Source organism: Vanessa cardui, chromosome 15 (assembly GCF_905220365.1).
Source record: "Vanessa cardui chromosome 15, ilVanCard2.1, whole genome shotgun sequence".
Classification (NCBI taxonomy): Eukaryota; Metazoa; Arthropoda; class Insecta; order Lepidoptera; family Nymphalidae; genus Vanessa; species Vanessa cardui.
The window spans coordinates 9,159,450-9,273,097 of record NC_061137.1 but is presented as its reverse complement, the minus strand read 5'-3'; the positions used below and the strand labels follow the sequence as shown (position 1 = coordinate 9,273,097).

The 113,648-nt window shown below is 33.5% G+C and overlaps 9 protein-coding genes across 17 annotated transcripts; 5 read left to right on the top strand and 4 right to left on the bottom strand.

Annotated features, from left to right (window-relative positions):
• Positions 1-380: 380 nt before the first annotated feature.
• LOC124535910 (cilia- and flagella-associated protein 61-like) lies at positions 381-26,628 on the bottom strand. The gene is made up of 30 exons (XM_047112312.1): positions 26,469-26,628; positions 25,963-26,097; positions 25,454-25,614; positions 24,893-25,037; positions 24,322-24,457; positions 23,944-24,089; positions 23,770-23,851; positions 23,070-23,287; positions 15,764-15,843; positions 13,812-13,929; positions 13,166-13,277; positions 12,639-12,715; positions 12,106-12,282; positions 11,733-11,811; positions 10,919-11,044; positions 10,602-10,711; positions 10,169-10,300; positions 9,547-9,741; positions 8,964-9,092; positions 8,169-8,329; positions 7,415-7,599; positions 6,709-6,904; positions 5,852-6,021; positions 5,155-5,261; positions 4,396-4,458; positions 3,817-3,952; positions 2,842-3,015; positions 2,158-2,271; positions 1,255-1,371; positions 381-536 (listed from the first exon to the last, which is right to left on the bottom strand). The coding sequence occupies exons 1-30, from the start codon at positions 26,612-26,614 to the stop codon at positions 381-383; spliced, it is 4,083 nt and encodes a 1,360-aa protein (XP_046968268.1). The 5' UTR covers positions 26,615-26,628.
• A 548-nt stretch (positions 26,629-27,176) lies between these two features.
• Positions 27,177-37,813, bottom strand: LOC124535554 (REST corepressor). Of its 3 annotated transcripts, none has more exons than XM_047111783.1 (12): positions 37,517-37,813; positions 37,085-37,237; positions 36,792-37,006; positions 36,527-36,715; positions 36,030-36,116; positions 34,838-34,950; positions 34,094-34,325; positions 33,477-33,630; positions 33,177-33,329; positions 32,079-32,176; positions 31,372-31,538; positions 27,177-31,278 (listed from the first exon to the last, which is right to left on the bottom strand). In XM_047111783.1, exons 1-11 carry the CDS (start codon positions 37,620-37,622, stop codon positions 31,446-31,448), a joined length of 1,593 nt encoding a protein of 530 aa, XP_046967739.1. In that variant the 5' UTR covers positions 37,623-37,813; the 3' UTR covers positions 27,177-31,278; positions 31,372-31,445. The 3 variants fall into 3 exon arrangements, with proteins under 3 accessions (XP_046967739.1, XP_046967741.1, XP_046967742.1); XM_047111785.1 differs by having other exon boundaries at positions 37,085-37,222; XM_047111786.1 differs by lacking the exon at positions 36,030-36,116.
• A 3,169-nt stretch (positions 37,814-40,982) lies between these two features.
• Positions 40,983-56,216, top strand: LOC124535683 (diphthine--ammonia ligase). Of its 2 annotated transcripts, none has more exons than XM_047111990.1 (15): positions 40,983-41,001; positions 42,593-42,707; positions 43,027-43,211; positions 43,344-43,417; positions 43,894-43,999; positions 45,290-45,459; positions 45,740-46,242; positions 46,913-47,097; positions 47,839-47,970; positions 48,757-48,918; positions 49,563-49,728; positions 50,517-50,618; positions 52,142-52,326; positions 53,928-54,106; positions 56,062-56,216. In XM_047111990.1, the coding sequence occupies exons 1-14, from the start codon at positions 40,984-40,986 to the stop codon at positions 54,081-54,083; spliced, it is 2,259 nt and encodes a 752-aa protein (XP_046967946.1). In that variant the 5' UTR covers position 40,983; the 3' UTR covers positions 54,084-54,106; positions 56,062-56,216. The 2 variants fall into 2 exon arrangements, with proteins under 2 accessions (XP_046967946.1, XP_046967947.1); XM_047111991.1 differs by lacking the exon at positions 40,983-41,001 and adding an exon at positions 42,206-42,329.
• A 38-nt stretch (positions 56,217-56,254) lies between these two features.
• On the bottom strand, positions 56,255-74,442 carry LOC124535681 (titin homolog). Of its 5 annotated transcripts, none has more exons than XM_047111985.1 (15): positions 74,310-74,442; positions 69,072-73,982; positions 68,497-68,983; positions 67,885-67,988; positions 67,713-67,814; positions 66,341-66,416; positions 66,075-66,225; positions 65,754-65,986; positions 64,663-64,889; positions 64,123-64,261; positions 62,488-62,653; positions 61,823-62,011; positions 61,606-61,753; positions 59,065-59,174; positions 56,255-58,588 (listed from the first exon to the last, which is right to left on the bottom strand). In XM_047111985.1, the coding sequence occupies exons 2-15, from the start codon at positions 73,952-73,954 to the stop codon at positions 58,380-58,382; spliced, it is 7,224 nt and encodes a 2,407-aa protein (XP_046967941.1). In that variant the 5' UTR covers positions 73,955-73,982; positions 74,310-74,442; the 3' UTR covers positions 56,255-58,379. The 5 variants fall into 5 exon arrangements, with proteins under 5 accessions (XP_046967941.1, XP_046967940.1, XP_046967944.1 ...); XM_047111984.1 differs by having other exon boundaries at positions 74,134-74,441; XM_047111987.1 differs by lacking the exon at positions 56,255-58,588 and adding an exon at positions 60,532-60,601 and having other exon boundaries at positions 69,072-74,441.
• Positions 74,443-75,368: 926 nt separating this feature from the next.
• LOC124535686 (N-alpha-acetyltransferase 20) lies at positions 75,369-76,651 on the top strand. Its single transcript, XM_047111994.1, has 5 exons — positions 75,369-75,616; positions 75,697-75,812; positions 75,964-76,093; positions 76,293-76,429; positions 76,522-76,651. Exons 1-5 carry the CDS (start codon positions 75,564-75,566, stop codon positions 76,605-76,607), a joined length of 522 nt encoding a protein of 173 aa, XP_046967950.1. The 5' UTR covers positions 75,369-75,563; the 3' UTR covers positions 76,608-76,651.
• Positions 76,652-76,692: 41 nt separating this feature from the next.
• On the bottom strand, positions 76,693-79,428 carry LOC124535684 (protein crooked neck). The gene is made up of 5 exons (XM_047111992.1): positions 79,162-79,428; positions 78,877-79,062; positions 78,684-78,799; positions 78,438-78,594; positions 76,693-78,342 (listed from the first exon to the last, which is right to left on the bottom strand). The coding sequence occupies exons 1-5, from the start codon at positions 79,198-79,200 to the stop codon at positions 76,732-76,734; spliced, it is 2,109 nt and encodes a 702-aa protein (XP_046967948.1). The 5' UTR covers positions 79,201-79,428; the 3' UTR covers positions 76,693-76,731.
• Positions 79,429-80,330: 902 nt separating this feature from the next.
• LOC124535685 (mitochondrial ribonuclease P catalytic subunit) lies at positions 80,331-83,547 on the top strand. Its single transcript, XM_047111993.1, has 5 exons — positions 80,331-80,435; positions 80,574-81,363; positions 81,606-81,986; positions 82,801-82,990; positions 83,240-83,547. The coding sequence occupies exons 1-5, from the start codon at positions 80,375-80,377 to the stop codon at positions 83,390-83,392; spliced, it is 1,575 nt and encodes a 524-aa protein (XP_046967949.1). The 5' UTR covers positions 80,331-80,374; the 3' UTR covers positions 83,393-83,547.
• A 165-nt stretch (positions 83,548-83,712) lies between these two features.
• Positions 83,713-87,628, top strand: LOC124535852. Of its 2 annotated transcripts, none has more exons than XM_047112242.1 (5): positions 83,713-83,906; positions 84,601-84,778; positions 86,034-86,178; positions 86,705-86,816; positions 87,447-87,628. In XM_047112242.1, the coding sequence occupies exons 1-5, from the start codon at positions 83,804-83,806 to the stop codon at positions 87,623-87,625; spliced, it is 717 nt and encodes a 238-aa protein (XP_046968198.1). In that variant the 5' UTR covers positions 83,713-83,803; the 3' UTR covers positions 87,626-87,628. The 2 variants fall into 2 exon arrangements, with proteins under 2 accessions (XP_046968198.1, XP_046968197.1); XM_047112241.1 differs by having other exon boundaries at positions 84,598-84,778.
• A 23,113-nt stretch (positions 87,629-110,741) lies between these two features.
• LOC124535849 (prisilkin-39-like) lies at positions 110,742-113,545 on the top strand. The gene is made up of 2 exons (XM_047112238.1): positions 110,742-110,897; positions 111,671-113,545. Exons 1-2 carry the CDS (start codon positions 110,886-110,888, stop codon positions 113,066-113,068), a joined length of 1,410 nt encoding a protein of 469 aa, XP_046968194.1. The 5' UTR covers positions 110,742-110,885; the 3' UTR covers positions 113,069-113,545.
• The last annotated feature ends 103 nt before the right edge of the window (positions 113,546-113,648 follow it).

The following is a 113,648-nucleotide window of genomic DNA, read 5'->3' as shown; positions in this document are numbered from 1 at the left end:
CTATTCTCATATCGCGTCGTTGACAAATATAATGGTCAGAAAATAATGAAAATATTGCTAAATTAGTGGCAGTCAAAATTCTGTCTTTTGTCATATTAGACGCATTTGTGTATTAATATTTAAAGCTATTCTCATATCGCGTCGTTGACAAATATAATGGTCAGAAAATAATGAAAATATTGCTAAATTAGTGGCAGTCAAAATTCTGCCTTTTGTCATATTAGACGCATTTGTGTATTAATATTTAAGGCTATTCTCATATCGCATCATTGAAAATTCAAATATACCCATATCACTACTCAATACAATTGAATTAAAATTAATTCTAAAGATCTACATGAAATGCAAAGAAAGCCAGTCAATTTGAAACAATATTTAATTCAAATAAACTCGTATTCGGGCACGGCGTAATTAGGATTCGTTACGATATTTTTATTGAGATATCGAACAAAGTGAGAATATACAATGCTCTCACCGCCGATCGCCTTCCAGAACGTCGCAGATTCATGTCGCAGCGCCTCGTCTTGACCGCACTCCTGATGTCATAGAGCAATGTACTTTAGTAGAATTAATTATTTCTAGGTATATCAGTTCATAAACGGGGACCGCAGATTTAATCCGGCAAGAACTACTACAGTAACAGCCTGTACATTTCCCACTGCTGAGTTAAGGCCTCCTCTTCCATTAAGGAGAGGGTTTGGAACACATGTGGCAGAATTTCGATGAAATTAGACACATGCAAGTTTCCTCACGATGTTTTCTTTCACTGGCGAGCACGAGATGAATTATAAACACAAATTAAGCACATATTTATATCGGTGCTTGCCTGGGTTTGAACCCGCAATTATAGATTAAAATGCACGCGTTCTAACCGCTGGGCCATCTCAGCTCAGTAAGCATTCAAAATTCGAATTAAAAGAAAGAAGCCTTTACCGTCTATTAATAACGAATTATAGACATATCTATGTTATAATATTATTAATGTGAAAGTAACTGTGTCTGTGTATCTGTCGCTTCTTTACGAACAAACCGCTGATACGAAATTGATGAAATTTGGTATAAAGCAAACTTGAAGTCTTAGAAAGGACATAGGGAAGTTTTGCTTGACATATGACAACCATCGACCTAAAAAGCGTGCGAAACCGCGGGCTAAATGACTAAATGATATAGATTAAACCATATACCTACTTTTCTTAATATACCATTTCTTCATTCAGTATTGTAATATGATATATAGGTATTATAAAAAGTTACCTTGCAGTAAGACTTGCGCAAAGATGTACTTTCCGATATAGATTCATGATGATGTTTAACGTCAGCTTTCCGATCACCAAAGAATTCTTCGTATTTGGTTTTTACCACGTCATAAACCTTAAGAATTTTTATATCAAGTTATTATTATTATAAGGTATTTCCCTTTTTATAGAATTAAAGTCCCTATAATTTAATGGTAGGCAAGCAGCAGCTTATGCTGATTTTAAGAATTATAAGAAGTAAGGTTCTTAATTATAAATAAAGTTGTTCTTATAAACTTTACTAAATAATATAATTATGCTTTATCCGCTTTGACTGAAGTCTACCAAACTTAAAGAATGCGTATTATTTATCAGAAGATCTAGATTTGAATTCGAGTCTTAAGAGCGGCCTCTTACCGGGAGCGTTCTCGTGAATTATAAAAGATCAGATTTGACCATTACATAAGAGAAAAGAAATGGAAATTATAGTGCACAATCTGTAATGTTACAATATTTAACATTACATCAATGAGTGAGCAAACAAGAATCGAGCATTACAGCTTTCACTGAGTCAACTGCATGCTCTAAATCGAATCTTAGAATATTACATTACATACGAGTGGTAGCGGTGAAAGACCGCCTCCATCAGATAATTTTGGTATAATGTGTATCCAAAACCACGAAATAATTTTAGTCTTGTAGATTTAACTAATCAATGATCAATAACTATTCATAATACTAATATTATGAAATATGTCTGATTCACCAAAATTATTGGTCAAGGAATTCTCGAGATACTAAATGAAAACTTCAACGTGTACGTGAATAAGCCTGTCGATTACTCCGATAAACAACGGACTTAAGTGAAATCGAAAGTCAAGCGATGTGAGATGTGAAGTGATCTTTGAACAAAAATACATACCGTATTTCCTCCTTGTTCGTAAACATCTTCTATAAGAACACTAAACGGCTCTTGATATAGGGCTGATGTCCAACTTTGAGTGAAATATTCATACAAATCATCTATAAGCTTCATCTGTAAATAAAATAGCGAGATTATTTATATCTGCTTCTATATCTTTACTAGTCTGAACTAGTAGTACATATACATAAATTTGGCGCGAGTAAAACCAGTCCAACTAGTAGTATTATTATACTAAGATATTTTGATTAAAAATATATTTGTAGAATAATTGGTCGAAAATACTTAGGTCTACGTCTTCGAAATACATTGTCTGATACAGTACGTAGATCTCGTTCAAAATGAATCAACTTTTTGACAAAATCAATTGTGATTAGAATATATTGATATTCTAATAGTCTTAAACGTCACAATTAACAATGAGCAGTTCTTGAGCAGGCAGTGTCGTGGCCGAAGTTTCCTCAGCAACTGAACAGAACGTACGACCAAAACACTTATGTTATAAAATATATAAGACGCCTTACAATGACGTTTTAAAAAAACAATAAAGCATTTTTAACCTTACACGACGTATTTCAGATGTGACGGCCAATGTTAATTACTACTGTTACTCCCTATTATTATTACATGCAAAAATCTAATCTTACCATAAATATATATAACATTTCAGAATTTTACCCTTACCTTATATCTCCCAAGGAGATTATTGAAATACGCCTCATGCTTTCCATACAGTTGAGTTAGAGTTTCGCAGGAAAATTGCCTCTTTGAAAGGCAAGTAATAGATTCGATACAATGCAATGCATTTATTTGAAGCCTAAAGTAGTTCTGTCGTTTATCCGTTTCAAGTGTATGACCCTGGACGAAATTAAATGTACAATCGGGGTAAGAAAATTTTTGTCACCTTAAGATCTATTTTCGTGTGCTCAGTATGAGCGATAATCTGCTTCACTTATCGAGAATGACATTTTGCGTCGCAATTATTTGATGTTTAGATTCAAAAGGTACTAAGTTTTATCGCTTCTTGGCATCCTTGTCAGAGGAAAGCTACTATATGACCTCAAGTTACAGTTAAATCATATTTAATTGCCAATTTCCTTGGTATACATCATGGTACCACTCATTCACCAGCTGTTGTACCGCAAAACACCAATATTGCTTTGAAAAATCTATTATTGTTATCTCATTTTTGACACATAATTAAGATATCTCATCTTAGATTAAATAGTCGGATACCAAGTGACAGTATAAAGAATGATTTTTAATGTATATAGTGATTATGTATGGTGTACCCATACATTGTCACTATATAAATTAAAACTAGATTGTAATCTAGTTTACCTCTTTTGGGAGAAAGGAAAAACGTTTACTACCCAAAAATCGTAAAGCAACTTTTATCGTAGTAATTATATCTAGCGTATTAGAGCTTGGAGGAATCTTGGTATTATAACTTTATATATTATAGGTTAAAAAATCATACCTGCCAACGTAGTCAATACTAGGGTAAAATAGGGCTGATGAATTTAAAATAATGTTGACGGATATGATCAAGTAAAAAGAGCTACTTCAAAATACTATATCTCCTAATACATAAACCCATAATACACTTGTAGCAAGTCACTTAAGTGGAAAATAACGAGGAACAATAAGCAGATTTACCTGATTAGGCAACAACTGTTTCACTGCCATCGGTATATCCCGCCCAGGCCTGCGCAGGCGCATATAGTGGAGCGGCCCCGGCAATGTTGCAGACTGAACAATTGGTGATTCAAACTTCATTACAGGTTGCCATCGACTGTAAAAAATATTCGGCTTTATATGAACTATTTTTTTACACATTACATTTATAAATTACATTCTCTCTATTCTTTCTCCAGTGGTGGATCCAGGATGCCGTCAGGAAGGGGTTTGATCACGCTAAAAGGTAGGTTTTAAACGTAGTTACTAAAAAAGGATCATTTTATTCTGCTTTCGGTAGTGTAACCGTAGCTAACACGTAATAAATTTGATATATAACTATCAGGTTGATTTTAAGACTTATTTGGAAAAACTGAGATGTTTTTGGAGGTAACTTGTGCCCTTTAGTAACTTTCTGGAACTTTCGACTCCTGAATCCAACACTGTCCTTATCTATTTCATAATTTAATGGGGACCTTCCCATCAAGATGCCTATGGATCTAACACTACACGACCGAATAGAGTTACATAACATAACAATAATTAATTGTTAAGAGAAACCTTTTAACAGGAACGTTAGATGATCGACGCGTACTCATAATACTCGCGTGGGAACTACGACATCTGAAAGTATTTTATAGAAAAGTTAATCAGCAACTCAAATAGCTCAGTGAGTATATTTTTCAATTCATACTCAAACTCAAATTACTTGATTCATGGAATCAAGTAATTTGAGTTATTATGGTCCAATTAAACACTACCACCGGTTTGGAAAAAGGAACACACTGACCTGAGAAGAACCAGCGAAAGAAACTCAGCGGGTCTTTTTTGTCAAATCATTTAGATACATAATTGTTTATAAATAGAAACAGCCAGGAGGCGATCGTTTCATTCCCAAGGTAATCAAATTTAAAATATAAAATTCCCAATTCCAGCCTAAATTTGCTTTAAGTCGGGTATTTAGATCATATAAAGTTGTTCTAACTTATCTTTTACGTCTGTATACACTACATCTTGGAAAAGGAATAACAACGTTATGAATAATACATACAATAATTCTGATATATATATATATATATATATATGTATATATATATATATATATATATATATATATAAATAAACTTTATTCAAATGGGCTTTTACAAGCACTTTTGAATCGTCAATTAACAATTAAGTGAAGCTACCTCGGGTTCGGAAAGAAGATTCTACCAAAAAGAACCGGCAAAAAACTCAGTATAAAAAATACGTCACAAAACAGCAATATTAATTAAGCATTTACTAAATACACGTAAACTTAAAAGTAAATGAAAAATTTACGTCAACAAGCAAGAACTGTATCGTGACGTGAGCTCCGATGACAGCGGATCGAAATCAACGCTGCCCGTCATGAAGGGATCGAGTTTTTGCAAAAAAAGCCTCGCCAACTGCAATAGGAACAAGTTCTGTTTTACATTTATGTATTCTTGTGAAACATTGGCACAATTACTTGATGGTAGGGCTTTGATCACATATATACCACCAAACTGACTGTAAGCATTGACTCCCTATAAAGTATTTTTGGTCCAGTTTGAATGATGAGTGAGCTAGTCTATTTGATTTAATATCTTATTACTATAAGTATTTAAAACAGGATATTTGCCATGGGTTTTATTTTTATTTGGTGCAGCTCGATATTTCGACATTATCTACGAATGTCTTGTTCACTACAAGATATTCCTAGATATGACAAGTGTAAGAAAAATTTTAATATCCGAGTTTCAAAGGTTGGCGGTGCATTGTCGGTGTAAGGAATGGTAATATTTCACGCAGCTCTAAATTCTATAGATGGTGGAACTACACACACTTACCATCAGGTCTGCAGATTTATTTTATAAAAAAAATACGAATACGGGTCCTATCAAATAACCTCTAAAATTTGCATTATTAAAATGATATAATAATTAAATATTTCATTCACACTATGACGTAAGAGCACAGTTCTATCAATCTTAATTACTGGTTATTCAATACTTACCGCTTCACCAACGTCCTCGGAGCAGTAGTATTTGTGAAGATATTGTGGCGCATAGAGTCGACGCGAATAATTTGCACAAGGACCGGCGCCGAATACGTGAGGATCATTAGTGTCGAACAACGGTCCGACCACTAGACCACCATCATACACCAAGCCACAGTCATTTATAGCTGAAAATTTTAATTGATATTATCTTTACAAATTTTCCAATCACTATACCTAGAATCAAAATCTCGTAGCTACTTTTAATACATATAAAAAATAATTCAAGGTATATTTCAATAGTAGATTTCTGCAGAAACTTTTTTGGTAATATACACACACAAACAAACACACACACACACACACACGCAGTTAATCTACTGCGAAACATCAATTGATATTTTCAATTTTCAATGTTCTGAATTTAAGATGTAATTCGATATGAGCGAGGTCGGTGAATTGATCAATCTTTCAAGATCGACATAGGCTATTTACAAAATAAATAAAATAAAAAGGCTAATATAAAAATTATATATTTAGGACTCTCTTTTATCCATACTACTAAAAAAAATAACAAAAGCGCGCGAAACTGAATTGAACCGCCATTTCTTTTTTCTTTTTGGGCGCGAGCTGTAAGGTCGATAATGACACGACTTATTATTTTTTAAGTGTGATTTGTGGTTTATTTGGATTTGTAAGCACAACTGAGTATTTATTTCTCTCATAATGTATGATTTGGTGGTTTATTTATGTTAAGATAATTTCGATGTTATTTTCAGTGAGTTACTAAATTTTTTAAAGTAATTTATATTTTTGGATTTTTTTAATCTATTTCACTTATGTACGCTACATATATGTATATATATGGTCAATACCTTTGAAAGCATTCAAATCGATAGCTTTAATGCCGAAATAGAATAGTGCAAAACATGGAAGGTGTAAGGCGTGCAACGGCGTCATGAGACGAAGAAATTCCACGCGAGATTCTTGCTGAGACCAGCCATTCAAATAACATCTTCGGTATATGCGGACACCGAGTTTTTCTATACTAGCTTGAACTCTTTCATCCACCTTAGGAAATATTGAATACATATAACAACGTATTTTCTTTAACATTTTTGTAAGCTCAAATTAAAAAAGGCAAAATTAAGAAATAGGAAATCGTTAGTGATTCAAATCTTTACAAATATATCATTTTGCACAGTATAAAATAAAATCGCTTACCGCTGTCTGTCTGTGTGTGCTTAGATCTTTAAAATTACGCAACGGATTTTGATGCGATTTTTTAATAGATAGTGATTCGAGAGGAAGGTTTTTGTATATAATACATGGATAATATAGTAAAGAAACACTGACAATTTTAGAAATTTCTACTGTGATGTCGTAAATAAACAAATTTTGTAGTAGGTATATTCAATACCAACTTTGCATTCCTTACGAAGCCGGGCCAGGTCGCTAGTTTTAAATAGTTTAAAATAATACCTAGCTACATATATAAATTCTTATTCTCATATGAAAATAATAAATATTATTATTTAATTTTCTTTTCATTTCAAGTTTTCTTATTGGTATACTACTTACTGTCTCGTTATTGAAGCAGTTAACTCTCATAGCTGTGGTATCTTCTGGTGGGAAAGGTTCAACAAAAGCAATGTTATTGGGTTGAATCCCCAACTCAAGTAAAGCAGCGATACAACTATACGCTTCTATACAATCTCCATACACCACTACTTGATTGTCTTCACGAAGGCCGCAACTACTGTTTTCTATTATAAAGACCGGCTTGGATTAACGAGCATAGATTGCCCAGTGGTTAGAACGCGTGCATCTTAACCGACGGTTGCAGGTTCAAACTGAGGCAACCACTACTTGAGAATTGTGCTTAATTTATGTTTATAATTTTGACGACCTCCATGGTAGGTGGTGTGTACACCGGTTTTCATGGGTACGCCACTCTGAGCTCCCGGGTTCGATTCCCGGCCGAGTCGATGTAGATTACCATTAGTTGTCTATGTTGTCTTGGGTCTGAGTGTTTGTGGTACCGTCGTTACTTCTGATTTCCATAACACAAGTGCTTCAGCTACTTAGATTGGGATCAGAGTAATGTATGTGATGTTGTCTCATATTTATTATTATTATTATTTATTAAAAAAAATATATATATCTGCTGGTCGGCGGTGAAGGAAAACATCATGAGGGCCTGCATCTCTCAAAAAGTGGGAAATTTACACGCTATTGTTGTTTTTGTTGGATTAAAATGTCAAATAAATTAACTCTAATTTAAAGTGTGTCAAAATATGTACAAAAAGAATAGTTTAAAATGAATATCACAAACTGAATTCTGATATCATCCACATCAGCTTCCTAAGGCACGTGTTGGCCTCGAATAGTGAGTTGATAAGCATAACATTCTCTGGCATATCCGGGGACGTCGGGACATAATCCGGCTTGTACTTTGGGTTATCCATTAAAACTCTATGGCAAGGTTTGCCTTTCCTAGATAAGAGAAACAGCATTACTGTTACGTACATAAATTATAAACAGCATTATACATATATAATTATAGCAGCAAAATAATTTCATTCCAAAAATCACACACTTGGTGCTTAGTCAGATAAATCAATAAAAACAACGATTCTATTTCCAGAACTATTTAATGGTCATCACTGGCGGATGATGTGAGATGTGAAAAACGAGGCATGCTCTTGGATTTCGAGAGAAGTCAAACTGTCAATCGGTCTTATTAAAATGAAAAATGTATGAACAAAATACGAGATTAAATTTTGCATTGTATCAGATCTTTTATGGAATCCGAGTAAGCATATAACTCCAATCCTAATAGTCAGTGGTAGTGGAATCTCATCGTTGGGACGGCCAGCACATTCAGAGTGAACTACACTAGTTATACTCGCCATGCCAGCCCGCAAGATGCCTTTTAGAAGGAACCCAAGAAGATCATAGGAGGAGGGGAACAAGTGTGTTTTTAAGAATTCCATTTTTAGACTATGTGACAAATAAAGGAGTTACTAAATTTCGTTTTATTTCATGCGCGATGGTATTGAATAATTAAAAATTAAAAACCGACATATTCAAGCCTACTTCGTTAATAGTAATCAAAAAATATATTTACGCTACTTCCTTGGCCAACTCTATAGAATCCTTCAAATAGTCAGGATGTTGGAATTGTTGACCACATACTAAGACGAGCTCGTCATAGAACTTCATTCCACCACCCTTCAAATGAATACATTTCTTCTTTCTATTGAACAAATATATTTAATTATAAATCAATACAAATTATTTCATAAAATATCGTATATATATAATAAGTAGATATATGTATTTTATAACGTTAAGCAAGCTTTTTAATATAATGTAAATATCTATAGTAAATAAGTAAAAAGTAACAACCTGTAAACTTCCCACTGCTGAGATAAGGCCTCCTCTTCCATTAAGGAGAGGGCTTGGAACATATTCCACCACGCTTGGTGGAATGCACGTGTGGCAGAATTTCGACGAAATTAGACACGTGCAGGTTTCCTCACGATGTTTTCCTTCACCGCCGAGCACGATATGAATTATAACACAAATTAAGCACATGAAACAGCGATCCTTGCCTGGGATTGAACCCGCAATCATCGCTTAGACGCGTTCTAACCACTGGGCCGTCTCAGCTCTTTTGTAAATATCTGGCTACTCATTATTATACTGACCTATCGATCTGGATCATAACTGCAGACATGACATCGACATAATAGTAAAACGGCAGACTCTTGAGGTAGCGGTCGGAGTAGCATCCGTCGCGCGGCACGCACGTCTCCGCGGCGTGCATGCTGTCGGCGACCGTCGGCAGGCCGTGCGCGGACACGAGCGTTATGTTTGTAAACGTAAGGTACTCCGCCGTGGGCCTACAAAAATAATAATGGGAAACATCACGTACATTACTCTAGTCCCAATGTAAGTAGCTAAAGCACTTGTGGTATGGAAAATCAGAAGTAACGACGCTACCACAAACACTCAGACCCAAGACTCGGCCGGAAATCGACCCCGGGATCTCAGAGTGGCGTACCCATGAAAACCGGTGTACACACTATTCGACCACGGAGTTCGTCAAACAAATAATGTTATTTGATCTATTAAATATGGGCCCCTATTTAAAATAATTACTAATAATCTTACAAATTTATTTTATTTACTTCGTGAATTTCGACGACAGAATAATTGTAAATTGCGTGATAATTAACGGTTTTCAACCCAGTGTTTTGGCTCTCCACTTAGTTCTCTGATAAAACACCGACTCGTAATTTTAAAACTGCGAAGAATATGTTCTCTTACCCTAAAAGCAACGTTTCAATGAAGGCGAGTCCCGTGCGACTGGCGCCAACTACAACGATGCTGCTATTGACGTGCACCTTCGGAAGACTGGTCAGAGGTCGTTCTAGCGACCACAGGGCAAACGGCGTTGCGCTACAAAAGTTAAAAATGTATGAACATTTTTAAAGTTACAAGTGCTTTTTAAAAATGACTCTTAAAAAGCGTTGAAGGCCTTTTGCTACGTCGTACTCCTGTCTCCAATAGTATAACATAGACGTAACGAGTCTAAAATAACAATCGAAACCGAAAAAGATCCTTCGCTCCTGCCTTATTTCTAATAACGAAAGCCACCTTAGATTGTGTGAGAAATCATTGATAGCCCAAATATCACCATAAATTGTATAAGGAATACATTGTAACAACTTGGCGAGTAATATTAAAATATGAAACTCACATATCCTTGACAACCTTATCTCCTTTTTTACCAATAATATTCAGCATCGAACGACGCGGCCGCACTGGCAACATGTGACCGGCTAGCGACATGAGGTTACGACTTGGGCTCTGAAATTTTTGTGACGAATACTACAATATTTCAAAAAAAATATATAAAATGACCCTCCCTATTAAATATTCATAATAAATTCATACTAAAAATGACAACGTCAAATTAAACGTAATATCACATCTGTCATATTTTTAAGTAAACATTTGTTTATAACAAATAATTCTTAGAATAATATAATTGTATTCAGTACTGGTTATACTTACCGCGTCACCTTTGGCAAAAAGTCTGCAAACCCAGAACAAAGTTGTATATTTCGTCTGCCTTAGTACGTCTCTTAAATACCATCGTCCATGGGGATCCATGATCGGTGCCATAACACAAGCTAAAATCTACAAACATTAATCAAAGATACAACAACAACAACAACAACAGCCTGTAAATTTCCCACTGCTGATTTAAGGCTTCCTCTCCCCTTGAGGAGAAGGTTTGGAACATATACCACTACGCTGTTCCTATGCAGATTGATGTAATACACATGTGGCAGAATTTCTTTGAAATTAGACACATACAGGTTCCTCACCACGTTTCCCCCTTACCGCCAAGCAAGAGGCGAATTAAAAACACAAATTAGGTACATAAATATTCAGTGGCGCTTGCCTTGGTTTGAACCCGCAAGCATCGGCTAAGATGCACGCGTTCTAACCACTGGGCCATCTCAACAACAACAGCCTTTAAATTCCCACTGCTGGGCTAAAGGCCTCCTCTCCCTTTGAGGGGAAGGTTTGGAACATATTCCACCACGCTGTTCCAATGCGTGTTGGTGGAATACACATGTGGCAGAATTTCTATGAAATTTGTCACATGCAGGTTTCCTCACGTATTTTCCTTCAACGCTGAGCACGAGATGAATTAAAAACACGAATTAAGTACATGAATATTCAGCGGTGCATGACTGGGTTTGAACCCGCAATCATCGGCTAAGATGCACGCGTTCTAACCACTGGGCCATTTCAACTCAATCAAAAATAAAAAAATAACTCTATTCAAATAAAAATATCATGAGATAATATCACGTACAGAGGCATCGGTTCCACATCTTCTTGATTCAGCCTCCAAATTATACTGGGTCCTAATTGAAGTAGCGTCTTCTAGAGGCCTAAAAATAATTTTAAGCTAATCATAAAAAAAGTAATAGTCTGTGCGAAAAAACTAGACAGAAAATTTAAAAAAAGAATGTTTAACAATAATGATAAGTATTATGGAACCAGCTTTACCCGGCGGTTTTTCCAAACTGATACGACTTGGGAACCTTGAAGAAAATAGCGTACTCTTTCCTTAAAGGCCGGCAACGCACCTGCATGCCTCCCGTTACTACAGATGTCCATGTGTGGTGGTAGTCACTTTCCATCAGGTGAGCCGTTTACAACCTATCATATAAAAAAAAATTTACCCCAGTACAATTATGCCGATCGGTTGATTTTGACTAAGAAAAACGTAAGATGACAACGAATCGGATTCGAGGCTTGTTTCAAACAGTGCTAACAAATCTTGTTTCCTGGGCGCGTGTTCTAACACGTCATTTAAGTTGGGTATATCATATGCTTCCGCTTCACGTACTCTTATATCTCTAGAAAAACAAATGACTGTTATATATTTGGATTTATTATTTTAGGAGATTGTAACTCTGAGTTTAATAATTAATCCTCTGAGAAAGTACTTTATGAGCTTATGTTCACACACAAAAATAATAAATAAATGCAATAATACTTAAAAAAGAGTTTGGCAGCTCTGAAGTTCATGTTTGTAATTTTTGGAAATAAATATATTTAGGTCTACGAATTATTCTTCCCTCTCAGATATTTTGTAAATCTTTTCCTCCAAATAATTTCAATCTTACTATCATTGAATTATCATGAAATTAGTTAATTAAAAACTGAAACGTACCTCAATTTTATCCTTATAGTTTAGGGATGTTTTACTTACCCTCTTACTGAGTTAACATGAGCAATATACAAAGTCTCGTTCATAAATCGCATTCGAAAACTATAAGGTGTTACAAGCTGAAATTATATGAAGATTTTATTTATTTAAATTCGAAAGTTTTAATTAACGAGTAAAATGTAGTATGCAAGACCAAAGTCCTAATTTCTAAACTATGATGCTCGTGAGCTATTTAATAGTATAATACGAAGTAGTAAAAAAAATATATGCTTTATTATTTTTACTCATGACCAAATGTTGTATTTAATTAAAATTAAAATACGCTTTATTGAAGTAGCCTCTAAAAAGTACTATAAATCATCATCATGTAAAAGATTCGCTTCGGATACTTTCAATAAATGACACGAACATTTAAGGATATCGGATTACATTTAAACTACACACTACTTTATTTCCTAAACAATTGAATTGTTAAGGAAATAAACCATAAGTAAATTAACAAAACAAAAAATAATGATTTACATTATTACATTATCGTCTCTGTAGATAAATAAATTAAAAAAAAATACCGTAAAATGTTCTAGAAGCGGAAAACACGTGTGGCTCGATGGAAGACACATGACACAATAATCTCTATCAGGAAATAGTTCATAAGCTGCTTCGAGCATATCAAAACCATATCTAAATCATAAAAAAACACATATAATTTTACAAGACAGTTCAACAAAAAATATAATATTGCTAACAAATCAGTTTACAACAACAACAGTCTGTAAATTTCCCACTCTTGGGCTAAAGCCTCCTCTCCCGTTGAGGAAAAGGATTGGAACATATTCATAATAACAGTTTAAGAAAGAACAATACATCATTCTCCAGTTCTATTAACCATGTTACACATTACCTAAACAAAATGCAGTATCAAATGAATGCAATTTAATTCTAAGATAAAGACCCGTTGCATCAATAGGGCACAGATATTTCGCTAGTGTCACATAGGATTTTTGAAACACGGAGTACTTTGAACGGTAATACAATATATTTCGAATAACGATAGATTACTTATTTGTTGAATGTAACAAAATAAAAGGCCCTATTTCGCCTAAAATCAATTTCATTACATAATAATTATTATTCGTTTTGTCTTCTTTTATTTTTTTCCTCTTCTACTTTTATCCTACACAGGTACCATAATATTAAAACATGAAAGTAACATACCTCTCGTCGTAATCGGGATGCATTGCGAATAGTTCCAGTAAGAAAGCATTTGGGGCACCGGAATAACGAGTAGGTTCCGGTACTTTGCATTGTGCTACTGCATTTGAAGTAGGAGTTGCTAATATATCCAACAGAAATAAATACTGTCACTTGACTTATAAGACCATATAAAGTGGCAATATTTGTTAACCAAAAATGTTAAGACTTAATTGCTGTGACAATGTCAAAAAATAGTTTTACCATAGAATATCTCATTTTTGCGTTACTAAGAATAACTTATTTATCATACAAATTATTAAAGAGACAGCTAATAAACAATGAATCTTTAACACAACGTAACCCTTATTGACTTAATAAAATTTATAGTAATTAAATGTTTATTGACAATCGAGACTTAATTTATCCTCAAATTTGAGAATGAGAACCATAAAACAAACAACCTGATTTTCCTCGTGGATATAAATAAAGATCAAAGGGTTTTATAAAAAACCTAAATGTCTATCAATTAATAAGACATCATATGCGGATTAAAGTTAAACAGATAACACAAATTGTTGCATGAATAGCTAAGGAGACTAACACTTACAGAGTCGTTTTGGTGTTTCCTTGACGAGGTATTTATTTTCAAACACTGATTCTTTTCTACGTTGAAATTCTTGACCATCCTCGGAATATCTGCTAAATTTTTTTGTCATTTATTTTTTAAAACTTTTCGTGTGTCATTCGCAAGATTAACCATTACCAAAGGCAGCTATTTTGTTATAAAAAATTGGGCTATAGATTCGCTAAACAAGCATACTTCTGGTTCTAGAATAAAAGATTTGTGAACCAAGGAAACAAGGAAACAAAACCAATAAGACGTCAAGATAAATATATACTTTGCAATAAAGTTAAATGATTATTACTTATTTTGATAAGCAATAGAAACAGATGATCAATGTATGATAATGTATTTATTATAAGGTAATTAAAAAACATTCTGAGTATAACTTTGTCGAGCCACGACCGTAACAAGAGAATAGTTAATGCGTAATACAGAAATTATCTCGAAACTTAACAAGCACAAGAAAGACAATTCCAAAACCGTTAATTCCTCTAGTGAGTAATTAGCATCGGATAGATCTGCAATGTCACCTTATCTATAAGTAATATAAATCTATACTTATAATAAATCTGTAGAGAGGCCATTTCTGTACATGAAATTTATTTAAAAAAAAACTATCAAGGGATGATAAGGGATCGCTACTGGTGCCAAAAATGCAATCAGTAAAATTTTTGTCTGTCTGTCTGTCTGTCTGTCTGTCTGTCTGTCTGTCTGTCTGTCTGTCTGTCTGTATATTCGTTATAGAAACAAAAACTACTCGACGGATTTTAACGAAATTTGGCACAATTATTCTTCCTACTCCTGGGCAGGTTATAGTATACTTTTCATTACGCTACGATCAATAGGAGTAGAGCAGTGAAGGGAAATATTGGGAAAACGGGAGAAGTTACTCCATTTTTTAAGCTTCCGTCGCGTGTGCAGCCTTAATGGTTAAAGCTACATAGAAATCATGTACGACACAAATGTTCTTAAATTATTATATAAAAATAAATTCCTCGACAGCATATGTCTATCTTTCATAGTTGACTCACAATAACACGTGAAACTTCCGGAAGCTTAGCAATTCGGAGCTTTCTGACTATATTTGTCTACTCTTACGTTTACAATACTCTCACTCATCCCTAATTACAAAAGTTCACATTATTACCTATTCAATAAAAAAAAGAATCATGTAAATCGGTGTAGAAACACCAAAGTTATACATGAAATACGCTATAAGTCATCGCGCGTGAATGCAGAATCATGCCATAAGGATTATTTTTGTGTATCGGTTGCCGCGTTCGACGCGCTACGCCGCGGGAGGTATAAAAAGGCGGCGGGTCCGCGCGCCCTATCCGAGCCGGTGTACCGCAAGGTTCCGTGCTCTCTCCCATCCTGTTCTCTCTATACACCTCGGACATGCCGAGAGCGAGAGGCACAGAGTTAGCCCTATTCGCGGACGACACAGCTGTGTACACTACGTCCCGCTACCCCGTCTTTATTAGGGCGCGTCTCCAATCCGCGATGAACGCGCTAGGCGCGTGGTTCCGGAAATGGAATATAGAAATCAATCCCGATAAAAGTGCAGCAGTGTACTTTTCTCACTCAACCCGTCGCCACCCGGGGTCAATAACCCTGTACGGCAAACAACTCCCCTGGCAACCTAAGGTTAAATACTTAGGTGTTATTCTAGACCGACGACTATCGTTTAGACTTCACATCGATTACATAAGGAACAAAGCCGCCTTTGTTCTAAGTAGATTGTATCCGTTGCTATGCAAGCGTAGTAAAATGTCCCTTAGAAATAAGGTAACAATTTACAAAACTTGCATACGACCCATCCTATCATACGCTAGCGTGGTGTTCGCTCACTCGAGTCCTCACAACATAGCTAGACTACAGGCTATTCAAAACCGCTTCTTACGCATTGCCTCGGGCTGTCCGTGGTACATGCGTAACGTTGACCTCCACAGAGACTTTAAAGTCGAGTCAATAGCTAAGCTATTCAAAGACCTCTCTATTAGATATTTCGACAAAGCGTCGCAACATTCGAACCCCCTTATATCCGAGGCGAGCAAGTATAGCCCCTTGGAGTTACCCTATCCGATCCGTAGGCGTCCTAAGCACGTCCTACACGATCCCGTCGACAGACTCACTGCCGACAACATTACCCAGATAGGTACAGTCAACACACACCGACCCCGCCGGCGGGGTCGAGGTCCCTATTTACCGACACGTCGGCGCCTAGGCGTACGACGTTGAATGCACACGTCATTCCTCCCTGGAGTCGACGACGGCGTCCTAAGCCGAGGTCCGGCCTCATAGGAGGCACCCTTAGGATGCGCGTATTCTGGGCCCTTCAGTGGGCCCCCATCACTAGGCCTGAGCATATAGCTCGCCTACCCCACCCGGTGACGCTGTAGAGGCCAATAGGGCCAACAGCAATACACATTTCGAAAAAAAAAAAAGCGCGAGCTTCATACAATATTTGGCTGTTGATGCGAATAGACGTTTAGAGTGTTCGACCTTATTGACAGACAATAATTGTTATTTACCAACCGTGCTTTTCAGCGCGACTTTTAGTCTAAGCATATTATTAGTTAAAATTTTATTTCTTTATAAGTGAAGTAGTAGTAGGTACACATTTTAGTTATTGTGGTAGTGTTTAATTATATTAATAGTTTATTTTCGTAATTATCATATAATAATAATTATTACTATATAAGTATATCATATAATTATTACTATATATGTAAGTAGTGTTTAATTATATACCATATTTAGTTATTATATAATATTAATAGGTTTCGTAAGTGTAAGGTAGCTTTGGTTACTGTTGATTGAAAATACACAATGCCACCTAAAAAAAGACCATCTTTATCTCGAAATTCGAGAGATGCTAAGAGGATGAGAAATGCGCGTTCTCAAGAATCGGCAGAGGAAAGAGCACATCGGTTAAACTCTATGAGAGTTAGTGCCTCAACTTCTCGAGCCAATGAAAGCTCTTCAGAGAGAGAGATGCGATTAGCAGCTGACAGAGAGAGACGAGCTACATCACGGGCGTCTCAAAGCTTTTCTCAACGAGAGCTGAGGCTTACCATTGACCGAGAACAACATGTGTTATCCCGAGCAGCTGAAACTGCTTCACAGCGAGAATTGCGTCTCACAGCTGACCGCGAACGACAAACTTTATCTCGCGAGTCTGAAACATTTACTGAAAGGGAATTACGTCTCACAGCTGACCGCGAACGGCATGCATTATCTCGCGAGTCAGAAACCTTCACTGAGAGGGAATTGCGTCTCACAGCTGACCGCGAACGGCATGCATTATCTCGCGAGTCAGAAACCTTCACTGAGAGGGAATTGCGTCTCACAGCTGACCGCGAACGTCATATATTGTCTCGCGAGTCAGAAACCTTCACTGAGAGGGAATTGCGTCTCACAGCTGACCGCGAACGTCATATATTGTCTCGCGAGTCAGAAACCTCCACTGAGAGGGAATTGCGTCTCACAGCTGACCGCGAACGTCATATTTTATCTCGAGAATCTGAAACTTTTACTCAATATGAAGACCGTTTGACAAATGATAGGGTGCACCACAATATTATTAGATCTCTCGAAGATGAACATGAGCATGAACAACGACTAGAGTCGGTACGCGAACATTACAATTCTTTGAGACAAGAACGATTAATAAGTTTGTCTAATGAAAGATTAAGAATCGAAAATATTCGGTCTCTTGAAACGGACGAACAGCGAGAGGCCCGTCTTACTGCAGACAGATTTCGACATAGTCTTAATAACTTAGATGTATACATAGAAGACCAACCTAGAAATACGGTGGCATGGTCCGACAAATATAAAAGTGGGTTTGCTTATAACCTCACAATTGATTACAAATCATCTTCTGTAATAGGCGATATGAACGTGGTATGTTCTTTTTGTAATGCTTCAAAGTGGAGTAAGGAGTCGGCTGGTTTCTGTTGTTCTGGAGGCAAAATAAATTTGCCTTCATTCGAAGACCCACCGGAACCTTTGAAATCACTACTTTTGGGGGAACATGTGCAATCTAAACAGTTTTTAGACAACATTCGCACTTATAATAGTGCATTTCAGATGACATCCTTTGGTGCGAAACAAATCTCCGAAGGTCCTTTCATGCCTACTTTTAAGATACAAGGTCAAGTTTACCATTTGATAGGATCTCTTTTGCCTGAAGACCAACCTAAGTTTCTTCAAATATATTTTGTATCCGACTACGACGAACAGTCGAATATAAGAAATCAATATTTCCCGAATTTAAATGCTGAACTCATTTCACAACTTAAGAACATGTTGCATCAGGTTAATTCGTATGTATGCAGTTTTAAATCGGCATTAGAAGCTCTTCCTGGAGATCATGATAACAATTATAAAATTGTTATAAATGCCGATAGGCGTCCAACGCAGGAGCACCCTGGGCGTTACAATGCTCCATCCACGAATGAAGTTGCTGTGGTATTGGTCGACCAGGAATGTGATAGGCGTGATATCGTTATCCGTTCTAGAGACAATCGTTTGCAACGTATTTACGAAACCCACAGAGCTTACGACAGTTTGCAATATCCTTTGATATATTGTCGAGGGGAAGATGGTTATAATTTTGCTTTATACCAAACTGATCCGCGTACAGGCGCACCTATTTATAATAAAAAGATTTCATGCCTTCAATTTTACTGTTACCACTTGCAAGTAAGACGGAATAGGTTTGTATACTTGCAACGTTTTCGTGGCTTATTCAATCAGTTTATTGTAGACATGTACGCAAAAATTGAAACCGAAAGATTAGTTTACATACGATCTAATCAAAGGCAGCTGCGCGCTGAAGAATACGTGCACCTTCGCGACGCCATGCAGCAAGATAATGATACGGTGAATATGGGCCGTTTAGTTATTTTGCCCTCTTCTTTTACTGGTGGTCCACGCTACATGCACGAACGTACTCAAGATGCTTTTTGTTACGTGAGAAAATATGGACGTCCCGACTTATTTATTACTGTAACTACCAATCCTAAGTGGGATGAAATCACTCGGGAGCTTCTTGAGGGTCAAGCACCGCATGACCGTCATGATATCATCGCAAGAGTTTTTCATTTAAAATTAAAATCAATGATAGATCTACTTACCAAAGATAACATTTTTGGAGAAGTATTATGTTACATGTATAGTGTTGAATGGCAAAAACGCGGCTTACCCCACGCACATATCCTGGTTTGGTTAAAAGATAAGGTTCGACCTAATGATGTAGACAGTTTAATCAGTGCTGAAATTCCAAGTCCGATTGCAGATCCTGAGTTATACGACATTGTTAAATCTCATATGATACATGGTCCATGTGGTGTATTTAACGGAAATTCTCCTTGCATGCAAGACGGTCGTTGCACTAAAAGATATCCAAAAGCCTTAGTGGATGAAACTGTAACAGGACATGATGGATACCCATTATATCGTCGCCGTTCAAGAGATACTGGTGGTTTCACTGTTGAAAAGCGAGTATCTGGACAACAGGTTATTTTAGGCAATAGGTGGGTCGTTCCGTATTCTCCTGTGTTGTCCAGAGCATTTCAAGCTCACATAAATGTTGAAATGTGTAATAGTGTAGAGTCAATAAAATATATTTGTAAGTACATTAATAAGGGCAGTGACCAAGCTACATTTGCTTTGAGAAATGAACATGATGAAGTTACAAGATATCAGTCAGGCAGATATATAAGTTCTTCAGAAGCTGTGTGGCGGATCTTAAGTTTCAACATTCATGAAAGATTTCCACCTGTGACTCATCTGGATGTTCATCTTGAAGGTATATATATTTCATATACCTTCAAGATGAACATGTATATATTTCAACGCCGAAAATGTCACAGAACGGTTAGAGAACCCTAGACAAACAACTTTATTAGCATTCTTTCGACTTTGCCAAACTGATGATTTTGCAAAATCTCTTTTATATGAGGAAGTTCCATCGTATTATACCTACGATAAGCAACGAGGTGTCTTTAATCGAAGACGCCGTGGCAGGCCTGTAGATGGTGAGTCAGGTATTTTCAAAGAACATGTTCTTGGCAGAGTATACGCCGTTCATCCTAACAACGCTGAGTGTTTCTATTTGCGATTATTATTACATACTGTGCGAGGACCAACCTCATTTATAGATTTGAGAAAAGTAGACGATGTTGTTTTTCCCACTTATCATGCAGCTTGCCAAGCGCGTCATTTGCTAGAAAATGATCAGCATTGGGATGACGCTTTAGCAGAATCCTGTGTTAGTGATAATCCAAGACGGTTACGTAATTTATTTGTAACATTACTCACATTTTGTAATTTGTCAGATGCTGTACAATTATGGGAAAAATATAAAAACAAATTTTCAGAAGACTTTCTTAGAAATATATCTAACAACGATGAAGGCACAACTAATGATAATTTCCGTGATCTTGCCATAAATCAGTGCTTATTAGCTCTTCAGGATGAGTTAACAGCAGTTGGCGGTAAATCACTATGTGAATATGGTTTGCCAACACCAACCTCAGTCGGAGAAGTAACTAATAGGGAATATTCCGCAGAGATTAGCTACAACTTAATGGAACTGCTGACAACATTAGAAAACGGTATCCCAATAATGACTGCAGAACAACGTTCAGTTTATGATCGCTTGTGCAGAAGTGTCCAAAATAATTTGGGAACAATATGGTTTTTAGATGCACCTGGAGGAACTGGAAAGACCTTTTTGACTAAATTAATATTGGCTTATGTTCGAAATCAACGTAAAATAGCTCTTGCCGTAGCTTCATCCGGGATAGCTGCAACATTGCTACCAGGAGGTAAAACGGCTCACACAATGTTCAAAATACCAATTGATTTAGATTGCACGGAAAGTCCAACCTGTAGTATTTCAAGAAATAGTGACAAAGCTAAGGTATTACGCGAGTGTAATTTAATCATATGGGATGAATGTACGATGGCCCATCGAAAAGCAGTAGAAGCAGTAGATAGAACTTTAAGGGATATAAGACAAAATGATCGACCAATGGGCAGTATCACGGTTTTATTTTGTGGTGATTTCCGACAAACCTTACCGGTAATACCACGGGGAACCCGAGCTGATGAGGTTAGGGCTTGCCTGAAAAGCTCTTATTTGTGGCGTGATATACAGTCGGTGCATTTGACTATAAACATGCGAGTGAGAACTGGAGATAACCCGGATGATAGTCAATTTTCTGATACATTATTAAAGATTGGTGAAGGTACCTATCCACAACTACACCAAGGAAAACTTATTCTGACGCCTGAATTATGTTGTATAGTGCAATCTCAATCACATCTTATATCGTCAGTTTACGGTGAAGTAACAAATATATTGAATAGGGACAATTCTTGGCTATGCGAAAGATCTATTTTAACTCCTCGCAATGATCAGGCAACTGAGATTAATAACAAAATACTGTCGAACATACAGGGGGAAAGCAAAGTTTATAGATCAATAAATAGAATGGTCGATGAACAAGAAACTATTAATTACCCGATAGAATTTTTAAATTCTTTAAATATGCCCGGACTTTGTTTTCTCATTCACGAAATTTGTTTAAAAATTGGCATTCCGATTATTCTACTCCGAAATTTAAGACCACCAAAACTTTGCAATGGAACTCGACTAAAAGTAACCCAGTTGCAACAAAATATAATCGAGGCTCAAATTTTAACAGGTTGCGGTGCAGGAGAAACCGTCTTTGTTCCCAGAATACCCTTAATACCAAATAATTTTCCATTCCAATTTAAAAGGACGCAATTCCCAGTTTCGGTGTGTTATGCAATGACAATTAATAAGGCTCAAGGGCAGACTTTTCATGTTGCCGGAGTAGATCTCGGTGTCAGTTGTTTCTCTCATGGTCAGTTATACGTTGCTCTTTCCCGTGTTAGCAGTTCTAGAAATCTTTATGTTCACGTGCCGGACGGGTCAACTTTCAATATAGTTTACCCGGAAGCTTTGCGCTAAAGTATTTTGGTTCTATAGGTACTTAAGCCCCATGTGAACGTGATGAAAATAATATTACCAATACATTTTAATTTAATAACACACAAGGAGTTACACGTTGACGAAGTCACAGGCACAGCTATCTATACTTTTCTGCCGGAAGTCACTATTCCACGCGGACGAAGTCGCGGGCAAAAGCTAGTCTAAAAATAAAATATAAAAAGTAAAAAAGGGCAATTTTAATATTACAAACAAACGCTCCAATTTTATCATACTAATGATAAAATTGGAGCGTTTGTTTGTAATATTAAAATTGCCCTTTTTTACTCAATGTATATGTATGTATACACAGTACATATATCAAAATAACACTCTATACAATTTTTGTCTGTTTGTTCCGGCTAACCTCTGGAACGGCTAACGGCTGATAACTGATATAATAAGGAGTAACTTAGGCTACAATAATTTTATTTATTGTTAAATTTAAACGCGTACAAGGTCGCGGTCACAGTGTAACAAATATAGCACCATTACACTGTTAACCACGAGACTACTCTGTGGAGATGATAAAGCATAATTACATATCTCTTACAATTCCCCCAACATACATAAAACTTAAACCTCAGACGCATCAATAACTATTCCACTTTTAAGTATAACTCACCTTTGTTTCTTTTCTTCAAAGTCTTCGTTCATGAAGAGACGCGGCAATCTTAACAAGTCCGTGTCAATGTTCACAATATCGTACTCCAGTTCATCTTCCTCGTCTTCCAAAAGCTGGAGGATGTCTAGTTGTGTGTAAGGGATCTGATGTGAACGAGCCTTTGTGTCTGCCTCTTTGTGAAGATCATTAAAAGCATCTTCCTCAAAAACCCAAGTAACCTAAAATAAATATCATGCGTTATGTTGTAAACGGCGCTGCAGCACAACATTCAACGTAACTTTAAACCAATTATCATGACTATTGTAAAACAAGCAGTTCAAAAAAAAAGATGGTTTGCTCCTTAAAAATATCTGTGTACGATTTTCTGCCTGTATTTACTTTCTTACAAAAAGTCAATACAAATATTTTCACGTGTAATTTTGTATTTAAAATATTGAGAATTTGTAAGTAGTACGAATGTTAATTATACAATTACGCGCTAAGTATAAATTGTTTAAGAGTCGATTTATATAATTTGCCATATACGCGGACACAATTTTGAATCCAATACAAAATGGCACGTCACCAAGTTTTCAACAGCAAGACATTGAAATTTACAAACACTTGGATTTCGAAATTATACTCTTTAGACATTGCAATAAATTCCAAATGGAAACACTTTAAATACATTTATATCACTATTTAAAATAAAACGAATTACCCTGGACTTTGTGTCTTTCGTTGCAATATCAGTACTAGACTCCTGCTTAGATTCTAAGACAATCCCAGTTCCTGTGAAGAAGCTGACGTGCGATATTTTGCTTCAAATATTTGATTATTATTTTGCTCACTTAATTAAATACATTACACATGTTCAATCGTTCCTTATATTTACCTAATAGCGGAATCACGTTCTCGAGGCTTCGGTGGCCTATCAAGATGTCGAAGGCCGGAAAATGAAGAAAGCTCAAAGCTCTCTTCCAGAGCCTCGTAGTTTATCTGAGTGTTAAGACACATAACACCCACTGCCAACTCTTTGTGCTGTTGCAATTTAGAAACACCGAACATATTTTTATTTTCCATCACAATTTATAGAAATTTATATTAATCAAAACTACAAATACCTACTGAACAAGGAAAGCTGGCAAAAACACAATCGTCATTTTAATTTAAAAATCTTAGCTAACCTGTTTTTGATAAAAGGCAAACTTCTATGTTACTATCCACCAGGCTACAACAACAAAAAAGAAAGTTAAATAAGATTAGCACATGCCTCACAAACAAGCAACACTCGTTCAGACTCCGGATGTCTCGATATAAGCTCGCTGATGTAGAAGTCGCCGTAGAGTTCTCGCAGACGTGTCGAGTGACGCTCTATTATTGGCACTAAATCATCGTTATCTTCTTCGCTATTTACAAGTAAATATAGTTATTCATAAATAAGTAATTTCAAGAAAATTTAAAAAGAGTCTTAATTATATAATCATACGGAACTAACTACTATATTATTACATTTTTATAATTTCCTAACAACAGCACAACAGCAAGGAAAATAAACCTATATCGACCCTTGCTCGTTAAAAGAATAAATATTTAGTTGCAAAAGTCAGTCTCAGAAAAAATCACTGGAACCCTGATCCTATAACTAGAAAAACCCTTGCTTAGGGATCAGTACCTTCCAAAACAATTTCATTATATTACATCTATTCTAGAGCACTAAGAAGATAGGCCAAATTGAACAAATTAGATAACAACTGTACCAATTACTAAATTACTAGTAATTATCAAGTAATTAGGCAGTTACATAAAACAGATAAAAAAGAAAAATAATAATAAAATCTAACACTGCTCGACGAATCCTCAATCTAGGGCTAACTTCTCGTCGCTCAGCTACCCATAATGAGGGGAGCTGATCACCGGGAACACCTCGTTCTATAGCCTGTGTTCGCTTAAACGAAGCTTCAGAACGTGACTGACCCGGTACTAATACTAAAAATATTATTTTAAAACTTAATATAAAATATATTGGGATTTTAAGCATACTCTAATTTAACACGAAAAATCAATTTTAGGCAAAACCTTCTTGAATTTTGAATAATTATATAACTTACAAAGAAAATTATTGACAGATTTTAGAGATTATTGGAATTTGGAAATAGTAAGTTGGGGGTGTTTCAGTCTCGGGTCTCTGAATGGGCGTAATTGAAAAATTGCTGCTGCTTCTGATATATATCTGATCACACCGAACTGCCATGCCAAAGGCTTACAGAGGAATTAAAGAATGCACCCAAGAACGAACCGTAGTGTTCAATGTTTGTGGTATTTGGCTAGGCTCTATTGAGAAAGATTACCGCCCTTAAATTGGGCCTGTATAAAATTGAAATGTTTACGTAATTGAGACTTACGTTGATAGTCAATCAATGGTTTCATCATTCCAATGTATTGTAGATAAGGATCGTGCATGAATACGGACTTCAGCATGTTATCGACCACTTCGCGAGCGTAAACTGGGTTCCAGCATAACATATGTATGAAGAGTGTATTCCTGGCTTTTAATTCTATAGCCCTAATAGTAATACATTCATAATAAAATTATGATATTTAAACAAAAATATTATTAGGTGGATCTATTAGTACTTTAGTTACGTAAGGATATATAGTTACAGCTTTTTAATGACTAAAATTATGTATTAAGTACTTCTTGCTTTTGGAGGTGAAGGTTTGGAGCTAATTACAAGTCTTAAAACGAACATTTTTTTTAACTTTACATTTTTACTAGTAATATATTCCTAAAAATGTAAACAAACATAATTTTTTTCATAAAGGCAGTTTTCACTACAGTAATTTTCAAAAATTATGTCCATTTTCGAATAATAATAATTGCTAATTATAAAATTAATTGTTATATTCATACTTGAACTTGGTCCAAACAAAATCTTCCCAAGCGCCTGGGTTAACCGAAGGTGCTAAAGGATAATCTTTCAATACTAAAAAGCCGACGATTGTTTCGTTTAGATCCAACTGGCATATCGATAAAATACAAGTTTCGCTAAAATATGAGGTTAGTTAATAAATTTAAAAATCTGTATCTAAAGTGAGTTACGTATAGATAATAAATATTCTACATTATTTGTTTTTTTTAGAAGCATTATAATAATAGTAAAATAGTTTTTCTTAAATGCATATAAAATCCTCGTTCAAATGTATATAACATTATGTTTTAATATTTTAGAATAATTGAAATATGTAAAAAACATGTTTTATTTATTTACAAATTCAGCGTATTTTTTTTATTGAACGCTCTCTCCACCTATTGCGTGGAGTCGGGAGCATCCTTAGTTGACATCACTTGAGTATAATCACAAAATGAACTATGATTCAACTTCATATTTAATTTCTTTTATATTATGTTGCACTCACATAAGATACACGATATCCGATTGTTCGCAAACACGAAAATTCTTCGACATAGATTCAGTAACAAGAGGCATTATTGATGGAGCATCTTCTATCAATGCGAGTCGCAATCGCCCTAGAGGTGTTGCGCGTAGAATCCTAGACACCATGCTTGAGGTATAATTGATTTATCTACAAATTTCAATCAAATTAATCCTATATATCCTATACAATTATTATTTTAAAACTATTTTTTATATTCTAAAAACTTTTTAGGAAATAATCTTGACATTTAAGAATTACAAGCAAAGAACCATTCAAAGTGACATTATATTATTTTAGAAACTATTATAAATATTCTATTTAAAACTCTTTAGACAGCAGTAAAAAATCTGTACATTCAATATAATTATATTCAGTATAATGTATGGATACAAATGTTGCAATTATTAATCTTAAGAAGCGAATCTGTAAGAACTAACTCGAAACTCACGTCCGAACACGATAACGAAGTCATATATAAGAAGAATGTGATTTGCAACATTGCCTGGAATAAGTATAGGACCTAGAATCATATATTAAAATAACTTCTCACAGCTTAAGTGCTGCTTAAGCTTCACGATTTCAAGCATTTCATTGAGTTACGAAGTGATACTAAGCAAGCTCTCACAGAATAGCACTGCACTGCTGAAGATGGTAAAGGATGGTTTTATTATAAAGAAAAAACCCATATTCATACAGACTTATGTTTATTTAATATACTTAAATTGAAACATTACGAATGTTAGAAATTCATAGAAAATAATAAATCGATAAAAGCACTGCCCGGACAGAGTCGCAAACAGATGTTTTGAGCTTACACTTAAGAATTAAAAGAACATTTAATAACTAAAACTGATCAATATGCTTAATATACAGAACACATAATATTCTAATAAAAATAATTTAATTCTGTAACAAAATTTTCTACTAGTTCTAATTAGCATCAATAAATAAGATGACTTCATTCTGTGGATTTCTTTGGAGCGATTAGGTTTGCGTGTGCCATTTGAAATAAACTTAATTTCAACTAATGTCGTCAGAGACCAACGGTCCGTGCCCGTGAGGCACATGATTACGATAATTATTTTATATTTACAATGTTCCGAAAGGAAAAGAAACCCATTCACCCATTCACCCAACCAAAATCTTAAAAATAAAACATAAATTATAGTTATCGCTAAAATAAAATTAAACTACTTTTGACTAACTTTTACGAAATATTAATTTAAAAAAAAATCGAAATATTAAAAGTATTTCCTTATCCAATAATATTATAACAGGCGTTACTATTTTTACTGAAATGAAAGATCAAGATAATTATTTAAATTACACCAAGTCAGATTTACCTATTTTTTATTATCAGATTATTACAATTTTCTCAAGAATTCGCTCGATATGTCCCCGACATATTACAATAAGACGTAAAAACTTACACGTAAATAATATACAAATAAGAATTAAAAATATTGCTTCACGCAATGTTAGGCGGAATATTATGAATGTACATAAAGAAATACCAGTTTATTTATCGATACCAAAATTAATTTAGAAGCGTTTGAAAAATAAGAAATTGATTTTCATACTCATACAAAGTACTTATATACAAACGTAATATAAATCAGAATGAATACAAATTCTGTATATGGTAACCACATTCTCGGCTTAAAACCAATCATCTTATCAGTGATGTAAGAATATTAAAACTAGTAAAGATTATGCTTCTAACGTAAACGTATTGTAATCCAATAATGTGATCATTAAAACGAACTTAAAATCTAAGCTAAAATTTAAATCTCAATGTTATCGTAAGTTTTGTATGAAATGACATGTCTTTTAGGTGTACAAAAATATCATCAATATTCAATATTTATCATCTATATTTTCAGTACCTAAGAATTAAATTAATCTATTATATAAGGACAAAATTCAATTATGGAGTAAGGAGCGGTTTTTTTTTTAAAAGCTGTCATGTTTTTATTAAGTTAAATGTGAAATCATTAACATATATGCCATCTAAATCAAATGGAATAACTATTTATTTGTATGGCAACACTTTCATTAGATTATATCAAATCATTTAGCTTAAATTATATATAGCTTTATTTAGTATATTACAAATTTCGGTATCAATTTGTAATTGGAAAAAATTCAATTTAATTTTTTTTTTGTAACTGTGTTTTGTCGAATAAAATCTTACTATATGAAATATGTGTATCATTTTAACTTAACTAAAGAACTCAGAATAATTGGACTTATTTCAAATGATATACGACATGAAAAATTCTAGCTACCACTTAAAAACTTTACAGACAATATTTTAAAATTTTAGAAAATTGATATTAAATATTACTTAAATATATTATAAATTACTTTAAGCATGCGAGTATATGTGAGGTGTGTGATTAAGGCAAGTGGGTTACGGATCAAAATGTACCTTATTTTATGATTCTTTATATATTAAACTAATCAACTTTAGAATGTATAAAAATCACACTAATATAATTAGCATCTATGTTAGACTTCGTAGTAGAAGTTTTCAAACCTACGCAATAACTGCAAGTATTAAAATTAATACTATCTTCATAAACATCAACAAACACAATTGGTAAAGATATTAGAAATACTATTAATTAGTTATTTGTATTTCATATTTCTCCGGTATTAGTAACGAAGCGTTTTCGTTGAAATAGTTGACAATTAACGTGTTAGCAACTGTTTGTTATATTTAAACCACCAACTATTACACAAAATCTCAAGTAGCTTTGTTGACATTACATTTTTTGTCAACTATACACTTTACAATATTTTTGTAGAAAGGTAACATAATACTTATACTAGCACTAAGCATGAAATCATAATTGATTTTGACAGTTCAAAATCGCCTTTATCGCAACCCTGCTACAGTCACAAACTGTTTTTATTTACTTTGTTTTATTTAAAAAAAAAGCATGAGGCAAACTTGTGGAGATCTCTGATAAAGATTACAAGGTTACAGTCGCTCAGTTTTCTCTATAGAAAGACCTATTGATATTTTCTACAATAAAAGCATTATTATGTACTATAATGAAGGCCTATGTCTATATTATACAGTTTATTCATTATACACATATCTATATACAATACACTTGTACAATCTGTACATTTCTATTGAACCAGAAAATTATTTTTATTTCATTTTAATGGATCATGATATAAATGTGTATTTATAATATAAAATTATATATACACAATTATAGTGAATTTCCATAAAAATGATTTCATTTATTCTAATTTATTGCTGGTTTATGGTCATTTAACATAAAAATACATACATTAAAGTATTGTAAGAAACCTCGTAATATCGATTTAAATAATTAATATTCTTCAACTTATCCATTACACTCTAGTAAAGTAAAGTATTGCTTAACGGTAAACTCCTTAACCATTAACCATTCAACTATCATATATAATGGCTTTAATTAATTAATGTAATCTATATTTACAAGTCCTTAATCCATTCCTAAAGCGTATACCATCTCCACTAATTTCACGACTTCCATTACATAGCAAACCTGATTTGATATTCTTTGAAATAATCCTAATTTTTAAAATATTTGAGACATAATTAGTCATGTGCTACTCTCTCTTAAATTTTGTCATAATTTGTACATTTACAAAAATTATAGGCATTTTAAAATAATCTGTCCCAAATCTCATTAAATCAATGCCACTATTTATAAATAAACAATATCTACTGTTCAATTAAAACATTTAAAACTAAATGCTTTGTATCCAATATGTTAATTGGTTTGTCTTATAATAAATTATCTAGTGGACGAAATTGAATGTACTATAAATCATATAGTTATTGAAACTAACCTCACTTTCAGCTTTATATATGTCGACTCTTCAAAATTAATTTCGTCAAATAAATAAGAATTATTTTAAAGATATATTCATTGCAACTTCTGAAATAAAACAATTACGCACAAAATTTCTGATAAATTTAGTGAATAATTATTTTAATTATTATTATCTACATCGTGTAACAAATATTCATTGTTTAAAAAGTCAAGACATAGTGCTGATGTATATATCCATTTAGAATTTAACTCATAGTTATTAGTTTCTGCATCTATCATCTCATTCATTGTAATATGTATAAGACACACACTTTTAAAAATGTTGTTTTGACGATAACTCATTCAACATGAAAGATAACGATTATGTAATGCAAATTATTCCTTTGTTATAAACAACTCAATATGATCAGTACGCCTGGAAACTTCTTATATTCGAGTAAATACTTAATATACAGATAGATATATAGAAGATCAAAGTCATCAAATTACTGTTATTGACTGCTCTGAATAAATTATTTTCATAAAATATATTATAGAGAAAATAAAATGTACGAGTACATGTGTATAGTACATTTTATTTTCTGACACAGATGATCTATGACTTTAAGGGTGTGTCAGATTTTTATGATTGAATGATATATAAATCTAGCCCTTAACACACTAGCCATATTAAGTTGTTTTTGCTAATGATGTGATAAAACATTAATCGTGTTTAAACCATACTCAACTATTTTAAGAAAGCATAAAGCATTTTCGGTTTTTTTTTTGTCGATAAATATTTACCATAATGCACATTTTTTATACTAAATGTATAAATTGGATTAGTTCCACAGTCAAGTGACCATTATAGATGACGTTAGCACAGCGTAAAGAAAACCTACAACCCTGTGACAACCCTGCCGCATTTTGCGTGATTTCAAAGGTGATGGCCCACTCGTAGTGTTTCTGTAAAGGTGATGGCCCACTCGTAGTGTTTCTGTAAAGGTGATGGCCCACTCGTAGTGTTTCTATAAAGGTGATGGCCCACTCGTAGTGTTTCTGTACGCTGTGATGATAGTGTCCGGAGATGAGGCTACGTGTGTGCGCGGCGCTGCGGGCGAGGTCGCGGCGGGCGGCATCACTTGCTCGGCTTGTGCTTGGGCGGCGTGGTGGGCGGGCCGCCTTGCTCCGCAGACGCGCCAATGGCGACGCCCTCGCTGTCCACTTCGGTCTGAAAATATAATCATAATTAATAACTTGAAGAGCTGAGATGGCCCAGTGGTTAGAACGCGTGCATCTTAACCGATGATTGCGGGTTCAAACCCAGGCAAGCACCGCTATATATATGTGCTTAATTTGTGTTTATAATTCATTTCGTGCTCGGCGGTGAAGGAAAACATCGTGAGGAAACCTGCATGTGTCTAATTTCATCGAAATTCTGCCACATGTGCATTCCACCAACCCGCATTGGAACAGCGTGGTGGAATATGTTCTAAACCCTCTCCTTGATGGAAGAGGAGGCCTTATCTCAGCAGTGGGAAATTTACAGGCTGTTACTTTTACTTTACTTACTTTAATAACTTGAAACCACTGAAAGGTCCTTGCTAGTTTTTCAGACTGTATATCATACCACGTCATCACTAAGCAATTCTTAACAGAGAATCTCACAAACATAATTGGTAAAAATTGGTTATTTTATCATCAAGCTTGTACTCGACAGTAATAAAAGTTAAGAGGTAAATATTTATTAATATTATTAACTGTGACTCACTTTCTCATCCTTTGTATTTGTTTGCGGAGAACCTGTACCATTGTTGGCATTACTGTTATCTACATCATTGTCAGTAGATTCTGTGCTTGTTGTACCTGCTAAATGAAACAAGACTGTCATTAAAAATCCATATTTTATTTAATAAATCTGTATGACTTATAAAATAAAATATGGATGATATTATTATATCATCACCAAGCTAAGATATATGAGAAGCTTGCAGATTTAACCCCCTGCAAACACCACTGAACTTGCTTAAATTGGGATTATAATTTATCTACTCAATGGAGTAAAACATAGTTACCAAATTTTCAGTACATTTTGGGTATCCATATTAGGCGCCCCATACATCTAAAATAATATTGTGCAATCCTTTAATTGTGCAATAATATTGAATAAACCCTTTGATTCCAAACGTTCAATAAATTCTCTCAATAAAATTGACAAACCAGTCTGAACAATATTTTCGTGCGAGCAACATGTCTGACGATATACCGCGCTGGTAATTTTGGTGAATAGAAAGAAAAATCGTATATGGGTAAACCATTCTTTAACGGTTGTAAAGAAAGCCAGTTTACACTCATGAAGGGCTTTTAAACGACTTAGCCTTAAATGAAGAAAACGATTTGGAGAATGGACATTGCAAGAATTGTTATAATTAGTAAACTCTTTGATAAATAAAACCGTGAGTGATCGATGTGCGCAATGTTATTGCACAATAAAAATTAAGCTCGCTCAATCTTTTGTTCAATCATTGTGCAATATTTCAATACTATCCCTAAACGTTCAATAATAGTGTGCATGCAAGATATATTGTGCAATATTATTGTAGGTGTATGGGGCGCCTAAGAGTAATATGATAGAATAAATCTCTAACCATCTCCCAAAAAATGGAGACAAACCCTTAGTCCAGCTGTGGGTTGTTTACAGGCTGTTACTATACCATTTCACCTCTAGAAACATCAAATACTTAATGTCTCAATATGATTGTTATGTCAGAGTATTTCTTAGATTTAATATGATATATATATACTTTATGTCTTAATGTTTGTTCAGCTATAATATAAAAATTTTAGATAAATAATAATAAATATATACCAGCTTGTATGTGATTAGCGCTCCCGCGGTCAGCTTCGTGCTCGCGTAGTACCGCGTCTAGATTATATCGACGGCGATAGGAAATAAAGAACGTGCGGATGTGTGCTTCTGTCTTAGTGCCCAGTGTTTCAGCAATAGCTTGGAAATCTTTACCTGTAAATTGAATACGTAATGAACCCCTATGAACAATCAATAATATAGAAAAGTAATTCATAACAAAATGCAGCAACTAATCGTTAATCTAGACCAAAGAACAAACAAGACAAAATCTTAAAAGCTTAGAACAGAGGCTCAACATACCATATTTTCTGACAGCCGTGACTGCCATCAGTAATTCGTCATTAGTCCAGCGCGAATTAATCTTTGCGGGCGGTTCGCCGGGTCGCAGCTCCTCTACGCCTGCATCTCCCACTTTGCGTTTCATAGCACTCAACTGCTGTTTATTTTGTTGAACCTGCATTCAAAAAATTCTATAAAATTTCGCCCTTGCATAAAAACGCAAGCAATCAATTCATTAAAATTGGCTAAATGCTAGGCAGGATCGGGGTGTGCATATCTGGATTATCCAAAATAACACTAATCATTCGCAGGACTCTCACTGCATTCAACGAGAACGTTTCGTTTTAAAGCTATTCAACAACAACCAAAAGAAAGTATGAGGGCATGTGTGCAGAATACATTTTGTTAAGTCGCCTAATGCAATATATTGTTGAAAAAAATAAATCTACAACAATCGATAGTAATCTGATTCAAGGTCACATTCTCCACATTACATCACACAAATCATTAGTAACATCCATGTTAGATAAACGAACAACAATTTCAGTCTCGGTCAATGTCAAGCTAAGCGTCGGTGACAACGTAAGGGTGAGAATGTGTAAACTACATAGCGTCATGGATGGCGGGTTGCATCTTACTTGTCTCTTGAGCGAGATAATCTCTCTGTCCATGGCTTTGAGCATAGCCTCCCCCTGATTGACAAGGCCGGGCTGCGAGGGGTCGCCGGGCTGCGGGCCGGTGGCCATGGCCACGAGATCGTCGTGATTGATGTAAATGCCTCGCGGCAGGCGGTGCTTGTACCGCTGCTGTTTAGAGCCGGGCCCGCGACGCCCCGACGGCCCACACAGCGGTCTCATCGTGCCGGTGCGTCTGTCACATCACCGCGAACGTTCAAACAATCAAATCCCTGCCACCGACCTACTATACTTTCATGCAATATCTACGAGTGATTGCCAGAAATATTCGCCAATTTAATTTATAATGCAAGTGAATGTCGTGTCATTTTAGGAATCGTATGAATCTTTTAACAGTCGTTATACCATTAGTTTTCCTCGCATATAGACATAGCGACTTAAATCGGTTAATCGTTAATTTATTCTTCGTAAATGTAACGATTAGTGAGCCTGGCGGCCAATTAGTTAATAGAACTACTAATTCAAAATAATAAGAAATCGGAAACCAAATTGAAAAAATGACGAATTTATAAAAAAAATCATTAACTCGACTAACAAAATACACGACCGCGGCACCAGTATTTCTTTTAGAGTTAGCAGTAGTAGAACAATTTTAAAGTCTTTACATTGACTCGTAACAATAAAACATTACTCGCGTAAGATGATGATGGATTTAGATTTCAAAGTGAATGTTGTTTGTTTACCGACCTGGCGTGCACGAGGCATGCCTGGCACAACTTGTGCGAGTTGTGCGGCGTGGTCTGCGAGCACAGAATGCCGCAGACGGTGCACCACTTGCCCGCTTCGCCGCCGCCCTCGCCCTAAACCCCAATCAATATTTTACTATCCTGCTACCTGACCTAATCTAACCTAACCAAACTGAGCTGAAACTCCTCACACACTTCTTTTAAAAACCCTTCATTTAGAATATAAAACGATATTCTGCACACATTTACAACAAAAAAAAATTTTGGGGGCTGTTAAAGGAAGCATGCGGGAACACTTGACGGGTGAATGAGGAACGGGTAGGAGTGCTAAATTAGTAGTTCTTACGAGGCTAAGTATAATGAGCACATGGCATCGTGCTTAAAGATTAACAAAGTATGTGCCATTACTTTCATTTCATTTATTTTAATTTAAATTACAGCAGCATTCTCCTGTTTTACGGACTTATCACATTACAAAATAATATATATTTTTTAACATTTATATGTTTATTTTATTTCTATATTGTCTATCGAAAACAGAAGATTACATATTTGTTTTTGTGACACATCATGAAACTGATTTGTTATAAATGAACATATGAATATGATATAATAGTCTGTTTGTAGATAAAAATGCAGAGCAGTTAAACTAAAAAATAAGCATAGTCTAAAGCAGCAAATTAAAAAATTCAATCATGAAAATAATGTAAAGTAGCTATTTGAACTAGGTTTCTAATGAGGTATTATAGAAGTATATAGATATTTATCATGTATTCTTTTATAATAAATATGTTCTTTACTAAAAATGTATTGTATAAGAATGCATCAGGTTTCCTCAAATACAAGATGATTTAAACTTACTATGGTTCAAATAACTTGTTTTCTCCTTAATGAGTATAATGAAAATTTTGGTATGATATGACACATGAAGCAGATGCTGTCGCAAAACAAACAAATGCAAACAAAAGATACTCTATGACTACAATAGTGCGATGATACAGCAGCTTGGCGGTAAGAGTACATTTGGGAGTCCAGGAATTTCGAGAACCTTCACAAGGAATTCTGACAAACATCAAATTATGAATGACAACACACCAATAACAGATAATAGTGAATAGAATGGAAGAAGACATTTAACATCCAGTTATTGTAGCAACATGGTCATACGCTTAGTGGGGGAGCGACGAACCCACCTCGCCTTGCTGGCCGGCGCGAAGCGAGGGCCCGCCGCCCGGCAGAGGCTTCCCTCCGCGGACTATACCACGATGTAAAGTCCACTTCTGTCATTACCAACATATATTACATCCAAAATATGCGCTACCCAGGCTTCTATTTTAAATATACTCAGTTGATTGACATTATTTTTGTTGAACAACAGTGGAATTAACTTAGAGATTTTATCTCAGTCTTGTAAGTTTTGTGTATTTAATGTAATGCTTCAATGAATGTAAACTATTCGTAACCGATATTATATCTACTCTGCATTTCTATTTACTAAGCAACCAATGACTTTATTTCTATAGGAAATAATCATTGGACAATCCAGATACACTGTTTGAAATTGCAAACAAAGGAAGTCTTCAATTTACTTTTATGAAAAAATAATGATAAATCTGCATACTAAATGACAAAGAACAAACATTTAACAAAAGCAATACAAACGATAACAATGGGATGGAAACATACATACCTTTTCATCATTATCGGAATCTTTATCAGAACCACCCGGTTCTGAACCCGCTCCTGATTCCCTCTTCCCACTTCCAGAGCCCGTAGGATTACGACCTTCACTCACGACATCCATCAAAGATGTACGAGCTCTTGTCTTTTTCCAAGAATAATAATATTTTACTAGTGATGCAATTGACTTGTCTGGCAACTATAATGAGAATACAAATTAGTTTAGAGAATAAATGAAACACTTCACTAATATACAATATGTCATGATTACTAACCATTTGTCTTATTCTGTGAAAACTTTTGCCATGGAACTGAAAAGCTTGTTCAAACAGCACTTTGTCCTCAACTGTCCATTCATCAGGAAATGGTGTAAAATTAGCGAGGTCCATGGAAGCTCGATTGAGATCATGTTTATGCCAGAACAACATACCAAGTGCCTGTTCGCCATTATAACCATATTTTTCTTTTGCTATAGTAATATACTCATCCACTAAAAAAAATAAAATAATAATAATAAAAAATACTAATAATTGTAACGAGTTATTAGTGCCTAGGGAATTTTACTTACATTTAATGTCTGATATATCAGAAGTTGGTGACCAAACAAGTAAAGCTCTGTCTGATATTTGATCAGGTTTCCTTTGCTCCAAGGGTTCCAACTCAGGACACACTGCCTGGTAATCACGCCCCACTCTTATTTTTTCAGCTGCAAATGGCACTACTGCTTGGTTTTGGTGTAACATGTGTTGATGAGATGAGCGCAGCATGAAGGCAGATGAAGAGAAGCATAAAAATAAAGCATGATATGAGTTTGTTAGTTATTAATCACCACGGCGATTAGACAAATGTAAGCTGTTTATTAAACAACTTGACGCGTCAAATTAAAGCGTATGCTAACACTGCACAGACCTTTAAACAGGTACCAAATTATGCTGTATGAAGCCCCATATTATAATTCATACATAAATATTTTTATTACTTTTATTCAAAAATAACTTACCGTTTTCGTCTTCAGAACTAGAATCAGGGCTCCCGTGACCATTCGGGCTTGGCCCTCTCGAACGCTTCCCGTTTCGAACATCGTTACTTCTTTCAGCCAAAACCATGATTACTTATTATGCACACTATCACACCTATTTCACTATAATTCTACAAAATTTAAAGGTCCATAGATTAGTTATTTTTACTGGGGCTAATCTAGGACCAATAAAACTATATGCACAGCTTAGCACTTCAATTCAAACGTGATTCAAACCACCGCATCAATAATCTGACAAACCTGCCGTAGGATGTACTAGCTCGTTTCATGGCGTCTGTACTTTAGGCATTCACTTTTTAACATACCGTAATTAATGATATTTTACATAAAAACTATAAAATTCTAGTGTCTTTTAAAATATCATACTTATAAATGGTTTAATATATACAATAATCAAGCTCTTTAAATTTAAAATACAATAAATAGGAGGAAAATATTTTAGTGTCCCATTTTTAGTTATAGCAATACTACTATTACAGACTTTGAAAAATGAACTAATAAACACTGAAATGTTATCATTTTATTCTTTAAATACTACGCTATCTTCCTTGTAATAATAATCGTTACTTACTGCAGTAATATATGAAACGATACTTCGTGTAATTATATTATATTCTCTGTTAAAGTAAAACTAATAGAATTCGCTTACAATAATCTTTATATTTCACATTCGAGTAAGAGATGGCGCTTAAATATATGTTTTAAAGCAATATTTCGAAACCTAGCTTAAGTAGAAGTACATAAAACGTATAACGCAATTATGCATAGACTTACAACTATAACTACATGTTACAATTTATTATTTAAGCATAAAAAAAAGCATTTTGTTTACAAAACACTTTAAATAAATATGCACATTTAATAATAATTTATTTCGATTGTTTTTTTTTTCATAATGCAATTTAACACATCAAACAGCATAGGTGATAAAAATCAAGTTTATGTTATGAATATTCAATTCGGATTTAAAATATTCTTAGTAGAGCCTTGAGTATCAGCATAGGCAATGATTTGTGTAAATAAGGGTAATTTATCGCTCTTGTAATGCATTTTTATTTAATTATGTAATTGTTTATTAATATTCAAAATGCAAAGTTTAAAGTTTTCGATTTAAGAGAATTGACATCTATTTCTAGGGCAAATCGGAACGGAAAAATGTATAAGTGGGCTGATTGTACAAGACACTTATAATCCCCACTTCACAACTAAAGGCAAAGTTACTTTCACTTTAAAAAAATTGTAAGGGATTCTCTTGAATGACTCGCGTTAATTACAAAGTATAAATCCCAACAAGCTAAACAAAACCTACGAAACAGCGAACATTAATTATAATTACGTCTAAGTAACCTCCGAATGTTTTATAACAAAGCCTAGAATTTTAAAAGTTTATTAAAAATTATTTAGATAAAGCATTAGAAATATGTTTTAACATAATAAAAGAAAGCATATATCCGTAAAACAATGGTAAAATTAAAATTATAAAATTATAAACTACGTGATAGTAAAATAAAAATAGATAATTGAATGCGCAGTGCACTAAATAGCTGCCCGTCGCGGCTTCGCACGGGCCAGCTTAGGAGTTCATCCAGTACTTTAATAGGTTTTTTAGTATTTTAATAGGTTTTTCATTTTGTGCTTTTATTTAAAGTTTGTGTATTATATCATTACATAACTTTTTTATTGTGTTTTAAATAAATATATATTTATTTTAAGTTTTGTAACAAAACTTATAAAATTAGAGGCAAATGGAGCATGCGGAAGATTATAAGTAGACAAAGGCGAATACAATATCAAAAGCGTATATAAATTATAATTGACATAGTGATAATACCTCATTTATTACATAATATGAATCAAAGTCGCTTTCTGTCTGTTTGTCCCTATGTATAGGTACTTAAATCTTTCAAACTATGCAACGGATTTTCATACGTTTTTTTTAATAGATAGAGTGATTCAAGAGAAAGGCTTACATGCATTATACATCCAAAACATATCAGAGGAAAATTGACAAATAATGATGTATCTAATTATATATTAAATATATTTTTTATTTTTATTTTTGGAGCTCGTATACAAGGCATTCTTAGATAAATTCGAAATATTCAGCTCCACTAAATAAAAAAAAAAAACATGCTAAATATCCCGTATTCAATAACTGTAGTCATAAAATAACCATGCTAATTTTACAATCTTAAATAATGGCTTATTTTCATATAGATCTATATTCAATAAACAATGTTTTTGCTTTGAAAATACATTGCAATTGCAAAGCAAAAACATTGTACATTGAATATAGATCTATATGAAAGAAAGAAAAAAATATTTATTCGGACACGACACAATTATAAAAAAAAATAAAAGTATAAAAAATTTAAAAAGAAAAACAACAAAAATAGAAAACATATTAGCTTATTGTAACTACTGACTAACTTAATCTACAAAAATAAACAACAACAAAACAAAACAATGATAGTCAACGTGTCCGAAAGGTGTACCATTCAGGTTCCTTATAATATGGAAGATATTATAGATTTTAAATATATACATAGACAGTTTCTTGTCTAATCACTGAAAAACTGTGTTCGTTTCATGTAAAGATATTCTGTAGTAAATTCAGTATCGGCAATGCATCCGTGTCAAGCCTTGTAAAACAAATACTGTAAATGCGAATTTTTGGTTGGTTGGATGTCTTTTACTCAATCAAAGTAGAACGGCTAAACCGACTTGAAATGTACTACATTATAATCTAAAATAGCAAATAGGTTAGGTAGTTAATTTATAGTAAATTAACACATTGAAATAACGTGACTTTGTATTGGCAATGTAGAACGTCTTTCGGTGGAAGAAAATGGACATCCTATCGAAATTATAATACTGAATTTAACGCATCTCTACTTCTTTATGCTAAAAGAAAAGCATTTGACTTTTTATATGTATTCCATTTATGTAAAAAAGGTTTTGTCCATGATCTTATCCCATAAAACCCGCATTTAAATTATTCGAACTAGTTTTAGACCCAATTGTTTCGGACAATCGAAGTTTTACTATAAATACCTATTATGTACGTGTGTATGTAACTGACTATGGCATGTCAGTTGTTACGCAATAATCATTAGGTAATTTGAGTTACTAAAATTGAAGTAGCTTTTTTTCTCATATAATGTACGTATGAAAAAAAAAAACAAATAAATCAATGACATATTACATATGTTTTAGTCCTTTTTTATATTATTATGTGTGTTAACATCGGTCATAATTCTATGTCGCATTGGCAGACCACAATTTACTTGCATACTTATACATATCAAAACCACAGCGGCATTCGGTACCACCTGTGAGCCACAAACTCTCGCCTTAAATAGTAAAGCAGACATATCTGTGAAGTAGTAGATAATATTTTGTCGCGTCGAAGCCTTTGTTTAACAAATATGAATAAAGTTATTATGGTAACATGTTTCATAAAAAAAGTGTTAAACTTATATTTAAATATTCAGTATACAACGAATGTTATCTATATTGTTTAGTAGAAGACACTAATTTGTTATTTAGTAGGTACAGTTATTCTTATATTACGTTCCCGAAGTAACTTTTCAAACATTTTAACACCCTTAGCACAAGATTAACCCGCTAAAAACGTGGTTAAATATAAATACAATCTCTGTTCCGATTTAAAGTGTGAGCCTACTAATGTAATTAGTGGCACATTGATGTTGACTGTGGTCGATAGTGACCACTTTTCATAAGGTGGTCTTCAATCGACACGATTGCGCCATTATCCTTAATTATAAATCCTTAATTTCATTCATACTATATATAAACAGTCAAATTGAAGTAAAAAAATTGCTTAAAATATTTAGTATTAATTAACCAATTTTTTTTTTATGTTCCGGTTAGTATTTTTGGACATGTACAAATGATTCTTCATTCACCTGATGCTAAGTCATTGTAAGTATTTGCCTATCTTCACGCATAGACAGTGGCACAATAAAATAATAACAATTGACGACATAAATCACCCCTTAATTAGTTAAAATACAACGTCTTCAATTAACTCAGATTGTGAATTTTAATCAAATATGTTGGTAAAAATAAATACTTGAAATACATAGCATACTACTCCTATTTCAGGGTTAGGATATTTATTCTGTTGGTGTTCCAACAAGCGGCAATGTTCAAAATATTCGTCGATCCTAAAGACGTGTTGTTGTATAATAATTTAACCAGGCCGGTCGCTGTTAACACGAACATTAAGGTTTTATTTCGAAAACGTAATATGAAAAATTCTACAAAAAATTTTACAAATTAAATAATCCGAACGTATTTAACTGTGCTGTAAGTTCCATACATCAAACGTAAGTTAAATAATTTTACAATAAATTCAAGTTTCCAAAAAAAAATGAATCGTGAAATACGCCACATTTGTAAAAAAATCTATGTATTTGCACTCAAGTAAAATACTTATTTATAGAAAACCGCATTTATTAAAAATGATTATTTAATTAAATTACTTATTTAAATCAAAAAAATACTAAGTATCTTGTGAAAAGTTGCCATTACAAATCTTATTTAGTGCAATGTTTCTCGATAGTAGTTAAAATTAACGGTTATTTTATTTTTATTCTGTTTTATTAGTGCTAATAATTGTTGTTCTTTTTGTATACGTCGTAACTTTTGATTGCATTATAATCAAAAAGTTAAGAATCAAGACCAATATTATCACTGTTACAAGGGTGACATATCATATCACACAAATGACATTTTGTTGAGCTTAAAAGTAATTTTTTCTTATTTCCTTCTAATTAAATAATGTTATCTTAATTTAGATAATGACTACACTGTGATTTAGTTTTCTCACTGGCTTGCTGTGAAGTGGGCTGAAGTGGGAGATGAAATGCTTATTTAGCATAAAATATGGTGCTGTTGTGAAGGATACCGCATTGTGAAATAGTCGTATTGTTTTCGCACAAAATAGTAATTATGATTGTTATGTAATTAATGTAAGTTTGTAACTGTCCGTAATATTGTACGTTTACAAAGATGAGGGCGGTCGCGTTAATAAGCGGTGGAAAGGACAGCTGTTACAATATGATGCAGTGCGTCGGCGCCGGGCATACGATTGTAGCCCTGGCCAACCTCCAACCGATACATAAAGGTTACTATTGTCATATAATATACCAATTTAGATTAACTTTATATGTATCTATAGTTTCATATATCATTATTGTATGTTTATAAAGTTGTTTATGAAATTGCTATTGTGAATGTACATTATTTAAAGGTTTTTAACAACCTGTAATAAATAATTATTAATACCTTATCTTTATTTAGCTCATTATTTCTATAATAATTGAAATTGTTATAATATTTATGGAAAACAAATGAATATTTCAATTTCTTATTAATAATAAGTAGTAATCGTGTAACAAGCATTTCTTTCTCCTATTTAATATATTGTGCAACTTATATTGTAGATGAACTTGACAGCTACATGTATCAGACTGTTGGGCACCAGGGTATCAATCTTTATGCTGAGGCAATGGGACTACCTCTATATAGGGAGGAAATTTCTGGTGTTGCTATCGATCAAGGGCGAAACTATAAACCAACCGACAATGATGAAGTGGAGGATTTATACAGACTATTGCTCAAGATAAAGGTATTGTAGAATATGATAGAATGCATAACAGATAATTATAATGTATTAAAATAACTGTTATTTATTTGAATACATTATTGTAAATGTATTAAATATATTTATAAGAAATATATATGTTCTTCATTATTGTAGGGTGAATTAGACATTGAAGCTGTTGCCTGTGGGGCTATTCTATCAGATTACCAAAGAATTAGGGTAGAGAATGTGTAAGTACTATTTAAGTAATCAATACATGTTATTATTACTCTAAATTCCGAACTCTTAGTAGTTGTATGCGGTATGTTTAATTTATCATCGTTTTACAATTTAAAATAGATAATAAGAGCTATCTTGAACACTATTAATGTTTATTATTTGGTTATCAATAATACTTCAAATATTGACGACCTCCGTGGTCGAGTGGTGTGTGCGCCGGTTTTCATGGGTACGCCACTCTGAGGTCCCGGGTTCGATTCCCGGCCGAGTCGATGTAGATTACCATTAGTTTTCTACGTTGTCTTGGGTCTGGGTGTTTGTGGTACCGTCGTTGCTTCTGATTTCCATAACACAAGTGCTTCAGCTACTTACATTGGGATCAGAGTAATGTATGTGATGTTGTCTCATAATTTAAATTTAATACATGCAGATGTATTATGTACGAAATATTCTTATTTTAAATATTCATTTGGTACACTATTTTTAGGTGTCAAAGACTCGGTCTTGTGTCGCTTGCTTACTTGTGGCGTAGGAATCAGAAAGAACTACTTCAAGAAATGATAGCAAGTGGTGTTGAAGCCATCATCATCAAGGTTAAATTATTCTTTTTTTTATCTATTATAATAATTTTAATTATTATATTACTCAAATTATTAAAACTAGGAAACAAACAAATTATGCTAACTAAAAGTCAGATTAGATATAGAGCTTCACATTATTTTAAATAAACTTGATTTGTTATGATCTGGTAAAGTCCTTAAAAGGAGGAACATATAAGTCCATATTTGGCCCAGTTAAAAAGAATTATATTATCTATGATTTGATAAATTTATTGCAAAATCATTTCGTAGTGTGGAGTCTATACTCCATATTACACAATGAAGGTCTCCTCCAAACTTTCTAATATAAGCTGGGGCAACCAGTGAACCTTATATACATATGTCATATGTATATAAGGCCTGTATAATACTTGATCTTCTATTTTAAGCTGTGCATTGATGGTCATTTAGATAGCCTTTTATATATACATAAATAAAAAATAGTTGACAAACATTATTGTCATTGTTCATATACTAAAATTATCTTCAAAATATGAAGCGTCCTATGGTTTAAGTTCTATGCATATTGGTTTAGTAATTTTTCATGTTACACAAGACAAAATAACTACCCATTTAGTAAAATAGATTTTGTAGATGATAGTACAAAATATAAATAAGTTAAATGTTCTGTTGAAGTAAATGACACTGAAATATAACTGACATTGATTTCCTCTTCTTAATAGTTTCATAATTGTTTGTAATTAAGATAAGCAAGTGTGTTTTACTTCTATTTAGATAATATCTGTGTCATATGTAAATATGTATGCATGTGTTATATGTCTTATGTTAGTCATAACTTCTTAGAATTGTAAATATATAAAGTTATGATTTGACAATTGCATATCTTTAAACTTTGATTCTGACAATTAGATACAATGAATTAAACTACATATGTATTAGTTATGATATACAGGTTACGCTTAGATTATTCTTTTTGTATTTCATTATATTTGAATGGACTCCAAGTAAACGTATAAACGAAATAAATTATTAGAGTTTGATAAGTAAAATGTTGTCTTTTCAGCTTTATAGTTAATAGTTTAGTGGATAATTTATTGAGAAAATTCACTTCAAAAACTAGTTATAAAGTATTTTCACACAAATGATGTCATCAATTTATTATATCAGTATCTTTTTTAAATCTTCATATATCACATATCCTTGTTTAATTTTATTGCTGTTGTTTTATATTATTTAAAAAAAGCATTAATAAATGTTCAGCATTTATTATAATAAAAACACTGTATTGTTTGCAAATATTGTAATATACTTTGATGAATTCAGGTGGCAGCCTTAGGTTTGGATCCCAGAGTACACCTCGGTATGACAATCAAAGAGATCCAGCCTCACCTTCTAGTCATGCAGGAGAAGTATGGACTCAATGTCTGTGGTGAGGGCGGCGAGTATGAAACTTTTACCCTAGACTGCCCATTATTTAGGAAGAAACTAGTTATGTAAGTATATTTTATATTAGATTTCTTGGTAGCTTAAAAAAATCAGATATCTCATTATGTATAATTGATTGTTTATATGTAGTTATTACTTTGAGATGTTCACATATTGTAGTTACAGAACGAAAGAAATCAACTTAAGATTTCCTTTGTAAATCATAAAAACTGTCATAGTATGTGTTATGTATTTTTCATTTATATAATATAAATTCGTAAAAGTGAATAGTAACTCAATAAAAATTCAGTTCATGTAAAAGATTAATCAGACATTTCTTCTTTACAGAGATGAAAAAGAATTGGTAATACACACGGAGGACCACGTAGCTTCAGTGGGGTATTTGAATTTAAAACTTCATCTAGAACCTAAAAAAAATCACGATGGAACAATAAAACTACCTCCGACAGTGAAAAACTCATTAGATTTTATAAAAGATTTGAATGATACCGTGTTTAGCGACATAAGTGATATAGAACTAAGTGAAACAGAGTTAGAATCTTTCGAGAAGTTAGAAAAGGAAGAAAAGATAAAGCAGAACGAACTGAACCCATTGCTCACTTACTCCGGGGACAGTCCTGCTCTTCTTCAAAACATAGATACGGCTGATAGTAGTGATTCGATAGACGGTTACTATTATGATGAGATGCATGATCCGGACGATATGCATCCAGTTTTAGACCATAGATCCATATATGGTAACAAGCATGGATGGTATTTCATTGGAGGAATTGTCGGTGAAGGTGTTGATACAGCTGTAGCCACCGACGATGCTATGAAGAAACTCATTAGTAGGTAAACTTGTTCAGGAGCTTTTTCTGATAAATGTGCATTTTGTTAAATTTGTACGAAATAAGTAATTGCAATAGGCCTTCTGTATTGGGAGAAGGTTTAGAGCATTTGCTACCACTATTGGCCACTGACCACTATACACATGTGGCAGTTTTTTCTACACATGACACATGCAGGTTTCCATGCAATGTTTTCTATTATCGACTGAAAATACAGTGGTGACAGGATTCAACCCACTATCACCATCAGGTCATCTCAAGTCGATCTCAGTTTGTGCATGCTCTTGTGTAATAAAATTATAATTAATCAATTGTGTTGTATCTTATCTTTGACATTTTTATCTTAATATTAACTAAAACTTCCTATCTATATGTAATACCCTTTTACCGTGTAATTACAAATGATCACGTTTTCTATTAACTTCTAATAACGTGGTAATTTGAGTTATAATTAAATAATTATATTTTTAATGAATATAAGACAATGTTATTTTCTGAATTCAGAAGTAATTTATTTTAAAAATTAATCAAAAACTGCAGTTAGAGAATATAATTTATACATGTATCAAACAATATAACATGCAGTTGTTGTAAAAAAAATAATATGTTTTATTAATTTAAGTGTTCATATAGATTAAGTTATAAACTAATATTATCACAACAATTATAGGTTGTCTCGACTCTGAAGGCTTGACCTTACCCGAAATATGTTCTGTGAACATATATATGCGGGATATGGAACAATATGCAGCATTGAACGCTGTGTACGTGGAACATTTCTCATTTCCGAACCCCCCCACGAGAGTATGCGTACAGTGCCCTCTACCGAAGAACGTTGGTCTCATAATGGACGCGGTGAGTAAAATAAAATATAAATCAGGTGTTTAAATCTGAATATCTTGAAATAATGACACTGCATGAAATAGTAACTATTCCTTATTTTCTATTAGACATACCAATTGTTAACTCCAATAATTAAAGAACTTAAGAGCCCTTAGAGTTAGTTACCAATTCCATGCAGTTCTGCTAATAGTTTTAGCATTAAAAAAATAATAGCTAATAACACTACTTTATTAATATATGTTTATATATCATACAACATCATCCCACGTATATCACATATGTATAGTACGACACAACTTGGATGTCGCATCGGCAAAATTCGTAAAACCGATCACATCCGAATTGAGTACGCTATCCCAAATTATCAATATTTATTTCTCATGCGAATATGATCTTTGCACAAACGTAATAACTTGTAATATCATATGACCTAATATAGTCGTCAATTTGACACGTCGATTTACATGCACTTGCTGACTCTGACGCGTGAATCTATAGCGACGAATAGCGTCGAATGGCGCGATAGGGAGCTATTTCTATTGGTTGTGTAAATCGGCAGTAATCGGTTTTATTTTCATTCCATTGCATTTTCCGATGCTACATCTAATTTGTGTCGTACTATACGTTATTCTTACATTAATTAGATCTCGTCCAGTAATTTCAAGGTCAAAATTATTTATATACTCCTTTTGATTGATTTAAATATGCTTTGTTTCAATTATGAATTTAATCGTTAATGTTTATTGTTTACAGGTTGCGTATAAACCAAGTAACGTTAAAGATCAAGACTCAGACGGTTGTTCCAAAGAGCGTGTGACCATGCATGTGCAGGGTATATCGCACTGGGCGCCGGCCAATATCGGACCTTACAGTCAAGCCGTTAAAGTTAGTTTTTGTGATACAATACAATAAATATAAACGTAGAACATTTGGCTCATCATAGAAAAAGGAAATTTTTGGATCATATTTATTTTTTCATTGATTACTTGTGTTCGATGCTATCATATTTTGATATATTACATGCTAACAAATTAGAATAATTTCCTTGTTCATTGATCTACCTTTAGCTTTGTCATTGTATTTCAGCCTCCCATGAGCAAAATATTCATTAAGAATTTAAATAAAACATTCATATTGTGCCTAAAATTTAAGCAGAATGTAAAAGTTCTGTAGCAATGGATCATGAAGTTGACCTAAAAACTGGATGTAAATGTGTTTTTTATAAATATTAATGTAAGTTTGAAATGATAATGTCAATGTAGGGTATTAATAGGTTATGGGAACTTTATACGTCTATAAAATCATTTGCTACGCTGTTTGCACACACATAATATGGTAGTGAAGTAGACGACCTCCATGGTCGAGTGGTGTGTACACCGGTTTTCATGGGTACGCCACTCCCGGGTCCCGGGTCCCGGGTTCGATTCCCGGCCGAGTCGATGTAGATTACCATTAGTTTTCTATGGTGTCTTGGGTCTGGGTGTATGTGGTACCGTCGTTACTTCTGATTTCCATAACACAAGTGCTTCAGCTACTTAGATTGGGATCAGAGTAATGTATGTGATGTTGTCTCATATTTATTTATTTATTATTAAAAACATGAATCTACAAAGGGGAGCACGGTCGATGGTGGGTTGAACCCAAACGAGTTTAGTGTCGTCGCGTGCGCAGGTGGGCGAGGTGGTGGGCACGTGCGGGCAGATCGCGCTGGTGCCGGGCTGCATGCGGCTGGCCGAGGGCGGCGCCCGCACGCAGTGCGCGCTCGCGCTGCGCCACCTCACGCGCGTGCTGCGCGCCGCGCATGCGCGTGCGCACATCCGCAGCGTCGTGCAGGTGACTGCAATATTAGTACTAGCACGTCTAGGTGTGGGTAGCCAGATTGATGTGATAGTCTACCGATATTGATTTGTGTTGCTTTTTTACTCTAATGAAATTATATTAAACGTCGCCGTGGATATTGTTCTATTTATATATTGTTAAGTGGCCTCGCTCAGTTTCTACTTCGCCCCGTAAAGCTACCTAAAATAAATCAGTATAAAAGCAATTACGGTATAATTCCTTCATATTGGTACGGATATGTCTTGATATTAGAGTAAAATATATAGTATAGATATTAAGACTAAAATACAGGTATAACAGATTAATTCGTAGGTCGAGGTTAATTGCAAAATTTCAACATATATTATTATATTGACTAGTTTTTGGTATCATTCGGGTTAATTTTTATAAAACTTTTATACTCTTAAACAACTAACTCTTTATTGACATGACATGACAATCTATATCACTATTTGAATCATTTGTAAAAAAACGTCATCGCGATGTAAATGACAGTTTTATGAGAATGAACGAAGGTAAATATCTGAGCGCGGGCGTGAGTAGAGTGTAGTGTATTATGAGAATGAACAAAGGTAAATATTCGAGCGGCGTGAGTAGTGGGTAGTGGGTAGTGGGTAGTGTATCCGGTGGTTGCGCAGAGCGTGTGCTACGTGACGTCACGCGGCGCGGCGCGGGAGGCGCGGCGGCAGCTGGAGCGGCGCACGGCGGGCGCCATCGTGCAGTGCGCCGTCGTGGAGGCGCTGCCGCGCGGCGCCGCCGTCGAGTGGCACGCCTGGGCGCACACCGACAACAACCGCTTCGAATGTGAGCCCTTGCCAGATATAACCCTACAACAACAACAACAGCCTGTAAATTCCCACTGCTGGGCTAAAGTACTCCTCCTCCTCTCCCTTTGAGTGGTGGAATACACATGTGGCAGAATTTCTATGAAATTTGTCATCATGCAGGTTTTCTCACGATGTTTTCCTTCACCGCTGAGCACGAGATGAATTATAGACAAATTAAGCACATGAATCAGCGGTGCTTGCCTGGGTTTGAACCCGCAATCATCGGTTAAGATGCACGCGTTCTGACCACTGGGCCATCTCGACTCAAAATAAGCCTATCTTGAACGTATTTACAAAGCAACAGAAATGTAAGGTACAACCAAACACATGGAGTAGGCTTCATACTACAACTGCACTAAATACCGCAATCTGTACTAGGTAGGAAGGTATACCTGCATAATGTGATCTAACTTGAAAAGATTTCATTTTATTGATATAAAAAAAAAGTTTCATTTAAGAAACACTGGACATTTAAAAAAACGTACTTTGTTTCATAATCTGAACCTCTACTATTTCTATTAAAGAGAAGAAAAATATACTAATAAAAAAAAATTACCAACGGCAAATAACGATTTCATCCCGTATCGTGTATTCTTGAAGCAATAAAGCTTTGACTATCGTATCGTATGAAATACAGAAAATAAAAATATAATCATTTTCATTGTACTTTGCAATACAACATATTTGATATCTATGATGTTACTCGTAATAATAATGATTCCTCTTTTAACCAAGTGCGTGATTTTGTTTCATTAATTATTGCAGATGAAGAGACTGGTTGCAGTGTTGGCGATTATAAAGTCGCTATAACGAGAAGATGGAATTACGAGAATACAGTCGCTGCTATCGTCTGCTACGTCGCTACGGGTATGTACACTATGACCACTGTAATACGTAACTAGCGTATCGAATGCCTTTGCTAGCAACACACTAATATTTATTTATTTATTTTTGTACAAACAAACAGTACTTAATTCATTGTATAAATAAAATATATTGAAAAATAGTTACCACGAAAAATCATGTTTCATATTCTTTTTATTTTTAGAAAATAGGATTTTTTTTTTTAATTAAAAAGGAACCCACACATAATATGTACATTAATATATTACCTTCTAAAATTACAGAATATTTAACTCTGTGTCAGAAAAGAACACTTAATATGCAATATTGCTATGTGGCATTTCCCAATGCATCTTATTATTATATCAAATTAAATACTAGTAGTACGCCATAAAAGTGTGTCGAGAATGTATGGAGGAGGAGAAAATATATTAAGCAACGTCACCATATTGCGCAAATTAACTAAGGATCATACTAAATATATGAATATAAGAATGGATCAAATCGATATATCTTACTTGGTGGTAGGGCTCTGTGCAAGCCCGTCTGGGTAGGTACCACCCACTCATCAGTTATTCTACCGCCAAATAACAGTACTCAGTATTGTTGTGTTCCGGTTTGAAGGGTGAGTGAGCCTGTGTAACTACAGGCACAAGGGATATAACATCTTAGTTCCCAAGGTTGGTGGCACATTGACGATGTAAGGAATAGTTAATATTTCTTACAACTTCATTGTCTATAGGTGATGGTGACCACTTACCATCAGGTGGCCCAGCGGCGTCGGATTTAAAGGTCTGGAGGCCCCCGGGCCAACAGTGGGGGCCCTAGACAAACAGAAGCGTGAACAACCTAATAATTATATTATCATCATTAATTACTTTTTCATTTCAATCACTAAGCTATGATTTATTTACTTGTATCGTTAACTTTTAAAATATTAAATAATAACATTATTATAATTTGAATGTAACTCGGTATTTGTTAACTTGCTGAAAAATGTGGCCCCCACTAATGTGGAGGCCCCAGGGCAGTTGCCCCGGTTGCCTTCCCCTAAATACGGCCCTGTGGCCCATATGCTCGTCCGCCAAACTATACCATAAAATATATATATATATATATATATAACAACCAACAACAACAACCACAGCCTGTAAATTCCCACTGCTGGGCTAAAGGCCTCCTCTCCATTTTAGGAGAAGGTTTTTTTGGAACATATTCCACCACGCTGTTCCAATACGGGTTGGTGGAATACACATGTGGCAGAATTTCTATGAAATTTGTCACATGCAGGTTACCTCACGATGTTTTCCTTCACCGCCGAGTACGAGATGAATTATAAAGACAAATTAAGCACATGAAACAGCGGTGCTTGCTTGCAGATGCACGCGTTCTAACCACTGGGCCATCTCTGCTCTACTGGGCCATCTCTGCTCTGACCACTTACCATCACCATACCATCAGGTGGCCCATATGCTCGTCCGCCAAACTATACCATAAAAAAATATATATAAAACTTAGTTTTAAGCGAGTCTGTTCTGGGCCCGTAGGCTCGTCTCCGTCGACGTGCCAGGTGTCGTTCCCGGACGCGGAGGCATGCGCGCGTCACCGGCGTCGCGCGGGCGGCATGTCGGCGGCCGACCTTGCCGACGTACTTGACTACGCGTTGCGCAAACTGCTCAACGAATGCACGCGCGACCCGCTGCCAGCGCTCTACGTGCGGATATTCTATCAGGTACCGGCGGATACACATCGGATAACACACCCAAGTCGCCATCATGACACACTCGTAGCTTTCGATATGAATATAATGCTTTTTTAACGAAGTATATTATATATAGTCCATTCCAATGACAAAAGGAAACATTCAAAACATACCGTATTTTTTCAATATCACAAGTGTTTTGTTGATAATTCCACTATATGATTAACTACAAACAGTTCTTGATTAATATATATTCATTTGTAATACAAAAATATTTCACAAAACTACATAAATCCACTTTAATTTCACAAGTAACGAAAACAGTTTTGTCGACATTCAAGACGCCATTTTTCGATGACGAACATTAAAAATAGAGGCCTCAACTAAGGATGTCGCTAAACGAATGTAGACGAATGAATTTATACAGATAAAAAATATATTATTTTAGTTTTAAGATTCATTATATGAAGATATTAATAATTAATAAATAATTAAATATGAGACAACATCACATACATTACTCTGATCCCAATGTAAGTAGCTGAAGCACTTGTGTTATGGAAATCAGAAGTAACGATACCACATAAACCCAGACCCAAGACAACATAGAAAAGTAATGGTGATATACATTGACTCGGCCGGGAATCGAACCCGGGACCTCAGAGTAGCGTACCCATGAAAACCGGTGTACACACCACTCGACCATGGAGGTCGAGAGGTGAATATAATGCTTTTTTAACGAAGTATATTATATACATTAAATGGGATCGATTTCTTTTTTTTTTTATTTATTGTAAAAAAATATACCATCGACTTATCACTAAACACTTAAAAAAATAAAATATTTAATATGGGTGACATTCGAGTTGATACATCTTTATAGGTGATTATTTTAAGAAAAAAACAATTTAATATTTAAATTTTCATCTAGTTACACTCATATAAATATAATTTAACGAACATTTTACTAACGGTACTCAAAATAAGTACTTTTACGTATACTGTGTGTTTACGCCACTAAAATTGTCGTATGAATGTGAGATGTATGCGTTAGTGTGTGTAAGCATTTAATAGATTTAAATTATATTTTTAATACAGTCGCCAATAAACCACGTCCCGAACAACACCTTGTTTTAATATTCTAAGCCCATACAAAGAGCAGTAAGCCTTAAGTGCATATACACTGTGCTTATAACTATACGCCACTTCCTCTCGTTAGAGTCTAATTTCCGAATCTGTGGTAGTTTTGATTTGAAAAGTGCTGTCAAGAGCTGAGATGGCCCAGTGGTTAGAACGCGTGCATCTTAACCGATGATTGCGGGTTCAAACCCAGGCAAGCACCACTATATATATGTGCTTAATTGTGTTTATAATTCATCTCGTGCTCGGCGGTGAAGGAAAACATCGTTAGCAAACCTGCATGTGTCTAATTTCATCGAAATTCTGTCACATGTGCATTCCACCAACCCGCATTGGAACAGCGTGGTGGGATATGTTCCAATCTCCTTAATGGAAGAGGAGGCCTTATCTCGGCAGTGGGAAATTTACAGGCTGTTACTTTACTTTTGTCAAGAGCCTAATCGAATAAATCGTTCGTAGTAGCATTAGTAGCAAGTGTCCGTGTGGCGCAGGTGTGGGGCGCGCCGTCTCCGTCGGCGCTGCGCGATGCGGCGCGCGCGGCGGGCGAGCGCGTGGGCGCGCGCGTGTCGCTGTGCGCGGTGCCCGTGTCGGCGCTGCACAACGCCTTCACGTTCCTGTCCATCAGCGGCCTGCGCTTGCAGGAGTGATCGGATGCAACGGACGTTGACGCGTACGCTCCCCCCCTTTATATTGTGACGTCTCCGATCCCCTTTATACTGTCGCGTCTCCGATCCCCTTTATACTGTCGCGTCTCCGATCCCCTTTATACTGTCGCGTCTCCGATCCCCTTTATACTGTCGCGTCTCCGATCCCCTTTATACTGTCGCGTCTCCGATCCCCTTTATACCGTCGCGTCTCCGATCCCCTTTATACTGTCGCGTCTCCGATCCCCTTTATACTGTCGCGTCTCCGATCCCCTTTATACTGTCGCGTCTCCGATCCCCTTTATACTGTCGCGTCTCCGATCCCCTTTATACCGTCGCGTCTCCGATCCCCTTTATACTGTCGCGTCTCCGATCCCCTTTATACTGTCGCGTCTCCGATCCCCTTTATATTGTGACGTCTCCGATCCCCTTTATACTGTCGCGTCTCCGATCCCCTTTATACTGTCGCGTCTCCGATCCCCTTTATACTGTCGCGTCTCCGATTTATGATGTAATTTAGGCCGAGTTTTATATACCTATGATTACAGCTATTAACTGGTCTTTCCTTGCAGTATAGTTATTTGACATTTCAATATAAGGATAGCACTATAAGGATATATTATTTCAAAGTAGATAGGATTTTGCTATATATTGGTTTCTATTTCATTGGATTGAATTATTTTTCCATGGAGTTTGATCACCAAATATAACTTGTAAAGTGCGAAGATTTTTAATGTATATGCACATATTTAATGACAATTGCCCTAGGTAGCTATATTTTTGTAATATTGGATTTTATATATCGAACTTGTCGAGCCTAAGTTGGGAAAAACCACTTTTGTACACTTCATTTGTATGTTGTTTTTTTTTGTATTGCTATATTTGTACAATAAATAGATGAAAAGAAAATTACCTAAACAGCCATAATATCTTTAATTTTTGGTTGCTTTAATCAATAAATGTAAACATACAACCAAACATCACAAATAAATTACTATAGGAAACTCAGTAGCTTATCAATGTATAAAAGTAGAATATTGACAATATTTGTGTACTACTTACATATTCCATGCGAATTAGTGATCATTCTTTTATATTAATGGTACACATACCATATTTGAGATTTAAATCTAGTTTATTCATTTTCACATTTACTCCATTCACTTAATAGTTTGACGATATTTTAAAATGAAAATAACTTAATTTTTCATGTGTAATTTTTTTTCATTAACTAAAACAGTATCGCCACGACTACATATGTACCTTAAATATTCATTAAACATTATTCATATTTTTATAAAATTTTGGATATAACAATGTAAGAAATATGGTAGTTGAAAAATGGTAGTAATGTTTCGAATAAATATTTTCTATTTTAAGAAAAAGATATTAAAAAAAAAAATTGTATAGGTTAGGTTACTATTACTACAACTAATAGAATAAAATTTAATTATTTCAAAGTGAATATAGAAGTGTGAAAATGTAAATGAAATCTAGTCATATTTATTTCGAAAAACATTCATCCTTAGCGTTCAATACTGTAGCCTAAACATTGAAATGTAGATATACCAGCTATAGATTTACTTATTTCATGTGGTTTGCTATGATATAAATGACTTCTACCTTACTATTATCCACTTTAATTTTACTTCTAAAATTGCAGTTCAATTTCATCGACATTTACCGCCATTATTTGTAATGGATGCCATATTTTATTCAAGGTCTCGCTCGACCAATGATATCGCGTCAATTATGTCGTTTGTTTGTCTTTACTCATAGTTTGTATAGGCCACAGTTAAAATAATGCCATGTCAAAATGACTATGGTTAATAAAACAGTACTCATTTCTTCGGTTTTTCGTTATCGTAAAAAAAAAAATATTACACAAAACAGCTTGTGATTTTCGTAGAACATTTTTTTTTAAATATTATTTTGAAGGCAATAATTGTTGTTAATATTTATATCGTGCTTTTATTTTCAGGTATCCAGCCCATGAAAAACAAATGCAGATGCTTTATTGCCGTTTTAAAAATATATTTGCTGAATATTTTTCAGTGTTTATAAAATTTTGTTAATTATGCTACCGAGTTTACCATATTTTAAGTCAAATTATATAAATTATTTTTATTGCATAAATTTGTGTTTGATTTTCTCAACATAATAAAAACAAAGGGTCAAATTAAATTTACTTTATTTTTTTACAAAATTGACCGAACAGTGCGAGATTTCTAGAACGTTTACACTTGCATTAAGTAGACATAAAAGTTATAATTATTTCTCTTACAAGTAAGTCTTATTCACCTGTGTCAATAAAGCAATGCGGATTTGTGGCGTCGAGACACCGAAACCAGTTGTGTATATCATAAAAAAGTTACATGATTTGATGAAATAATCAGTTGACATCATTTTTATCTTAAAATTGTCACTAAGTAAATTATGATTAATAATAAAGAAAGCATAATTATAAACTAAACTCGATACATTACACTTAATCAGTATTAGTTGAAGTTACTGATTATATTCCTAATACAAGTTATAATACACAACAAACTGGGGATAGATTGCACTCAGCAGTGGTTAAAAGAGGATAGCGCGCAGAAAGTATCGTAAGTACAGAGAACGCATAAACAATAAAATGCTCCTAAGTTGGTTTATGCTTCGATATTCATCAAATTTCAAAGTCAACGAATTATAGAATTGTTTTACAATAAAACTTAATATTTTTTTTCACTCAAAATCTGAATACCACCAATATCAAATTTCTAGATGTATTATTATAAATAATCAAATATAAAAAAAACTATTTTATTCAAATGAAGAAAACTTATATTTTAATGGCAGAAGTTTTATTGATTTTACTTTCTTATTAAGATTTATTGAAAAACAAATTCTATAGAACGTGACTGACAACCGTACTATAGGATTAAGTCAATCCTTACATATAATATAACAATGCAGATTCACAGGACATTGTTTCGAAAATATGTGTAGTAGTCTTGATAAATCTTGAGCATCGCCCAGGAAATTAATAATGCCTAATTCGTCTATTTAATACTATATAAATGGTTTGAATAAATAATTTCTCATAATCAAAATAAACATACTATACTCTTTGCTATATAATTTATTTTATTATAATCTTTAATCATTGGGCTTGTACAATTTCCAGGGCGAATGATAATAAATTAGAAGATAAAGGTAGCCTATGTTTTGTACTTTGAAATTAAGTCAAAATGCTAGCTAGGTACTGGGACTGAAAAAGAAGAGATTATCATTAGGATTTATTTATATAAAGACTTACAATTTAAAGTTTCGTAACATAATTTTATCATTAAAATCTTATTTCAGAACCGGAATAACTTGCACTTGTTATTCAACTAGCATTTTGTCTTAAGCGAAATAAATTGTCACTTGGAAGAAGAGCTGCTGGATTTCACTCGTATAATTAAACTAAAAAAAAACCTAACGATCTAGTAATATAGTTTTTAATCAACAATGTTATAAACAGTAAAAATTAATCATATGTGTCGGGAATCGGATAAATTCTGTAAATTTTTATTTATAAGTAAATAAATTCATTTTGGACATCACAGTCATCCTCAAGTGAATATTCTCATATTTTCCGTTTATGCTCAATTATAGTATATAATACATATAATTATATATATATGAATAATGATTATCGGGTATAAGTTGTATACAGTTGTATCCATATAAAAGTAATAACTAAAATAAATACCTTATTAAGCAAAATTAACAATACCCTAAAATTAACCTAAAATCAAAAAGAAAATGCGCACTGTCTTCTTTTTTTAGATCATTTTTGAAATGATTTGCTATCTTTTGCCAATCTCTAAACAAAGAATTTGCATTACAAATGCATTAAAAGGCAGATTTTTATAATATACAGTTTATTTTCCAGTTTTCGAGAAATTATTTGCAGAGAAAACATTCTAATTAAGATACTTTCCTTTATATAAACCACACACATATAAACAATAATGTCAGAGTCGATGAAATCATTTCCATAACAAAACAACAGCACATTACTCGATCTCTCGTACCCTATTCTCCTTCGACATAAATAACACGGGGACGCATACATGATCTGTCTCGCTAACATTAAAAAAAAATATTAATATTAAAATAGTATGATTGCCCAGCTACCCATATAGTGAAGTTAGTATTAAATTACTGTACAGTTCATACGTCGCCACGTATACATAGCCTACGATTCAAGGTCATATTACCGAAGCGAACGAGATTTAGACGTAACGAAGTACCTACGCTAGACATACATTAGGGGGCGCCGTCGTCGGGGCGCAGACGGCTCTGCAGGTACTGGCGGTGCGCGTACTTGTTGAAGCGGCGCTTGGCCATGAACAGCGTGGCGATGGTGCGCGGCGCCAGGCGGACGGCGGCCGCGCGCGACGTGATGCCGCCGCGCCGGCACTCGCCGCACGTGTAGTCCAGCACGTGCAGCGCGCTGCCCGTCGCCCTAACGCACTCTGCGGACAGCCGGCCCGTCAGCACGCGCCACACACACACAGTCACACGCGCCAACACGAGACTTAAGCCCCTACGTCGCGACCGTTACGTTCGCACACTACGAAACTTCATCGGATACAGACCGTGCTCGGCGATATTTGCAATGTAGTATTGACATCGAGAGTTAAAAAGCGAATATATGGTAAAAGCGTAGAATATAAACGTACATAAAAAATCTTATGTATAAAATGAATCAATGTAACCATGCGTATCGATGCATTAAAAATGGAAGCGTAAAGCGTAAACATGAGGATACAGGCGTAGACTCCCTACCGGATATCTAGCTGTATCCTCATGCTTGTAGAAAGAGAACAAGCTTAACCCTGGACGCGCTGCGACGGGCGCACTTGGCGCTCGTCGCAGCGGGTCCGGCGGTCGCGGGAAGGTCGGGTGGTGGGGAGGGGGGGTCAGCTGGCGCGCTACGGCGGTGACGTACCTTGATGCAGTTGCCTATCGCAGAGCTTACAAATGACGAGCTGCATGGTCCCCTTTGGCCCGATGAAGGAGCGATCGCACAGCGGGCAGTAGCGACCGATGCGATACGCCCTACGTACGCACACACACATACGGACCGTACGCGCACAAGCACCGGAACACAGAAACACGCCATTAGTATCAGTCGAGACCTCGCCGCCTCCACTTTGTTACTTCTCATCCGATGGCTCGTTTTATTATTCGTTTTATTTATATATGTGTTACTTTTGTGAGGGAAAAGTGTAAACGTTTTAATAGCAGGAGGAAAATTAATCAAAAGATAACAAATAGCCCGTGTTACAAAAGAAGATACTGGGACCCGTAGACTTTGAAACACACACACGTTCTCAACCGGTCTATTATACAACAGTTAATTATTTTACTTACAAAAAAATATACAATAATAATTAATTAATATCTATAATCTTGTAATAAAATAAAATTACTTTTCGGCAAAAATTAAAAAAAATATAGTTCGAATATTTTTCATCTGTGTCAAGAGCCAGAAAAACAAGTAACAAAGTCAATTCAGTTAGTGATCGCTTCAATAATGACATCGAGAATATTACGCCCGTGTTAGTTTAAAAAAATATGGAATGAAGTTAGTTGGTATTACAACGGCTGATGAGATGTCGACATCCATTGCCTAATGATGGAAACATTAATTGAGGCAACATTATAAAAAACTACTGTACTAAAAAAAATAATATAACCAATGAAAATAATTGTTGCATCAATTAGCTTAAAAGATTGAATTAAATTACCAATAATTATAAAAATGAAAATCAGACAATGAAGTAGGTCATCAACTGACATTAACAAATATTATAATTATATTACAATCACAATATAACTGCTTTTTTTTTAATTAATATAAATTATGTGACTACTTTATTGTCAATCAAAAATTGTTTGTCCAATGAAAATAAATTAAATTTAAGCACAGTGAAAAATTGTGCCAATTTTACTGAATATGAAATAAGAACAAACAATCTTCGTTGCTTAGGTAATTATTGAAATAACTTATATGAAGAGATGTGGAACATGCAACTTATTACTATTGCCAAATTCTTCCAAGTAATATTCAAACTTGTCTTTTGTAAACATTTACTCAATGCTGATAATCTTTTAATTAACCTTTCGAATTTAATAAATCGAAATTTGAGCTTTATTTCTTAGAAGAATTCAGCGGTGGGGGATATGTGCTGAGTAAGAACGCTGCTTGGAGTCATTAAAGAACATTATGCGGGGTCAAAAATGCTACAATATACCAGAGACAAAGCGGGTATCGACAGAGTGAGACAGGAATGGGAGAGCTTGTGTTAGTCAACATTGAACACGCATGAAATGACGTGAATACACAATGTCTACCAAGACCAGTTAACAAATTACACATAAATCATCGAAACTTTGTAAAAAATCTTTGTACTTTTCGTCTGCGTCCTTCGATGTTTATGCAACTATGGGTTCACGTTTTGTTGTTGCCCCTCTTGATTTTACTTGAAAAACAATATCGAATAACTTAAGTATGGTTATTCTCAAGTCTCAGAGAAACATTATATTAGGGAACTTCATTTTGTATACGATTAGTTTTATACATATTTGTGCTTGGTGTATCTTACTGCCGTTTTGATAAAAAACAGAATCATATATCTTAACATTGGACAAAGGTCAAGCAAGTTCTGAATTATTTCTGACAAATCACTTCCTCATAATTTATCACAAAAATATGGCACTTTCTTAATTCAAAACATTTCAGATTCTGTATTCTAAATACCTATTTTTCTATGTAATTTTTAAACCTAAAACCATTCATGTCAATAAATCCACCATTTTTGTTGAGGTAAAACACATTGGTGTACTTTATAGAATTCGGAATGTAAGATAACACAAATACATTAAAAGGGAAAATGTTTAACAAGGATATTCGTGAGTCGAATCTCTAAATCAGACTCCTTGGTTTTTTTAATTTTCTCCTAAATATTTTTAAGTCATATTTTAAATAGCAAAAACGTTTCTTGTTAATTATTTTTTTATCATTGGAAGTAAAATAATAAAATGTCTTTAATAACTTTTTTTTGAGTATTATTTTTGCCAGTTAATATATGTCAGGGGGGACATCACTTCATACGAGGCTACGTTTTATTTGAAAATACATGAAAATTAAGACACAACTTTGAATGCAAGACAGACTGCGGGTTGACTACGAATCTTGACTACATATAGACATAGCGTCGTATGAAATAAATTTTATTGGTTTTCTATAATACTACTTAACGCACACATTCAGCTCTAACTGTGTAATTTGACGGTCGTACGTATTAAATGTAGTAATATTTATTGTGTCGTGAACATTTGTAATGCCCTTTCGACACAATTTAAAATTAAGTTTCCTGGTATAAATAATAACAACATTTAAATTGTATTTCGTCATCAATAAGTCAATGTAGGCAGACACAGTTAGAGCCGGGCGTGCGCGGTGTTCGCTGCGAGCGATAGAGACCTGGCGCAGGGCGTGCACAGCGAGTGCGAGTAGAGCTTGTGTCCGCCGGGGCCGCGGCGCGTCTGGTGGTGCCACTCGGCGTCGGGCCCGCCCGGCTCGCGCGCGCCGCACGACTTGCACACGGCGCACTCCACGCAGTGCCAGCGACCTGCGGGCGACAACACGTTAGCGCGTGCGGGGGCGGGGCGGTGGGGCGCGGGGGGGGCGCCGGCCTCACCTGTGGGCACGGCCTGCAGCCCCACGCAGTAGATGTGGAAGCCGCGGTCGCATAGGTCGCAGAAGAGCATCTTGTCGTCGTCGGCGGGCCGCGCGCACGTACAGCAAGTCTTGCACTCGGCGCACTGCCACGCGTACTCGCGACACTTGCGGATCGTGTCCGCGCTCAGGTCCACGCACGACGGGTGCACTGGAAGAACATTCATAGGCTGGTCTTACTTCGATATAAACTAGGGGAACTCGTATACGACAAAACTAAACATAGAAATCAATAGCACCTTACTACTACACCTGAATTAAGCACAACTTAAAATCATTTTCTTAAAATGTACAAAACATATCAAAACTTTTAAATCGATATATGCTCTAAAAGTTGTGCTTAATTCAGGTGTAGTAGACACCTGAATTAAGCACAACATAAAATTATTTTCTTCAAATTTACAAAATATATCAAAACTTTTAAATTAATATATGCTTAGAAAGTCACATTTATTAGGAGAAAAATAATTTAAGATTATGAAAATGATAGCCACTTTTTCAATATTGAGCACAATTATATTACAATACTGACTATACAAAATTGTTAGTGGAGTTATAATTGAGCAAGTAATAACAATACAATAAATTGTTTAAAATCATATTGTGCAAGTATGCAGCCATACTCACGCTTAGCGTTGCAGTTGGCGCAGACGAGGAAGCGCTCGTGCGTGTACTTGCGGTTGGCCTCGAGCCGCAACTTGCACACGCGACACGTGTCCACATCCTCGTCCCTGACGGCCGCCGTCGAAGCCTCCGCTTGGCTGCTTCTTTTTGTTTTTGTCAATTTTTTTCGCTGCAATAAACATTAACAGTTAACTTTAGAATAAAAACATAAGTCTACTTGTCATTTTGATATATTTATCACACTAAAACCATAAAGGACTAAGTTTTGTTTGTTATTTGATAACTCTTTTGTGATATATTGAATACATAGAAAATATTGTTATGTTTTAAAAAACAGAAAAAGGTATAGTCCATTCCAATGACAAAAGGAAACATTCAAAACATACCATATTTTTCAATATCACAAGTGTTTTTTTATTAATTCCGCTATATTATTATAACTACAAACAGTTCTTGATTAATATATCTTCATTTGTAATACAACAATATTTCACTAAACTACATAAATCCACTTTAACTTCCAAAGTAACGAAAACAGTTTAGTCGACATTCAAGACGCCATTTTTCGATGAACGAACGTTTAAAATAGAGGCCTCGACTAAGGATGTCTGCTAAACGAATGGAGACTGAATGAATTTATACAGATAAAAAATATATTATTTTAGTTTTAAGATACATTATAGATATTTTTTTAAATATATATTGATTTAATTGGTTGTAATATATAATATGAATTATTTAGTAGAAACGTAAAAAGTTATATAACATAGATAAAAAAGTTATTTTTTTATGCAGTAAGGTTTTTACATAAAAATAGAATTTTTACCAAAAATGTTAAAAGAATTACTTTACTTAAAAAAATTATCTTATCTCGAAATGTAGATCAGTTTTGTGCATAGCAATTTTATAGTTTTGAAAATAATACATAAGGGTAAGAAAGACATTCGTCTCTCATCTTTCGTATCATGTTTACGGGTGCTTATTCGGAATTTTCTAAAGTTTTTTATTACGCCCTGGCTTTGTTTAAACGGAAAATTACTTTTAAAATCAAAAAATATATCTTTTAGCATTTATTACCTATTCATTCAATTATTTTCACCTCACTAGTCGAACGCAAATGACATATCGATTCAAGGTCAAAGTTGTTTATTTACCTTTTCTCCTCTTCCCATTGGAATAGACTATACGCTCTATTAAGCTAATAGCTAGAACATTTAAAATGTAGAAGTATTACGAGAACACTGGGTAGGAACTATTCATTTATGATATTTTCTACCAATAAACAAAAAAACTTGGTATTATGTGTGTATAAAATTAAATTTTATACCGCTGAAGAAAATGACTACGATGCTATCATAACCACCATACTTCTCTCGTTCTTAGCTTGATGACCATAACAGCCATCTATATAACTGACTCCCTTTCACTTTTCGGAATGCTGATGCGGTGATTGTCGGCACTATAAGGATGGTTGACCCTCAAATACGTGACGGTATTGATAGATAAGCTTAATAAAGTCCCTTGATTGGCATCTCCATGTTGAGAAGTATAGTTGTCTGCTACATTAATTATTATTATTTGTTAAAATACATTGCAATATAAAAACGATTGTTGTAAGTTACAAGTCATGCTCCTCACCTTGGCACTCCTCAGCATGTCGTGGTCCGACTCCGACGAGGAGCAGCGCGAGCCCCACTCCGCGTCGGACTCCGAGCTGGACTCCGGCGGGGAGGCGGGCGCGGGTGGAGCCGCCAACGCCGTGTTCAGCGGGAAATATCTGGAAACGGATATCGGATCGGTGTCATCGCGTCTACCATGCCATACGTGAAGATAGTAGAACAGTAGTCTAGTATCGTAGTTTTTTTTTTTTATGGTATAGGTTGGCGGACGAGCGTATGGGCCACCTGATGGTAAGTGGTCACCATCACCCATAGACAATGACGCTGTGAGAAATATTAACTATTCCTTACATCGTCACTGCGCCACTAACCTTGGGAACTAAGATGTTATGTCCATTGTGCCTGTAGTTACACTGGCTCACTCACCCTTCAAACCGGAACACAACAATACTGACTACTGTTATTTGGCGGTAGAATAACTGATGAGTGGGTGGTACCTACCCAGACGGGCTCGCACAAAGCCCTACCACCAAGTAAAGATTATACAGCGTCGTCGCACCTGAGGTCCTGCGGTGCGTAGACGCGGTAGGTGTGCTGGTACTGGCCGGGCAGCAGCGCGTGCGGGTAGAAGCCGTGCGGCGGGCGCACGCGCAGCGCGGGCGGCGCGGGCGGCGGCCGGCGGCGCTGCACCGTCAGCGACTGCAGGTCGGCGCAGGCGGGCCGCCGCAGCGCGTTCAGGCGCGCGTTCCACTCGCTCGCCGACGCGATCGCCGCCGCCGCCATGTCCTGTCACACACGAGATAGAGAGCCGGAGAGAAATTTTGATAATTTTTAATAGCGTACTCAATTCGGATGTGATCGGTTTTACGAATTTTGCCGATGCGACATCTAAGTTGTGTCGTACTATACATCATATCTTAGTTTCCGATATCAGCTGGCAAGAGGTATAGTACGACACAACTTAGATGTCGCATCGGCAAAATTCGTAATACCGATCACATCCGAATTGAGTACGCTATACCAAATTATCAATATTTATTTTCTCACACGAATATGATCTTTGCACAAACATAATAACTTGTAATATCATATGACCTAATATATTCGTCAATTTGACGCGTCGGTTTACATGCACTTATTTTGTCTGACGTGTGAATCTATAGCGACGAATAGCGTCGAATGGCGCGATAGGGAGCTATTTGTATTGGTCGTGTAAATCGGCAGTAATCGGTTTTATTTTCATTCCATTGCATTTTCCGATGCTACGTCTAATTTGTGTCATACTATACACCATTATCTTAGTTTCTGATATCAGCATTGGTGATCGGCGTCATCGTGAACGATCTACATTCATCGTTAACTAGAAGACGTCGTCCGACCATCATTATTATTATTTTATTTTTATGAAGTCTACTGTATCAACTGTAACCACAGATATCTTTTCATACATACATACAGTAGACTAGACCTATTATTTTTCAAATTATTGACTAATTATATTTCATTAAATTAAAGTAATAACATAAAATGTACTGTATACTTTGAATGTATCTATTTTGCAATTGTACTTGTAAAGATCGTAGACCTCTCCCCTCGGATATCCACACATCGAACATACATTTATGTATTACATTATTCCGCTAACTGTACCTGTCTGGTTTTCTCGGGATCAATTTTCGGTGGTTCCGGTTTTTGCTCAATGATTTTTTGTTCCTTCATTTCTGTCTTTTCAATTTTAATTTCAGCCTTTGTTTCTTCGATCGTGTCCTCTGCCGGTTCAGCGAGCTGCTTCTCGCGTTGATGACATCTGAATTCCTCATATTTGTGCGGGTAATCAGAGAGCATTATATCCAATACTTCGCTGGCATCTACTGCCGTTATACCTAAGAAAATAAATTTTACATTAAGTATTATGTAAAACCATAATGTATGCTTTGTTAGTACCTTCAATTTATTAAAAATGTTACTTACCAAGATCACAGAGGGCTTCCGTCACTAGACCTTTGCTAAGCACATAATCCCTCTCTTCTCCGGTAATAGTCCGTCTTTTCAATTCTGGATATCGTCTCTTAAAACTTTTCACACTCAGGAACATCGCAACTTGCTCTTGTATCATCATAACCTAAGGATATAAAAATATTTTTTATATGAATGTGATTTTCAAAACTATATAAATTGATGTATTAAGTCATTGTATTTACATCACAATATTTATAGGAATCATTACTAAGTCTTACCTGAGGTTCTCCTTCTGATTTTTCAGGCGGTGGCCATGTGTATTCTTTAACATCGGCAGCCGTCCATACTTTATTACTATAAAAAAAAATAAAAAAAAAGTTTAGTAATAAATACTTTTTATTATAAATCAACTAAATATTACTTGTCTATCTTAATAAATTTTACTTGTCTTATCTTTTACACATATTACAATAAATTGACTGAATACAAAAATACTACTTTGGTTTTAATTTATGACTAAAATAATATTTTATGGAAAAATCTGTTGGCTATATAACATAAAACTAAATACCCATCAGAGTCTTTGCACTGATACAATTAAGTTAAACCTCGTGATCATTTTAAAATAGAAACATGTCAGTAAAGTACCTCCTAACAAAAATAGAACATATGTGTTTGCAACCAAGACTTTCTGATAAAATATTGATAATATACAACATGGCATTTTATTAGTTATTAATTACGGGATATTTACCATGTTTCTTATTTTAGTTCAGTGGAGCTCGATATTTCGACATTATCTACGAATGTCTTGTTCACGACAAGTCTCGTGTGTATATATAAAAATAACCATGTTAATTTAAAATCTAATGTGGCATTTTTGTTCTATGTTGTGAATAATTTAAAATACTATGTAATTACTGTATAGAATTTTAAAAAGGATGTAATATTCATAGAGATAGTTTATTGAATGATTAGTTTCATTTGACACAGTTTACATTTGAGTTGTAATTAAATCTATATTTTTGAATCATTGTGCTAACATAGTGAATGAAAGTATTGTTATTTTAGTGTATTGTATATAAAAATAATGAATAAATATTTCATTCTTGTAAATATTTCGTCAAAAACATATCTCTGTATAAATTATGTAAAAAAATTTTGCATCATAATCTAAATTAATAAATAAAAATTGCAAAAATAAATCTGTCTATTACTATTTCAAAGGCAAATTAATGAGCGAATTTGGTAAGTTGGAAGCTTCAACCTCAAGAAAGGACATGGGCATTATACATATACATTATTTTGATATTATATATCGTAAATGTTTGTACTATAATAGCTTATGTTATTTAAAAAATTTGGTTTTGATTAAATGTATAATTTGAAATGATTAGCTTAGTAGCTAAGTCTTAGCTTAGTGGTAGTAGTCTACTATACTGCATACATTATTAAAGTAGAGTATCTTAGACATATCACTATTAAATATTATTTTATAATAATTTGAAAATAATTTAATACTTTTTTCTCTGTTAATTATTACATATACTGTAAACAATCTTAAATAATAAGTATGTTACATAAAAATGGAATTGAAATATTTTTAAAATTCAAAATTATCAACCTTTAAACATTTTTTTCTTTTCTTACCTATCAAACAAATCTGCGAATTTAGACTTCCTTATTTTGTTACTATCATTGGTCGAACTTTTTACAGAACTCTGCGAATCTTCGTCAAGTAAATGTGAGGGCCTGAAAATATTATATTGATTGATAATTGTTACAAAAATAAAATAGTCAACAGTTTATTATCTCAACTTACTTAGCGGGAGTTGCGTTGTCGTCCATCATACAAGTCTCTTCTTCAAATAACTGAACAGTAGTGGTCGCTGGACCACATACTCTTCCATAAATCCCCATAGTTTCCTGTCAAAAACATTGTTGCTAGAAGATCTATTTCTGTGGTAGATTTTTATTAGAAAGCGAAAAAGAAAGGAAAGAGATCCTGCTTGATAAGTGAGTACCGACTTGACTTATTATTTTCAAGGGGTTGTCCATTAATCACGTGATCTTTTTTTAGCATTTTTTTAACCCCCCCTCCCACATTGGTGATACGTAGTGAGGTTTAAGACCCCCCCCTTCCCCTTCTCATCATCACATGTATTTTTAGTACCTACAACGAATCTTAAAATTTACTGAATATTATCTTAATTTAAATACATGTATAAGCTATAATCTTATTTTATTCTGAAATTAAGGACTATATTTGTTTAAAAATCGCGCATTAGACGAAAAAATAAATACACGAGATATCTTACTACACCCCCCCTCCCCCTTGTGTTATTTTCGTGATTTTTATCAAACCCCTCCCCCATCTTTCAAGCCTCACGTGATTAATGGACAACCCCTAATTAAAAATATGTATATTACTTACCTTCATGTACATTGCACCTCTACCGCCGCCTCGGCCTCGGCCGCGACCGCGCGGGCTGCGTGCTGCTGCGCGACCTCTACCTCCGCGGCTGCCACGTCCACCTCTGCTCCCACGACCTCTTCCTTCGCTTATCATCTCAGCCGATTTTAAAAATGGATCCTCCATTTTAGGCAGAGTTGTCTCCAAAACAACTTTTAAATCTGGAGAGCTACCAAAAAGCTGCAGCTCCGTTGAGGAATTTCGTCTTCTACTCGTCAGGGGTGTAGAACATACGGAGGGCATTTTATCGAGCGCTTCTGTCATACGGGGCAATTTAATGCGCGAGCTAGTGGGATCTATTTCCTCTTCCTGTTTTTGCTCGATAAAAAATTTGTTTGCCGCCTCTACAACGGGCTCTGCTGTAGGTGTAGAATTCGGCTCCGTATCCAATCGACGACCTCGTCCACGGCCTCTGCCTCTCGGTTTCACAAGTATCACCGGACGATCCCTTTAATAGACAAAGAATATTTTATTAGTAATCATTTATTTTACTACATTGAAATTGAATATAAAGATTTTCATAACAGATACTTTACCTAGACAATCGAAGTGATCGCTGGGGTCGCTCTTCGAGTGCTGTGACGGGCAGGTTGATGACCGTTTTCGAACCTTCTGAAACAGGTAATTTTCGTGGACGTCCACGCTTTTTAGGCTGTGGTGTCATTTCAACTGGTTTAGGAATGTCGTGTAAGAAATCGTTAGATTTTATATTGTCCACTTCTAAAGGATCCCGCGCCATTTCTTCAGGACCCATACCAAAATCTCGAGATTCAGAGTTATCATTGAAAATCATTTGAACTTCGGGTCTACTTTTTTCAACGGATATGCTTTCAGATAATAAATCTGGACTACAAGTCGAAGTACTCGATTTTAAATCAGGACTTAGACTTTGGTTGTTTTCGGTGTGATTTAGGTCACTAAAAGGCAAAGCTTGTAACTGTTTTGCTTGTTTTGCTAAAATGTTATGTATTTCAGAACTTCCATTTTTAGCACAATTTTCATTATTTAAAATCGAATGATTTCTGGCTCCTTGTTTTATCTCCAAGGGTTTCGCAGGTGGTGATACGGGTGATGTTTTCGCAACTATAGGTGTAATTGTTAATGATTTATTAGACAAAAGTTGACCAAGCTTTATTCTCTTTATTTCAAGCATAGAATACTCAGATTCTTTGCTATGTGGTGGGCTTGTTTCAGTTGTTGAAGGTCTTTTGCCCATATTTCGTTTTGCCAATGGAGACTTTTCTGAAGTCTGTAATATTCTTGAGCTCCTTAATCTTTTACCCATTGGCATTGGAGTATCCGTGTGGGGTTTTCTTCTACTGTTTATAAGGTTCTTTCTTTGATGAGCATCATTCATCATTTCATGAGTATTTTCAGGTGAATAAGATTGTTCAGACTTTTTCGATTCTTCCGTGATAATTTTTGCTGATGCTCCTTGATCAGTTTTATTAATTTTTAATATTATTCTTGGAGAATCTTGGTCAGGACTTTGGTGTGAAATTTTATCCGAAATGTTTATTTCAAGAGGTTTCGTAACATTTTCATTAGCTTCTTTACACAGTTCCTGCATAGAACGGACTTTCAAAGGCGCTACACTACAGCTTACATCATTCGTTCTAATGTCTTTTATTCGACTGCAGTCAGCCGTATCATTTTCTGTTTCTAACTTATTTTTTTCTAAAATTAAATCATTTTTAACATTTATATGTTTTGAGGGTGATTTAGGGGAATCCATTAATAATGATGATGAATACTTGGCAGTATTCATTTTATTCCCCATATCTCCATCCAGGCCTTTTTCTTTTCTAGTTTCTAATAATTTTTTAAGTAAAGTACAGTTTTGCCTCATGGGACTGTGTTTTTGTTTGACTCTTTCACCAGCATTTTGTGTTATTGAAATTAAATCTGATTGCAAATTGATTGTATTATCATGTATATTCCTCTCCGTTAGTTCATTCTCTGAAGATTCTTTAGAATTTGTTGCCATCATATGTGCAGAAATATCTGCCATGTTTGCCTTTGCTTCAGGAGAAAGTGGCTGAGCAACTGTTTTCAATAAGTTGTCAGTTAATAGAGGTGTTAAAACTTGTTCTTTATTACAAGGCAAGCTTTCTTCATTCGTTTGAAGTGATGTAATACAATTTTCGTTTAATAGTGATGATCCCGAAGGACTCTCGTTTGTACTCTGCGCAAAGAACTTGCAATTTACATCGGGTTCTTTTAATTCAGTATTAACATGATCTGACGAGAGACTTACTTTAGATACTACAGAAATAGAGTCACCAATGTTATTACAATGTTCATGATCATTATTTTTATCAATAGTATATTGACTTTCGTTTACAACAGACTTTCTATTTATTTTCATTACTAATGGAGGATTTTTTGAAGGAGTTTCTTCAGTATCATTTAATGTTGATGATTCTTTTTCTTTTATTTCTTCAGGCTTTAAAACAGGTTTTATATTTAATTTAGTAATTGTAGTTGTTGTAGAAGTTACTTTTGAGATTTCTTTTTTAGGTGATAAAGGAGATATGTTGTCATCAGGTTTTATTAAAGGCTTAATGTTTAATTTAGTAATCACTGGTATATTTTCATCCTTCTTTATGCTTGGTCCTGATTCTTCCATATCATTTGGTTTACATATAGGCTTAATGTTAATTTTTGTAACTATAGGTATTTGATCAGCATTATCATCGCTTGAGTTTCCTGTTTCAGAGGATTGATTTTCAATATCTTTTAGAGAATCTTCATCTAATGGCTTAACAATAGGCTTAATATTAAGTTTAGTAATAACAGGTATACTATTTTCATCTACATCAGTTTTTAAAACATCACAGTCTTTTTCTTCCGAAGAATTTATCTCTGGGCTTTTTAAGGGTTTAATATTCAATTTTGTAATCTTAGGTACATCTTCTTTACTACAATCTATTTCGCTATCTTTAGGTTTCACTATGGGTTTAATATTTAATTTTGAAACTACAGGAACTTTGTCATCCAAGCCCTCAGATAATGTTATATTGTCAGAAGGTTTTATTACAGGCTTAATATTTAATTTTGTTACTACAGGAAAATGTTCAGTGTTTTCATAAGGTAGCAACTTTTTACTCTTAGTTGAAACTTCTGGTTCAGACTTAGAAACTGGCTTAATGGTTATTTTAGGTACATGAACTACATCTTTAGCTTCACCACTGGTTGAAAGAGTCTCCGTTGATATTTTTAGTTTTGGTATATCAGGAGGTCGGAAGTTTTCAACAGTACCTTCAGTTCCTATTTCGTCTGGAGGTTTTATGATAGGCTTTATGATAAGTTTTGGACTAAGAGGTTGGCTTTCACTTTTAGCTACTGTTTTAATTGTAAACTTTGGGATTTTATCAGGCTGTGTATCTTCTGGTTGACTCAAAATCACTTTCATTTTTGTTGGAGAAGATTGTTCTTGAAGTTCACAATTTTGTACTGCTTTTATTGTGACTTTTGGTACATTCTTCTCTGTGTAGAATTGTCCCTCAGATTCGGTGCCTGGTTTACCAAGCTTTATAGTTACTTTAGGCACTATTTCTGACGGTCCTTGATCAGAAGCAGAAGCTTGGTCAGATGTACTTGTACTCTCATCATTTTCAGAATACTCTGACTCCGATATCTCACTACTACTAGATTTTCTGTGAATTTCATTGATTCTTTCTGGCTGTTTAATGAGAGGTTTAATATTTAATTTAGTAATGTGAGGTATTTGTTCTACATCTTTAACATCTGGTTCACTGACACATTCTTTTGGAGGCCTTATGGGTTTTATTGTTAATTTTGGTACGGGGGTTTTGATTTCTTCTGTATGTTTGTTACTCAATTTAATTGTTAATTTAGGTACTTGTTTTGTTAAGTCTGACTCCTCTGAATTTAAGCTAACATCACCACTAACAACATTTTCTATTTCTTTAGTTTCACTAGTTGATTCTGTAGTTTCTGAAGTATTTGTAGTTGAAAGATTGATTTTTAATGGTGGTAATCTTTTCTCAGTTTCTAAACTATTATTTTCAGGTAAACCATCAGTATGGCTAGTACATACTTGAGCTGCTTCTTCGCTTTTCTGAGAGGTCTCTTTTGTGCTTTCGGGTAATACTTCCAAATCCTGTGGAGGAGATTTTTGAGAAATGGTTTCAGGAATTGTATTACAAGGAATAACCAATTCTAATGTCTTGTCTTCACTCGCAGACTTTTCACAAGGCTCTGTAGTTATCAGCGACTCAGTAGAAGTTGATTGACATTGGTCAATTTGTGCTTGTATTGGTTCCACATCAAGTTTTTGATCAGTCGGGATGCAACTTGTTTGTGGAATTATTTTTTGTCTAATAAGTTTAATTTTTTTAGTAGGACTGCTCGATGTTTCTGCTTTGCAGATACTAACTTCACTTACACTTCTAATCTCTTCTGGCTTAACATTACCATGTACAGAGGGCACAGCATCCGAAGAGCTAGATACATCTTTAATGATAGAATCACTTGCCTGTTCGGATGTGTTGACATTAATACTTGAGTCTACCGTAGAAGATACAGTAGAGTCTGGCCTGTTTGGCAAGGGACGCACAAGTCTACGTCGCAATGGTGATCTTGTTAAAGATTCCACTATAGGGACTTTTCCCTCACTAATACTATTGTCACTTGACGTTGATTCAGCACTTTCCACTATAACATTGTCACGAATATCACTAGATGTCACACACTTCACTGTCCTTTCACAAGGTGAACTCTCAGTTTCTACTACACTTTGCACAGTCTGTACAATACTGCTGGAAGGAATATTTGGAACAGAACTGCCCTGAAGCTCTTCTGAACATGATACTGCATGTTTTTGAGTATCTATTGACACTTCCAAGTCATTACTGTTAAGTATGGATGAACTTGTTTGTGGCAATTCTACACAACCCACTTTCACATCTGCCAAAACTTCACTTTGCGATGTCAGATCATTGGGTAAATTTATTTGTAAGCTTTGTTCTTCTTCGATTTTGGCACTTGTGGCAGGGGCTGAATTTTGGGATTTTACAGAACTGTCATCACTGTTTATATTATCTACAGTTGTATTAGAGTCTCCTCCGCCGGCAAATCTACTGTCGGTGTCGTTTTCTAGGGAAAAGGGTAAACGCTTCGGTGCTCCGGGTCCATCAACAATCTCGTCTATCATATCCAGAATCGCTTCCGTGCTTGTGTTGACATCTTGCGTCGACGGAGACGGAACGCTGTCCCCATCAAAATTTTCCTCCGACATTGCGGGGGTTTCACATGATGTTCTCGGTTCAGATGGGTCCTGCTGTAAACTACTAGTTGCATTGACGTCCTCAATCTGTCCAACGTCCTTTTCCCGCGCCGATACACGGCGGGAAGCGTTCGTCGCGGCGCCCGCATCGTCTTCTGAACTCTCCATTATCTACTATTTTGCGACGCTGTCATATCTGAAATATAAAACGCCCGCTAGATGATATTTACGTTTCAAACGGGTAACCTGTCGACGTGCGAGCTTGACAAACCACAGGCACCATTCTAATTCACCATAACGCTAAAAAAATATGTTCACGGATCCATGGTGTAGATTATTGTACCTACACATGTACTTTATTCTCATATTCACGTTAACGTGTTGTTCAATCACGCACAGGGTCTCGGAAACTAATCATTCAACAGCGTAAACCGGCAAACAAAAAGCTTGTATACGCCATTTTTAAAACCAAAGACATGGCAGGTTTAGATGTATGAGCCAATAAAAAATATCTTATACGGACAATTCGGCCATTGTCGTGTTGGTAAACTGCAAGAAGCCCATAGATCGCTCCACTTGAGCTTTTAGCTTGTAAAAGAGTAATAAATATGCGTTTCGACATGTGGTAAAACGAGTAGGATAATAGTTATTTGAGAGTAGACAATAATATTTTGTATGGCAACAAACCATTTTATTCACTATTTTGTTTCCAATACTCGGTCATTTTGAACTAAAAATAAAAGAAAATGGTATTTAAACAATACTTTAAAGAAGGGTTACTTAAATTCTTAATGTTTACTACGCTAACAGTTATTCGACAGTACCGAAACCAAACATTAATCGTTGGTAGCTCAACCAAAACCATTGGTGCCCTATTTTTATAAATGTTATAAATACTGTTAAATTACCATTTTGGATAATCAAATAACAATATTAATTAATCATAATTGCATATATATTTTTACACCCCAAAAAATTAAATATGCATAAGGCCGATGATCCAATAACTCATTTCTTCAAAGTTTTAAAGCGTCTTTGACAAAAGCCGAAAACCACGAACATGATTATATTAAATAAGTTTATAATGTCCCTTTTTATAGGGGGTTAAGTAGCGCATTTAATTTGACCCTACTCGAGCCTTGATGTCAATATTGATGATCTTCGGCCTCTTCGTATTATTCTATAGACGAGGCTTGTTAATAGTTGTTTACATACCGTGATGCTTTGTATACGTTCTTTAACAAGACAACAACAATACAATGCTTCGGTGCCTACGCATGAACTTTTAATCTTTGGCGAAAAAAACCATACCACTTCTTCCCATTTTGAAATACTCATGTTATGTTTAAAGTTAGAGACTTTTTTCTGTTTATTTTAATATACAAGAGTAAGTAGGTTTTTTAGTAAAAACTAAATAATACACTTTGAAATAAAAATAATAATAATTAATTAATTATTAATGCTTCAAGTAATTAATAAATTAAACACAAAAAAAAAAATTAAATAAAACTGTCATTCTAATATAAAATATTAATTTGTGCTACAGTTCATTTTTGTGTTGGCACTTCAGCACTTGATATTAACTTGGCTGCTGCTAATCTAATATAATTTGTTAGTCTGTGTATTTCGTGTAGAAAAAAAAAAAACAAATTGTCTCTGTTTAAATTTTAAACAAGACTATATACATTAATAGGTTAAAAAAATTAAACTTTTATGACTAAAAAATACTTTTAGAAATATTAAAACGCCTAAATTTGATTTTGAAAAATCTCTCGAGATGACGACAATTAGGCCATTTACATGTGAAGATATGTTGCATTTTAACAAGGTGTCGGTAATAATGTCAATATTATTAGACCAATGTTAAGGTAAAATCATGTTGATTTATATGATATAATTTATTTTTTTAGGAACCTTGACCCTTTAACGGAGACTTATGGCCTTTCTTTTTATACCCAATATTTAGCACACTGGCCTGAATTTTTCCTAGTTGCAGAATCGCCCAGCGGAGAAATAATGGGATACAGTAAGGATTATTAAATATATTGCATTATCTTAGAAGATTGACCATTGCAGCTGAATCTTAGATTTTTATAATACAATTTCAATCATAATAATACATATGTCTTTTAAAGACCTTTAATTATAGACAATTTTATAACTTAATTTATTTTTAGTAATGGGAAAAGCAGAAGGTCATGGGGAGAATTGGCATGGTCATGTTACTGCCTTGACAGTCAGCCCAGATTATAGACGATTAGGCATAGCAGCTACATTGATGAATATATTAGAAGAGGTGTCTGAAAAGTAAGATTACTAGTACCTATAAATGTTGGCTAATGTATTCAAAGTTATTGTAATTATAATACTAGAAATAAGATTGTTTGTATTACTATTATCTATATTTATTGCAAAGTCTACTTTAGAATAATATGTTACTTGAGGGACATTGAAAATTGAAGTATTTGCTTTTACATATTAATTTTAAGAAATGTATTTATTCCAGGAAAAAAGCTTATTTTGTTGATTTATTTGTAAGAGTAAGCAATAAAGTGGCAATAAATATGTACAAGAACTTGGGTTACATAGTTTATAGAACGGTACTGGAATACTATTCAGGGGACCCCGATGAAGATGCATATGGTACTAACAATTTTACTACAAATTATTTTATTAAAAATTTTGTACATTTTTATAAATATTAGATTAATTATATTGTTGTTTACATTTTTCAGATATGAGAAAAGCATGTTCAAGAGATATAAATAAGAAATCAGTTGTACCTTTAACTCATCCTGTACGGCCTGAAGATGTTGATTGATTTACTTTAAAATAAAAACAAATAAATATTTTGCTTAATATTAATATTTGTTTTATTCAATATTATAGAAAGTCAAAAAATGAAAATCAGTCAATTTCAATTTTATTACATTTAAAATCACAATTTATGACTCATTTTCAGTGTTGTTCTCATTGTCTTCTATGGGGGTATGAGGTGAGTTTTCTTTTTCCTCTTCTTCTTCCTTATCATTTGATTCTGAGTTTTCTGGGAGCACTTGTTTTTTTCGCCATTGTTTTGCAGCTGCTAGAAGTTTCAAGTTAGGTCTGACCATTTCATCTTCAGGGAAAATGTAATCAAATACTTCCTCCCATCCCTCTTCCACACCACCCTCACTGACAACCTTCTGTCTCTTTTTCACTCTTCTAGGCATTTTAGCTAAAACTTTTTCAATTTTTTCAGCATCTCCTGCTTCTGTTTCAAAATCTTTCCATGCTTCTAGCAGAAGAACTCTGGATTCCTTCTCACCAGCACTTCTAAGACTGTCATTTGCTCTCTCATATACACGACGTGCTAAATCAATGTTTATATTATCTGCATTTTCAGAATTTAATTCAAATTTAGCATAAGAGAGCCATACTTTCACATGAACAGTTCTCTCTAACAGTCTTTCATAAAGATGTCTTGCTTTGTCTGTTTCACCTTGAGAAACTTCAAAATCAATGTAACTTTTCCACAATAATTCAGGCATATCAAGCCTTGGCTGTTTTACTGCAATCTCATAAATTGCTCTTGCTCTGTCTATATCACCGAGTAAAGTTTCTAGTTCTGCAAATTTTATCCATGTAACACAATTTTCAGGACCATATTCCAGGAATTTCTGATACAGAATTCTGCATCTATCAAATTCTCTCAGTTGAATTTCTAGGTCAATATAACCTCTGTAAAGTTTATCCCTTGGACAGATTCCAAGTGCCATTCCTAATGTTTTTCTGGCTTGCTTTAAATATTTGCATCTAACTTCAAATTGAGCATACATCAACCAAATTTTAGAAAATGTAAATATTTTATGTGGTATCAATTCTAAGCAAGTTTTATAAACTTGTCTTGCACGATCTATATCTTCAGCTTCTAATTCTTCATATAAGGCATAATTAATCCATAAGTATATGTATCTTCTCCAGAATTGTTTATCTTTTGATGGTGGAACATTTGCAATAGCTCTCTCGTATGTGTCCCTTATGTCATCCACATTTCCTTCGTTTTCAACAAGTCTAATGTAATCAAACCAGGCATCATAGTTAGTAGGATTTTCTATTACCTCTTGTTCATACATATATTTTCTTTTATTAACAATAACATCCTCAATGCCAGATCTATCACCATATTTTTTCTCATGTATTGTATAAGCCTTGTACAATTCTTTGTTTCTGTCCTTAGGAATATGATCAAGAGCATATTTGTAAATAACTCTAGCCCTATCATGCTCTTTTTGATTCTCTTCAAACTTTGCAAAGGCTATAAAAAGTCTCTCATCTAATTCTTCATCTCCAAAGAATTCAACAGCTCTCTCATAAATTTTCCTTGCACTATTTATAAAACCATGGTTTTCTTCAAATCTTGCATATTTAATCCAATGTTTAACATCAGGATGTACCATAACAAATCTTTCATATATCTGCCTAGCTCTGTCTAGCTCTTTATACCTTAGTTCAAAATTAATATATGTTTGCCAAGCTTGTTCATCTGGTTGCCATTCCATCCAGCGCTCAAAAACCTATGAAATAATAAATTTAATATATTTATTTAATAATTATTCATAACATATAAAAATATGTAATAAGTGCAATATCAATCAATTAATAGACATACTTGTCTTGCTCCAGCAACATTCTCTAACATTTCCTCCATGTAAGTATATTTGTACCAAAACTGGGACACTCTTGGCAGTATCGTCACTGCTCTGTCCCATAAATTCCGAGAATGATTTACTTGTCTATTTCGCATTTCCATTTCTGTATACTTTAGCCTGAGAATTAAAATATAATAATAAATATAAAATAATGCAACTGTTTAATATAGTTATATACATATATTTATAATGAGACTATTTATTACCATAAGGTAACATTTCTGTGGTCCACATCCAAAGCTCTTTCATAGATTGAACGAGCTCTCTGAACTTGTTTTTGTGATTCCTCCCACTGAGCATATTTGAGCCAATTTCCTATAACCTGCATTCAGATAAACAACATTAAGTTCATATTTATTATATTTGAAAAATTAAAACCATTTCATAAATAGTATATACAAGTCTGTTCTTGCGAATGTTATCCTCAAATGCTTTTCGTTTACGATGTTGGTAATCCCTTAGTTCTTCTGGATCAGATATCTTCTGTTTTGGCGGCGGGGGTAAAATTTCTAAATCTCTCTCTTTAGCTTCACGTAAAAGCTGTTCAGCTGTGATTTGAATTTCAGCAGGAGCTTTATTTTTAACCTAAAACAAAAAAAATGTATTTGATATTTGTTTTTATTTTATGAATATATATGAATTACTACAACAATTATAAAATCCACAGTACAAAGATAAATTTACCTTAGCCACCTTGGGCATTTTTGTAGTTTTTCCGTCCATTTCTGTTATTATTTAGATAACCTGAACAGTAAATATCTTATAAATCAAGTAAAAATATATATTTTGTTTTAAAAACTGAAATATAGTTTGTAAAAACTATTGTTGGTTCAAACAAAGCTAACATAAACGAATAAAATATATGCGCTTGTATTTGTATTTGTAAATGTGTTGTATGTAAAAATAGGGAGAAACTCTTAAAAAGCTTGACACTGACAGTTTAGCTTTAGTTCATATTGATCAATGATCATATTTATGACGCTACAAACCATAGAGTTTACAATCACCAAGTTGAAATAGAGTTAAAGGAAATCAATATACGGTTCAATCAATTCCCTTTTTGTTCATAAAAAAATAACGTTTTTAAATAACTTTATATTTTGAGGAATGAGATGATTTTATATGCTAAATATATATGTTATATCCAAAATAATAATTCAATAGGTTATAATGAAATACTTTTGATTAATTTTTATCAAGCATTATTGTTGTTCATCATGTCACTCAATGGTGTTTACTACAGTAAACACAATGATGTTCTAGTATTCATTCATTCATTAGAATATCATTGAGTAAACAGATATGTTATTAACGAAGACTAGTGAAGACTAGAAAACGTCCTAATTGGGACGTCTGTCTTTAGTTGTTTTACGTAGTAATACGTTATAATACATCGTAATTACGCAGTAATACGTTTTGCGTAATTAAAACATCTAGTTATCCCTTTTACTTATTGTTTTTATCAAGCTATCCTTTTTACTTTTAACGAAATGTAAAAATAAACTAAAATAAACGGTCCCCGGCGCGGCACACTTTTTTCTGTTGTTTAGTATGGATATAACATATCTGTTTATTAGAATATCATTGATGTCACTTAATTTTGTTACTTATCGAGTTGGTAGAGGGAAATCAATTTTTCAAACGAAATAATTAAATAACGTCTTCCCACCAAGAGAGTTTTTTTACGTGTAAACTGGTGTAGTATTTTTTCATTGTTATAAATAATTTTGAAATTTTAATTTAATCTACATTTTGAATTATATCAAGTTGTCTATTATTTCGTATTATTTTATCTATGCTAATAACCTCCAAATTCAAATATAAACACTAAACACTTATAAAAAATATATATTAAGGTGTGTTATTTTGTTATGATTTTGATTGAATTCTAAGAAAAATGAGTATTATTTATAAAAATTTGATGTTATTTCGTAAAGGCTTTCAATTAAAAAAATCATGTAAGTTCTTTCCTCCTAGTCCTTTATTATTATAAACTGAATATATTAAATAATATTGTCTTATTTATATTTTATTTGTTAAGTATTAGGTATTTATCTTATTTATTAATTAACTTTAATATCGTTTTATCCTTATAGATGTCAATTTTGCATCACGGTTTACAAATCAACCACTTTTTAATCATAATGAACAAATGGAAATTCTGAAGAAGATATCAGGAAACACAAATTGTGATTGGACTGAATTAAAAAATAATGTGTTATGCAAACAGGGTGTCTTGAACCAGAAAAATATTGATGCTGTTATATTAAAAGTCTTGGTTACTAATAAAAAATTTGATATAGCTTTATCTTTTGCTAATTATTTAAAATCCTCTAAAAAAGAATTATCATTAGGTGCAATGAATGGTCTTTTAAACCTATATTACGAATACGCAAAAAATAATGAATTGTCTAATGAAGCAAAAAAGTTTATTTTAGATGCATACAACAGTTTGTATGATAAATACAAAGTGCTAGATACTTCTACTTGTGAAAAATTGCTACACGCACTTTGTTCCATAAATGAGTGGAAAAAATGTATGAAAGTCTTAGACGATATTAATTTAACTGGAACTCCAAGTCATTCAGCATATAGTTTTTTAGTAGCTACATTATTTAAAAATAATAAAAGAACTGAAGCTTTAAAATTAAGTGAAAAATGTACACAAGACAATAGACCACTACAAGATATTGCCTTTGATGAATGGATTAAGTATATATTTAGAAAATATAAGGATAAGGAAATTTTATTAAAATATCTAAATGAATTGTGTCTTTACATATCGAACAATACTGCAGTTGTATCTGTTGTTACTGCACAGAAGTTGAAAGAGTCATTCGAATATATAAATTGGGAAGGAAACATGACAGAAATAAACCAACACAGGTGTGTAAAACTTGTTGCACTTAATATGTGATATATTTTGGTTAATATAATAAATAAAATCTACCGTGTAGTCAAAACTGCAATAATTTTCAACCTAGTTTGAAATAGCTATGTTCCTCTAAAATTGAAATTTTTTAATGTTCTCACATGCTATATTTATGTGATTAATATTAAGAAGACAAGATATAGTATCTCATTTTACTTAATTGATTAATTGTAAAATATTTTTTTTATTTTTTCAGTGGTAAGTGTAAAACCTGTAATGAAACATTAGACTGTCTGAAATTATCCGAAGAAGAATTTAGTATGTTACAGAAAAATGTTAAAGATAAATTAATAGTTGGTTCAGATCTGTTCCTGAAAACTTCACCTGATGAATTGAAAAGATTTTTAAATTTCGTTGAGAAAACTGCTCCATATGATGTAGTCTTAGATGCTTTAAATATTGCTTATACTGTTGGTAAAAGTGATATCAGTGAAAGAATAAGAGTTATTGGAACCGTTATAGATTATTTTGCACAGAAAAAAATGAGGATACTTCTTCTTGGTAGAAGACACATGCTAAAATGGAGAAAGTTCAATTTTATAATAAGAAATACTGAAAGTTTCTTTATTGATAATATGTAAGTTCAATTTATGGTCTGAATTCATCAAGATGCAATGCAATATTTTTCTAAATTTGTACCATCATACAAGAAAAGTAAAACTAACCAACCTTTATTACATTAGTATGCATTGCTGTAAGTATTACAGAAATGTAAAAATACAGTTCTACGTAGTATGAAACAAAAAGGCTTCACATTGTCTGTTTATATGTATGCTTAAATCTTTCAAACTATGCGTTGGATTTTGATGCATTTTTTTTCAAGAGGAAAGTTTATATGTATTATAAATGAATAATATAACAGATATAACTAATAAATTTATGTGAAGCCACTGCCAGATATTTTATAAAAAAAAAAAATTAATTTCACAATATATTTTTATTAGTAACAGTACTCATTCTGTAAATTTAAAACATGCTTAAAATATAGAGTTGTGACTTTGTTGATTGTTTCATAGTGATTGGTTATATTTACATAAAATGTAAAATTTTGCACTTTCTAGCCTAAAAAATTTTTTAAATATGTAATGTACCTCAAGAAGAGGAAATTTCCATAGGCTTTTTTGAAAGGTATTCTGGCTAATTTTAAGAGACAATCATATGAATTTTTATAAGTACTTTGATTTAAATAATAATGTTCATAGAATTAATTGTTTATAATATCAATTGGTTGTCTATGAATAATTTTATGCATATTTATTGATTAATTTTTATGAAAACCATAATAAACAAAAATTTTCTAATTATGAATTTCCAAGAGGTTTAGAAGGCTTTAAACATGTTTTAATTAATTTTTATTTAATTTTAAACATTTTATCATTTTAATATTTCAGTTCACAGGATGACCCCTATTTTATAACAGCAGCGATTTTAAGCGGCGCTCATACAGATATAGTATCGCGGGATTTGCTACGAGGTCATAGGTTTCTGATGAAACAGGACCAGTTGAAACAATTGTTTCAGAGGTGGCAGTGGCAGCACCAGTGGATGGTATTTGTGCCTTCATATAAACCAGTGATTCAGGTAATTCAAGAAACTAAGATTGTGTCAACTTATATATTAATTCTTTGTTAACAGTATCTTATATATTTAAATTTTCCTGACACAATTTCGGAACAGATTTCTAATTTCTAGCTTTTTGTTTGTTGTTAAAAATCATGATTTTACTTGTATAATAAAGTCAATATTATATTTAGAACTATTTTTAGAACGTTTTAATTTTCGGCAAAATTTCAAATTATAAAATTTATTACTCGTTTTTTTTTATTCTAGGCACCTTTAAAGTTTACACCTATTGCACAGAAAAATAAGAATGGTTGGCATTTACCATATATTTCGGACAAAACAACAAATTTCGGACAAGTAAATAATGGAATTCCGGATTGTTCATCTTGGCTCTGCTTAAGACAAAAATCTATTAATTAATTAATTTAGTTTATTTTGTTTAGTAATATTTGTTGTTAATGAATTTTGTATATTAGGAGTGTATTTGAAAGCGTAATTGCTTAAGTTTTCTAATAACGATGTTGCATCGTTTATAAATGTTTACAGATGAAATAAACTTTTTGTAAAAGTTTTTATTTTTATTCTTTAATTTTTTACCTTAAATTTGCTATGCAATATGTCTACATATTTTGTATGTTCATCAATTCGTGAACATTAAATAGAAATGAGGTTAATCATAAATAAAAAGCCTGTTTTCTATTTTTAAAAATAAATTAACGACACATCATCGTAAAGTCATATGCATTAGGCAATAGATATTTTTATAATTATTTAAATAAATACCATAAGTTAATTGAAAAAGTAAATTATCAGTGATATAAAGCAGTTAAAATGCCTAAGAATAAGCAAGATCTACCTAGACAGTCATCGAGAATGGATAGTCTTAATTCCAAGTCTGATCAAAATGTTAAGGTTCTGAAAGATGTTACTCCTGGTAAATATGATTATAGAAATGGTAGTGATAGCCCGTCTGTTACTGTTACTCTGTCGGTCAAAATCATTTTTTGCATTCGGAGCTCGTTCTGCCGAAGTTGTTCAATTATTGTGGATTGTATTTCTCTTATTTTTTTTTTAAATTAACAGTCCATGTTATATACATATATATACCTATAAGTACTCATAAATCCATTTATACGATTTATCGCTATGGCACCGCTTGTGGCAGTGGTAGCTGAGTAAACTTGAGTCTAGGTCGCGGTTTCATTTTATTCTTATAATTCATCAACACAAGATGTTTAAGTGATGATAGACCAAATAAAAATTTCACCTAAGTTTATAGCGAAAAGATAGCTAAAATTTAACATGGCCTATTAATAATTTTAAATATATCTAAAAAATATCAACACAAAGAGATGTTTTTCATGCACGATTATGTTAATCATAAAAACCGTGGACATTGTACCTACTTGTTGATGGCATACCAGGCAGGATGATTTTAAATTTAATTGTAATTTAATTAATATAAACTCCGTATTTAAAATGGTGTTAAATTCAATACTATAACATTGATTCAAAAGTAAGTTCGGAATAGCAAATATGATGCTGCTGTATACAAGAAAAAAAAAACAACTGAATTGATTTACTTCCTATATTTCTCAAAGTGTTTCAAAGCAGGATAATTTTAGCAGAGTCTCCAACGAAAAAAGCGGCACGCATTCGGCGTAACATGGAGCGGGTTGAGATGCTTGCACGACCGACGGCTCGACGACTACGTTGTCTTTGGGATGAAAAATGTGCTATACTACCTCGTGAGAGAAGGGATAAAATTAAGAGCGCACTAGAAGAAGATTACTTCCTCAGTCCAGAGTAAGAAATTATATACTGCTATCCAGAAACCATTTAATTATATTCTAATTTATAGCGTCGTGCATCACCAGCGAAGAATATCGAAATACTACTTAATACGTAATTAACTACCTTGTATCCGCTTCACCGGTTATAAATTACGCATAGGCTAAGTTTATTAAGATTAAATAATAAAAAAAAAATATATATATATATTCTAGCTGTTTCCGTTTGTTGTGTAACAGCCGTTCAAAACTCACTTTGATATTTATAATACTATAAAGAAGTAGGTTAACGTAGAAAAACAAAAACATTCTTTCGCTATATTTTTAACATAAACCAAGCCACTGGTTGGTCATAAACGTTTGGTTTCGTGGTTTATAGGCTACATCATTTTAATTTAGGTATGTTTGGGCTTTATATGATCTTAGAATAAGATAGTATGCAAAACGCGGAACAATATAATGAATATGAAGGAACACGAGCGAATTAGTAGTTAATAATAATTTGTTGATTACGTCAAAGACGAATTAAAAAAATCTACGTCATATCGCAATTAAATCTTCCTTAAGGAAACCTTAAATGTAATTTATGGTTTAAGTATTTATGTGATACTTGTATGATAGACCATTTAATAAAGGTTTTTTTGTTTATTAGAATAAAAAACTATTTTTTTAATGCCTAAAATATATGTATAAACAAGGATTATTATTTATTTAACTACGACTTCGCCTGCTAGCGTAGTCAAATAGGTTTTAGGCTCCAACGTCATCATCATAATTGTGGTCATATCCTTATCTCTTCTGATGTATGTAGAATGATAGAGATGGTCTGAGATATTTAAGTAAAAGTACAATAGGCTATTTGACTGGTTTTTAAAATTCATTTTATATTATTGAGTAGAGGTTAAGTAACCCAGTAAAAGTAAGTAGATTTTTTTATTTCTAATACATATTTGCCGAAAAATATCATTTTAAAAAATCCATCGTTAAAAAACGCGCCAAAACGCTACATGGTACATATAGTAGAAAAGCAAGGTTTACAAGAAAGTGAATTCATCATAAGCCCGGCCAAACAGGAGCGTTTTTTGTCTTGTGACAAACTTTTGAAAAAATGCATTTTTATTTATTGGTTTTTGAATAAATTAATTATTATTTTCAAGTTTCGTCAGTAAATAACCATTTGTAAACTCATAATATACACTGATTACAAAAATTCACAGTTTATTTTTCGTATTGTCAAATAGCCTATTGAATATGAGTTTTTTTCTTCATAGACAAACAGAGCAATATTTCCAAGCACTGAACGAGTCGTCCAAAATATGGTCCGGTCCGGGCGGAATGGTCAATCGTAAGGAGAACGTGGAGAGATCCCGCGAGTTGCGTCAAAGACAGAAGTGGCTTATTGATTTTAGCGCACAGGTTGTACTTGCTCATTAAACAAATAATATAAAGATTGAATACGTTCAACTACTTTAATGAGCTAAGTTGTTTTTTCTTATGATTGAAGTATGTTTGTTAGTAAAGTATAATTAAATATCAGTCAGCCCAATAAAGTATTTAAAATAATATTTAGGATGAGAATGAAAATGAGAAAAACATTTTTCACTAAGTTCGAGTCGTATTTGGTCGACTTATTTTGTAGGTATAAGTAATCATAACTTTTAGAAATTCGAAATGTCAATAGACTAATTAAAATTGGTATATTATCAATAAATAGTTTGGGTAGTAGTGTAAATAATGATAATAATATATTTTTATTAGCATATTCATACTCATAGAAAAGTAGAAAAATAGTAGATAGACTACATTATAATTGAAGGTTATTGCATTTTACAATTATTATTGTCTGGTTGTAGAAAATCATGTACATACATATTTAATGCTCAATGATAAATCACTTCAATGCCATAAACTAGATTCATTATATATTTAAATGTCTTCCTAGGTGGCGTACCGTCTCTGCGATTATATCGCTAAAGGACAAAAGGAAATGTTGGTTTCGAATAGATTGAGAAGTATTGCAGATGTTGTGTTAGAAAGGGTGGCCGAAATATTAGGTTAGTGTTAAGCACTATTAATCTCATATCTAGAGTATAATAAAGTAACTTACAGCTGTCTATTCGTTTAAATCTTTTATACTATGTAACGAATTAAAGCTGTGTTAATCGGTAAACAGCGATTTAAGAGAAAGGTTTAAGCGTATAATATATGCATATTATTGTAGAGAAAGGCCGAGAATTTCAATTTACTTAGCCAAACAAAAGATTCTTATTATTTCTTAAGTTTGTTCTTTAATATAATAGTTTTATATTGGCCCTTATATCAATTGGAGAATTTGTTTGTCTGAATGCGAAAAATCAGTTTTCATTAGATTAGATTAGACATACAACAAGTGATATTATAAAATCTATAATCATCACGCATAGGACATCACGGGATCGGATTACTTGTAATTAACGCGGTTGAAAATATGAAATAATACCACCGCTTAAGCCTTATTTTAAATATGGAAAAACATAGTAATAAAGACTACAAATAAGGTCTGTTGACAGTAATCTCAAAGATCTTGCTTTTACTTATTTTTGATTATGGCTTAATATTCCAGACAAGATTCTAATTACGCATGTTTGGATTCCCTCTTCAATTCTGTAGATTTTCTAAATTTACATTAGAGTATACTTGTACAGGAGAACCTAAGCCTTCCCGTACACATCCCGGCCGTCTCGCTCGTTTCATGGTCGCGATATCCGATCGCATCGCTGTTTGGATTGAAAACGCGGTGTATCGCGCTGATGCGGTAGAGCCTTGCGAATCTGGTGCTGATGAGCACATGCGTCTTGATACGGAAAAACCACTTATCACCTAATTATGTAAGGGTTTTTTAAAACAATTTCCTCTGCATTCCTGTTATAGAATTCCATAAATTGTAGTTTCAATGTAAGTAGTTTCATAGGACAATAAATTTATCGTACACAGCTTTATAATATGTACTAGAAATTAATAATTTATTATAATATATAATAATATAATAAAAATAAATACTCTTTATTGTACACCAATAATAAAAAACAGGGTAAATGGGTAACATGTTGAGTAGATGTACAAAGGCGGTCTTATCGCTACAGTAGCAATTTCTTCCAAACAACCTTTGGGCATAGGACTGAAAAAAAAATTGGAAGCGGTTTGGAGGCGTACAAGAGTTATAAATTAATTGACTAAAACATATTACATACGAATCAATATATATCAATATGGAAAAAATATATAAATATATAATAATAGATATAAATGAAATATATACATACATACACATGCATATACATACACATTAGGTATTTTTTTAAACAAGTATGGGATTGCGCTTTTCTAATGCGAATAGGAAGGGAGTTCCAAAGGCGTACCGCTTTTACTGTGAAGGAATTGGAATAGAAGGAAGATGAGTGAGAGGGGGTTTTTAAGGTAAGGGTATTATTGGATCGGAGGGAACGTTCGTGGGTATCACATAGGAACTCAAAGCGCTCTTTAAGGTAAAAAGGTGTGTCAGGATGAAAAAGTACACAGTAAAGTAAGGAAAGGATATGCGTATTCCTGCGAAAGCGAATTGGAAGCCACTTGAGCTTATTACGAAGTTCGGAGATGTGGTCATATTTGCGAAGACCACATATGAACCGAATGCAAAGATTTTGAAGGCGCTCAAGTTTATTTAATTGCTCCTCTTTAAGATCGAGAAAGCAAGTATCAGCATAGTCAAGAATGGGTAATAGGAGAGTTTGTGCCAATGCAATTTTAGTAGGCAATGGAAGAAAATACTGCAGCCGGCGAAGAGAGCCCATGGCTGCAAATAATTTCCTACTAAGCTCGCCTACCTGCGACGACCAAGAGAGATACCGGTCAAAGACGACGCCAAGGTTTTTTACATTATCGCTAAAATTAATAGTCGTGTTGTTAAATCTAACTGGTGGAACAAGTGACCAATCTATACGACAGACCATTTTGGGACTACCAATTATTATGACTTGACTTTTTGATGGGTTGATATTTAAACCAAAGGAGATACTCCATTTGTAAATGCCTTGCAAGTCATTGTTTAAGTTTGTTATGGCCGTTGGTAAGTCAGTTAGTTTTGTGTGAGAGTAAATTTGGAGATCGTCTGCATACAAGTGGTAGAAAGAAGAGATATATTGACTTATTGAATTGATAAAAATAGAAAACAGGAGGGGAGACGACACGCCACCTTGTCCCACAAGGTGGCGTGTTGTCTCCCGCCAGCAGTTACGTAAGACCAGTTTGAATATGAATCCTGGACACCCAACTGCTGCCGGCGCCCGTACAAGTAACTACGAAACCAATCAATTACTGATGGAGATATGTTAAGAGAACGTAGGATGGCCAAGAGAATATCAATGGCCTTCTATTCCAATTCCTCCACTGTGTTTTAACACAGTGGAGGAATTGGAATAGAAGGCCTTTAGGCATTGCTAAAGTCAAGCAATGTTAACACCGTAAGCCTTTGATTATCTATTGCAAGTCTAATGTCATCTGAAATTTTAACAAGAGCACTGGTCGTACTATGACCCTTGCGGAAGCCGGATTGGAATGGATTGAGGAGATTATTTGATGAAAGGAACAAGGATTATTGTTGATGGACAAGACGCTCCAGTACTTTGGACAGGAAAGGAAGAATTGAAATAGGACGAAGATCAGTAAAGGCTAATGGATTAGACTTCTTAGGGAGAGGAATAATTTGGGCGTCTTTCCAACAGGAGGGAAAAATACCGGATGAGAAGGAATGATTAAAAATGTGGGTTATAATAGGAATAATAAGATCACAAATGGGAACGATCATGTTACGACTGAGGCAATCACAGCCCACTACATTAGAATTGACAGCAAGTAAGTTCTTCTTAACATCACATTCAGATAATTGAGAGAATTGAAATTAAAAGGGGAATATGTCATAGGAGTATTTATGGCTGAAAGAAAACTAAGAGTATTAGATTTTGTAGTATTATCAATAGTAGATGATGAGATGAAATATTTATTGAGTTCGTTAAGGTCGAACGTGCTTAGATTAAGGTTCTGTTTAACCTTGCCAACTCCCAAAGACTTAAGGAATTTCCACACAAGGAATTTAGCGGAATCTTCTTCCTCAGTGACAGATTTGTGAATATGGCGTCGTTGTGCATCCCTACATGCCTTGTTGCAGCGATTCCGATTTTTTTTATAAATCTCCCTGTTACTTGAAGTCGGATCTCGTTTGTACTTTGTTCGAGCTTTATTTTATATAATTATGAATCTAAATATAAAAATTCAGTGTAATATAATGAAGTAATAAGAGGCACAAAATACTCATCAAATATTAATAGTGACTTCAAATCATTACTTTATTTATTGCCTATGAAATATTGTTTCAAATCATTTCATTTATAGATAGATTACAGTTGATATAGATTAAGTAGCTTGTTAAAGTCCTACTGGGCTAAGGCCTTCTCTCCCTTTGATGAGAAGTTTAATAGCTTCACCACGGTGCACCAATGCGGTTTGATGGATACACATTATGGAAGAATTTCATTTAATTTAAACACATGTAGTCACGATGTTTTATTTCACTGCCGAATATGAGATGAATTATTATAAACACAAATTAAGCACATTAATTTAGTGGTGCTTGCCTGGGTTTGAACCTACAATCATCAGTTAAAATGCACGCGTTCTAACCAATGTGCCACCTCGGCTCAGTGGTAGAAAAGTGTTTTCAAAATTGTATGCGAAAATACTTCTCGGACCTATTGTTTTCATCAGTTTTTGGGTCAGTAGTAGCTAACAATGTTTATGTTTGCTTGTCATATAATTTAGATTAATGTATGAATATTATACATTGCATGTAACTAATTATTCAAAACTGAATTAGTATTCACTGTTGATGGTAATGTAATTGTTAATCTGTTCTATTTGTAAGATTTAAAGATACTACAGTAAAACGCACCTGGCACAGATTAAATATAATTAAAGATGAAACAAATTTAACAGAAAAGCCCCATTTGATTTATTATAAATTATTTTCAAAGGGATTATTATAGATACTATTTATTCCAAAGAAAAAAAATGAATTTCCTTCATAAATACTACTACGGCTATAATAATTAAAACGATTATATAAAGGAGATAGTTATATAGCGCAACTGATTTACGGCCTACATAATAATATATTAAAAACAAGCATTTCGTACAAGTAATGGAATACGTTTAAGTTACATAATTGATTCATGTCATCGGTAACGTTATCGTTTTAACATTTTATAAAAAATTAAATTAAAAATTTCAGAAACCCCCGCCACAAAAAACATAAGCTACCTCTAAAAAGTAAAAAAATAATAAAAGAAAATTAATTCTAAAGTACCTATATGTATAAGTATGTATTAATATTTAAAAAAAAACTTCGCGTTGGGGGACCGCTCCTACCTAATTAATTAGTGTCACATGCTTACCTATCTCATCTTTTATCTAAGACTTATTATTATTTTGTACAATAGCGCTCGTTCCCCCAACGCGAAGTTTTTTTTTTAATATTAATACATACTTGTACATATAGGTACTTTAGAATTAATTTTCTTTTATTATTTTTTACTTTTTAGAGGTAGCTTATGTTTTTTTGTGGCGGGGGTTTCTGAAATTTTTAATTTAATTTTATATTTTATACTTTTTAAAGGTAAACATCCTTAAAATATCTTTGGATTAGTTGTAAATACGTAGGTTCTTGTCGATTTAAAACATATAAGTTAAGATTACATTTTAAGATCAATCTTGTTCTTTTTTTTTTTTTTTTTCTTAATTATTATTTTTTTCTAATAATTTTATTTAACTACTAATGTTTTTTGTGATGTACAAGTCATAACCTTTCATTTGATACCCCACTTGAGCATATTTGCAGACATTCGGTTTTTCTTCCCCACTTTAACCCCCCATAACTTTTAAACGGCTAAACCGATTTTCATCAAACATGTCTAAGAACACTCGCCCGTAAAACACCTATAATACAAAAAAAACTAAATTGAAATCGGTTCATTCGTTCGGGAGCTATGATGCCACAGAGAGACAGACACACAGACAGACAGACAGACACATCAAACTTATAACACCCCTCTTTTTGCGTCGGGGGTTAAAAATATACTTCATTTACTTTATATTTTAAATAAAATTAAGTCGTCTAAACTGACTTTGCTGTACCTATTCTATAGTTTGTAAAAAGTTGAGTTTGTTCATTGTCTTTACTCTGTTATGATACGATATATTGTAACTATTTCTTACATATTTAAGGTAATATTAGCCTCTGAAGGGCTTCATAGTTGTTACTGTGTTTGATGGCGTATTGAAACTATAAACTATTTTAAAGGTTCCAGGGTCTGATTGAAAAGGAAAGAGCAATATGCCTTAATAAAATATGTATTTATTTATTTATATACGTATGCGTGAATTCGAATGTTGTTTTGTTACTCAATTGCGCTTGAACGGTTTGATATATTTTAACGAAATTTGATATGAAAGTATAATGTTTTATTACAGTTACAAAATCGTGATTTGGACAGTTTCCTTATTAATAAACAAAAAAGTTGCTATATATTTTAAAACCTTCGTGGAAGGTGGTTCGATGACGATCGGGCTTTGTACAAGCTAGTGAATACTTTTCACTATTCGCATGCACACGGCCGCCGTGCCATGTAAAGTAGTAATGTTCGCTATTATGACAGTTTTCACCAGATATGGCGACCGTGCCGTGACCGAGTCTCGCCTGTCCTCATACAATACAAGCTCGCGGTTTCAACGCGACAATCTTCTTAATAGTTATGTATTGAATTGTACAGTCAGAGTAAGAAAACCTTTTCAAATTCCTTTATCAAGTCTTAAACACTTAGTACCTTTTGAAACTAAAACACTAAACTGACAACTGCTTACATAATTAAACTTACATAGTACTCTTTGCTAGACGTGACTTATAATGACATTTTCAATCGGTAAAGCAGATTATTGCCCATACTGAGCACACGAAAATAGATGTTAAAGTGATGAACATTTTATTACCCCGACTGTACAAGGCGAGCGCGGGAAAACGAAAAATGTAATTTGGCCGCTGCCATCCAAGTTATAGCATTATATAAAAGATGAAATGTATTCTCACGTATGTTACGAAGTCGCCGTTTATAAAAAGAACTACATCTGGTACTTTGATAAAACTGCGACCGTCAATTTTAATCGGATCTGAATGCTAGAGAATATTAATTAGGTATAAATATCGAGTCAGTATTAAAAAATATTTTTTAATATCAATGCCAGAAAGTAGACCGCCGTTTCGTCCTATGATATCTCGATGACTGTAAAGACGGTTGCCGCTTGCATAAGTTCTTTATACTAGTCTAGAATCCTGTCCCGACTTCGCACGGGTGGACATAAGATGTTTTTATATTTTTAACATTCATTTATTTATTTTTGTTTTATTGAATATATTGAAATATCTATAATATTGAAATGAAAACTCCCTGGCGGCTTGATTTTTTCGACATGTTTAACTTAGTTATCGTTCTATTTCAACTTATTTACACGAAAACCATAATAAATTATATACCTAAACCTCATTCAGACGTTCAGAAGTTTTGGAGTTTATCACGAACATACAGATAGTTGATTTATAATATGTAGTGATGAGTACGGTGATACACGGTCACGGTATGGCCTCTGTGTCGTGTGAAAGCTCATAATATCGCATACTTTACTATTACTTTACTTGGTGGTAGGGCTTTGTGCAAGCGTCAAGCGTTTGGGTAGGTACCACCCACTCATCAATTATTCTACCGCCAAATAACAGTACTCAGTATTGTTGTTTTCCGGTCTGAAGGGTGGGTGAGCCAGTGTAACTACAAGGGACATAACATCTTAGTTCCCAAGGTTGGTGGCACATTGACGATGTAAGGAATAGTTAATATTTCTTACAGCGTCATTGTCTATGGGCGATGGTGACCATTTACCATCAGGTGGAATGTTCGCTTGTAAAAAGCCACACAGCGACAACAGCAGAGCCAGACGGTGGTGTCAACTTTTCATCAGTCACATTTGTCAATTTGCCAACTTACGAGTACTTACAATAAAAGAAAAAACAATCATAAAATTTACACGAAGTGAAATAGCCGTTGACAAGGCACAGAAAGAAATATGAGAAATATATTTTGTATGCAATTGAATTTGACTCGCAAAGCGTCAGAAATAAGTATTTCTAACAAATAAGGCGTGTCGTTGGCGTGTTTTTTTTATAAATCTTAGTTATTTATGCCTGCTTGCGAACAAGATAAGGTAAAATGTTTTAATCTTGCGTTAATCTTCGCTCGTTACAGTAAAGACAGGTTAGGTATGTTAATAAGTTATGAGGAACGCCTACATTTCAATCTTGTTTTGAATAAGTATTTCTTAGAGGCAAACAAAGGCAATAATGTCAATGTGAACACCAATATTATAACGCGTATGATAATAATGTAAAAATACCATTTTACGTAACTAGATCTTACTGTATAAGCTATTTATTTTGTTCGCTATAAATAACTTTTGATATAGGTATATATGGAAATAAATTATTATTTTTTTTAGGAATAAAGTTTTGCGTGGCCTTACTAGGATGGATGTTATAATGAATACGGTTCCTGCTGCCTGAATCACAATATGACCAAATGGCCTTTTAAATGAGTCGAGATGGCCCAGGCGTTAAAACGCGGGCATCTTAACCGATTATTGCGGGCTCAAACAAACATCTCGTGGTCGGCAGTAAAGGAAAACATCGTGGGGAAACCTGAATGTGTCAAATTTCATAGAAATTCTGCCACCAACCCGCATTGAAACAGCGTGGTGGAATATGTTCCAAACCATCTCCTCATACAGAGAGAAGGCCTTAGCCATCAGTGGGAAATTTACAGTCTGTTGCTGTTGTTGTTGTTGTTTTTGTTGGTGTTGTTGATCTTTTAAACTGATACATTATTAATCGATTTTGTAATCATATGTTTGTATGTTGTAGTTAAGTAGGTAATGGGTAAAGTTTAAAGACATTAAGACTTCAGTCTTTATTGTTGCTCTAATGCCTGACGATGGATACATGCATTCTTTGATGATCATCATTCATGAAAACAATTAATACAAAATTAAACTGTATACTCATCTTTTTTAAGAGAGGAATTGAAAATTTTCATTAGCGACGTCGAAGGTGGAAAAGATGAAAGACTTACGATATGACAGGAAGGCCGTTAAAGTGACGATTGTTCATTGGATGTTAATATTTATTGGTGACTGTAGGGTTAGAAAGCTAGAGATAGATGATCATGGCTATGCCTTTAACGATTGTCCAATTCATTTTAAATACTTAGGGCAAATTGGCTCGGGTGATAAGAGAAATTTTTTAGGCGCTTGATAACATATAAATATGTAATAAAATTGTAGTGTCTGTTTGTCAGATTTTCACTAAATGCATATGTACGTATACATATATACATATTCCAAAATAACATTTTTTAAAAATTTTATCTATCTATCTGTCTGTCTGTTCTATAGCTGATGTAATAAGGAGTAACTTAGGGTACTTTTATTTTTGAATTACACATGAAATATAAGGCGACAGGCAGGAGCTGGATGCGAGTAGCCGGAGAAAGACCACAGTGGCGTGCACTTGGAGAGTCCTATGTCCAGCAGTGGATGGGTACAGGCTGATGATGATGATGATGATGATATAAAATTTCAGTTTAATTTATACGCGCACGAAGTCGCGGGCACGGCTAATTTTCAAATAATTCTAGGGTACCTAATCATTTGAAGATGTGAACATTACCTGATTGGGGAAGGTTTTGTTGTGAAAGATATACATTAATTTTGTTAAGTTCTAAACGGAATTTTTTGTTTGTGTTATACATATGTTGCATTCTTACTCACATTCAGCCTCACTTTTATTTTGGCGTTTGCCACTTGTTTTAGTTAATTTGTATGCCTCTACCTGTGCTGTGTATTTCATTTCTCAGCATATTTTCGTTAGTGTTACTATGAGTCAAATACTTACCATTGTTTAATGAGGGATCTACAATAACTTGGAACATTGAAATAACGATACTAGGAGAAAAGAAATTTGTTGCAAATTAATTTGAAAAAATTTAGTAATTTTGCGTTTATGAGATGTTTTGTTTAATTTTCTTATTATATCAATGTATCATACACACATGTATCATACAAAATATGTGCACATTATGATTATGTCCAGATGTGCCGATTGCGTCGAATACATAAATATAATTACACTTGTTAGGACTCCATAAATGTATAAGATGCCTTATTACTTTAGAATTCGAGTGATTTCCCAAAGTTTTCGCAGTCGATCGTTAATCTATACTTAATTTTTTTCATTAGTCAATATCGAATACGATTACCTTAATGAGAAATTATGGTTATAACCCGAATACTAGTAACGAATGCTAACAGATGTTTATTCTGTCAAAGTTGATCTAATAAATTATTATTGTTACCATATCTGTAACCGATTAGCTAGTACGAAGCGAGTGAACCATTTTTTCTTGAAGACAGGTATTTCATTAGCCATTCAGATCAGTATTGACCTTAGGAGGTGGTTAGGGATACCTACTGTAGGACTGGTTTGCGACCTTCTAGAGCCCTATATAATGTGTCTGTCTTCCGCAGATCAGCATAGTTTGCACTCAGAAGGCCTTTGAGCAGTTCTAGTGAGATCTACCCAACTAATTCACTCATCAAAATGAAATTCCTCGTACGTATAATATTCGATTTTATTATTATTTTAAGATTATTATAATAAAATTGATTTAAATTGTTTTTTTTAAGAATTATTAATAATTGTATTTTTTATAAACAATAAGTCACATGAGCTAACTAATTGATCATATTATCATTTATATATTTTCTTATTTAATCTATAGTCTTAATTGCAACATGCGACTTTCTAGTATATTCCAATTTTTTGAAAATAAAGTCAATCAATTTGTCCATCAACTAGATCTAACTGGTTTCAGTTGACATTGGTAGTATTAATAACTAAATAGTGCAGCAATGTATTCTCAATTCCGATCGCTATCCATAAGGTTGATCGAATCGATAAGATATTATCTGTATAAATTAAAAAAAGAATAATATTGCATATATTGACATGTGGTTTTTTGTGTTTAAATTCTAAGCATTCTAGCATCTTTCATTCTATTGAATTTTAACAATCAGAGTAAGAAAACCTTCATCAATTTTCAAATTAATTCCTTTAAAAAGTCTTATAGTCTTAATACCTTTTGAATTTTCAATCGGTAAAGCAGATTATCGCTCATACTGAACACATAAAAATATATATTAAGGTGACGAACCTTTTCTTACCCCGACTGTACAATTGTTGTGGACATTTCAAACATTGGACCTTCAAAATAATTTCATTTGTATATTTAAACTGAATGTGTTATAGGTGTTCTTCTTCCTCTGCTTCGTTGCGCTGACGGCTGCTGCCCCTCAGCTGGTCTGGCCCGGCTACGTTGCACCCGCTTTCGGTTCTCGGGTAAGATTGTTAAACCTTATTAAACCCTCATTACTGACATTAATAGTGACTCGAAGACTGTTAATTATCTATAGAACTCGTTTATTTTTTTATATAACGACAAATAATTCGAGTCAAAAAGTCGACAAATAAGTCGAGATTGCCCAGTGGTTAGAACGCGTGCATCTTAACCGATGATTGCGGGTTGAAACCCAGGCAAGCACCGCTGATTCATATGCTTAATTTGTCTTAATAATTCATCTCGTACTCAGCGGTGAAGGAAAACATCGTGAGGAAACTGGCATGTGACAAATTTCATAGAAATTCTGCCTATTTTGACAAATAATTTTACAAGTTGTTTTTTATTATATATATAAGTGAGCCGATGTTAGTTGCTAAAGGGAAATCGTTAGCATCTTATTGAAAATAACAGCCACGTGTAACCACTTATCATTGAATGAATCCGTTAACAAATGGCTTAATATATATTCTTTTACAGAACAGAATAGTGGTTACTGTGTACTTAATCATATAGTATTCTAAAATAAACACTTCTGACCTTTTATATAATACTACTAGTGGTACTAGTGGAATGTTATGTGTCATGCAAAAAAGTGGCCTTATTTGTCCTTACTTGTAGTTCAAGTTTGCTTCACACTAAATTTCATCAAATTCGGTTTATCGGTTTGGTCGTGAAAGAACGATAGACAGACAGAGTTACTTTCACATATATAATATTAGTATAGGTTTATTTAAATACTATAGCTGTGCCCACGAACTTGTACGCGTTTTAATTTAACAAAAAAAATAGTTAAGTTGGTAAGTTGATCCTTATTATATCAGTTATCTGTCAGTGAAAGTCCCGTCAAAATAGGTCTAGCTGTTCCAGATATTAGCCGGAACAAACAGACAGACCGACAGACCGATAAAAATTGTAAAAAATGATATTTTGGTGTATGTACCGTGTATAAGATACATATGCATTGAGTAAAAAGGGCTATTTTAATATTACAAACATACACTCCAATTTTGTTATATGTATAGATGTGTTCGTAAGTAGAATATTTCGATTTGAGTAGAGCAATATTTTAATTTGTCTAATTATTTTTTCTATATTGTTTTTGACTTCTTGCCTGATTGTATTGCAGACCGTCGTAGCTGGACCAACTGTTGTGAATGGATACGACGGATTCGGTCGCTTCATTGCTCCCGGGTATGTCGGCGTCTACTAAGCAACATGTTTATTCTAAACCAACTATAGATAACTAAACAACCAGCTTTACCCTGTCCGGACACTATCGAAGTTATTGGCATATCAAAATTGTTGTGTATACATAGCTCAATAAACGCACTGTCATTTTATTTCTTTTTGTTTTATTCCTTTCCTTACATGTTATGTGAGTGATGACAATTCTGTATATATATAATATCTATCTTACAAACTTACAATTTAATTAATAATTATGAATTGACTTCAGTATAATCAATATTTCAATATTAAGAAAAAGTTGGTGGTAATGATTAAATATTTTATTATTTACTTTCTTTAATAATTTACATGAAACACACAACAACAGCCTGTAAATTCCCATTGCTGGGCTTTAGCCCAGCAGCGGAGCAGCGGGAATTTAGGCCTTTAGGCCTCCTCTCCTTTTGAGGAGAAAGTTTGGAACAAATTCCACCACGCTGTTCCAATGCGGGTTGGTGAAACACATGTGGCAGAATTTCTATGAAATTTGTCACATGCAGGTTTCCTCATGAAGTTTTCCTTCACCGCTGAGCACGAGTTGAATTACAAAGACAAATTAAGCACATGAATCAGCAGTGCTTGCCTGGGTTTGTTTGGTTTTGAACTGCAATCTTCGGCTAAGATGCACGCGTTCTAACCACTGGGCCATCTCGACTCTTTGGACCATCTTGTCTCATGAAACACACATTAAAACAAAAAAGAAAAATGTGTATAAGCTTAATAAATAAAAATTTTAACAAAAAGAAAAACTGACTTCAATCAAAACACTATTTTAAAACAAATTAATGTGCTCTTAAAAGTAATAACAATAATTGCATAATAAAAATATTTTTAGAGTCCTAAGTAAAATGAAATGAAAAATTTTGGACTACTTAAAAGTCAATTTACGATTATATAAGTAGTATGTGTAGTTATAGTTATTGTTGTATTTGGAGCCGGTGTCAGCCAAGTAAACCCTACAGTATATCTATAAAAAAAAATATATTTGCGAGAATAGTTTCCAAATTATATTTTAAAACTATTTTCGCGAAAACTGTCAATTTTTTTTCCGATTCTTATTTCTGGAATCTTCATATCGAATAAGTGGTAGCATTAAGTAATTAATTCAGTTTTATTACATATTATAGAATGAACAACTTGAGCTACTTTAATTTTCGAATAGCTATGAAGTCAATACAAAAACTATGCATTATAAAATCATGCTTAACTTTAAAAAAGAAAAAATGCGGTCTCTATAATCGCGGTGACCATTATGTAGGCAAAGCGTTGAGAAAGTATTTTATGGTAGAAATTGTCTCATCGTTGAGACATCGCCATATATGGAGAATTTATTTGCATAAACAAAGCTGATATAATATTTTATTAGAAATATAAACAGTTTCCGTTATGTAACAAATAGATTATATAGTATTAATATATGAAATTTCGGTAGTGTAGAAATGTTAAGTTACCTAAGAAATAGACATAATTCTTTCTTTTACTATTTTAACTCATACCGAATTACTTTCAGAAAATTAGATAGTAGATAGTATCTTGTAAAAAAAATATGTTCACGATTCAGAAATTATGATAGCATTAAATAGTAATCACTGCTAACATTGTGATCACTATTCACTTGTAAGTGTTAGTGTAATCCCACGACTCTGCTCGTGTACTTTTAATATCGAGAGAGAATGTTATGGTATAACCTCTTTATTAAGTTCCAAGATGAGAAACATTCCAAATGTTAAAGGATCTGTTATGTCACGCTATTGTATTGAAATTTATGATAACAGTTAGTTCCTGATGCGCGAAAAGGTCAAAGATAACATAATAATCTAGCTACTATAATAAATGTTTTAATTTGTTTTTAGGGCGTGAACTTAATCTCGTTCGAAAAAATACAGACGAATTGATAACCTCCTCCTTTTTGAAGTCGGTTGAAAAGGCGAAACTTGTAATTAAGATACGTATTAAACAGTATTGCAGATATGGTATTACATAAGTTAATATAATATAGTATTAATATAATTGTTAATGAAATATACAACACGTATACAAAAAGGCAAGACGATAATGGCCGTGGGGAAAGAAAAAAAAATAGCTTGAACGACTGGTTCAATTCTAATACACTGACATGACATGACATTATCGATTTATTTAGTGTACAAATTGACAATGTAATCGATTAGTGTACCAAATAAATCGATAATGTTCGGAACAGATAATATATATTTTTTAATAATATTTGTTAATATTGTAATCATACAATATTTTCTGTAATTGTAAAAGTATTCCATGTGTAGAAATGGCTCCGTTACAATTTCGTTATGTATAGATTGCGCGATTCCAATTTTCAAGTGATAGTAAAAGTGGTCAGTTGACTTTAATGGGAGTACAACAAACGCGACGTTATTTTGTAAATCTTTTTGTATCATATGAAATACATTTACTAAATTTGTGATACAATTTCATAATTTTATTTACAATAGTGTCGTGGTTTACTTTTTCTTAACATAAGCAATAATATTTCTAAACTATTAACAAGCATCGACACGAAATTAATACATTTCTTAATATTATCTGTGATAGCTTGATTTTATTTTTAAGTGGTGCAGTTTTTTAAATTAATTTTATTTATAATTAGTAAAATTAAAATATACATATTAAACTGTGTTTATTTATAGTATAGTACTATTTTGAAAGGCTTATATAATCTGTGTCGTAATTTTAAAACAATCAAACAAGTAAAAGAAGCCGTGGAACGCTCTTAAAATTTATAATTTTAGATGTCTTTCAGATTGATAAAATGAACGTGCCATTTACAATTAATTTTTATGATAAAATTTGGAAATAATGATAGTAATAACTTTTTTATAATAGTAAACCTATTTCACCGATAGTTTTCTCAATTTTAATTCCAAGAAATATATAAAAGCTCTTTTTAGCGTACCTTTTTATTGATTTATAAGCCGAATTGTCTTAATCCTAAATTTTGTATATATTTATTTATGCCGTTATATGATGTAGAAACATGTTTTTTGTACACTTGCAAAAAATGAATCACGATTTTCTTTTAATGGTATGACAGCGCTCTAAAAATATAAAGTAGCCCAATTTTTTTATAATAACAGTTGTAGTATAAAGATTTATATATTTATGGAGTACCAGTTTGGATCAACAGAAAAGATAGAAGGGACGGTCATCCAGTTACGTAATACTGTAATAACCAATAGGAACCAATTGAAGGAGACAGGAATTTTGGAAAGTCGAGGAAGTTGTTACACCATTATTCAATCGCCTTAGTACAATTGGCTATAGTTTTAAATACACTTCGCCTTTCCGGGTTCAGATCACCGTGTGATTCCGGCCACTAAGATTTGCATATAATACTAAGACTTACATAAACAATATATAAATAAAAAAAAGGTGATTTAAAAGAATAATACTGGTAATTAATAAAATGGCGTAACGAAACCTTTTTGCTTGGTATTGTCAACAATAAAAGCTTCGTGGTATAAAAACTCGAAGTAATAAATTATACATTGATTAAGAATAATAATTGTGTCAATAAATATAATACAAGACGTTAATAGTATGTATCATAACAAAACATTATTCTAAGCCTTATAAGTATAACATGTTTCATATTATGTGACATTGGCAGAATATTTTGCACTTAGTGGCTCAGACAAATAAAGAATAGGTAAAATCAATTGATCTTTAAATAATCCTAGTCGCATCCGAGTCGAATTTATTAAGCCGTGATAAATTTTAGCGCGTAAGTATTATGAAAAATTAAATAATAAAACTAAAGAGAAATTTCTGTTGTTACGCAGATTTGAGCTATTTTTTTGTTTTTATAATACAAACAGAAAAAAAACAAAATGTAAGTAAATAACCGTAATTTACACTTTCGTTATATAATCTTATACTTAATTGTATGTAGTTACATAATTTCTTGAGATTATAATCTATCAGATTCTTAGGAGAGTACTTTAAAATATTATGAAAATAAATTTTCGAAAATATACATTATTCTAGATAACATTCATAACGTTACTACGAGCTGTGATTTATATATAAAATATTACACTTAAATTAGTAAAAGTAGGTACCTTTATAATTTATACTAGTTATTTACTACTGTAAAAATATTTTAATAATCATAAAAGACTAGTATTTTGGATGAACTTTAATTGTAAAGTTTTGAAGTAATTAACATTCTTTGTCTTTTTTTGCTTAGTGCCGTAGGTACATACTACATATGTTTGTTGTAAAATAAAATATTTTTTAAATGAATTTAACTGAATTTTATTAGGTAAACCAATGTAGTATTTAGTCACTTTTTAAAAATAAAATCAACTCTACATAAGCTATTGAAAGACATAAATAGTGAAGGCATATGATGTACTATATTTAGAACTTACAAGAGCAGATGTGCCTTTACAATTATATTACATAACTTTAACTCATTAATGTTTTCTGCGAAAAAAATGTAAGTGACAAATTACTTTTAGCGAACAAAGTAGTAAGCGTTAAGCATTATTAAATTTCACAGAAAAAAAAAATAAGTTACATCAAAACCGACCGCAATAGAAAGTCGGCCAAATGACTGCTATTCCTATTACTAAAACTAGTTATGATCTCGTCGGTTGTATCACGTGTATAGGAATAACTTCTTTTAAATATTTTTATGCATGATGATCGGATTATGTATGTACTATGATAATGAGCACATAACGACAACAACACCCTGAAAAAGAATAAAATTTTCCACTGCTTGGCTAAGGCGAAAAAAGCCAGAAAATTTTCTTCTCCCTTTGAGGAGAAGGTTTGGACCCTATTCCACCATACAGTTCAAATGCAGGTTAGTTGAATACACATACAGGTTTCTTCACGATGTTTTCCTTCACCGCCGAGCACGAGATGAATTATAGACACAAATTAAGCATATGAATATTCAGTAGTGCTTGCCTGGGTTTGAATCCGCAATCATCGGTTAAGATGCACACGTTCTAACCACTGGGCCATCTCAGTTCTTGAGTACATAAGGCTACTACAAAAACGCCCTAGTAGCTCATAATACTGTAAGTATTATAAGCGTCATTCTGAACGGAAGAACACTGACTTTTCTAACATCAGCCGCTAGTAATGACTTCCTAAGATTATAATGTAACAAACAGGTAAGGTTTATGAGTTCAGAATCAAACATTTCTATCCTAAGTGAGTCCACATTACCACTTGTAAATAAATAATGATAACTCAATGAAAAAAAACCAATACAGTTACTTATCTATAACTATTCATCTGTATCGGACGATGTTATTTATGTAAGCTTGGTAGTTGATGTGGTAACATTATTATTTATTTATTGTTAATGGAAACGTTAACAAGTTTCTAGGTTTAATTTATCTTTATTGTCAATAAACAATATTTAAATTCAAGGAGTTATTGTGACGGAACGGTTTAGTGAGCAAAGAGTAATACTTCTCAATATATGGATCATTTCTTTGTCTGTGACGTTCTTTGTAGACATGTTATGAGACGGGCGGGGCAGACATATTTTTTATTTTTAATTCATCAGTTTTGTGTTAACCGACCAGTTGTTTTTTTTAATTATTATAAAAATTGTCAATTGAATCTACGTCATCGACGTGGTTATTTTATCTGTGCGATGCATTTTTTTTAAATTAAAATATTACAGATAATATTTAAATTAGAAAATGTAAATGTTTTATGGGTCTTACATGACATTTTTTTTATAATATTAGTAATATATAATACCCGATCATATATAATAAATTATTAATAAAGTTTTAAAATAAACTCGTTTCTAAGCTGTTTATTTTATAAGATATGTACATAAATATTGCAAATTGAGGAACACTTTTCTTTGTTGCTCAACTTCCTGGCGTCGTATCAAGATGAATCATGCCTCAGTTTCTTTTCGAGCACTCTGCAATAAAAACACTCCTTAACTTATTCGCGTCAGTGAAGTTATTACGTGATCTGTATTTAAATTGAAAATGTATAAAATAGAGATTTACTAAATGCTTAGCTCATAATAAATTAGCATACTAACTACCTGTTATAATCACGCTCCGCTAGGCGTAATTTATAATGTAAAATTGTTATTTTATGAATTGTAAGTAATTAACAGCACAAAGAGTTTGTGTTACACAGCTAGGTAAAATAATCCTATGTAGATTGAGAAGGATGTTTGGGTTCTATATACTGCGGTTTTTGCACGTCTATATGTAATTTACTATGTTCAACTTTGCCTAGCACGAGATATATACACACATGAAGTATGATTTTGTTTATTAGGTGTGGTTTTAGGTCAAAATTTACGAATTCTATCACGGTATAAATCAGTGAGGATTTGAAATTTAGATTAATATTAATTATATGGTCATGGTAATATAAATCCATTACTATGCCAACATATATAGGAATCTCGCTGTTAGAATGAATAATTTACATACTAATTATGTAATCAATAATTATGTATTAATTAGGATTGTAATTATGAAAATTTGCTAATCATTAGAAATGTAAAAGTATAATAATGTTTAACACTCTTATACATTATTTATTTTATGTAATTGTATTGTAATGAGTTCTGTTCGTCGAGCGTAATATTAAAAAAAATGTTGTAGATATTTTCGGTAAAAGTGACGTTTCTAATCTTTATATATTTATACTTTTATGCAACTTCATTAAGGAGCGATGCAGTGAGAATTATAAGTATTTGTAATATCCAAATTTAACAGACGTGAAACCGCGAAGAACGGCTAGTCATTTATAAACGTCGATTATTAAGACGTTCACAATTTACAAGGTAATGTATTGAGGAATGATAGTAACCAGATGGTCGACGTTTGGGAGGTTTTAATATAACCATGTGGTTTTGCGATGAAAATAATCTAAGCCATGAAAGCTTAAGGTAATGTTATGGAGTAGTAAGTGATTAATGTTTATGATCCAACGATACGTTATGGTAAAGACAATGAATATTTAGACTACGATTATAACATATAAATAGTTCACATTTTCCCAATGTTAGAAATAACGGTATTAATTTTATCATATTTAATCTTTTCTTAATGAATTAAAGATGTAGGCTATTTTTTTTTAATTTTATTACCAAAATTTATCACCTGTTTTTTGTGAAACTTAGGATGACAGTTCGAAATTCCGCCGCAGAAGGCTGAGGAGGAGGTTTCGGCACTATAAGAATCTTCGTCATTTGTCGTAAGCGTCGTTGTTACAAGAGGCTTCACCGTGTCCCTATAGGAATGGAGTCACGCACAGGCGGGCCAATCGTCGAAACGGCAAGGTAGTATGTCTCAGCGTGCCGTGAATCCACCTGAAAAGACGTAGTGCTGTTTTTTTAATGGTTGTCAGGTGCAGTTGATGAGTCCAACATGTTCTCCACTTCATGTAGGGGAAACGCGTAAATGCTATTTCCTAGCAAGAATCATTATCATCATCATCATCAAAAAGTCGTTTCTGTAAGTTAGTAGTATATAAATCGGCGTTTTGGTTTCTATTTGTGAGTATAAGATATTCAGTATAGTGTTTTTGAAGATATATACATTCCTGGGTGAAATTTGCATAATATATTTAGGAATCTCAAGTGTAATTTGTCGTTCCAAAAAATATGTTTATATGATTTATATATATTATTTTGGCCGTAGTTTAATATGTAAAGCAAAATAGCGAATGTACAATTATAATAGGTATTGCGTGAAGTCTTATAGTTATATATTGCAAATATTTTTTGTTGATTACAAAAAATATTTGCAATATTTAACTATTTTGCACTAACGAATTGTGTGCCGTGACCGAGGCAAATTTAGGGAAAATCCGTACAGGCTATCAACAAAATTGTTAAGAAAATCCAATGGAATTCTAAATAATGTTTGCGATGGTATATCCCATAGGGTACGCAAGTATTTTAATATATTTGATTTAATATGGTATTATTTAGCATGATCGTGTATAAATACATAATATTTATTAATTAACCAAATATTTAGTGTATTCGCAAAAACGCGTAATTTACTCATTGACTTATGCCGGCAATAAATTAAATATGGAATATATATTGATCGATACACAAAACAACTGCAGCTACCAAGTACACAAAGTATGGACGGTTAAACCTATTATCATATTTATGCAATTCAAGCAAATACATATAATCCAATAGATCAATTTAAGAATAGCGTGTTTGAACAATTAGTGTAAAAATACACGATCACACCACGCTAAGTTAAATGGCGTCATAACAAAAACGTTAAGAATATATTTTAGACAATAGAAGATGATATAATTTTTAATTAAATGTTTCTACTTAATTTTGGAACTTTCTCATTGGCATTTTTGGATCCGGTCCTAATTAAAATGTTTGAGAAGCTCAATTTTTGGAATATGAATTACATAACTATATTTAGATTAATACTCTGAAGTTGTCAATAAAACGTTAAATCCATGGTAAAAATTAAACTTTAATGATGTGATAATTTCCGTTATAAAGTAGTTTATTATATTTAATGGACCGCTAATAATCTTTATCATATTGTATTTACTGCCTACTCGATCAAGGCACTCGGTGCTCTAGGCAAATAACAAGATTGGCGCCGATTGAAACAAATGTAGAGCGCAAGTGTAATGTGTTTTACATTACTTATTTGAATATTACATTTATTAAATAAATTATTTCATGAAATATTCATTTATTTAAATATTTTATAATCTGATTTGGACACAAAGTTTTTCAAATTCATCTACGGTACAGGCGAGCCACAATTTCTTATTCTTTATGTAGTTACTAGGTCATGATTTTTATATTGATCTTGGTTGTGGTCTATAATTTAATATTATAAAATATTATAATTAAAATAGTAAACAAAATTATAGATTTTGTCTTTGTTAACAGCAACATCGTATAGAGGCACTTTAAGATATTATTGAATAAACAATGAACATGAACGTCGAAAGAAAATTATAGACAATATTTATTATCTATTGTAAATAACTATCATATATATGTAAATTTTAGATGGATAAGCCTAGACTTTTTTATATCAAACTTGAATGATTCTCTTACGGGCATGTAAATCGCCAATGCCGCAAAGGTCGCTAGCGTATAGTGCTTCTGACCTTGAGGTCTTGGGTAAAAATTCTTATCAGAAGAACCGTTTCGAATATAATATAATGATACTATTTAAACTCCTGACTTGCACGTAAGGGCACGAAAGTCGTTGGTTTTGACCCTGAACTCTCTTGGTTATATTAGGCCGGAAAAAACTGTATCGAAGACCACGATTATTATACTATAACGTAGCTGACTAGGTGATTCTGGTGACAGTTGCCATTCTAGACTCTGACTCAGACAACTGTCACCAGAATCAGTCAAGGGTTCGTCCTGTATTACGTATATCTCATGATATTTCCTGTCATTAGAACATTGTAATGGACAAGAAAGAACAAATTAAAATAATTCCTCAGAACGGAACTGTCATATAAAAAACAGCACAAAGGTTTTTTTAACTGTTTGTAATAGCGGAAAAAATTGCCAGTAAAAAAGGAAATTATAAGACACAGCAATCACTTTTCATGGTTTTATTAAAATTTTATATAATGTACTTTAAGCCATCGAGCCGCTGAGCTTGATAAAACGTGAACCAAATAAGAAATAAAGTGTAATTGTCGTTGAAATCACTTTTAAGATACGAAGTATGATTTAGTCATATTAAATATTATCTTTCAATTGAATGTAACATATAATTTATATTAAAATATTATATAGTTTACGAGAATAGTCGCAGTCATGCAATTTTTAGATATATATGTATATACATATGTAGAGTATATTAAGATTGTAAGCGTAACTCTTAATACTTAAGAGTTCATTCAACTAAAGTTCTCAGAAATGTTTTTTTATTGACACCTCTAAGTAACATTTCGAGAAAGGAATTTTTTATGTGCTTTATATTATGAATACATTGTTTGTATAAAATCTCATTCCTCTTAAACTTAATTAGTAAAGAGATTAATAATCACCTAAAACAATCCATGTGTATATAGTTGCATTGTGTCAATGCCTTTTGTTTTGTTTATATAATGTATTGATATAGATTCTATAACAATGAAATGGTACGAATTTGGAATTTGATCAATTGAAGACAATAGTATTATGTAATATGCATTGTCTTTATAAATAAAAGTAGTTTATTGAACAATGGTTGTATTGGAACGTAAAATACTAATTTGTGTATATGTAGGTTAACATTAAACTTTGTAACAATTCAATTATTTTGGCGTTAGTGTCTACGTATATGACAGCCAAAATTAGCTTGTATATGATATGTCTTTATTAATACATTAATTTACTTGTTTTTGTGACTAGCAACGTAGAAATGCCTCATTGTTATAGTTTTGAAGCCATATTATTTGTTAAGGTTATAGTGTTCCAACCATGTATTGTGTAGATGGGCATCTAAGCTAAATATTTTATATATAAGTAAATAAATGAATATAAAAAGGAACCGATAGATAGCGTCGCGGTAAAAAAACAGTGAGCAGTATTATTACTTTCGTTCGTTTAGTTACGTTAGTGTAAAGATATAATATAAAAGCTATTATGTGTTATACACTAACAATAAATTTAATTCATTTCGAGAGGGCTACTCAGGTGTTAATTTATTGTATAATATCTTGAGCGAGTTCATTGTAATGTTATCGAAGTTTTCGTAACTGATTACATTACATTATAGCTAGTAACAAATTAAATTGTAACTAATTAAATTATACAACGAGTAATTTGTTATCCTATTTCCGTTTTATAATATTAATGTAACCGATACGTTTCTATTCCTAGCTTATATGATTTCCTACATTAGTTTATTATAGTGTATGTAATTTTAATCCCATATCTATGTTGTAAGAAAGATATTAAATACGTTTAAGTGAAAATATGTGTTATAGATGTCTAAGGATAATAGAGGATCTGTTTAGTTATGGAAGCGTTACGTATAATTAGAAGGCCTTATACATATTTAAAAGAAAAACTATTAAACTTTTATTAGAACATATATTATATGGTTTTTCTATATACATACCGACTAATTATAGTTTGTTTATACCTGTTAACGTTGATTGTGGGCAACAGTCGTACATACACAACTGTTGTCTTCATTAATGTGACGTCACCAAAATGACTGACAGCTTGTTTGCGGGAATAAATAAGACTTAAAATGTAATTGCTGAATTATATTGTTTTGTAGCTCTATAGTAGGAAAATTAACGATTTAAAACCCTTTTTTAAATATAATACATGATACCTATTCAGTCGCTTTTGAGTCTTTCATATGTGTATATTATATACCACCTGTAATCGTTTACTTATTTATTTCATATATTATTATTGTCGTTTAAGGCACATAATTTTGTTATACAAAACATCCGTAGGCGAGTTCTTTGAAAAGAAAAATTACTTTGCTGTTCACGCCTCGTGATGTCAACAGTCACGAGAATGAAAGTGCATAAGAATATTACAAATTCTGTTCACATCACTAAGAGAATCTGCAGATTGATTTGAATTTATCCACGACGACATATTTGGTGAGAAAAGCACGGAGATAATAGTTTCGATTAGTGTTGTATGCTCGATGTTTATTAAAAATTATCAATTTTTTTGTTGGTATCAAAATATTTCAAAAAATATGAATATAATCATGCATATATAATACGTATTAAATAAAAAAATATATTTAAAACACATTTCAAAGAAATTTCTGAAATTACTTATATACAGTAGTACCGTATTCTGTATTTGAAAACAACAACTCGGCTCTATATTTAGTTTATTATATTAAAGTCTTAATTAACTGTAAACTTGTTTATGTTCCATAAGTGTTACGAGTAGTTCGTCGATCTTGATATTTGACGCCCGCGCGTCTCAGTGTTCGAAAGACGCTCAATAAATGCATCTAACCGTGATCATGTGACGCAATGCTTCCGGTCTCAAGTATTACCTCATTGCTGGGCTCGGAAGCCCGATGGCTCGCTCCCATTCTTTCAGCCGGTTCAGTGAAAGGGTCCTCCGATACACTTTTACCCTCCCGAAGCGCCTGCGCACAAGCGGGTGCTGGCCACCAGTCGCTGTCTTATAAATTCGGTGAAAACACTGCGACATCACATTACAAATTCGGCGGCTGTAGCAGTCGGCCGTCCGATCAGTTTTATTAACGTTTTAGTGTTGTGCTCGATAATAGTGATTTAGTTTCGTCAACTTGCCTAACTTTCTTATAAGCATACAAAATGAAATTCACGGTGAGTGCGTGTTTTGTGATAATAAAAATTTATAGAGTCAAGTGCATTCGTAGGTTCTAATACGAGGATGTATAAAAAGCTGTCAATGAATATGTCACATTAAATAATCATTTTATTCTACAATTATAACATTTCAATAATTGTATACAATTTTGATAGAAAAATAGTTGTTTTATAATGCTTGTTATTTCTATAGGTAAAAAGTTGTTATGTTCAACATAAGTCTCACTACTCGAGTTTCTAGTGTTATTACATTACGTTTTGTTAAATAGAGCAAATGCTCCTTATTAATAACATTTAAAACACATCCAACACGCTCAACAAGATTAATTAAAATTCGAATGTCTTATGAATTATGACATAATCTTTTCCGAATAAAATAGTAGTATTATTTTGTTTTACACGGTTAATTTCAAAATCAATATTAAGCGTACCTAACCGATGCTTTCTATGCTCACAACTCACACTATGTTGATGATGACTAATTGCATGCAAATTGACCCTGTATAAGCTTAGGTTATTTTTTATACGAAGTAAAAGCGGTAAAAGTGAAAATAAATTTATAATGGCAGTTATAATCTTGAACACCGCCATGCGGGCTGTTGTTTTGTATATGGTTGAAAACAAGTTTTTTGATACGTACCATATTTGCATTAATGAAAGTAAAATTGAATTTTATTGAAAATTAGTAGGCTTTCCTGTATCTTTAGATTGTATTAAAATTTGAAAATATCAACTATATTTTTATTTACGAAATATTTTTATATTTGCAGGTAGCATTCGTAACTCTACTAACCATATCATCAACATGGGCTATAAAGGCAAAGATAGAAGACCCAAAAGATAAAAGAGAAGCTTCTGGCAGCTATTTACAACAACACGGCAGCCCTTCTCATCATTACAATTCACCCGGCTTAAACCACCTGGACGCCAGCGCTGTTAGCATCGGAGCCGGATACAGCGTGGGTGGAGCCAAACCGAGCTACAGTTTCGGTGATCAAGGATCAGGAGCAACATATCAATTGCAACAAGACGGTCTGCCAGGCAGCGGTCATGCGACTATTCAACTTGCACCTATCACTTTACAACCCGGTCACGGAGGTCTGGTATCAAGCAGTGATCTGTCTCAGCTGATGAGTCAATTATCCCACGGAATTAACTCTGGAGCAATCGCCCTTCCATCATCAGACGGTCAAGGTCAATTATATCAATTCGCTGGTCAAGGCGGTCACGCTGGTCAAGATATTGCATTATCTCAGCTGAGTTACGGTAGCCCGAAATTCCAGCAATATAGCTTAGGTGAACAAGGTCAAGGAGGCGTTCCCGCCTATGCGCTCGGTACCAAAGGTCTTGGTACATTCGGTTCTACTGGTCCAGTTTTATTCGCTCCTGAATCATCCGCCAATCAAGCCGCTTACAGTTACGGGGCACCAGCATCTGGACATTCATTTGAAGGTGCTTCATTGTCTTTAGGTGATTCAGGACATGCCTTCCCTGGTTACTCTTTCGGAGGTTCTGGACAATCATTGGGAGGATCTTTAAAGAGTTTCAATAGTTATGCTGCACCTGGTAAATCGAGCTTTAAGCCATCCACATTCTTGGGTGCTTCCGTTCAAAGCGACTCAGGTCTCACGCAGTCACATGGAGCTCCATCCTTTGCTAATTATCAAACTTCTGCCGGTGGTCACGGTCTTAGCTCACTCGGATCAGGTGGACACGGTCTTAACTTTGGATCATTAGCTGCGTACAGTGGTGGTTCAGCTAAACAGGCTTCTCCCTCATATTTGCCCCCGAAATCCGAAGGATACGGTTCTTTAGAGTCAATCGCATCGGCCTTTTCTGCCAGTGGTCAAATAGCATCTCCCCCTGGAACCACATACGGAACTCCTTCAGGATCTTACTCATCAAGCAACGTACATTCAGCATCTGCCCCTAGCCCTGCTTACTATGTTACATCCCACAAGCAATCTTCCCCCAGTTTCGGTTCAGGAAGTTCATCATACAGAGGCCCTGTGTCTGGTCATAGCTCTTTTTCTTCCGGCCCTAAGTACAGCTTCGGCGGTCACAGCAGTTCCCGTTACGCACCTCCCAAGGATATCCAAGGTTCCTATAGCGAATCTTCATACAATACAATCAAATACAGCGAGGAGCTAAAGCCCAGACATAACTAATTATAATGTATTTATAGGTTCTTTGAGTACATTATAAAAATAATGCTGTAAATAATTGCCTCGTGTGTGAATTGATACCAGGGTGAAGCGTGATTGTGATGATATAATTTAAATTCGATCAAAGTGTTACAGTTTGTTTCGGACACTATTTGTTGTACAATTAATTAACAATATTTAAACGTTTACTTTGAATCATGCCGTCCGAATACATATTGAATACTGTAAGGAACCTTTCCATTTACAAATACCGTTATAATTATGCTATGTGTTTATATAACATCCGCATCTTTGAAACAAGTTTTGATCTGGATGGAAAATGATTAAGTAGAGTTCAATGACCATTATCAGACGTTATCTTGTTACCTTTATACCGTGAATATGAATATCTGTGAAAAAGTTAGTGTTAGGATTGTTTATTTATTGTTTACAAGTTGACTAAGGATTGTTATTTTTTTAAATAAATCGTTGTTGAATATATGTGATTGTTTTATTATACTTTTAGATTTATAAAACAAACTAAACGTAAGAATACAGGACACGTGATATCGAAGCTTAAGTAATCAACATCTGATATGCATCG

Coding starts and splice junctions, on each gene's coding strand:
- LOC124535685 (XM_047111993.1), top strand. CDS start 80,375: ATGAGTATTATTTATAAAAATTTGATGTTATTTCGTAAAGGCTTTCAA. Junction 81,364..81,605: donor ACAGAAATAAACCAACACAG/GTGTGTAAAACT, acceptor TTATTTTTTCAG/TGGTAAGTGTAAAACCTGTA. Junction 82,991..83,239: donor CATATAAACCAGTGATTCAG/GTAATTCAAGAA, acceptor TTTTTATTCTAG/GCACCTTTAAAGTTTACACC.
- LOC124535681 (XM_047111985.1), bottom strand. CDS start 73,954: ATGGAGAGTTCAGAAGACGATGCGGGCGCCGCGACGAACGCTTCCCGC. Junction 61,754..61,822: donor GCTGCAGGCCGTGCCCACAG/GTGAGGCCGGCG, acceptor TGTCGCCCGCAG/GTCGCTGGCACTGCGTGGAG. Junction 59,175..61,605: donor CTGTGCACGCCCTGCGCCAG/GTCTCTATCGCT, acceptor GTGCGTACGTAG/GGCGTATCGCATCGGTCGCT.
- LOC124535910 (XM_047112312.1), bottom strand. CDS start 26,614: ATGGTGTCTAGGATTCTACGCGCAACACCTCTAGGGCGATTGCGACTC. Junction 13,278..13,811: donor CATCCCGATTACGACGAGAG/GTATGTTACTTT, acceptor TTTATGATTTAG/ATATGGTTTTGATATGCTCG. Junction 2,272..2,841: donor ATCTCCTTGGGAGATATAAG/GTAAGGGTAAAA, acceptor TTTTATTTACAG/ATGAAGCTTATAGATGATTT.
- LOC124535686 (XM_047111994.1), top strand. CDS start 75,564: ATGACGACAATTAGGCCATTTACATGTGAAGATATGTTGCATTTTAAC. Junction 75,813..75,963: donor CGGAGAAATAATGGGATACA/GTAAGGATTATT, acceptor ATTTATTTTTAG/TAATGGGAAAAGCAGAAGGT. Junction 76,094..76,292: donor TTAGAAGAGGTGTCTGAAAA/GTAAGATTACTA, acceptor TATTTATTCCAG/GAAAAAAGCTTATTTTGTTG.
- LOC124535554 (XM_047111783.1), bottom strand. CDS start 37,622: ATGGTTTTGGCTGAAAGAAGTAACGATGTTCGAAACGGGAAGCGTTCG. Junction 33,330..33,476: donor CACGGCTGTCAGAAAATATG/GTATGTTGAGCC, acceptor TTCAATTTACAG/GTAAAGATTTCCAAGCTATT. Junction 32,177..33,176: donor CGCTAATCACATACAAGCTG/GTATATATTTAT, acceptor TGTTTCATTTAG/CAGGTACAACAAGCACAGAA.
- LOC124535852 (XM_047112241.1), top strand. CDS start 83,804: ATGCCTAAGAATAAGCAAGATCTACCTAGACAGTCATCGAGAATGGAT. Junction 83,907..84,597: donor TCTGAAAGATGTTACTCCTG/GTAAATATGATT, acceptor GGATAATTTTAG/CAGAGTCTCCAACGAAAAAA. Junction 86,179..86,704: donor TTATTGATTTTAGCGCACAG/GTTGTACTTGCT, acceptor ATGTCTTCCTAG/GTGGCGTACCGTCTCTGCGA.
- LOC124535683 (XM_047111990.1), top strand. Junction 43,418..43,893: donor AGAATTAGGGTAGAGAATGT/GTAAGTACTATT, acceptor CACTATTTTTAG/GTGTCAAAGACTCGGTCTTG. Junction 47,098..47,838: donor TTGGTCTCATAATGGACGCG/GTGAGTAAAATA, acceptor TATTGTTTACAG/GTTGCGTATAAACCAAGTAA.
- LOC124535684 (XM_047111992.1), bottom strand. CDS start 79,200: ATGGACGGAAAAACTACAAAAATGCCCAAGGTGGCTAAG. Junction 79,063..79,161: donor AAATGCCCAAGGTGGCTAAG/GTAAATTTATCT, acceptor TTTTTGTTTTAG/GTTAAAAATAAAGCTCCTGC. Junction 78,343..78,437: donor ATGTTGCTGGAGCAAGACAA/GTATGTCTATTA, acceptor ATTATTTCATAG/GTTTTTGAGCGCTGGATGGA.